Source organism: Podarcis filfolensis, assembly GCF_964270895.1.
Source record: "Podarcis filfolensis genome assembly, chromosome: 4".
Taxonomy (NCBI): Eukaryota; Metazoa; Chordata; class Lepidosauria; order Squamata; family Lacertidae; genus Podarcis; species Podarcis filfolensis.
The window spans coordinates 79,005,809-79,149,987 of NC_139607.1; the positions used below are offsets into that span (position 1 = coordinate 79,005,809).

At 43.3% G+C, this 144,179-nt stretch overlaps 2 protein-coding genes and 1 long non-coding RNA gene across 9 annotated transcripts; 1 reads left to right on the forward strand and 2 right to left on the reverse strand.

Moving 5' to 3' along the window:
* Nucleotides 1–32,048: 32,048 nt before the first annotated feature.
* POLR1D (RNA polymerase I and III subunit D) lies at nucleotides 32,049–39,726 on the reverse strand. Of its 2 annotated transcripts, XM_083609336.1 has the most exons (4): nucleotides 39,382–39,575; nucleotides 37,229–37,330; nucleotides 35,039–35,113; nucleotides 32,049–33,532 (listed from the first exon to the last, which is right to left on the reverse strand). In XM_083609336.1, the coding sequence occupies exons 1-4, from the start codon at nucleotides 39,405–39,407 to the stop codon at nucleotides 33,247–33,249; spliced, it is 489 nt and encodes a 162-aa protein (XP_083465462.1). In that variant the 5' UTR covers nucleotides 39,408–39,575; the 3' UTR covers nucleotides 32,049–33,246. The 2 variants fall into 2 exon arrangements, with proteins under 2 accessions (XP_083465462.1, XP_083465463.1); XM_083609337.1 differs by lacking the exon at nucleotides 37,229–37,330 and having other exon boundaries at nucleotides 39,382–39,726.
* Nucleotides 39,727–44,955: 5,229 nt separating this feature from the next.
* On the forward strand, nucleotides 44,956–119,445 carry LNX2 (ligand of numb-protein X 2). 5 transcript variants are annotated; one of them, XM_083609128.1, is made up of 11 exons: nucleotides 45,111–45,351; nucleotides 83,682–83,858; nucleotides 98,992–99,485; nucleotides 103,816–104,063; nucleotides 107,234–107,433; nucleotides 108,271–108,639; nucleotides 111,256–111,399; nucleotides 112,737–112,914; nucleotides 114,512–114,743; nucleotides 116,679–116,837; nucleotides 117,418–119,445. In XM_083609128.1, the coding sequence occupies exons 3-11, from the start codon at nucleotides 99,091–99,093 to the stop codon at nucleotides 117,551–117,553; spliced, it is 2,061 nt and encodes a 686-aa protein (XP_083465254.1). In that variant the 5' UTR covers nucleotides 45,111–45,351; nucleotides 83,682–83,858; nucleotides 98,992–99,090; the 3' UTR covers nucleotides 117,554–119,445. The 5 variants fall into 5 exon arrangements, 4 of the variants coding, with proteins under 4 accessions (XP_083465253.1, XP_083465254.1, XP_083465255.1 ...); XM_083609129.1 differs by lacking the exon at nucleotides 83,682–83,858 and adding an exon at nucleotides 64,295–64,672 and having other exon boundaries at nucleotides 45,138–45,351; XM_083609127.1 differs by lacking the exon at nucleotides 83,682–83,858 and having other exon boundaries at nucleotides 44,956–45,351.
* LOC310760603 lies at nucleotides 107,350–121,591 on the reverse strand. Of its 2 annotated transcripts, XR_014547049.1 has the most exons (4): nucleotides 120,156–121,591; nucleotides 110,515–110,636; nucleotides 108,391–108,557; nucleotides 107,350–107,488 (listed from the first exon to the last, which is right to left on the reverse strand). It is a non-coding gene; the product is annotated as an uncharacterized lncRNA (long non-coding RNA). The 2 variants fall into 2 exon arrangements; XR_014547048.1 differs by lacking the exon at nucleotides 110,515–110,636.
* Nucleotides 121,592–144,179: the final 22,588 nt, after the last annotated feature.

The window sequence follows — 144,179 nt, forward strand, 5'->3', positions numbered from 1 at the left end:
GCACATGTTACTCCAATATATAGACATTTTATACACTTTACTTGGCTGAAGAACTGCACTGAAAGCTCTGGAGAAGTGCAAGTTCTCATCTCATCACCTCATTATTTTTTTTTGTATGCCACATTTCCATAGTTAAAACCATGCTCAAGACGGCTTATGACATGAAAATACACATAATTATAAACTCAATAAAAGTATTCATAAGCAATAAAGAAAGCATCAAAAAGTACACAACCAAATCAAACAATTTCCACATAAATCATAATGAGATCTAACCTAAAAATACAAAATATAACAACCCCCACACACACACCTGCAACAAAACCACAGCCCAATAACCTGTTCAGCAGCCTCAGCTTTTGTAGCTGGAGTCAGTCAGGGCTCCCAGGCCAGATGGAAAAAGTCCTGCAAGGCAGGGTACAGGTCACTCCAGCCAAGGTGGTGTTGTATATATGTTTCGGCTCACATATTGTTTTGGAACATGCAAATTAGGTAAGCTCACCTTTAAATGAGAACTGAATCAAATACCTTCCCGCAGACCTACTTCCATGTTGATGTGCATAGGATTTGCATGTCTGTCTATCAAATTACTGTATTTTTTGCACCATAACACTCACTTTTTTCCTCCTAGAAAGTAAGGGGAAATGTCTGTGCGTGTTATGGAGGGAATGCCTACAGGTGGCGGGGGGGGGGGATCTGCTGCAGTCGTGAGCAGAGGATCCATGGTTCCCTTTCCTTCCCTCCTCCGTGGCTCGCTTTGAAACAGCAAAGCAGGAGAAGAGCCGCTGAGTGGGGATGAGAGAGGGACAGAGAGCCTGCTTCTTTAAAGGAGCAAAGCGGGAGAGGAGAGGAGCCGCTTACACGAGTGTAAGCGGCTCCTGTCCAGTTGGCTCCTTTAAAGCAAGCAGGCTCTCTGTCCCTCTCTCCTCCCCACTCAGCTCGCTAAATAGCAGCAAAGTTTTTCAGCTCGCTAAGCCGGGGATGAGCGGGTAGGAGGGAGAAAAGCAGAGCCTGCTTGCTTTAAAGGAGCAAAGTGGGAGAGGAGATGAGCCTTCTCCCCTTATACTCCTCTTCTTCATTGTTAGCAGCATCCTTCTCCACCCACCCCACACGTGCTTCTTCTCCCCTTAAACCCCTCTTCTGCATTATTAGCAGCATCCTTCTCCGCACACCCCACGCGTGCTCCTTGTCCCTTGAGTGCTTTTCCTTCCCTCCCCACTTAAAACGTGGTTACAAAGCACGGATCCACATGGATCCTCAGGATTTTTGCACTGGGTCACCTCAAATTCACCATCAGATCACATAGCATGTTCATGGCTACATCTTGCACCAAAAAAATCACGCACCCACTGTTGCCTGGGGCCACAGTGGTACAAAAACGTGGTTATAAAGCATGGATCCACATGGATCCTCAGGATTTTTGCATTGGGCTACTCCAAACTCACTGTCAGATCACATGTCTGTGGCCACAGCATGAACCACAAAAATCATACATCCACTGTTTCGCTTAGAATATTTTTTTCCTTGTTTTCCTCCTCTAAAAACTACGTGCATGTTATGGCCTGGTGCGTGTTATAGAGCGAAAAATACGGTATCTTACATCAGGCTGTGGCAGTAAAGAGAAGAGATGCAGGGATGCAGGGTAACTTCATCTGTGCAACCAAGAGATCAGAAACCTTTGGTGTCTCCTCTCCTTGAACTTTGCCATGCCAGCAGGTCATTAAAACAACTTGTAACTAAGAGCTTCAACCTGACTTTGTTTCCCCCTCCCTCTGAGTGCATTTTGATTTTATGTTGTGTCTAAGGGCAGTGAGATCTATCATCCATCTATCTATCTATGCCATTCTTGAACCCTTTGTAAGCTTAAGTTCTCTAATAAATATATAAAATATTCACACACAGATGTATATACACATACACCCCATTTTATTCTTATTATTTGTTGCTTTAATTTGGTTCTACAGTGGAACCTCGACTTACGTACAGCTCTACTTATATACAATTCCAGTTACAAATGGTAATTTTTTTTCATCTACAATACTGTCTTATTTATTTTATAGTACAGTACATTGATTATTGCCTTCATTTTATGGATCTATGGTCTTGGTTAGACAGTAAAATCCATGTTAAATTGCTGTTTTTTTTGGGGGGGGTTTCATCGTCTAGAATGGATCAATTCACTTTTCTATTACTTTCTATGGAAAAGTGCGCCTCTACTTATGTACGTTTCTAGTTATGACCGGACCTCCGGAACGGATTATGGTTGTAAGTAGAGGTTCCACTGTACTTTGATGTATTTTTGATGCATTTTTCTCATTATGATTTATTTTTACTTGTAAGTGGTTTCCATAGCTTTCAACAGGAAAGTCTGGTGATGTTATTTCACTGACTTCCTTATTATTTATAAATCAAAATAAGGGGTGTCCGCAGTCACTGCTTCCCCACTGATAATGACATGCCTCATTGTAGCCTTGAAGAAACGCACAAAGCAACAAGTGGTCTTCTTCTGCCGGCTGAAAGTTTGGCAAATTCCCTCAAACTCAGCCTAGTTTCGGAGAGTGTTTGCTGCCCTCTTCAGGCCATGGCAGAAAGTGAGCTACCATACAATGACCTTAAAAATGTCCTCTCTTTCCCTCTCTGCTTTCCAGTAGCGGTTGCATTTTGGAGAGGCTCATGTCTCAAGGGTCCTCAAGCCGTGTCCTGCTGAGTGTCTTTAAATCACAAGAGATTTAAAGAACAAAGAGGAGTTTCTTACCTTGTCAAGTGTTTAGTTTGCCCTGAGCCAGGTGGACAAAACATCTCTCCAGATGGTGGCTTCTCATGATCCTAGTTTAGCAGTCAGGGGTGCAGTTGGGTAATTTTCAGACTCTGGGCTTAATGGTCTTATTTCCCCTCCTCTTTAGATGGACATGTGTATGTATTGCTGCTTATCAGGGAGAAGGAATGGATGAAGACCTTCAGAGGCTATAAGCTCTTAAAAGCTTATGGTGCCCCCTTACAAAATTCAAAGTAAAAGCAATGCTAAAGCATAAAATAAATATTTCAAATAAAAAACATAGCTTTATTGCAACACATGACAGGATCTGATTTCCTCACATTTTTTCTATCTACATTGGTAGGATACCACCTGGGTATAAGTAATGAAAAGAGAACCAGAAAATAATAATAATGGGGGAAGAGTGGAATATAAGGAGGTCTAACAAAGTTCTGATTTTCCCCATGATGGTTTTTTAAGATTTATATTAAAATGTTCTGATCCTGGCCATTTTATTTTCAGTCCCTCTCCTCTTAATCCCTAACATGGATTTTGCCTAAAATACTGAATTAGGGCAAAAAATTTTACTGGGACCCCAATATCCCTACTTGATAGTCTTGCTCAATGCACTCTGTATCAGCATAACCTTGTAAAACAGACCAATCTTTGTGTTTTCAGAGATGGGGACTCAGCCCTGGTTATGCCTCTTGTTCCCAGAAGACCTTGGTTAGCTGCACAGCACCTAAGCAGCCTCAGTTGGATGTCTGCAACCTCCGCCTCCTGTGACCAGATGCAGGCTGCATGGCTTCAGCCATTTCCCCACTTCCAGTCATTCTGTTTTTCTTCTAGCCCAGGTGTGGGGAACCTTTGGCCCTCCAGGTATTTAAGAACTACAATTCCCATCAGACCCAACCAACGTAGCTAGTGGCCACAGCTGATGGGAATTGCAGCTCAGCAACTTCTGGAGGGCCAAAAGTTCCCCATCTCTGTTCTAGTCTGATAAAGAGTTCTGGAGAACTCAAAGTATGCATACTATTGTGTGATATTTTCAATGACCCAATGAAGGTACGGTATTGCTGTACAGTGGTACCTCGGCTTACATACACTTCAGGTTACAGACGCTTCAGGTTACAGACTCTGCTAACCCAGAAATAGTACCTCGGGTTAAGAACTTTGCTTCAGGTTGAGAACAGAAATCGTGCTCTGGTGGCGCGGCAGCAGCAGGAGGCCCCATTACCTAAAGTGGTGCTTCAGGTTAAAAACAGTTTCAGGTTAAGAACGGACCTCCGGAACTAATTAAGTACTTAACCCGAGGTACCACTGTAATATAGACGTTGGCTTTTCCTCCTCTCTCATGGGCCAATGTAGCTACATTTCTCTCCCTCCTCCTCTTTCTTCCTCACTGCATATGCTTTTGTACTTATATTAATTGAATCAGCCTTCCCCCCCCCCAGCCATCCAGTTCACAGAGAACGCTTAGGGTTCCTCATGATCTGCTTTGCACTTCACCATTCAGAATAAGCTGGTGTCTCCTGCAAGCTTAACTACTCACTGTCCGTTCATGTTTCTGGAAGATTTATGAATAAATTACGAAGTACTGGTCCCAATAGAATCATTGGGGAAAGTTGTGTTAACTACGAACCCTGAAATTTGGGGTCCCCTCCAAACCTCTGCCAAAGATTTGAAATATTTTTGCAGCATTTTGGATTGCAACCCGCATGCTTTGCAGGGCTCCCCAAAACTGAGTAATTTATTCATCAGCCTGGGGTTCATAGTTAACATGCCCCCAAAAAATTAAATATTGTATTTTCCAAGATTTTTTAAAATAACAACATTTTTCCATTCATCTTAACACCAAATTCACCCCCCACCCAGTTTCCAATTATTTTCATTTCTTCCCCTTGTATATAATTACTTTTCCAATTAATTTTCACTTCATATTTAACTAAAATATCAAATTTAGTTCATAAATGCTACACCAATGCTGCTAATGTTTTGACATATTTACAGTGTTCTTTAACATAGTCTATAATTATTTTCCAATCTCTCTCGAATTTCTTCTCACCTTGGTGTCTGATCTTCATGGTAAATTTTGCCATTTTGGCATAATCCATAATCTTAATTATCCATTCTTCCTTTGTTGGTACACCATCCTCTTTCCACTTTTGGGCAAATAGCATTCTAGCAGCCATTGTCGTGTACATAAATAGTCTCTTTACATTCTTTGTTAACATGCCAAAATTTGACTTTATCCAATTCACTCCAAACTTGTGCCAAAATTTGCAAGCATTTTGCAGAATAAACCTCACCTTCTGCAGTGACTTCAAAACTGAGTAATTTCCCTCCCAATAACTTTTTATTGGGTTTAATAAATTAGAAACCCAATAATAAAAAATGTTATATGTTTATAAATAAATAATAAGAAACACAACAATAACAAATAAATAGACACTTCTAATATCATTTGTATATGGAAAGTACTGTCAGACGGATAGCTCTTGCTTGATTCTGCACAATAAATTTGCAATAATATTAAAGACATATTGTTCATTATGAATGGTCAATGTATAAGTTCTTGGTTCATGAATTTATTTATTTTTTTAAATAACAAAAGGGTAACCTAATAAAACAAAATTAAAGGATAGTGTTGCAGCTGTGCCACTATCTGGACAAGGATAGCATAACTTCTGTTGTTTAAGGTCGGCGGTTCGAATCCCTGCAGCGGAGTGAGCTCCCGTTGCTTGGTCCCAGCTCCTGCCCACCTAGCAGTTCAAAAGCACATCAAAGTGTAAGTAGATAAATAGGTACTGCTCCGGTGGGAAGGTAAATGGCATTTCCATGCGCTGCTCTGGTTCGCCAGAAGCGGCTTAGTCATGCTGGCCACATGACCAGGAAGCTGTCTGCGGACAAACGCCGGTTCCCTTGGCCTATAGAGCAAGATGAGCGCTGCAACCCCAGAGTCGTCCGCGACTGGACCTAACAGTCAGGGATACCTTTACCTTTAACCTCTAGGTTAGATCTAAGACCCTTCTTTGTGTACCTCCTCCATGAGAGGTCTGGAGGGCAGCAACACGAGAACAGGCCTTTTCTGCAGTGAATCCTCATCTGTGGAATGCTTTCCCCAAGGAGGCTTGCCTGACTCCTTTGTTACATATTTTTAGGCACCAGGCAAAAACATTCCTCCTAATTAAATGAAGGCCTTTTAACCCAGGGTGGTGGTGGTGGTATTTTTTCAGTTTGTTATTATGCTGTTTTTTGTGTGTGTTTATATTGTAAACCACCCTGTGATCCTTGGATGAAGGGTGATACAGACATTTAAAAAATAAAACAACAAACAAACAAATATTCAGCATCACATAGACAAACACCTAATCAGGAGCCCTTGTAGGGATGCTTAGATTCGGTACGTATAATAATAATTTTTCATCTTGTGTTATCAATGAAACAATATAAAGTGATAGTGTATTGGTGAACCTGCGAGGGTGTTTTATTTTCCTACATTGCAGGGCGTTGGACTAGTTGTCCCTCAGAGGCCCTTCCAACCCTTCAATTCTATGATTCTACGATCAACCAGATGGAGCCAAATGTTGGTGGTGGAGTGGGTGTGTTCATTTTCTGGAATATTGGCATATGTTATTAAATTAAACCACACGGGGGAAACCTACCTTTCTTGATCTGTCCACATGTCAACTGTGCTTATTTGCTAATCTCTCAAGGAGGACTGTTTCCAAGACTGTTGGAATTTTTGTGCATTCCCACCAAATGTGGAGATATGTACCGGGTGTAGAGCAGTCTCTCCAGCAACGTGGTGAAGTGCCAGGATGGATCATTTCCAGCTTCCTAGGGGTTAGATACCACCTGCATATGAGTTTTAGGGTTAGTTCTCTACTGTTCACTCAATTTATGCACCTGTTCTAGCTCTACTAGAGCCAGTGTGGTGTAGTGGTTAAGAGCGGTAGTCTTGTAATCTGGGGAACCGGGTTCGCGTCTCCGCTCCTCCACATGCAGCTGCTGGGTGACCTTGGGCCAGTCACACTTCTTTGAAGTCTCTCAGCCCCACTCACCTCACAGAGTGTTTGTTGTGGGGGAGGAAGGGAAAGGAGAATGTTAGCTGCTTTGAGACTCCTTAAAGGGAGTGAAAGGCGGGATATCAAATCCAAACTCTTCTTCTTCTTCTTCTACTGTATCATTTTTCAGGTGTGGCAACCAGGACTCTACATAATATTCCAAGTGTGGTTGCACAATAGAGTTGTATAAGGGCATTATGATTTTGGCAGTTTTATTCACTTCCTTTCCTAATGATCCCAAACCTCAAATCCACCCTTTTCACAGCAGCTACACACTGGATCAGCATTTTCATTGAGCTAACCACCATGAATGACTCTAAGATCTCTTCCCTGGTGAATCCTGATATTCTTTGCTTTTAGCTCTATATAGATGGGAGACTGGAAACAGATATTTCTGAATCAATATATGAAAAAAGTTGCTTCAGATCTTTGTGATTTCATGTGTTTGCATGGACCAGATCCAGATTTGAGTATCCGTCGAGTCAAGATTGTCATTTATTAATCTGAAAATCACAGTTTGTTAAGACTATGCCTACTACAAGCCATGATCAGCTACTTGTAGTGAGAAAAATTATTAGCATCTGACTTAGAGGACAACAGTAGAACTTACTAGCTTTGGTTAAACAGAAGTGCTGAGTGCATAGGTTTAGAGGATTAGATGAGGAATTCACTGTGAATTTTTGTACCTATTGGTTTTCAACCATGATGGTTTAAATAATAATTTAAGTTAGAGTTAAGCACATGGGTGGTTAGTATTGCTCAAACAGAAGCGTTTTGTGGTCCAAGGTGCAACTCCTTTCAAACACTCATAGATTGGGAAGTTCCCTGGGAAGAGGTATTGTCAGAGCTGCCCAAGGTCCCAGCTCACAAAGGACCAACGCTGCTTCGTTGTTAAGTACAAAAGTCTTTATTGAAGTTCAGTTTCACTTCCAAAGCCGCAGCGCGCAGCTCTACGTCTCACTGTCAGACCGCTGATGATCCCTCTGAATCTCCTCCCCCTGTACACCAGTTTAAGACCCTCGCCTTGCTCCACCTTTTCCGCTGCTCTTTCCTCCTCTGGGTCCGCCTGCCCGCCGGGGTCTCGCCCTTTCTAGCCTCTTCTGACGCTGAATCCCCTGAGCCTTCCCCCTCCCTCCGGCGGGCTTTAGGAGCTGGTTCCCTATCCGGGTCTCCTGCTGTCCCCCGCGCCTGCACATTTGAACTTGGCGCGCGCGCCCAGCCAGCAGCTTTCCTCCTGACCGTTTCACTGCTGCTGTCACTGCTTCCCCCTTCGGGGGGGCTAGCTGCAACTGACCTCCCCTCCATTCCCCCACTCTCCGATGGAGGCGTGGTCAGCCCTGACTCACCTCCTCTGCCGGCTGGAGGGGACGCTGGCCCTGACACATGTGACTCTTCCCCCCCACTACGCTCTGGTGGGGAAACTGGTCCCGATCCCCCACTGCTGCTTTGGGGTTCCCCTCTGGCTCCTTGTTTCTGGTGCGTCCCCTCTGGGACCCCCCTTGCTCTGACCATCAGCGCCCCCTTCTGGGAATCTTCTGATTCACTGGAGAAGCTCATGGAATCTCTCGGGCCACTGTCATACTCCCCTACGCTTCCCTCGGATTCTTCCCCTTCACTCTCCAATTCCTCTCTCCCCAGTGCTCCTGCTCCTGATTCCCTGACAGGTATTGATTGTCAAACCATTCCAAGAATTGCAGCTCTGTGAGGTGAATAGGGGTCTCCTAACTACTCTCAGTGCTCTTAAACTGCAGTTGCCAGGGTTATTTGCAGGGAAAGTGTTTAAATTGGTGAAGCACTGCTTTGGATGTACAGTGCAGATGGGGCTTAAGATATTTCCCAATTGCATGGAAAAGTCACCATAATTTGAGTTGGTGGCACTGCAACCTTAAGCTTCCAGGTTTGCCCAGGTTTCTGTGCCACAGCATAGTTAGCGCAATGATTACCCCAGTCCTATTCTGCATTCACCTATACAGATCTATACCCAAGCCACCCATTATCTGCTTTAATGACCATCATCCCAACGAAATGTATATACTGTACATTGAATATTCAGCTTCTAAATTCATTGGCAAATCTTTGGGACATAAAATGGTAAACCAAGCATTTTGGGGATGGGGGAGTTGGGGGGGGGAACTGCTAGATTGTTACTGAACCAGCGGGATGCATTACCAAACGACAATAGGTTCACTTTCATGTGGATGCTGCAGCAGGCAAGGCCGTCCGAGGGGAAAAAAGATCTGAATGTGAATTTAGCTAGTTTTGGATAAAGACGCCTTTCAGCGTCAATAAACAGCATGAATGCAGCCACGGTAGAGTTACAACTTAATGAGATGAGGGGAAGTGCACAGGGTCAGGCCTCATCTCCCAGCCTCTGTGATGGTAATGAGCCGGGCAGCCCGCAGCTGAAAAACTGCTGGAATTTTTATTTGCATTTCATTTAGTTGGAAGGAAATTGACCCAGATGGTCCACAAAGGCAATGGAAGGCTGGCAAACAGTCCAGTGCTGCACACTTTTCGGAGGGATCACTCTTGTCTCCCCATCCCTTTCGGAGCCGGAGGCATAAAAGAGTAAAACAGCGTAAGGGAATTGATTTCATGATTTTTTTAAAGATAATTTCCCCAAGATTTGAGAAAGGGGACTCGGAGAAACTAATTTAATCAGCCAGGACCTCAATAGTAATTAAAGGGAAGAAAAGCCGGGCTAATGAAAGAGGTGGTAGGGATTTTTTTGCTGTTGCTGGTGGGAACCTTTCTTAATTAGGAAAAGTCTAAAAACTAAATGATGTTAATAGAGACAACCATGAACATTTATTGCAGAGCCCCCGTAGTCATGGTTAGCTTGAATGATTGATTGCCCAAACAGCTGATGGTACTTCATGAAAGCTTGAAATGAATGGCTGAGCCAAGGACTGGTCTAGAGCTGAGGAACATCAGAGCTGTTGTCCACCAAAGTTTGTAGAACCGACCATGACTTTATACACCTTTCGTTTGTGGTTCTCCTTGCCAGGCTTCTTCGATGGTGCTACCTAGACATGCAGGTGATATGCTAATAAGACAGGGAGGGCCTTTCTGATGCAGCCATTTCCTCCAGAGCCAAAGAAGCTGATGAAAACATTGCTTTGAGTGTTCGTTGCATGATATGCTTTGCTACAACAATATAAATGGAAAGCGTAATGGTCAACAAGGGAAATCTATTTTTTAAAAAAGTAGTATAAACACAGACAACTGGGAAACACTGGCCTGTGGGTGCTCCAATTGGAGAACAGCCTTTACCAAAGGTGTCATGGGCTTTGAAGACGCTTGAACTCAGGATGAAAGGGAGAAACATGCTAAGAGGAAGGCATGCTTTGCAAACCCTCACCGTGATCAACTCCCACTCGGAAACCTATGTCCCCACTGTGGAAGGACTTGTCAATCCAGAACTTGCCTCCACTGTCACTTACAGACTCACTGTTAAAACCGTGTTTATGGAAGACAATCTTACTCGGCTATGAGTGATTGCCAAAGAAGAAGAAGAATTACTTGAAAACCAATAAGATGTAGTATCTATGCCTTAATGAATAAGGAGCACAGGGCAGGCTCAACTCCATCGCCAGTTCCTGGGAATCACAAGTGAGGAGAGTGCTGTTGCACTCAGGTCCTGCTTGCAGGCTTCCCCAAGGCATCTGGTGGACCACTGTGAGAACAGGATGCTGGACTAGATGAGTCATTAGCTTGATCCAGCAGGCTTTTATGTTACGTCAGTGGTTCCCAACTAGATAATTACTGAGGACCCCGTATTTTTCAAAAGTCAAGCTACAGACCACCTACTTTTGAAAATTTTGATAACTATGGCAGTTACCTGTGCAAAGCAATTTTTGGAAGAAAATGTGGGGTGGACTCTAGTAAGCAAGGGATTTTAGGTATACTTGGGGGGGGGGAACCATACAATTTGTGATTTTATCAAAAATTGCCTATCTCCAGACAGTCCCTCCATTGCTCCACTACAGCTTAATAATAATAATAATAATAATAATAATAATAATAAGCAATTGTGCCCCTCACTTGTTCTATATGCAGGAGGCTTTTTATATGAGAGAGTATGCTCTCCCTTCCTTGTAATCTGAGATGGTACATCTTATAAAACTTTGCAGCATGTGGTTCTGCTAACTGAGGGATCTTGCACCTTCAAGACATAGGTGAAGGCTTGGTCAGGGCTTGATACAGTATTAGTGAAGACTGAGCAGAAAACAGCTGGAATTTTGTAACGTTGGTAATAGTAGTAGAAGCAGCAGCAGCAATTATAATAATTTATTATGATGATTTAGTCTGCACTCACTTACCAGGACTCACTTACCATTTAGGGCTGGGCCATGTATCTCGGAAGAAGCAGCCAAGATAAATTCCAGTCATCGTGATATATCGGCATATTTATACTGCTGATTTAACTGCTGATATGTCACGATGTTGAAAACAAAGTATTGCCTAGTTGTAGCACTAAACTAAATCATCAGAGGGTGAGCTGTTATGCTAACCATAGTGGCAATTTGCTTAGCTATTTCCCCTGTTGGACTTCCAAGATGAGACATGAATCCCAAACTCATAAGGCAAGATTCACTGAAAATCCTCCCTACAAGCCGTGGGAGAGTCCTCTAAACTTAATAGACCCCAGGGGTCCCGGGATGCCTAATTGGGAAACACTGTGTTAGGTAGTACAATCCAAGTGATTCTAGGCTAATCAGGAAAAGCCTACAGCACAGATGGGGAACTTGTGACCCTCCAGGTGTTCTTATATTAAAACTACCACCATCCATAACTATTGACCATATTACTGGGGCTGATGGGAGCTGATGTTCAACAGCATAGGGTGGACCAGAGGTTGCACTGAGCTGCCCTGCCAGGAGAAACACAATGATCCACTCTAACCTGTAGGACAACAGGGTATAGGAGGAAGGTGTAAAGGCATTTCTCAGACTCCCATAATTTCCTTAAACAGATTTCTCTCTCTTTCTTTCATTGAAGGAGCAGGGGAAATGGACTGCAAACTCTAGGACTACAAAATGGCAGGGCACGTTGAAGAAGAAACACAGTTGTCACCACCAACTTCCCCACCTCACAGAAAACAAGATCCAATGAGAATCTTGCAAAGTTACATGAGGATTATGCTCTGAGGATCTTGCATTCATTTCATCAGGGCTTTCATAGAATCGTATAATTGTAGAGTTGGAAGGAATCCCAAGCGTCAGTACAGGAATCTCCACTAAAGCAGCCAAGGCAGATGGTCACTCAACCTCCCAAAGGAGTCCATTCCACTGTTAAACAACTCTCCACCCCATCGTTCAGCCCGGACACTGAGGTCCAGCACCAAGGGCCTTCTGGTGGTTCCCTCACTGTGAGAAGTGAGGTTACAGGGAACCAGGCAGAGGGCCTTCTCAGTGGTGTCACCCGCCCTGTGGAACGCCCTCCCATCAGATGTCAAGGAAATAAACAACTATATGACTTTTAGAAGACATCTGAAGGCAGCCCTGTTTAGGGAAGATTTAAATGTTTGAAGTTTTATTCTGTTTAATATTTTGTTGGGAGCCACCCAGAGTGGCTGGGGAAACCCAGCCCGATGGGTGGGCTATAAATAAGTTGTTGTTGTTGTTGTTGTTGTTTTACCATCAGAAAGTTCTTCCTGATGTTTAGTCGGAGTCTCCTTTCCACTGAGATGTGATTAGATGCTAGGAGAGTATATAATTATTAGATATTATCCTTCCTCCCTCAAGTTTATCCATTCAGCAGTGCCATCCCTTTGCATCTTAAAAGAGAAGCTTAGATTAGCTAGTGTTAGCCTTTTAACTAACAGATACAGCAGCTTTGTTCAGGCAGGCTTAAAATGGTAATTCAGTTACCAAGATATACTTAAGGACTCTGCTATACAGCTGCAAATACAGTGGTACCTTGGGTTAAGAACTTAATTCGTTCTGAAGGTCCGAAACTGTTCTTAACCTGGTACCACTTTAGCTAATGGGGCCTCCCACTGCTGCTGCGCCACTGCTGCACAATTTCTGTTCTCATCCTGAAGCAAAGTTCTTAACCCGAGGTACTATTTCTGGGTTAGCGGAGTCTGTAACCTGAAGCACCTGTAACCTGAGGTACCACTGTAAAAGGTTTTAAGTGTGTTTTAAGTGCAATATACAACGTGACACTAGAAAGTGAGCCTTATGGAAAATTCTATGTATTTTTTAAATTTTTTTTTAAAAAAGGAATTTTCATAACATTTTTAAAATATGTGTGTAGATTCCACTAAGTCTAGCTTAAAATGGTGTCTGAGCATTGGTGTTCTTCAGACATGCAGGTGCTCTTCACATTTCTGGCTTGGTGATGAAAGAAGAGGAAGAGAAGAAAGAACAAAAAGAGGGTATGCCCAGGCAGGTAAGAGAATCTATAGGCACACCCTTCTGCCTGTCAGGGCACAGTGGGAGTGTCTCTCACAGTCCTCTCTAGCAAACTTGCAGGAAAATTCTGTGAGCTTCAGCTCCTATCATGTACTATCTAGCAAAACATGACTTGTTGGTTTGACTGCATTTTAAATATCCCACAGTTCTGTAGGCTCCCTCTGGAACAGATTTGGGGAGGACACTAACGGCCTGCTGAGGGGAGAGAGGGAATTTTTTGTTGCACAAGCCTTGTGCTAGCAGAAACACTTAGTTGGATATGGTCCAAGGTAATCAAATCCCCAAAACAATTCCACCATCCCACAACACAGGTTTAGCCACCAGTGAAAGCCACCCTAAATGGGGAAGGTATACAAAATTCAGAGAAGTGAGACTTTGGAGGGATAATTTCTTTTGGTTTGCATATTGGTTTGAGCAGGGCAAAGAGAAGTTATTTTCTCCCCCTTTCCTAACGAGTATAAAAATAAAGAGGGATGCTCGGCTGCCTGTGGATGCAGTAAGGAACTTTTAAAGGATACAACGTCATTATGAATACTATCTTAATGAACCCCAGTGTTACAAGTCTGTCTTCATGGCATGCACTGTGAATAGGGGAAATGTCTACATGAAAATAATTATTGTACTGTATTGGCAGTCACTATGAGTTTTCATGTTTTATCAGATGCATGGGATTTATTGTGCTGTGCAAAGCTTGAAAAACAAGACAGTCCCACTGCCTACAGGCTTTCAACCTAATAGACACAGCATAAGAGGAATAATTGCTGAGGAGAGAAGAGGAAAACGAGGGACCAATTTTTAAAGTTACATACAGTGGTACCTCTGGTTACGAACTTAACTTGTTCCGGAGGTCCGTTCTTAAGCTGAAACCGTTCTTATCCTGAGGTGCACTTTCGCTAATGGGGCCTCCCGCTGCTCACGCGCCTCTGGCACGCGACTTCCATTTACATCCTGGGGGAAAGTTCACAACCAGGAGCAGCTACTTCCGGGTTAGCGGAGCTCATAACCTGAAGTGTTATAACCAGAAGCGTTCGTGACCAGAGGTACCACTGTAGTTGGAATGGCTTCAAATAGAGCTCAATTCTAGAGAGAAGAGGTGACGTATGAACCCATGTTGAAAACATTTAACCAAATTAGATTTTAGTGAAATCCGATGGTACTATGTCCTTCACAATTTTTGTCTACCCTTATACTATTCCTGCTAGCCTGAGAGCCTGTCACTCGCAGCATTCTATCTAAGCATCTTAAAAGGGTGCCAGATGCTGGAAAGGCCAGAATCTAGTTTTACACGAATGAACAAAGCAAAAAGGGGGAAAGCAAAAGCATCTGCAGGTGAAGCCTTCAAAAGCCCCTCCCCTCCTCCTTGGCATAACACCATTTCTCCTTTTTCAAACCAGTCCTTAATTTATTGCCATTGACCTGGAGCAGAGGGAGGTGATGGATGCTTCCTCTTTTATTGCAATGTCACTGGGCAGCTTCTTGCTTTCAATGCCATTCTCCCTGGGTATGGAAGCAGGCAGTAGATCATGGGGGCTTTGGCATGCTTTGTCCCGGTTTGACTACAGCTTGGCAAAAGAGGCTGGCGGCTCCTTTACAGAGCTATAAATGCAAGAGAAACCAGCCCAGCATCTTCCGAGTGCCTTTTGCACATGAAAGTGAAGGCCACACCAAAAGCCAGCTTACACAAGCCAGTACATCACTTGATCTTTTGCAATCTCTGTGACTTACTTGGAGTTTTTAAAAAAAACAAAACAAAACACTATGGCTATGGCTATGGCTTAGATTGCTTTTTGCAGGTGGGGAAAGTTGTGGGGGAACCTTGCCTTGCCTTGGAGTGTGGGGCTGCTGTGGTCTGAATATGCTCTCCTCAGGATTCAGGATTCAGACAAAGCAGACACACAGCCCTACACATAGGTTCTCACACCCCAGTTGCAAAGCAAAGCCTGAGTTTCTTGTGTTAACTGAATGTATGAGATTACTCAAGAAGAAGAAGAAAAGAACAAATACATGTATTTTTCATGTGGGTTCTGATAGGTATTGCCAGTGCTTTTTGGGGGGTCCTCAGGGGTACTCATACCCTAAACATTTTGTGAATCTAACAGGAGAAGAAACTTAAAAAATACTAAATTTTTGTTTCTTCTCTAGCATGGTGAATCATCAGTTCCGTTGCTACCCCCAATGGCAGCCTCATTTCCTGTCATGGTGCTTCCTGATTCTTAGACGGAATGAGAGTACCCCTAAATATTTTTTTAGAAAAAAAGCACTGGGTATTGTACAGACATTAAAATATGAATCAAACCAAGCAAGCAACACTTGCAGGATCAGATGTTATGGTATGAGAGCATGAAACATACACAATAATGGTAATTATAATGAGCAAATGCATTTCAAGGAAAAACTCTCTAAGGATTCTTAAGAAGCTAGTCTTTCCTTTAGAATACTTACTTCTATGATCTCCCTGAGCTTATCTCAAAGATGGACAAGAGAAGAAGCCAAGAGGTTGTGCGCAGATGTCCAAAGCCTCCTGAAATTTTCTATGAACTGACTCTAACATTTGTAACTTTAAACTCACATAGATCAGCAATAATTTCTAATTTAAATGGTTTACCACACTTAAGAAACGACGTCCAGTTTCATTATTTACATATTAGCATTTCCTAAGCAATGGATTTCCACTAAGATTCCAAATAAAACACTTGTCTTTAGATCATGTTCAGTTCCCTACCTCTGATCCCCAACGCGATTGCTCTGAAGCAGCAATACTATTTTCACTATATATTCTTTTATTATTATTATTATTATTAGCAAGCAATATTAACAATGCTAGCTAAACCAAGTTCCTTTCAAAAATACTCATTTTCTCTTCTCTTTATTCAGGAGCAAGTGAAATGCGGATGAACAAATAAATCAAATACCGATTAGAAAATGTTTAGCTAAGAGGAAACAGGTAGCTGAAGAGAACAGGCCAAAACTGGGAAGTTAATTATACCAGTCATTATTAAAGTGAATACTCATTTTCATCATAACAATAGACAATAGCTCAGTTCCTGAGCAAAGACTACTAGGCATTTAACAATGAGCAAAGACATGCTGCTTAGGCAGCAAGAATTTACAAAGTTCATTTTAAACTAAGCAGAATGATGCATTAAGCATCACTGTAGAGACTTTGGGGATGAAAATCAATCTACTTTCCCACTTATATCCATGGCACATTCACTGGGGCAGTGCTTTTTTGCTTTGTGCTGCAAAACAAGGAGTGTGGGAATCTTCTGTGTAGTGATAAAACAGCAGCCTCATACAACATCACGGGGTCAGCACTTTGGACTGTCCCTTGTGTTTGAAATGGGGATTGGGCACCCCTGTTTTGCATGGCCACCTTGGGAAGTTCTTTGTGGTTACACGAGATGCCCAACCAAAGATCAGAAAGGGGAGCATGTGACATACAAAGGGGGTAGACCAATTGTGGGGGTGCAGCACAGGCCCACGAAGAGGTGAACACCCAAAGCAAGAGTCACAATGAGTAGGCTTTGGGTGACATTTTCAACAAATAGCTCTGAATAATTAACAGATTAGTAGAAAATGAAAGTCTTTTTCCAGCTAACTCACAAATATAAAAGGGGATCAATTTGTTGAATAAACTGGTTTTGAATAGATCTCCTTCCCCCCCTCCTCAGCTCCAGTCCCAGCTTATAATTTATATTCTGAACAGGATGGTGGGGGGAATGAAAATAAAGGTTTTCTTCTCTCTCCTAAAAGTGAACCAAAGATCCATGGGAGGTACCTGATTGACAAGTCTTGGAAGTGCAGATCCCAGTTGTTGTTGTTTTTAAAATCGTTTCCACCGCCCCTTTATTTTTCTCTTTAAATTGTCGCAGAGCTGAAGGAGCCCCTGTTCCCATATCCCCGCAGCTGCTATTTTTCATTAGCCGAAGTAATAGCCAAGCAATGCATCGCTGATGAGCTGGTAGGGAGGATGAAACACATATCTGTGTGGGTCATCGTTTCATCCCAGGGATTCAGGGCCCAGAAGGCTTTGCACAGAATTGTTTCCATTGACACACACAGTTTACAAAACCTTTTGTCCTGCTTTGTATGAAGACACCAAGACTTCCATGGTTTCATGTGTCCCAAGAAACGTCCCGAATTTACTGAAGGCTTTTTAGACCTTCGCTTACTTTCAAAACACATCTTTTGCCACCGTTTGCTAATTAAAGGCTTGGTAGGAATGTAACACGGCCATGTCCGCAGACCTAGCCAGAGGCTCAGACCTTGCTCATGCATACTGCAGACTGAAGTAGCAATAAGGTGGTAGAAAGAAATTTTGAAGTGCAGGAGCTGTTTGTGACATCCCACATAGACCCTAACCCTTGGCCAGCCACACCCCAAAGGCCCATTCCCAAAACATACTTATTTAGAGATTACTTTTAAAGTTCAGCTAGTACTAAACTGCAAGGAAAGTTGCTATATTACTCCGTATTATTTCTTTTCTCTGTAATGTGTGCGCAGTTTGGCTTACGAACTCAAGTTGTCTGGGGTTGTTTTTATCTCAGAGTTTTTTTCTCTGTGGTGTATGATTAACTCCACTATGAGGAAAGCTTTAAAAAAATATTTAGAAAATTATAATATTTATTGAAAAATAAAAAGTACAAAATAACAAGTACACAGAGTAAGAAAAGACACAAACAAGAAATAGTACCCCTGTAGTAAACAAAACACAACAACATATTGTGTACATTACAAAAAAGAGGAACAATTGTTATTGTAGTTAACCAGACCTTAATCTAATATGGTATTTATAAAAATGAATTCCAAATGTTGTTAAGTTTGCCCATGGCAAGTCTACATTTGTACACAACTTGTTCATGTGTAGCGAGTTTGTACATATTTTCAATCCAATCATTAAAGGGAGCTGCATTTTAATTGTTCCAGTTCATCGCTATGAGGAAAGCTGACCACACGTGGGACTTTTTTTAGTTTGGGGGGGGAGAAGGAATAGTGAGCAAGAGGAGGACATTATAGAGGTGTACAAAATTAGATACGGTGCAGATAAAGTAGACACAGATAAATTTTTCTTCCTCTATCTGCCGAAGCCAAATGGTAGCAGAAATAGTACTGGACAAAAGGAAGATAGGAACCTAAGGCAGACCCAGGATTTCAGGCAGCAGCTTTTCCCAGCCCTGCCAAGTGATACTGAACCTGAGAACTTCTGGCACAAAAGGCCAATGGGCTACCAATGAGCTGCGGCTCTCACCATCCATAGCTAAACTATGGTTTTCACTACCACACCATGGAGGGACAGCCACTGACTTGGATTGTTTCTAAAATGTTTTAGACAAATTCGTGGAGGATAAGACTACTTGCCATGATGGATGGCTATGAGCTACCTCCAGTGATGGAGGCGGCATGCTTCTGAGTACAGTGGTACCTTGGGTTACAGACACTTCAGGTTACAGATTCTGCTAACCCAGAAATAGTACCTCGGGTTAAGAACTTTGCTTCAGGATAAGAGCAGAAATCGTGCGGTGGCGGCACGGCGGCAGCGGGAGGCCCCATTAGCTAAAGTGGTACCTCAGGTTAAGAACAGTTTCAGGTTAAGAACAGACCTCCGGAACGAATTAAGTTCTTAACCCGAGGTACCACTGTACTAGCTGGTGGGGAAGACGAGTAGAGAGGTTGCTGCTGCATTTACATCCTGCTTGCAGGCTTTCCATAGTCATCTGGGTGGCCACTGTGTAAAGAGGATGCTAGACTAGATGGGCCTTTGGCAGGGCTGTTGTAATGGGCTGTATTCAATGAAGTCATCTCATTCATGCAAGGACTTCCACTTTCACAACCAAATTTTCCTTCCCTCTTCTCTGCCCACCCAACCACCGTGAATCTGCTCTGAAGGGTTGGGTGAACCTCCAGAACAGATCTGGGGAGGATGCAGGGGAAGGAGTGGGAGCAGAAGGTCTGTTGCGCAAGTCCTTACATAGCTGGGACACTTTTGTTGGACAGAGGCCTATGCTCTTGTGTTCTTGCCCGCTCTCTGTTTGCGTGTGGAGTGCAGCGATTACTTGACGGGTGACCCCACCTTTAGGAGAGGAGACAGATTGTCCAAAAGTCTTTTCCTGTCTTCTTTCCCGACTCTAGGATTCTGTTTACTCAAGAGTTAGACTGCTCCACAGTAAAAAGGGTGGCACCAGGAGGGACCCAACCCTTTTGCAGGTGTGCAGATCTTGCAGTGCTGCAGCCAGCTTCTTGGACTGCCTGAAGCTCATAGCTGTCAACCGTCCCTTATTTGGCGGGAAAGCCCTTATCCCAGCGCCGTGTCCCGCTGCTGTCCCTTATTGATGATGTCCCTTAAATTTCCTGGGTTTCAAAGGAAGCAGCTCCTCTCCCTCCCTCCCTCCCTCCCTGCCAGCCAGGGAGGAGGGAGGCTCCAACTGTGTTGCTTAGCTGCGTTGCTCACCCAATAAGGAGTCTAAGAACGACTGGGGGGTGGAGCTTGCATGCTTTGTGCCAATCAAATCGGCCGTGTTGCCTGGGGACTCGCCTTTGCTCAGCGCTTCCCAGCGGAGAGGTGATGGTGGTTTTCCTTGCTGCATCCCCTTTGCCGGGTTGCTGCACTGTGGGAACCACCGCTTGAGGCTTCGTTTGGCTGCTGGTTGACTAAAATCCCTTATTTTGGCTGCTGATCCCTTATTTTCGAGGCTGCTGGTCCCTTATTTTCAAATCTGTAAGTTGACAGCTATGCTGAAGCTGCAATCCAAAAACGTTTCTTTTTTAACATTATTTTGTTCCTCCCAGTTCATGCCAGTAGTTTGACATGTTAAAACTGAGTGATTGCCGCAGAAAGCTTGCAGAACTAAATGTGGGTCTATTTTACATAATTGGTGCTAGCATCACTTCCCCACCAGTGGCAGAGAAAGTGGGGTGGGCGAGGTGCCCACAAGGCTGCTTCGCCCCACCTCATGGGTGTGCCAGCCATGCCCAGAATGCAATGCTGTAGAAATGGCATTACATTATGAGTAAATTAAAATGATGACAAGGGCGGAACTCTGTTCAGTGCCACTGGATGTTTGCTGCTCCTGATGTCTCCCTCAAGGCAGACATTCAGGCCTACTTCAGTCATGAGCCAGAGTTACTTGACCAAAGTATTTCTTCCATTCCACTCCACAGCTTCTGGAGTGATTACGTTCACCATACGTGCAGATTAGACCCCAAACAGCCCCCTGACCAGGAAAGACAATAACAGCTTCCCCTTCAAGCTGGGGCTGTGTGTACACACTATACATTTAAAGCACATTTGTAGCACATTCTTTCCCTCAAGGAATTCTGGACATGAAGTTTACCCCTCACAGGGTTAGAGTTCCCAGCAACCCTTAACAAACTGGCGTCTCCCGTTAAAAAAGGATCCAGTAGCAGGAGAAGTTAAAAGCTTCTGCCTGAGACCTCAGAGAGCTGCTTCCAATTCGAGTAGGAAACACTGGCTTAGAGGGACAAATTCCAATAGTCTGGATAAGACAGTTTCCCACAAAGTGAGTGCTCTGTTGCGAGGGTCCCAGATCTGGTCAATCCAGGGCTTCATACTGTCTGCAGCTCATTCTTTCCCTCAAAGAATTCTGGGCACTGTAGTTTGTTGAGAGTTGCTGGGAACTGTAACTCTGTGAGGGGTAAACTACAGTGCCCAGAATTCTTTGAGGGAAAGAATAATCTTTGAGTGTGCTTTAAGGGCATAACGTACAGCCTAGGAGTGGGAAGGCATAGACCCAAATAGCCACTCAGTCACAAAGCTCTCTGGGAGGCCTTGAGCCAGACACTATTTAAAATTACCTATTTGTTATATTTAACAAAATTTATATGCTGTTTGATTGTAATAAACCTCTTGGCAGTTTACAATGAATATTAAAATTATATATAAAAAACCAAGTTAAAAACAAGTAATTAACAAATGTTTAAAATATAATCTAAATTAACAGTAGACTAAATAGAGATTAAAACATGTCAACATCTATGTGTCTGAACAGGGTTGCCTAGACAGAACTGTTTTAAGCAGGTGCCAAAATAGCACAAAAGAGGCACATGCCTGATGTCAATAGACAAGTGTGGAATGAGTATTGTGTCACACCTGTAACAGTGCTGGTTCTCATGGCACCACCTGTTTTGATAGGATTGTTCTGAAGAGAAAAGGTGGAGGGAGACTTATGTACACTGCCCTGAGCTTCTTCAAGGAAGGCAGGTTAAGGATGCAGTAAATGAATTGTTGCCCAATCTGCACTATTTCATTTTTCATTTCATATTTAATTTGTATACCACCTTTCTATTTTACTATACCCAAGGCGGTTTACAAGCTGAAGAAACAAAGAATGTACACCTTATAACAATCTAATCCAATAAAAATATGTGATAATAAAACATAACTTTAAAATAAGCAACTTATATAAAATACAGTAATATTCAACAATCCATTAGAACAGTATAGAATATTAAATATCAGCATATAAAAGTTAAACAGAAATCCACTCTTAACAATTACAATAAATAATTTCTAAACTATAATCATTAAAATAAAGGCAAGTCACAGTGCATAAAATAATACAATACAAACTGAGAAGCAGAGACTGGAGGGCGAAGTAGGCAGATGGAAAAGGCAGGGCTGGAAGTCTCTCCCCTCACAGTTCTTCCTCTAAGTACAGCTCCCTTATGAGGACTCCTAGGGCTGGAGGGTGGGACAAGGCATTTAAAGCAGTATCGTACCAATTTAAGCAGCCATTCTGGGAACTGTAGTTTGTTAAGTGTGTGCTGCTGAGAGTTCTTAGGAAACCCCTGCTCCCTGCACAGAGCGACAATTCTCAGAGTTCACTGGGATGGCAAATTGATTGTTAAACCTCTCAGAAAATTGTAACTCTGTAATGGGAATAGCATAAACTCAATATTTCTCTGATGAAAATAGGGACTCCTTGTTGCGGTGGTGGTGGTGGTTGTTAATACCCCCGCTCAGCTGACTGGGTTGCTCCAGTCACTCTGGGCAGCATATATAAAAACAAAATAAAACATTAAACATTAAAAAACTTCCCCAAACAGGGCTGCCCTCAGATGTCTTCTAAAGGTTATATCTCCTTGGCTCAGGGGGTCACATAACTCCATACCCTCCAACATTTCTCTGATGAAAATAAGGATGTCCTATCCAGGCCCAGACGGGGGGGGGGGGGGAGCGGCGTATGGGCCACTTAGCCCGGGCCTCCAATTCCAAAGGGGGCCTTGGTCAGCATATTTATATACTTACTTATTTATAAGACTTCACTTATCCCCGGCGTAAAAAAAAGGAGGGGCACATTATCTACCTGCCCTGGGCCTCTGCCTGGCTCTGCAAGGCCCTGGTCCTATCACACCCGCCAACATTTCTCCATTGAAAATAGGGACATCCCGAGGAAAAGCGGGACATTCTGGGATCAAATCAGAAACTGGGACGACTTCCATAAATCTGGAACTGTTCCTGGAAAATAGGGACACTTGGGCTGTATCTAGACACATCAAAAAAGCATTTCAGGGAAACGCGTCATAAACCTTATACATACAGTAGTGGGAAATCACGTTGGCGAAAGACAGGACTCCACAGCACCATCCGGTGTCGCAGTGTTATAACGCATATTGAACGCTTTTTCTTTACTAATGTAGCTGAGTCCTTGGAGGGTCTGGAATAGAAATCTCCTAACAACTCTCAGCAGTGCACCCTTAGCGAACTACAGTTCCCATGATTCTTTGGGGGGGGAACTATGACTGTTTAAAATGGTATTTATACTGTACAGTATAGATGGACCCTTTGTGAATAGTAAAATAAAATGGGCCTGGGTCTGATTTTGTATTGAGATTTGAGTTCACTTTTTATTCCAGTGATAAATCGCATCCTAGATGAATAAAAACCTTGATAAGACATCAGTAATTGGTGAATAAATGTCTGGCATAAACTGGCAAATCTTATTCTTGAGGCCACCTTTGCCTCAAAGAAGCACTTTGTTGGCAGTAGGGATAAAGACGAAAAATGACGACCTTCAACCATAACCTGTTTTTTGCTACTCATGCCGAAGAGGGCTGAGGAAAGAATTATCATTCCCCCCCTAAATGTCACAAGGAACTGCACAAAAACAGCCTCCTCCCTACATAACTCACAATTCCAATGGCCAGAAGATGTCCTTTCCCCATTGAATGCTATATAGTTCAAGGAGGCAGAAAAATACCCTAAAGAAGGTTTTTGTATGGGCACTTTAGCTTCCCATCCCATTTGCCTTTTGGTCTTTAAAATACAGGTCAAATCAATGAATTTAATGAAGGCCATTTAGCACAATAGCTTTGCCTTGCATTTTGACCCAGATAAAGGAGAGTCAGTCTAGGTCAAAAAGCTTTAGCAAAACTTTAAGTGGTTAGTACACAAATGTGACAGAATGTTTAGAATCTCAGAGTCTTGGAAGTGCCATTGACAAGCAGTTAAAAGTATTTGAAATGGCTGCATGAATGAACTTTGATAAGGTAGAGCCATTGTCTTCCATTGTCCCTTCCTCTTCATACTAAAACACCCCCCAGAAAAGAACAAGAGTCGATGAATGTATAATGCAGTCTCACTTTTAATGGAGTTCTTTGGACTTTTTCCTGTGGGCTGTTCACTCTATTTAAATGCCTCGCCACACATTAAAATCTTCCTCAGTTGACTGTGACTGTCAAGACTACAAACCCCTTTGATTATGCTTAGGAAACTATGGAGGGTTTATAGAAATCAAGATTTAAATTAGGGATCCTCTGCCTTTCTCACAAAATGGCCAAAAAGAAAATGAAAAATTCCACCGGTGCCAAGTTGCTTAGATACCACAATGTTAGGCAGTGTTTGACAAAACAAAATTTGATGAGGAGCCCGGGTGCAGATTCATATTTAATGCTCAAATGATAGCTTTCCGCACTTTGGCGACCTCACAAGAGTTTTCTGCAACGTAGTCAATATCCGTTTCAGCTGAAATAAACGCGTCTCAAGCTTAAGGTGGAAAAATGGAAGAACTTCAGAGATGCTCCGTCCTAATGAAAAGTCCTGTTTGCTTTAGAGGGAGAGGGAAAACTTCAGCTGCATGATCTGCAGTCTAATAAGGCTTGTGTGAAGTGGGCAAGAAATGTGATTTAAAAAAGAAAAACCATAAGTTTGCCAGGTCAAAGATTAGGTTGATCTTTTATTTCGGTCTTGGAAGCCCTATTCCAAAGCAGCACATGTTGATTTCACATACGTTCTAGTGCTAAGGTCTAGGGAATGACCCCCCTTTTTTTCTCTTAGAGGCTTTTACCCCCAGTAATTCTCTATAGCTAGATTTTTATTGTATTTTAACCTTTTGTCTAGTTTTTGTGTTTGAAAATTCACTCCCCCCCCCACTTCATTCATTGACCGGCAACTTTCTGTCACCCATCTCTGACTTTTCTCCTTACATCTGCATTAAAGGCTGTCATTTACTTCTACTTCTCTCCCCCCCCCCCTCACCCCACAATCCCCTCTCCATATTTGACAGCCAAAAGCCCTCGTCTGCTTTTATAAGCTTTTTGTTCGCATTATGACATAACCTGTGCGAAGTGGCAACAGCTCCCCGATCCCCGCGTGTAAAATTTGCAACATTTTTCGAGACGGGTCAGTGCCCATTTTGGGGACGCTTTTCTTTATTTGAGGACCGTGTTAAAACTTTTTGCAGATGTGAGCCATTCAGGAGCAGTCTGTGGCTGCACGCAGAGATGGGAAAAGAAGAAAAGGCTTTCCTATTTTGCGATTGCCATAGTAACTCAAACATTGCCAGTGTGTTGTGGGGGGGGGGAGTGTTTTTTTGTTTTGTTTTTGTTGGAAGTTTCTTCTTCTCTTTTTTTTGGTTTTCTAGGCCAGAGCCAGTGAATTTTGATTTCCTGTGCAATCAAGCCATCTACTGGAGATCATGGCTTGCAGGACACAAGGTTACCACGAGCACAGTGTGCTTGTTAAGTCTGAAATTAAAGCATTTCGGTTTAAAATAATACCCATTTGTATCCATTTTGTTCAGCATAACAACAGCTGCTGTCCCCGGGATGACAGGCTTGCCTTTTAAACCAAAGCCTCATATGACATTTATGAATGAGGCAGACCCTATTCATTTTCACTTTGAATTCATAGTCATTATTTTGCGTTGTTTGCTGCTATTTCTCCGTCTTCTCTCGCCGCCCTGCTTTAGGCACCATGCACGATATCTAGCTTTGTGTGTATAGTTAGCTACACACTTTAAGGATGGAAATAGCTTTATTTGGGAAATCAAGTAATTTACGTTCAGAGAAAGAAAGAAAGAAAGAAAGAAAGAAAGAAAGAAAGAAAGAAAGAGAGAAATGCATACCCTCTAACATTTCTCTGATAAAAATATGGACATCTTATTCCATAATAATAATAATATACGGTAATTTTTACTGTTTATACCCCGTCTGTCTAAATCGGTTGCCCCAGCCACCCTGGGCAGCTTCCAACATATATAAAAACATAAAAAAATTGAACATTAAAAAAAACTTCCCTTCAGATGGCTGGTTCATCAAATAACTCCATACCCTCCAACATTTCTCTGATGAAAATAGGGACGTGCTAAGGAAAAACAGGACAATCCGGGATCAAATCATAAACCAGGATGGCTTCTGTAAATCTGAGACTGTCCCTGTGCTAAATAGGCACATGATAGGACAGGGATCAGCAAACGTTTTCAGCAGGGGGCCGGTCCACTGTCCCTCAGACCTTGTGGGGGGTCAGACTATATGGGGGGGGGGGAATGAACGAATTCCTATGCCACATAAATAACCCAGAGATGCATTTTAAATAAAAGCATACATTCTACTCATGTAAAAACACCAGGCAGGCCCCACAAATAACCCAGAGATGCATTTTAAATAAAAGGACATATTCTACTCATGTAAAAATACGCTGATTCCCGGACCATCCGCGGGCCGGATTTAGAAGGTGATAGGGCTGGATATGGCCCCCGGGCCTTAGTTTGCCTACCCATGTGATAGGAGCTGAGGTTCACCGAGTTTTCCTGTAAAGTTGCTAGAGAGAACTCTGTAAGAGAGGGAGGGTGGGGGGAAAGCCCCATTTCACAAGCAGAAGTCATGCCACAGGGTTTCCATTGATGGCGGATGTCAGGTGAATCCCTCTCATAGGGTGGGAGTCAGCTCCGTTTTATTCAGAGTAGACCCGGAGAAATTATTGAACCCAAATAAGTTAGGTCCATTAATGTCAATAGGTCTACTTTGAGTGTATTTGTTTCCATATCACCCATAAATTATGATATGCAAATGTTATGCTAATCAGTGCTCTCTATTGTCCTCATTTGGGGGGTGCCTTTCACCTGTTTTGGTGAGAACACCCTCATGTGTATACAGCCCACTGTTGTGAGAGAGGATCTTCAGATCAGAACATTTGCAATGCATCTTCCATTAATGAGGAGGCCACTGGATGAGGGTCTAAGTGCTGTTATTCTAAAATAACCCTCCTGTCCACACAAACAAAGAACTGGAAATCATTTCTCCAACCCTCTACACTGGACTAGTTTGGGACATTCACAGGTCACTGTATTTAACCATAGAACTGTGAACTCCATCCAAACATGGCGACTCTCCTGGTCACAAAGCAGAAAGAAGTTTGCTTATGCATGTTCCACTGGAACAAATGGAAAATATGAGAGCATTGAAGGGACTGGACATTTTATTCAATGAGACTGAAAGTTTAGGGAATCCTTGTTTATTTTTTATGCTATTTTGGTTCTACTCCTGTAAAAACATGCTGATTCCCGGACCATCCGCGGGCCCCATTTAGAAGGCGATTGGGCTGGATCCGGCCCCCGGGCCTTAGTTTGCCTACCCATGATCTTGGGAGATGATAGATGAGTGTGCTTTTGGGGGTGAAGTCAAACTATTGGAAGGATACAGCAGGAGATATGTGTTGCAGTTAACTGGGAAGTTAAAGGCACTCTGATGTGCAGATCTGGGGCAGATGAAAGTGTTCAGTTGTACTGTTGCAGATCATCGTCTAACTGGGACCATTGCAAGGACCAATGCAATTTTTAAATGTAGCCTTTTACACATTAGAGATACCTGGCAGGCAGACAAACACAGATGACAGACAAGCACAGCCATCCTTTTATCATATTGACAGGTGATCAAGCCGAGCCATCTTCCTTAAAGGTAAAGGGGCCCCTGACCATTAAGTCCAGTCGTGGCCGACTCTGGGGTTGCAGCGCTCATCTCGCTTTATTGGCCGAGGGAGCCGGCGTACAGCTTCCAGGTCATGTGGCCAGCATGACTAAGCCGCTTCTGGCAAACCAGAGCAGCGCACGGAAACGCCGTTTACCTTCCCACTGGAGCGGTACCTATTTATCTACTTGCAGTTTGACGTGCTTTCGAACTGCTAGGTTGGCAGGAGCTGAGACTGAGCAACGGGAGCTCACCCCGTCATGGGGATTCGAATCGCAGACCTTCTGATAGGCAAGCCTTAGGCCACAATTGTGACCTTAAGCAAAGCGCTTGAAAGTCTGTACCACCGTCCAGGAGTAACACTGCACAAAGCTCAGCAAATGAAGTTTCCAGCCATTGCTATTGGTAGTGGCAGCAAGCGTGGGGTTGAATAGCTGGCTTGAAAAATAGCTGTGCTTCTTTTCATATCTGTGAGGGTGGGGGGTTCTGGTAGCTTGCAATAGATATTAAAGAGTTAAAAAATGGCTTGCAGGGGGGAAATGGAATAATCTTCATTCCCCCCCCACCCCAAACTCAGTTCTGTGTTTAAGCTTGATTGTATTGACACCTGCACTGTGAGGAGGAGAGTGGGATGGTCTTCCTTTGTCATTTATAATAGCTCATCATTATTGTCCTAACATGCTTTTAAAAAGAAAAGAACGGGGGTGGGGGTGGGGGTGGGGGTGGGGGTAGGGAAACCCACCAAACCCTAATCTTCCCCTTGGTGCCAGTGACGGTTACAATGGCGAGATAGTTTGTTTCCTTCCTCCCCCCCAACCCCCTTGCCTTCTTCTGTTATTCTCTCCCTTAACCTCCTATTGTTTGTGTAGTCAGAATACTCTGGCACAGGGCGGCTAGTTTGGGGGTAGGGGCACTTTCTTCTACTGTACAGTACTGCCCTGTCCTTGATTGCTTAAATCTTTCAGATTCAACTGTTCTGAAGATTTACATTTTTAATGGCTCATTTATGTAATCCCATAAATAAAAGCAGGAAAAGCATCCCGCACACAAATGAGCGAATTGGGGGGCCTGTGAGGAAGGGGCGGCGGGGGTGCGGGGGGTGGAAGCCGCTAGCGCAGGTCACCCGGGGTCTCAGCTGCAGAGGCCTTGATTGGTATCAACCCTCCGTAGCCACTGTGGCAATGGACTTAAGACCACCCAGTCAGGCCCCAAACCGTGCATTACCAAGGAATTGGAGGAGGATGGTTCTATAGTTCAGGCTCTCCTATTTAGAGTTCTGCGGCGAAGTCTCATTTACCTTATTGCTTGGACAGCTGCATGTCTGCAAAAAAAAAAAAGAAAAAGGGGAAAAAAGTTGCCATGATTAGCTTGCCTTTCTGCTAGCAAGCAGCTGATGTTGTCAGGGTTTCGCTGACAGCTACCCGCCCCCCTTCCTTAAGCAATGTCTTCCTCGGACCGATATATTCCCTTTTAAAGAGTCTGTGAATTCAACCACCTGCCTGAAGATTCTATTTGACATCACAGGCAGGAAATAAAAAGGAACTATATTTCTATGACCTCCATTCTACCGACACCTCCGTCCTGCTTTTTCCCTTTTAAAGACAAATCCCAGGAAGATAAATACATGAGATATATTTATAAGTTGGGGGGGGGGATGGAGAGAAACCTGCAAATGGCAACTTGATGGAGATACTTTACCTTTAATAGCCCCTTCCATTTACAGTGCAGCTGTGTTTCTGCTTCATACAAAAGCCATTTAGTCCGGCGTGTTCACTTTTGTGAATTCGAACACTGCTTAGCTGGCATCTCCAAACACGCCGAAGTTGCTGAGGACAACAATGATCAGCGAGTTGCTGCGACTGATATGTGTTGGTGGAACCGTACTGAACCCATTTTGGAGTGCATCAATCATGGATTAGACCAGCGACCTCCTGGATATATAATGGATAAGGTGGTCTCTCAAGTAACCTGGTTCTGAGCTGTATAGGGCCTTATTATGTCAGTGTCAACATACTGAACTTGCCCAGGTAGAAGATTGGCAGCCAGTGCAAATCTCATCAGTAAGGTCTCACATGCTGGTGGTAGTTTGGCCCCACAAGCAGCTTAGCTACTGTTTTGCATCAACTGCAGCCTTCTGGTATGGTGCTTTATGTGTTATTGTATGCACTGTTGTATATTGTTTTATAAAATATATTGTATTGTATATATTGAATACCACCATTTTATATTGTAGTATTTGGTGGTATACCAATTCATTAATTTCACATTCATTGCTCTGCTCACTTTTGCCCCACCTACCACTTACTGAGAAGGGAACATGGCCCTCGTGTTATTAAAGGTTTTCCTTCTCTGGTTTTAAAGTCTAGCTCTGTTTGTCTGGGTGCTTGCCTGATCTCTCATGCTCATCTTATGTATTAGTAATTATACTTGTTTTGTGTACATACATATCCTGCTTGCATATTCATTATATTTTTTAAATAGTTATTACGAACACCATAGGACTTCAGAATTTAGTCTTGTAGATGGGAAATGGCCTGCAAATAGCTGGTCCTGGAAATTCCTATCAGCTCAGAGAAAAACACAAAGCAACATGCTGAATCAAACACATTCTCCTACAGTACAGCTTGTGTTCGAAAGCAGGTAATCCACATGCTTCAGAATTAGCTTGATAAAAGCAACTAGTTAAAATAGATTAAGCCGGCCTTAAACTACATAGTCTGTTATACTGGGACAGCAAGCAAACAGCATATTCAAGTCATTGCCAGAGGCTCTCATTCCTAGGGTAACCTATTAAGTATTTTTGGAAAGCTTTGATTGACCCAGTGATCTGGCCCAGGACCCCCATAAATGCATGCAGTTCTGTCACCTGCAAGCGGTTTCTCCCTATGCTTTAATGGGATATGGAACTGCACTAGCAAAGACATACACAAAGCCTGCACAAACCTATATGGAGGGTTTTCTCATTTTAATACAAGGAACTCTGGATACAGGCACTCAGCCTTTCCAGATACCAGTTGCTGCAGACCACAGGAGACATACTCAGATCCTGCTCGTGGGTTTCTCACAGGCATCAGTTTGGCCACTGTGAGAATAGGATGTTGGACTAGTGGGGCCATTGGCCTGATCCAGCGGTATCTTACGTTCTTAACACCTAAAACGAATGCAGTGCTGATTCCTACCTTCATATTTCCAGATCATCTTCACCTTGTGAAAGAGGTTGTTTTTTCTTGCCTGTTCTTTTATATTTTCATTTTAACATTAGTGCTGAAAGATTTGACCTCAAGACCCTATTGTCTCTCCAAGACTATTAAAAATTATCCTCACTTTTTTGTGCCTCCCCTGAGATAAATCTGAGCTTTCCTTTCATAACATCTTCCCACACTCTCCGTTCAACATCAAAGGTCCTGCTTTGGGTCTCCTTGACCAAGATCAGCAGGAGAAAAAGGAACAGGATATTATTGGCTGTCAAGTGGATGCTGTGTAGTAATGATATGCTGCTATGCGTCTTCTGGCACCTGCTGAAGACCTGGCTCTTTAAGAGAGAAGGCTGGACCAATAAACCATTCCTAATGCAGTCAATTACTGTAGTGGTGGTGTTGTTCTAAAACAACCACTACATTTTCTATCTCTTCTTGGTTAACACTTTTGAGTTCCCCTACTGCAAGGGTAGCCAACCTAGAATCATAGAATTATAGAGTTGGAAGGGACCCCAGGGGTGATCTATAGTCCAACCTCCTGCAATGAAACCTTCCAGTTGTTGTTGGACTACAACTCCCACTATTCCAGATGGTTGAGGCTGACGGGAGCTGTAATCCACATCTAAAATGCCACAGGTTAGCCTGCTCTAGTGGATGAAATGCAGGATAGAATGATTAAAAACAAGTAAATACCCATGTCAGCATGCTGGCTTCCCTCTTCCTTCCCCATTCATTTTTCCTTCTGTGTTGAGCCTTATTAGACCCTAACCAAGGGACTGCCTTGTTTTTAAATAAATATATGTACAGAGCTTTATTACGGATTATAATTTTAAGGTACTAGTAACAGGAATGATTTATTTCTGCCCATATAAAATAAAAACATTGACAAACTCAGTTAACGATTGCTAGCTTGTTGTTTATTTGTTGCCATCATCAATTAATTGGGGCCTGTTTACAAGAGGATTAAACAAATTCATAGAAGGGAAGGCTATCAGAGACTCCCAGCCAGAATGGTTAGTACTGTTGCTGGGATTCACAGGTGGGAAGAATGCTGTGTTCTCTAGTCCGGTTTGGGGCTTCCCATCTGCATCTGTGAGAGCTGTGAGAGCAGAACGCTAGACCAGAGGTGTCATTGGCCTGATCCAGCAGGCTTGTTTTATGCTATTAAGTGCTTTTGAGTACATTAAGGACTAAGACTGTACTAAAACAACTATTTTAAAGTTAACATTTCAAAGCTTAAGACCTCTTTTTTTCTCCCCAAGAAACAAGTTCTAGGATGACCATTTGCAGTACGCTTAATAAACCAAATGTGTGTTTTGTTTATCTTTGGCAACAGAATGTGTATTAATTTATTAATTCCCAAAGACTGATGAATCTGTTAACATATAAAGGAAATGTACACAATGCATTTTAGTAACACAGTTCAAGTTTAATGTTAACTCAGGAAAACTACCCAAGGTTGAAAACAGCTTAACCATACAAACAACTTTGCCTAAGGATTTAAATGTTAATGTTTCCATACAATAGAGAAATGACAAGGATCAATTATCTGCAGGTAAGGGAACACTGAGAACTTGACCAATACAACTGTAACTAGACAGCAGTCAGACTTTAGGTGGCAATTGTCTGTATTGTTTTGCAAAAGCATTCAGCAATTTGTGATGAAAAATGTATCCCTCAAGACTTTTCATTCCATTGCCATTCAAGAGATGTCTCAATGCAGTTGCATTATTGATCCTTCACAAATCATCATTTACACCAAAGGATGCAAAACAATGAAAGCCAATTTCAGATCCAGCCCACAGCTGTGATTTCACAGGTTCCAAGTGTGCACACAACTCTAGGTCAAAAAAGGGTGCCAGCATTCACTTCAGCATTGGGAAATATTCTGTGCACACAAACAGATAACATGTCTGATGCCTTCTCCCCAAGTTTGAAGTGAATGAGGATCTATTGTTCATGCAGAGTTTGATGTGGGCACTGGAGTTCCCACATGGACACAAGAGTCACTCAGTCTGGGTAGTTTGTTTACCAATATACGTTTAGCCTAACCTGCATTTACTTATCTGTAATATCCAGGTTCCACATCAGTCATTTTCAGGTTACAAGCACAGTAAACTTATTCAAATTCATCTATGTGCAGGCCAAGAAGCATATCACATTTTCTGTACCTGGAGTATCTTTTTGTTTAGTTTTTTTGCTTTTTCAAACTAAGATTTAGTAGCTTCCTTGAAGGAATTGGGAAGCAAAATAACTTACCATGTACCGAATACACCTCCGTGTATATTTGTCTAAATAAATTGTTTCCAAACGGTTTGTGCAAAACACTAAACATGTTACAACTATACAAAGTAACAACTTTAATTGGTTGAAGACTGGAGGGCAGGGGGGGATACAGAAGGAACATACTGACAACTTTAAAGAATACAAGAACTCCTCAAAGAAAGTTCATGAGAAGCGGGATTTGCTTGTCTCTAAAAAGCTGTTGCCAACATGGACATCTGTACTGAACAATGCCCTCTATTACAAAATAGTTAAACATTCTCACCCACCCACCCAAACAGTTCAGTGTTTAATTTCATTCTTGGAATGGCATGGGTTCCTCCTCATTTGCTTGATCGCTGTTCATGCTTGTCCTTTGAGTGCTGGTTCCTGTTCCGGTGGTGCCTGGGAGGAGAAGAGCTTACCCTTCTTCTGGACCGAAAGCTAGGTTTGTATGGGTGGGATCTGTGTCTCTTTGGCTTGCTTTCCTCCCTGCTCTGGTTTGGTTCAGATTCCTTATCGTCTTCTTGATGGTTTTGCCCCTGCTCTTGCTCCTTCGGGGAGTGCAATGTGTTCTTAATAGTATTAATCAGAAACCTTTTATTTGTGCTGGCAAGAGGGCACTTCATCCTGTATTAGAAAGCAACAACATAAATATCTCACACAAGAGACACAGATGCTGCGAATATCCAAATCAAGTAGCTCAACTATGCACGCTTTTGGCTTTCCTTGCATGCCACCTAGTGTAAACTTGGAGTACAGAAAGAAACCATCAAGATGTTTGCCTTTTAACACTGGCTTCAAAGCAACAGCCAGATTCTATACAGAGGAGATATATATTAAGATAACATAACAAGATTTTATGACACAGATTTCACAGTCACACACCTGAGAAAAACATCACATGAGCTACAAATTGTATTCTATTGTCGTCTTCCACAGCCCCAAGACAGTTTAAAATGCTAAAGAGTTGAAAGTATTGGTGGTGCCTTGTTGGCATTTGCCATTCCTCCTCTTTGGTAAATGGCTACATGAATACTCCTTCTGCTTGAGTGCTCTGGAGATGGTAGAAAGTCCACTCTTTTTTTAAAAAAAAAAAGTGTGCCAGTGGTAGCACACATTATTTGCATGCAAATGGTTTCGGGTTAATTTCCTGGCATCTCCAGCTAAAAAGCAGAGCTAGGAAGGACTTTTGCTTGAGACCTCAGAAAGTCACTGCCCATCAAAGCAAGTTAATAAGAAATGCAGTTCAAGAATGCTTTGAACTTGGGACCTTGATAAAGAACAGGCTTTAAAGCAGTAGGGTTCATTGAAACAATTATTTCAATATGGTAAAATTAAGAAACCCTGCATATTCTACATTTCTAAGCAGTTGCTAGAAGTCCAATTTATGCTGCTCATCAAATCACACTGTTGCTGTTAGGGATCTCTGACAACTTTATTTTAATTTTTTTTTTTAAGAGCCAGCTCACCTTGAACCTTTGGACATAGCCACCTTTCTCTTCCCCTGCCTCAAGGCCCGTTATTTATCTTAGAGAAAGGGAACGAGATGGAAGAGGTTCTAGAAGAGCTTGCTTCCACATTGGGTTTGGATAATCCGTAGGGAGGAAACAAGCTCTGCTGGTTTCTTGAGGCATCTCAAAGGATAAGGAAAATGGTAAAAAAAAAAAGAGTAGTGGCAGAGTTGGACACCTCTTGAAGCAACTAATGGAATGCTTATGCACTGGGGTGTTCTACTACTTTCAACAGCACAGAAACATAGGAGTATTTTGCCAGGAAAGTGCAAAAATGTTTGCCTAGCATGATCCATGGTCACTGACTATAACAGACTATGTTTGCTTTCAGAAAAATGAACGTTTGCTCTAACAGGAATTACGTGGACTTAATTCTCATTAATTTTCAATGGAATTTATTGCATGTGCACTTAACATAAAAGAGCAAAAGATTATCATCCAATTCAGTTACGGAAGATTAACAGTGCTGTCTATGCATGTTCAATATAACATATTTCCCACCGTGTCCAGTGGGGCTTACTCTCTAATAAACATATTTACGATTGCAGCCACAGTGTCTGTTTCCCCCCAAAAAATTGTATTTTAGAAAAACACCAACATTGGTTTAGCTTCAATAACTTACCAGCCCATGGCTCCCATAGTTTCTGCTCTGGTTTTCCCACGCTTGGCCTCAGTTAGAAGTTCTTCCACTGCCTTCCTAAACATTTAAGGAGATTAAAAATAATGATTAAATTTGATCAATTTTTTAAGTATTGGCAGATCTATTTTTTGCAGTTGTTGATGGAAAAAGAAAGCTAGTGCAAACTACTGACCCACTGCAAGCTCATTAAAGCTACTGTTCTAGAATCAAAACAAACTGAAACTGTAAAGTAAGCATTTAAAGGGTGTTTATCCTCATTCAATTACCCATTTCACTCTTTAACAGCTTAAATTGCACAAGTCGCCATACAGACCTGCAAGATACAACCATTTCTTTTCAAACAGCAGTTTATCCAGAGGAAAGACCCAAACTCGGATGGAAAGAATCAGCACCAGTGGGGGATGGAAGCAATCTCACTCCATTTATTTATTTATTTATAACTATTTATTCCCTAAATGGGAATGCTTTAAAGAAAGGGAACGTGCAAAAAGTGTTCAGTGCAACAAATAGATGGAAGTAAAGAAGTCTACAATGGTACCTCGGGTACATATGCTTCAGGTTAGAGACTCCACTAACCCAGAAATAGTGCTTCAGGTTAAGAACTTTGCTTCAGGATGAGAACAGAAATTGTGCTCCGGCGGTGCGGCAGCAGCAGGAGGCCCCATTAGCTAAAGTGGTGCTTCAGGTTAAGAACAGTTTCAAGTTAAGTACGGACCTCCAGAACGAATTAAATACTTAACCCGAGGTACCACTGTATTCAGTTAACATATCAAAGACAGTTTAAAATGGTCAGTTCTGCACCACTGTTTAACAAACATATGCTGTTATCAAGAGGAAATTTGATTTAAATTGGTCTTTACCATTGCCACTTTAAATTGCTTTGATTTAAATCCCTCCATCCTGCTATCCTTCTTTGAAGGCTTCTACCTCTCAGCCCCAATTACTTTCTCCTTTTCCCCTTATCCGGCTTTAGGACTTATGCCATTAGCTTCTGTACCTCCCCAGGAGTTCTTAAGCTCCCTACCTGTTCAAGAATTGCCTCCTGTTCCTAGGCCTTGCATGAGGCTTTTCCAAATCCCAACTGCCAAGATAACTGTCCAAGGTGATAAAGTGAGTGCGGTGCTGTGATTATTCCCCAGGCACTTAACCAAAGTTAATAGGAAAAGATGAGGAATACAGGAGGATGCTACACTTAGAATGGGCCTGTCCCTGCTCCATAGAAGAACTCTGAATCACAACTTAGTATTTTAAGGCCATGAGGCGAGTAATATGAGAACCTCTGTTGAACTGCTAGCTTGCTTCCTAGCTTTGCTTCAAGATGTCCCGAAATGGATGCCAAATCCTTCAGGACTCCCATCTAGCACATTATCTGTTTCCATGCAGGATCCACCTATTGGTCCCACTTGCTTCCTTTCAAGTCTTTCAAAAAGCAAGTCCAGAGTGGGTAACAATAAAATATACATAAATGGACAGCATAAATGGGGATTCCCTTGAAGATGGTCTGAAAGCTGTGGCTGATGCAGAATGCCACTGCCTGGATGTTGTTGAGCACAGTGAGATGGGATCATATTGCATCGATCCTGAAAGAACAGCACTAGCTGCCAGTGAGCTACTAGAACCAATTCAAGGCATTGGTACTAATGTACAAAGCACTAAATGGCTGAGGACCAAAGTACTTGAAGGATCACCTTCCTTACTACCAGCCAACCCAAGTTTTAAGACTGCCTGGGGAGGGTTTGCTGGTGGTACCTTTGAGCGCAGTCCACAGGGCTACCATATCATGCAGGGCCTCCTTGGCAGTAGCACCCTAGTGATGAACTCCCTATAGGAAGTCAGTTGCCCCCTACACTGGCATTGTTCAGGAACATTGTTCAAAACTTATTTGTTGCTGCATGCCTTCAGAACCTAAGCGAAAATGGTGTTACCTCTTCATGATCTAACATGCTGTTAACTGTTATACCCATTATATTTTGTTGATACGTGGTTTTAATTGTGATTTTAAGTTTGTGTTTAATGCGGCTTTATTATGAATGTTAGCCACTCTGCAAGAGCCGGTTTCAAGATAGATAAATAAATGCCAACCTAAAACAAAGCAAATACATTGCATGCTTTTTGGGTTATAACTGGACCTTACACTCCTGCAAAGGTCTGGGTGAATAGCCAAGGCTTTACCTGATGCCAGAGTTCCTGTACCTCAACAGTCGTGCATGGATGAGAGTCCACACTAACTGATCTAGAAACATCAATTTGCTCAAAGTAACAAAGCCTGCAATTCTAAGCACACCAAGATGTTGCAGTAAGAGCTATTGAGCAGTTTACTCTTCTAAGTAAAGATGCATAAGATTGTACTGGAAAAATACCTAAATATTATATTTAAATATATTGACAACATTATTATTACTACTACCACATTAATTATTCTATATACTTTCACTACAATTACTACCAAATACTGCTATGCTAATGCTGTGATTCTTAACCCATTTACCTGGGGGTAAGGTCCATGGAACTCAATGGAATTTACTTTTCATTACAGTGGCTTGGGCATTGTCAACTTCAGTACTGTACTGGACTACTGCAATGCACTCCACAAGGGGCTTCCCCCGTGCTCCGTTTGAAAGCTGTAGTTAGTGCAAAAGGCAGCAGCACAATTGCTGACAGGAGTAATAATCTGTCAGTGTATTACATCTGTGCTTAAAGCTGTACATTGGCTGCCAGTTTGCTGCTGGGCTGAGTTCAAGGTGTTATTATTAGTATACAAAGCCCTGAATGGCTTGGGACCAATTTACTTACCCCATACAGAGGTGGATTTAGGAGAGCCCAACTGGTTCAGTCGCATGGGGTGTGGAGCCTCAGGGATGCTGCAACTATGCTTTATAATGGAGCATGAGATGTGGGGAGGGGGCACCAAATTTTGGTGTTGCACAGGGTGCTGCTGAAATTTGAGACCCAAGCTCCGCCACTGCCCCACACAGACTTGATCACTTTCAACTGCAGAAATTGCACTTCTAGAAGTCCAAGAAGTGAATGTTCTGCATCTGGCAGTACCTATAAAGTACTTTTGGGACGCGGGTGGTGCTGTGGGTTAAACCACAGAGCCTAGGACTTGCCGATCAGAAGGTTGGCGGTTCAAATCCCCGCGACGGGGTGAGCTCCCGTTGCTCGGTCTTGTTGCTCTGTCCCAGCTCCTGCCAACCTAGCAGTTCGAAAGCACGTCAAAGTGCAAGTAGATAAATAGGTACCGCTACGGCGGGAAGGTAAATGGCATTTCCGTGCGCTGCTCTGCTTCGCCAGAAGTGACTTAGCCATGCTGGCCACATGACCCGGAAGCTGTACGCTGGCTCCCTCGGCCAATAAAGCGAAATGAGCGCTGCAACCCCAGAGTCGGCAGCGACTGGACCTAACGGTTGGGGATCCCTTTACCCTTTACCTTTTTATAATGTACTTTGGAAAACTCTGCCTATTGATGTTAGGCAGGCAACACTTTTAGACACCCGCTGAAAACACTTCCGTTTTGGCAGTTTTATCCAGACATATGGTTCGGTTACATCTGTTTTTACAGATGTTCCGTTGCTTTTTTAATAGTTTTAAACGTATTTTTATTTTTTATCGTATTTGCTATTATTTTTTATTATTATTATTATTATTATTATTATTATTATTATTATTATTATTATTATACTACACATGCACTTGCCACCCATGAGCTCCTCCGGGAGGGCGGGATATAAACGAAATAAACGAACAAAATAACAAATATTAGGCGTGTACTCAAGTACTCGAGATGCATAGCGATAATTAATAAAAAAGTCACTGCTGTGCGGAAGATTGAAGGGAGGGCAATAAAATGCGAGACCTCGACATTCCAAAGTCTGTCTTGAAGCTCGCTCCGCCATAAATATAAATAAAGGGCCGAAAAAAGCTGCAGCTTTAGACACGCTGCCCAACCTGGGAGTAAGCACCGTTGAATTCAGCAGGGCTTACTTCCAAGGAGGCAACGTATACAGGATTGCAAGGCCGGCCTGCGAGGGAAAACCATGTTTATTACGTAATAAACGGTATTTTTTAAAGTCGGCCTGCCGAGGTCCCTCCCCCCCCCACCGCTCGCTTCTCCCCGTTGGATTTAAGTCAAGGCGCTGGTTCCGCTTCTAGTCAGGCGCCCACCGACTCACGAAAGCAGCTTCTGCGCAGCGCAACGAGGGAGCCCTTTTTCCTGAGGCCTACCTTGGAGCCTCACCACTGCCCACCCTCCCCCTATTCGAGGAGTAACCCTCCGCCTTCTCCCGCCCCCCCCCCCGGCGCCTCTCCCCACCTGCCAGCCTCACCTCTCCAGCTCCGAATCCTCCGCCATGGCGGCCGGTGGGGTCGGTCGCTCGGTTGTCCGGCCTGGCTGCCTCTCAAGCGCCTCCGTCGCCCGTCATCTCTTCCTGCCCCAGCGGCGGAAACGGAGACGAGCGCTCGCGACAAGTCCAAGCAGCCGCTCGCGATGACCCCCGGGAAGGGGGAGGAGGCTCCTCTTCAAGGCGAAGCGGAAGCGCCGCCCTTCCCCCGCTACCCATTGCCTGCTTTCCCGGGCGGGAGGGGGGAAAGGTTGGCCGTTCACACGTTACGGATCTCGCTCCACATGGCGGGCACCCGCGAAGGTTGCCTTGCATTGGTGTTCGCGCCCTAGGGTGCTGCTCGGGCCGCAGTCCTACGCACGCTCCATGATTCATCCCAGCCAAAACAACAACAACAACCCAAAAGCTTTGAGCTTCTTTCTTTGATGGTGATGTTGGTTTATTGATTCACGGTGTATGTTCCCCTCCACACACACTCCCTCTATTGTTTCGGCATGATTAATCACCTTTGTAACACCACCCTGTCATCTGTATGGATAAAGGGTGGGTTATACTTAACTTTTAGTACATGATTTGCAGGTTGCAACCATACACACTGAACTGAGAGTAAGGTGGTGTACACACCCTGTATTTAAAGCACATCACACACACACCAATAATTGTGGAAACTCTCGTTTATCCCCCATGGAGCTACAATTCCAGGCACCCATAATACACCACAGTTCCCAGGATTCTGCAGACGGGGGAGAGCTATTCAGTGTATGGTGTCTTTGCAGCCTATGTCCCACTGAACTCGCTGGGAAATGACCGGAGCAGGCAAGGCATAGGATTGCAGTGTGATAGATCTGTGGCTGTAGTGCAGGGTGGCAGCCTTTTTCAGCCCAAGCACCACATTCCTTAATGAGGGCTGCATTCCCATTGTTGATGGAGCCAGATGCAACAGCAAGGCACAGCAATGGATGCAGCTCCTATGTTTGCACGGTAGGATACATTCCAGCCACGCAAAAGTTGGAGGTTTCTGCTTATGCATACAACTATACAGTGGTACCTCGGGTTACAGACGCTTCAGGTTACAGACTCTGCTAACCCAGAAATAGTGCTTCAGGTTAAGAACTTTGCTTCAGGATGAGAACAGAAATTGTGCTCCGGCGGTGCAGCAGCAGCAGCAGGAGGCCCCATTAGCTAAAGTGGTACCTCAGGTTAAGAACAGTTTCAGGTTAAGAACGAACCTCCAGAACAAATTAAGTTCTTAATCCGAGGTACCACTGTACTATGCACCTCTACAAACTCCCTTCAAGGCAAGCGAGAGGCATGATCACAGCTTAAAAGACATTCTGGTCAGGTCAAAGTACTCAAGGAGTGTGGGGCCTGGAGAGAAACCATATTTGTTCCCTGAAAATGAGGCTCCCTGCCTCTCCTGTAAAAACTTACACTACAATAAAGCTGTTCAGTGTTTTAAAGGCAGTGATGAGGAGCCTCCAGATGTTATTGGAATCTAACTCCCAACAGCCCCAGCCAGCAAGGCAAATGAAGATGATGGGAGCACATTTCGGAGGACCAGAAATTCCACATTCTTGCTTGAAAGTGGCTCAGAACACTTGGGTTTATTCTTGGAAGAAAGTCCCTTTGACATCAGTGTAGTCTGCTTCTTGGGTAAGCATGGCTGAGAATGGGTTGTAACTGAATTTTTCTTGTAACTGAGTCACACCCTGTAGTATATTTGTAATGTGAAAAAGCCAGTTATAGGGTTCCATTTTGAGAGCCTTAAAAAAAAACAACCCACTACAAAACACATAAACAACATAATCCTGCACAGGTTTACTCAGAAGTAGCCCACATTATCTTCAGTGGGTAAATGTGTTTTGGACTGCAGTCTAAAACAATTGGTACTATTTTTGTTGTTGCTGGCATCCGTCTGTCTTGGGAGATGATGGAAGAGTGAACCTTTGGAGGTAAATTAAACCTGTTGGAGAGAATTTATTTAGTAAGTCTGGTACTAAATAACACAGCTAATAAAGTTGCTTATTTGATTTGTAAACCACACTTTAAATATATAGCTGATTAAGCTAATAAAAATGATATTTGGTTCATACAATAAATAGTAACCCATTAAAAATGCAAAACTTAAATGTAGAAGCCAGTAACCCCACATCAAATCAATGTAACAGTGACCACAGTAGAGATCTTAATTCCATCACAGTATACATAAACAACTAACTTGGTCCCAAAGCACTTATTTAAAAGCCATGCCTGAAACTCAGTAATGAAGTAGCCAACCACACTTCTTGGGAGGGAATTGCACAGATGAGGTGCCATAACTGACACAAGTGATCATCGAATGAGCAATGTTTGCTGTGAGGATAATGGGAAGAGTCTCTTCAGCAGATCTTAAAGCATGGGCTGGCAGTTAATTGGGACAAGTAACTAAGACCCAAGTAGTTCAGAACTATGTAAGTTAGCATTTGGACTAGTAGCACAAACTAGCACAGCTTGCCCAGAGCTGATGTAATATGGTCCCATTTAGAAGCACCACTTACTAATGGTAGCCATGTTCTGCACCAACTGAAGCTGCTGGACTGTCTTCATATGTAAACTCCCTGTTTACAATACAGCATTACAGCAATCTAAACATAAGGTTACAAGAACAGTGGTAACTGTGGCCAGGCTATGCCAGTCTGTGAAAAGCCATAGCTAGAACTCGGCACTCATTGCCACCGAGGTTCCCTAGGCAGTTCAGAATCAAAGAGTGCCTCCAGCTATGAACATGCTTTCTCAGATGGGAGTGTGATCCTATATAGAAGAGGCTTTCTCCTCAGATTCTGAACAAGACTATCACCCATTCACAGTACCATTTAGCATCATTTTATTGGTCCTCATCCAGCTCATTACTGCCTCCAGACACCAATCTTGCACCTACAGAGATTCACCTAATTTAGATGGTATGGAGAGATAGAGCAGGGTGTCCATGCAACACATGATACTTGAATAAGCTTTAGGGTGGACATGCTGCTAGGGAACCCACTTCAAAGTGTCCCAGTAGTAGGAAGCCATGCTTTGTGTTTCATTGCTTTAAGAGTTGCCTCACTTAATCCATCTATTTTCAACAACAGTCATCCAGAGGCCTCTGAATGCTCACAAGCAGCATGATAAGGAAGACACCACCACTCTCTTAATAGAACTCATTGCCACAAGATGTGGTGCTGGGTGCTGGCTTAGAGATAGTTTTAAAAGAGAAATAGATAAATCCATTGAGGATATTTCTGTCAATTGTGATAAGGCAGGATAACAAAATCCAGATGAGGAATGGCTGTTGTCTAAGTGGACTTCCTAAAGCCACCTGACTGGTGCTTACAAAAAACAGTATGCTGGCCTAGATGGAGCTTTATTATATGACCCACCAGGGCTCTTCTTATATTCTTACAATGGCCTTCCTCTACCTGTTTGTCCTCAGCATTAAGCATCCGGGTGCAAAAATCCCAAGCACTTTTTGGGAACACTTCTGCACTGAATGAGAGTGTAGAAGCCCCCTCTTTAGCCCTATGAGCATTTTGCTGCAACAAGCAGGTACCACACAAAATGTAAAAATAAAGCAACTCTTGCATCTTAAAGAGTAACACATTTATTATGCCACAAGCTTTTGCTCCGTGAAACTGTAGCACCCTGCTTGTGGTTAACACTTAGCTGGAATGAAATATTCAACGCAGCAATAGAGAAATTAAAATAATAATTTATTTGTCAGACAAATAAATGAGAGACACAGTGGTATATGGTTACCAAAGCTCTGCCCACTCCAGCCCTGATGGCCAGCACTTATATTTCCTCAGCCCAGCCCCCTTGCTCCTCCTTTGGCTGCCTCTGTCCAATCAGCCTGGTTAAAATTCCTATTGGCTGTTTGCTAGAACCAATCATAAAAGATACACCCATTTCCTATTACCTTTTATGGGAGACAAAGAGCTATATTTCCTTCTATCTATAAATGGCAAACAAGTAGCCATATATCTTACATTTGCCTCAGCAAGGCACCTTAATTACCAGATCACCTCTTGCCCTTCTTGCCCTTTTGCCCTCCAAAACAGATGGCTAATTGTTTTAAATTTTTATCTTAAACAGAGGTCAGAGATCTTGGGTTCACATTCTCACACACCATCAATGAAAGATCTCCTTCTTTGGAGGTCTTTAAGCAGAGGCTTGACAACCATATGTCAGGAGTGCTCTGATGGTGTTTCCTGCTTGGCAGGCGGTTGGACTCGATGGCCCTTGTGGTCTCTTCCAACTCTATGATTCTACGATTCTATGAAATAAGAATCTAACATAAGAATCTAACATTTCTTACTTTCTAAATCCTTTGCATAATTACATTTAAGCCAATATATTTCATACACAACATATATAGATTTTTAGAAGCAAAGGCCTTTTCAAAGTAAAAACTTCTTCAGTTTACAACCTCCTTTCCTGGCCAGCTGCTTTTCCCATTAGCTCTTCCCCTTTAACCTGTGGCTCAAGTCTCTAATGGGAGACACATGGTATTATATTTTGTTAAACAATGAATCCTACTATTTACCAACTCTTAATTAGTGCTTTTGCAGCTTGATTGTATTCTGTAGGGTCAGTAACCTAGTAACCTTTGCTCTCAGCCTGTAATTCCCTTTTTACAACTTTGAGAATTTTGGCTCCTACTATAAATAAATCAGGGGGGCCTTTGTCCAGAAGGATAAACATATGCCAGTCTTTTAGACAGCTGGTCTTCTGCCTGGCATTAAAACATCTTTAAGCTCATTTTTAAAATACAAGTCTTGATCAGATGCCTCAAAACCTTATGCCAATGTGTCAGCCTTTACAGTGCCACAAGACCCTTGGTTTCCATAGCAAGAGATTAACATGGCCACCCCTCTAGAAACAAAATAAAGCACAAACAACACCATTAAAACACAAATGGCACCTTTCAAAAACCTTACATTATGGAATCAACCTTTTCCGTGAAGCTGGGTATCATGCCCTAATATATCTGTTCAGTTTTGTCATCAGATTCTTGGCTGGTTTTGTCGAAACACCTATCAATGGCTCTGCACTTAGCTAGCCCGCCCAGGATGGCTCGCATAAGCTAACCCAATAATTTCTTGTCTGGCACAGATCTGCAGCTTGTATTTTTCTCCTTGCATCCCAAATATGATCTAAATGCTACCATTTATCAACTTCCACCCTTCCCTAGCAGACTCTTGTTACCCCAGATCTACGATGACAACAGCTGTGGTTAAGGCATACCAAAACAGATCCTATAAGGCAGCCTGCCCGCTTGACAGTTTTCAGACTTATTAAAATGCAACATAATTGTCACATTTTAAAAACAACAACGGCAACAGCAACCCTGCAAAGTATTATTTTATTAAAACCCTGTACACTGAAGGAGACCAGAGCAGCGTGAATGGAAAACAGTCCAAGGTGAGCAAGGAGGACTGAGCATCCCGCCTGCCCTTTCCACCCTCTTCTTCCTCCTCCTCCTTCCTTCTACCTTCGCTGCTCCGTTGGAATCAGGCGGCTGACAGGGACAACCCCAGCGAAAGCCAGGACTCCGCTGGCCTGCGCAGCCGGCTCCCGCCCCGGCCGCGCTCCCATAGGCGGCAGGCGCTTCCTCCCCCGGCTCAGGGGCGGCGCTGAGTGGCTGAGACGCGCCGCCAGCCCCGGGGAGGAGGAGCGCGAGGAGCAGGAGGCGGAGGCCACGCGCAACCAAGAGAGACGCGCCTGCTAAGTCCTGCCTGGAGTTTGGCTGCTTCCAGGAGCTCCACGGCGGCGGCGGCGGCAGCAGCAGCGGAGCCAGAAGGAGGAGCCAGAGGCACGGCCGCTTGCAGCAGCGGGGCCAGCAGCTGCCCCGCTCCCGGTGGCGGCTCCCCGCACACCCCGCTGCCCTACGGAGCGCGATGGGACGGTGCAACGAGACGGGAGCTCCTGCCCGCCGAGGTGAGTAACTTCCCTGGGCAGCAACAGCCTCTGGCTGGAGGGACCAGCGCTGCCCCCTCCCCATGCAGCCCGACCTTCTTGCTAGGGATGGTCTCCTGGTCCACCGCACCGTTCCGGTGACAACGTGTTTGGGGCTCCTTTCAGACCAAATCCCACCTCCTCCCCCTCCTCTCCCGCCGCCGCCTTTCACCTCTCTCCGAGGCATTGCGGTTCCAGAGTGTTCCTTCCTTGTGAATGTTGATCTGGCAGAGCTCTAGCTCTCTGCAGTGGGTGCTGCCCTATGCCTCTACCCCGTGACCAGCTGCACTGTCCCCAGGGCGCCTCTCTGTGTCCTTACCTTTCCTGGGTTCAGCTTTGATCTGCTTGCACCTCCGTTCATAGCCTTTTTTTTTTTTTTGCCCGCAGGTCTTGTGACACCGACGCCTTCCCTCTCCCTCCTTCAGGCGTTTCTCTCCCAGTTTTTGTCTGCACGCTAACACAGTTTAGCAGGGTCCCCCAGGGCAGTGGAAAAGGAGATGCGGATGGTGGCTGCTTGTTATTAAAGGAGATGAAGTTCTGTCTTTTCCGCCCCTTATTAGATCTAGGGGTGGTTGGATTGGGAATCAGTCCCGATATACCTATAAGAATGGAAGGCCGGGTGATCAGTTGTTTCTCCAAGTTATTTTTTCTATTTATTATTTTTTTGTTTTAGGTTGGAAGTGAGATTTAGCATTGCTTCTTAGGCTGAGAAAAGATGGTCAGCTGTGGCATTTTGAGGGTCTTCTCCAGCTTCTTCATCCTGCTTAACACTGCTCAGTAACAAATCATCACACCACCTTTGATAAACCAACAGCCTTCTAAAGGGACAGTCCTCAAAAAGTTTGTGAGGTGGGTCTCTCCCTGAAGGCACTCTTGGTTGTTATGGCACAAATGTGTCCCTGCCTCAGTAGGGTGCTCAGATGGAGAAGAGGGTGGGACTCCTGCACCTTCAATAATGGTATAGAAGAAAGAAATTTCCCTCTTCTACCCAACTATTAAACATGCCTGAGTCCTGTCCTTGTTTTCCGTCTGGCCACCCTACTTCTGGACCAGCTTTGAGGTGTTGAAAGAGACAGATGCCCTGATGAGCTGTTTTCAGCTTGTAATTCTGATATGTGGTGCTCTGTTAACAGGACCTCCATGTTTTCCAGGTTAAGTACTGCCTTTTCGCTCCTATAATATCCCACAATTAAGGTGGATCTTGTATCCTCTTGCAGACATGTAAAGTTCTCTCCTTCCTAGGCTACTCTGCCAGTTTCCTGATGTGAACTGAGCCTCTAGCTGAACTCCTGGACTTTATTTTGATAATTGAATACAGTATCTACAAATCTCTCCCTTCCATGACTTGACAAAGCTCAGGGAACAGAATCTGAGAAGTCGGAGATCTATGATTGGGTCACCGGTCTGTTGGTAGCAGAAGGCAAGAGATAGTGTAGCATGGGCGACAACAAGCCCATGAAACAAGCCGACGAGTCACAAACCAACACAGAACTCTCTTTTTGAACTCTTTTTCAGGCAGAGGTTTAGAAACCACACATGAGTTGGGGTGTCCATCCAAAAGGTTGTAAGCAGGAGCCTGTTGCTTTGTTCAGTCTTTATAGGCCCAGCCTCTGCCCTCAAGCAATGCGCAATTTTAAGACATAGGTGGTGTGTGGGATCTCTGACCTGCACATATATGTAAGAGCCTTAGGTCAGGTGGATAGGGGACCCTGGGGTAGGCTACTTGGTGGAGTATGTAAAAGAATGGCCTACAACATAGAATGTATGGGGTGTTAGTGAAGAGGTAGTACCTCTGAAGGGGGACATGTTGTGTTCCTCCTGGGGTAGTTTGTCCACCTTTGGTTTCCACCCTGCACTCAGTTCTCACCTGTGGCTCCTAGCAGCTGTCAGCATGTGACAGCAGCCACACCCTGGGAAATGGCTTCAACTGGCCAGCTGAACCAGGTGAGGGTAGCCGATGGGTCTCAAACCCACTGTGAGGGGTCCCCTGCATGCAAATGCAGTCTCTGGTGGACGAAGACGATGGTCAGGAAGGCAGTTTCTGCATGTGTTGTAGAGATAACTGCGTTGCGGGATAACTTTGGGAGAAGAAAAGGCTAAGGAGTAAACCCGGCACAAATCCGGAGTGGAGTCCCTAAGGCGGTTGGATGGCGTCTTGTACACCTCCTGCCAGCAACTCCTGCAGCCAAGCTGGTGCCAACTGTATTTCTCTGTTTCCCTTTGAACCACATCAGCAAGGCCGAGAGGGGGCAGATCTTGTCATCTGGGCAGCGCAGGACCTCCATACACATGGCCCAGGCTTGCGCCCCAGGGAGGTCACTTGGGTGCTGAAAATGTAGCAGTTTGACTTCACTCCTGGAGGAGCACTCCATTGTATCTCGAGACAGATGGATGTCAACAACAACATAAAACTGGGATAAACATGACTGTGGCCATGAGAACTTGCTTTTATGCCAGTGCATAGAAATATAGGCAGCTGCTTTGCACTGAGTCAGACCACTGGCCCACCTAGTGCAAAATTTTCTACACTGACTGCCAAGTCACTCTCCAGAGTTTCAGCTAGAAGCTTTTCCTAGTCCTACGTGGACATGCCAAGCATTGAATCTGGGACCTTCCACATTAAAACCATGTGCTCTGTCACTGAGCTAGGACCCACAGTAATATATTATACTGGTGTGCAAGGATGAGAAGGAACACGAGTTATTTTACCAAGACAACTTTAAGACAAGATCCTTCATTCAGATTACTGTGTGCCATTGGCAGAGAGTAAAAATGAGCAACGTTAATGATGCCAAGATGACTTGATTCAATCCCTTTCTCTTCCGTCTTCCTTACACCTCAGTCTTAGGGAATGGATTTAAAGACAATGATGCAGCTAGCAACCAACCAACCTTGCTGAAGCTAAACAGGCCTTCACCTTGTCAGGGCCTGGAAGGAAAACTGCCTGGAAGCCCATAGAGCACACACACCTCCCAAGATTTTGGTTCATGGTCTCACCAGGCAAAGGGAAATGCCTCTCTCTGGAAAGATGCTGCCTGGGTAGACAATACTGAGCTAGACAGACCAATTGCCTGGCTTGGTGTAATTCAACTTCCTGTGTTCCTAAACATTCCTGTGTTCATGATACTGTTTCCAGAGGGATAGCTCTCTTAGCCAGCTGTAGGAAGAACAACAGAGCCCTGTTTCACCTTGAAGACTAACAGATTTATTATGGCATAAGCTTTTGTGGACTACACCCACTTCATCAGATGTCGGAAGTGCATTTTCATGCATCTGATTGAGTGGACTGTTGTCCATGAAATCTTACGGCATAATAAATCCGTTAGTCTTTTGGTGACATAATACTTTTTTTTGTACTTGATGCAGATGAGCCCTAGAAATGTCCTGTCTGGCATATTCAGGCATTTACCTGTTTTGCTGCTGGATCATGACCCCAGTGATGCAGTTAGGTCATTTTGGACTCTGGGCCTAAGGGTCTTACATGGTGCCCCTTCTTTAGATGGCAATCTGGATTTGTTTTACTTGAAACTCTGCTAAGTCAGCCTTACTGTTCTGCCTGACTGTCTCCCTCCCCACTGCCTCAGTTCACTGGAGTTCTGGACCCCAAAGTCTAGCCTTGAGAGCATCACTGTGTTGCTCTCTTGTGATTGATGAGGATCCCTGGACCTTTTTGCCCCTGTGTTCTTTCTGCGTAGGAGTCACTAGTAAAATATAAAACCTAGTTGTTGTTCCCCAGAGGCATGGCTCTGTATTCTTGAGTTTAATTCCATTTTATATCGCTCCAGTTCCTAAGGTTGTCTGTTTCACCCTGCCTACCTTTGGAGCTTTTCTCTCTGTTATCTCTGCACCTTCCCTCCCACAAGGGCATTGATGAAAAAAATATGGAATAAAACAGGATCCCCCAGAAGCTCCACTAATTGTTTCTCATTTTCCTGGTGACAGTTGTGATCCAGCAAGGTTGGGAGGGTCACGTGTTTCTCACCCTGCGCTAACCTAAAAGTTTACTTTTGTAAAGGTAAAGGTGTTTACGTCCATTAGAGGGATGGTTCGTTTAGCTCAGGCATCCCGAACCTGAGGCCCTCCAGATGTTTTGGACTACAATTCCCATCATCCCTGACCACTGGTCCTGTTAGCTAGGGATCATGGGAGTTGTAGGCCAAAACGTCTGGAGGGCCTCAGGTTGGGGATGCCTGGTTTAGCTCCACATTCTTTCTAGCACTTCTAGCCCTGCTAATGTCTGGGGAGGGGTAGGAACACAACAGCTGAGAGATGATAATGACACCAGACTCTTGTCTGATATTGGGTGTGCTACCTCTGAATGAAGAACTTTTTATTTTGAACTTTTGCATCCCATAGCTGCTGGATCCATGCACTTGTCTCATTGATGTTTAAAGTCAGTTATGCAAGTTGTAATTGCAACAATACTGCAAAATGTAGTGATTACAACTTGCACAAATGAGTTCTGTGTGTGTGTGTGCGTGCGCGCGCGCTTCCATTTGTCCTGGGGCTGCTTCTCTCTGGTTTTTGTGGATGACTGAGTTTTTTTCTCCCTGCCTCTCAAAATTATTATCCCCTTATACAAGCATTTTGAATTGAGCATGAATGTATAAGCCTCAGTCGTGACCTTTTTTAAAAAGCTGAACTTCTTGCATTCTTCCCTGTTAAAATAGTTTTCCAAATGCATGTTTCCTGGTTGACGGATAACATGGGGCGCAGGGTTACTTGCAGAGGAGAAATGGCTGGTGGAAGGGGGCAAGTGTACTTAACCCTTCTCCTGCGATTCTGCTAGGATTCTTTCCTGTCCCCATGGATGGACTTATCCACTAGTATTGGAGTCCAGTTGAATCAAATTAAAGGAACAAATGGCCAGGCTGTAGAGTTGCAGGGGAGACTTGGTGGGTGGGGAAGGGTTAAGCATCCCTTCCCATCTCATTATCACCTGCCAGTAGCCCTTTGTGCATCCCTGTGTTGGTGTTACACAGCAAACAGAGGGTTGAGAATCCCTTGTTTGCTGCATAATGTTTGATTATACCCCTAAGCAAAGGAATGGTTGTAACTCTCCCATGGGATTAATGGTGCAGAATTTCACTATCCCGTTGCCTTTGAAATTGCACACTGCTCTTGTTTAAACTTACCTGTCATTATCAGAGGCTAAGTATGGTTATTAAGCCAAAATAGTCGGTTTGTGGATGTTGCTTATGTATGGAAGACTGTGTACATAAGTATTTTCCCCCCCTCGGAGATTGAAACGTTGCTGTGTTCCCCTGATGCTGTTCTATAAAAGGGCTCTAACGTGAAAAGGAATGGAATTGCTGAGTGTGGGTGGAAGAAAGAACAGCTGCAAATGAGCCCCTGTTACAGGAGCTGGATTCAGGTTGTGTGTGTTGCAGCCCTGCCAAAGAAAACCATAGCTGTGTCTAAACTTCTCTGGGGCACCTCAGAACAGACAGTTAGTTACTTGGAAACTCAAGTCTGGAAGTGTGTGCCTTAACGAAAGATTTTGCAATCTCTCTTGGGCACTTTTTGCTTTTTCAAGCCACCGTATAACTGTATGAGCCTGCTTTTATTGAGAAAGGGGGGGGGGGGGAAATCACGTGGGATTAAAGGAGATGTTAGTATTGCTATTTGACTGAAAATAAAATTTGTAGGCAGTGTGGTATAGTGGTTAGAGTGCTGGGCCACAACAGTGGAGACCCAGGTTCAAATCCCCCCCAGTCATGAAGTTCACTGAGTGACCTGGAAGCAGTTGTCATCTCCCAGCCTAACCAGTGCAACTGGGCAGTTTTAGACCAGGGATGAGAAGCCTGTTGGACTACAACTCCTATCATTGCCAAGCCTTGTCCATGCTGCCTGGGGCTGACGGGAGTTGGAATCCAACAGCACGTGGTGGGCCGTAGGTTCCCCATCTCATAAGAATGTGAAAAGAACCTGCTGGATACGGCCAATGGCCCATCTAGTCAAGCATCCTGTTCTCACAGTAGCCAGAGCACTCTCTCCTCCAGGAGCTGAGATTCAGAAGCATTACTTTCTCTGACTGTGCATAACCATCATGGCTAGTAGCCATCAGTAGCTATGTTTCAGACTCTGGACTTAATGGACTTAAAGCCCCCCACTTCTCTTTAGACCAGCTTTTTCCAAACTTGGGTCTCCAGTTGTTTTTGAACTACCGTTCCCATCATCCTTGACCAGTGGTCTTGTGAGCTAGGGATCATGGCAGTTGTAGTCTAGAAAGAGCTGGAGGCCCACGTTTAGCAAACACTGCTTTAAATGGTAATGTTCACTCAAAACGTGGTGAGCCAGACCTGCTGTGCATCTGCTCATTTGGCAGAGGGATGCCATGAACGTCTTAAATCCTCTGCTGACAGCATAACCACCTACCTTGTAGAGCAGTTGTGAGGATACAAGCAGTGGAAGAGGACCTTTGGATTTGTTAGCTGCCCTGAGATTACTTTTGCCAAAGGGTGAGATTAAAATTGCATCAATAAATAAAAACTAGTGAGCACATGAATTATTTCAGATGTGGCATGGGCAGATACGAGCCTGCCCTCTTTGATCCACCCCCCTTCTCTTCTCCCATTTACTAATGCATGCTCAGTGCTATTTGATTGTTTGCTTTTGTAGAAATCCGCTATTAAGTACTTCTGAGCTTCCTTTAATTCCTTTTTTAATTACATTATATTGTGAGCTTAGTGTTTTTCTTTTGTACGCAGTAAAAAAAAAAATCTGTTATGGATTAGCTGAAGGTATGTTTGACAATCTGCTTCTGAAAATGATTTCCTAAATTATAAAGTGCACTTAACCTTTTGTTGTCGTTTGTTCAGAAGGGAGACTGTTCTGGCCAGACCTTCATTCCATCCCTTTAAACAAGCAATGTGGCCAATGTGAATTCCTGATTCTTCCTGACTTGTTGATGTTTTACACTTCCTAAGCATACAATCAGACAGGAGATCAAGAGGGCTTAGGAAACTAACATCAGATGGGGGTTGAGCTGCTGTCCCAGTAAAGATGCTTGTGCCATATGCTGCTCTGACTTTGTGGAAACAAATTCCCTTCCGATAGAAAAGAAGTGCATGAAATATTAGCATGACAGAAAATTTCTGTTGCAGGTCTTTGCCCTCCTCCTCTGAGGCTTGTTCTTTGCCGCTCCAGAGGACAGGACTCTTCATTTCAGGGTGGTGGGTTTGAGCCCCACATTGGGCAAAAGATTCCTGCGTTGGAGAGGGTTGGGCTAGATGACCCTCCTGGTCCCTTCCAACTCTACAATTCTATGATAAGCCAATCAATCAATCAATTAATCAAGTTGATTGCCACTGCAGATAATAATAATAATGATGCTAATAATAATAATAGCAGCTCAGTAGTAGATCACAAGGGACATGGGTGGTGCTGTGGGTTAAACCACAGAGCCTAGGACTTGCCGATCAGAAGGTTGGCGGTTCAAATCCCCGCGACGGGGTGAGCTCCCGTTGCTCAGTCCCTGCTCCTGCCAACCTAGCAGTTCAAAAGCACATCAAAGTGCAAGTAGATAAATAGGTACCGCTCCAGGCAGGAAGGTAAATGGCGTTTCCGTGCGCTGCTCTGGTTCGCCAGAAGCAGCTTAGTCCTGCTGGCCACATGACCCAGAAGCTGTACGCTGGCTCCCTCGGCCAATCAAACGAGATGAGCGCTGCAACCCCAGAGTCGGCCACGACTGGACCTAATGGTCAGGGGTCCCTTTACCTTTACCTAGTAGATCACATGCTTTGTGTGCAATAGGCCCCAGGTTTTATCACCTTCCCTTCCAGGTAGGGCTGTCTGAAACACTGGAGAACTGCTGCCGGTCAGTGTTGACAGTACTGAGCTAGATGGACTTGTGGCTTGGTTACAAGGCAGCTTCCTGAGCCCTGTTGCCTGGGGCAGATCGGAGTTGTGGTCTAAAAACACCTAGAGAGCACTAGGTTGGCGAAGGTTGCTCTAGGCACACAGACAAGAAGGCTCCTATCTCCAGCCTTTTACCAATTAATATGGCAGAACATTCATTGAAGTTAATGCATTGGAGCCCTGTGGTCCCCTAGCATGTTGAAAGTGGGCATATGGGCGTGCATGCAAAGATCTCGCAAAACAAGCAGCCTGTTCTCTGCAGTTGAATCAGCAGCAACTTTTGGGCCAGGGAGTTACGGTTTCTTTTAGGAGTGATTCCTATGCCTGCCCTGGGAATTGCTGCGAGCGAGGCTACTTAAAAAATTGGTGCAGAAAGCAAAGTTCTGAATCAGCCTGGCGACTCTTGGTTAGGATATTTAAAAGTGTCACTGAATTCAATTTTTAGCAGTTTAGTAAGATATAATTGATGCTCATGCCTCTTGATTCCCTTATTAAATGACTGGTATTTGTTGTACATAAATTATAGCCCCTTGCAAATTTGAAAATTAAATAATTTCAAATGCCATTAATTACAAGCTGTAAATGTTAGGTCATAATGTGAAAGCAACTAGTAATGTTTTAATGTGTGCTGATTTGGGATCCAACCTTGCAAGCATTCATATAATTAACTTAAAATGTGAATATTTCCATAAGAGCCCATACAACGACTACGCTTTTCTGTCAAATTAGGATTGTATAAACGTTTCAAAGGTGGAGCACGTGGATATAGTGTGGCTGCTTTATTGCTTTGCATTTTCCATTGAAACATAAAATATTTTCACCTGGATCATTAGCTTAGCTGAATAATGAACAAGTCCTCTAGATCCTTTTTGTCATTTAATACTTTGTTTTTTGCAATATTTGTTCCAGTAAAGGTTTAATTCTGCAAATAAGCAATACGGTGCATAAATAACTTTTCGCAATTGTACAGCTTGCTTTTGGGGGAGGAAGTGGGGGTACAGCAAAGGTTCATGAGTGGCAAAGATAACTTGAGTTACAGATAGGTAGCCGTGTTGGTCTGCCATAGTCAAAACAAAAAAAAATTTTTCTTTCCAGTAGCACCTTAAAGACCAACTAAGTTAGTTCTTGGTATGAGCTTTCGTGTGCATGCACACTTCGTCAGATACACTGACGAAGTGTGCATGCACACGAAAGCTCATACCAAGAACTAACTTAGTTGGTCTTTAAGGTGCTACTGGAAAGAAAAAAATTTTTTTGTTTTGAAAGATAACTTGGGATCCCTGGACCTTCAAGAACATTCCAGGCCCAGGGATTTTCAGGGACTGCTGGTCTCTGATTGGCGGTGCTTGCAAGCCTCACTTTGTCAAGGAACAGCATTATTACCTGTCCCAAACCTGACATCACATGTGACATCAGGTGTCCGTCAGCTGGGCATAGCTTGGGGAGATGGCCAGGTGGACCTAGTGAGGCCTGCTGGCCAGAGTTTTCCCTCTGCCCCTTTGTAAGAAGTGTTCAACACCATCAACTTAATTTCATGGAGTGAAGCATCAAATCTTGTAGATCCCAGGTAACATGGGAAGGGCGTCATCTGGCTCACATATAGATTCTTAGTTTAGAGCAGGTGAGTGGTTAAAACTGCACCGTTGAGCTTCCCATGAGCTTCCTCTGATGGTTTACAGTAAAAAAGATTCAGGAGAAAGCACCCCTTTCTTCACTTTTTTTGTATAGCTGGTGATACAGAATAGATGCCCACCTGATTTTCACTCAGCAGTAGTATGGTAGCCACAGGCAGTATTTTTTGTTTAAAAATGAGGTACCTCATATCTTGATAAAAGTACTGCGTAAATCTGTAGAGACTGCATGTCTCTCAAGAAGTCCAACTCCCTTTAAGGTCTAGGAAGTTCCTGCTCCAAGTCCTTGCATTAGCAATGTGTACAAAAAATGGAAAAGGGGGGAAACCACCAAAGAGGAATTCAAACAAATAGCCAGCACGTGTAGACACAAAGTCAGAAAAGCTAAAGCACAGAATGAACTCAGGCTTGCTAGAGAGGTTAAAAGCAACAAAAAAGGCTTTTATGGATATGTTCGTAGCAAAAGAAAGAACAAAGAAACAGTGGGGTCACTCAGAGGAGAAGATGGTGAAATGCAAACAGGGGACACAGAAAGGGCTGAACTCCTCAATGCCTTCTTTGCCTCAGTCTTCTCCGATAAAGAAAACAATGCCCGACCTGAAGAATTTGGAGCAAATGATTCAGCAGAGGAAACACAGGCCAGAATAACTAAGGAGATAGTACAAGAATACTTGGCTAGTCTAGATGTATTCAAGTCTCCAGGGCCAGATGAACTACATCCAAGAGTATTAAAAGAACTGGCAGATGTGATCTCAGAACCACTGGCAGTCATCTTTGAGAATTCCTGGAGAACAGGCGAAGTCCCGGCAGACTGGAGGAGGGCAAATGTTGCCCTATTTTCAAAAAGGGGGAAAGAGAGGACCCAAATAATTACTGCCGAGTCAGTCTGACATCAATACCAGGGAAGATTCTGGAGCAGATCATTAAGCAAACAGTCTGTGAGCACCTAGAAAGGAATGCTGTGATCACCAATAGTCAGCATGGATTTCTGAAAAATAAGTCATGTCAGACTAACCTGATCTCGTTTTTTGACAGAATTACAAGCCTGGTAGATGAAGGGAACGCAGTGGATGTAGCCTACCTTGATTTCAGCAAGGCATTTGACAAGGTGCCCCATGATATTCTTGTAAAGAAGCTGGTAAAATGCGGTCTTGACTATGCTACCACTCAGTGGATTTGTAACTGGCTGACTGACCGAACCCAAAGGGTGCTCATCAATGGTTCCTCTTCATCCTGGAGAAGAGTGACTAGTGGGGTGCCACAGGGTTCTGTCTTGGGCCCGGTCTTATTCAACATCTTTATCAATGACTTGGATGATGGACTCAAGGGCATCCTGATCAAATTTGCAGATGACACCAAACTGGGAGGGGTGGCTAACACCCCAGAGGACAGGATCACACTTCAAAACGACCTTGACAGATTAGAGAACTGGGCCAAAACAAACAAGATGAATTTTAACAGGGAGAAATGTAAAGTATTGCACTTGGGCAAAAAAAACGAGAGGCACAAATACAAGATGGGTGACACCTGGTTTGAGAGCAGTACATGTGAAAAGGATCTAGGAGTCTTGGTTGACCACAAACTTGACATGAGCCAACAGTGTGATGCGGCAGCTAAAAAAGCCAATGCAATTCTGGGCTGCATCGATAGGAGTATAGAATCTAGATCAAAGGAAGTAATCGTGCCACTGTATTCTGCTCTGGTCAGACCTCACCTGGAGTACTGTGTCCAGTTCTGGGCACCACAGTTCAAGAAGGACACTGACAAACTGGAACGTGTCCAGAGGAGGGCAACCAAAATGGTCAAAGGCCTGGAAACGATGCCTTATGAGGAACGGCTAAGGGAGCTGGGCATGTTTAGCCTGGAGAAGAGGAGGTTAAGGGGGTGATATGATAGCCATGTTCAAATATATAAAAGGATGTCACATAGAGGAGGGAGAAAGGTTGTTTTCTGCTGCTCCAGAGAAGCGGACACGGAGCAATGGATCCAAACTACAAGAAAGAAGATTCCACCTAAACATTAGGAAGAACTTCCTGACAGTAAGAGCTGTTTGACAGTGGAATTTGCTGCCAAGGAGTGTGGTGGAGTCTCCTTCTTTGGAGGTCTTTAAGCAGAGGCTTGACAACCATATGTCAGGAGTGCTCTGATGGTGTTTCCTGCTTGGCAGGGGGTTGGACTCGATGGCCCTTGTGGTCTCTTCCAACTCTATGATTCTATGAAATGGTGGTAGCTATTAGCAGGAGCTATTAGCCGCCCTGAGCTTTTTGAATGAGCTCCTGAAGGTGATAGCATCAGTTCACCCGTTTTGAATTTTCTGGATCGGATGCAAAGTGCATCTTTTTAATATTTCCTTTGGGATCTGTTATAGATTATGATCTTTAAGCTGCCTGCTATTTTGGTGTAAGCTTTTATGAATTTTTAACTTCTTTTTAAATAGCTCTTACTGCTTGGATTGTTTTTATTGTGGCGAGCTGCTTAAGCCATCTCGAACACAGGGTGAAGTGTGTCATACAGGAGTGCAATAAATAAACGGCACCAGGTTGAAAAAGGCTACACGGATTGGCAGTGACATTCCAGGGTCTCAGGCAGAAGGGTCTTTCCCCACCCTACCTGGAGATCCCAAGGATTGAACCTGGGTCCTTCTGCATGTAAGCAGAGGGGCAAGCAACACCAGTCACTACTAGACCCTGCGCCAAAAGGAATGCTGGATGTGAAGCAGCCAAGCTCCATCAATTGGACCCAAAGAAGGCAGTCCATCCTAGTTAGATGCTAATCCTCTCCAGAATGGACGGAATTTAAGAAACAGACTGACATCAGTGGGAAGACACCTGGCGTCCTCATCCAAGCCCTTGAGCTACCCTATTGGCCCGAATATAAGCCGCACCCGCAAATAAGCCACACCTTTAAAATCTGGCTGCTTGGGGGAGGCTTGGGAGCCACAGATGGGACAGGATGGGTGCCATTGCCCCACACTCCTGGGCTGCTCTCTGGGGGGGTCATGTTGCTTTGCCAGCGGCCTTCTCCCTCTTCCCCCTTATCTCTGGCGGCTCGAGGGAGGCTTTGGAGCGGCAGGTGGGCTGCACATCATTGCCCTATGCTCGCGGACTGCTTCCTGAGGAGGGGAGCCATGTTGCTTCACTGGTGGCGTAAAGTCATGGATATAAGCCGCACTTTAACGTTTCACAATCAGAATGGGGGGGGGATGACATATTTGGGTCAATATGGTACATGTTGGCCAATAGAACATTTTCTCTTGTTAGGCTGGTGTTGGAGTAGTATGGTCCCCTCCACACTGGAGAAAGCTAGTTTTAATTTGGTGGGAGGGAACCTTTTTTGGGGGTGGGGGTGGGAATAAGGCCCCCCCTTCTTTAGTGATGATCCTATTACCCATCTCTTGCATCAGGGGTTTGTGCTCACTTAACTAATGATAAAGCCGAATTTTACGCATGAAGAGCTGGCTGTTCTGCAGATTTACTTTTATAACTAGGATTATATTTCATTGTGACAGTTGAGCACATCTACACATTAATTTTATATCCTTATTAAGGCGACTTAAAGCTAAAGTTGGAAACAGTAACTTGGTGTTCTTAATGTGCAATTTTTTAAAAATAGTGAGATTTATGAAACTTTGAATGTTAAACGTGTCGGAGAAAAGTTATTTTCAGGGAGGGAGGGAGGAATAATAATCTACAATTAGCAGCACCGGCTGTTATTCAGTATATGTTAAATGTTTACCCACAGGCTGCGGCAGAGAATCTGCGCAATAGAACCCATGCAGTCTAAAAGGTTAGAAAAGGACTGGGAAAATATCCAGGTAAAAATATTTGGTGTATAAAACCAGGCCAGTGAGAAGTATGTCCTGTGTAGGCTTCCAAGGGCCAGATAGATAAGCTTGGAGGGCCACATTTGGCCCCCAGGCCTGAGATTCCCCACTTATGGGTTGGAGTGTCAGGCATAACAACAACAACAATTTTGTACCCCTCCCATCAGACTGGGTTGCCTCAGCTACTCTGGGTGGCTTCCAACAGAATATAAGAAAACATATGAAAACATCAAGCATTGAAAGCTTCCCGATACAGGGCTTCAGATGCCTACGGAGCATCTTATAACTGTTTATCTCTTTGACATCTGATAGGATCCAAGAAGGCCTTTTGCCCTGTAACTTCATTTCTCGCAATGAGGGAACCACCAGAAGGCCCTTGGGGCTGGACCTCAGTGTTCAGGCTGGACAGTGGTGGTGGAGATACCCCTTCAGGTATTCAGGCATATACCGTACCCACTCGGCCATTGAGCTCACTGAGCGGCCTTTGTTGCCTCGTAGCCTACAGGTACCTCAGGGTGGTGGTGAGGGTGGACTAATGGGGAGAGGAAATGTACTATAACTCACATTGGGAGCTCCTTGAAGGAAAAGTGGACTATAAAGAAATTAGATGTCATCAATGAAAGTCCTTGAGCCAAACTGGGACCTTGGGATTGTGGGAATTGAATCTACACCTACTAAGAGATTTGAAAATAGATCTGAGTTGCCAGTGGCTATGGCAAGGAAGGGGGCATTTTTCAGCCTAAGGGCCGCATTCCCTCATGATTAACTTTCTGTGGGCCATCACTGGACATAGCCAATGCCAAAAGTGGTTGGGGCCACCTGCACATACTGTCTGTTACCCCCCACACACACACATATAACATCCACATGCACCCACTCATATTTTCATTTTGCTCCACCCTGTCTCAAACTTGTTTACTTGGAAGTAAGTTCCATTGATCGGAGTGAGACATGGTTCCAGATAATTGTTTTTAGGATTGCTGCCTAATGTACATTTTTTAATAGCCATAATTGCTAGTGCATTAAACTGAACCATTACCTCCCAAGAGCTGTACAAATCTACTTAAATCAATGTCAGGATGTCTGATGCATCTCGGCGTACTTCTGAGGGGAGAATAATGCTGATCTAAGAACTATTACACTCAATAACATTGCGTGAAGAGAGGCATTCCAAGTTTTCCATCTTTGGGCTATTGACATGGTTGTTTTAATAATATGTAGATCATGCTTGTACTTCAATACCAGACTGACAATTTCTAAAACTCTTACAGGACAGTATCGCCCTTTAAATTATTTTGCCTAGGAGGTGGCTGTTAACTGTTCCTGTATAGTAATATGTCTTTTTTTGTGTAGTTAAAAACATAGAATTTCTAAAGGCCACTACTTTTATGCACTGACTGTGGAATCCTGTCCATGTTTACTCAGAAGTAAGCCCCATTGAGGTCAGTGACGTCCAGGTAATTGGGATTGCAGCTTGAGAGCAAAATCCTCAAATTCTCTGCATTGTGATTAGCAGGATTTTACCACTGCAGTGTCTCAGGGGCATACTACAGTGCCCTCTGCTGCTCTGCTTAGTTTCAATGGGACCATTGCAGGGGATCTTCCCAGAAGTTTGCACTCCAGAGCTGGCAGCTGTTTGAAGTACGTTTCCTTAAGGTAGGGTTCTCATTGTGGGATATAAAGCTGTCAGTCAAGTCCAACATTCCGAGAAAGGACTAACTGCCTCTCTTTGGCAGCAGTTTTGTCATACGCTTCAGGTTACAGACTCCGCTAACCCAGAAATATTACCTCGGGTTAAGAATTTTGCTTCAGGATGAGAACAGAAATCGTGCAGTGGCGGTGCAGCGGCAGCAGCAGGAGGCCCCATTAGCTAAAGTGGTGCTTCAGGTGAAGAACAGTTTCAGGTTAAGAACAGAACTCCAGAATGTATTAAGTTCTCTTTTTTTCAATTTTTTTTAATTGGTTTTCCAAATTTATAACAAATAAAACACAAAATGACAAATAACAAAACATATAAAAAAGAAAAACAAACATACAATCAAAACTTCTTACAGGTATAAATCCAAATTAAAAGAACGAATTAAGTTCTTAACCCGAGGTACCACTGTATATAGTTTATCTGTTATGTAACCTAAGCCTGCCTTCAGGAACAACTCTGTAAACCTGAATGAATCTGATAGTAAAGTAGTTTATGTTAATATGATTCAGATTCATGTGTGTTTTCTTTTAGAGGGACAGAAAGGGATTATCAACCAGGAAGGTATAATTATTGAAAAGACTGTTTTAATGAAATTAATGAAGCAGTAGGATCCGAAATTGAAATCGCAGATGGAAATATTGTCAAAGCGAGAGGGGCTGGTTCTGTGAATTCGAAATTTAATGTAGAAAATAAACTGCGATTTCAATTTTGGATCCTACTTCTTCACTCATGTGTTTGGCCAGATCCACACCACACTGTTGCAGATTAACACTTTTTTATTGATTTTGGTGTGTAACAGGCTGAGAGTAGAAGCAAATTAAATGGTCTGTTCAGCTCAACAGTGACCATTAAAATAAATAGTACCAAAACTTGAGGTTGATTACTTGGTGGGGCCCAATTTTAATCAGCTGGAATGAAAGTTAAGAACATACTTGTCCCTTGTTTGTGGCTACTTTGGCTTTAGTATGTTACTGTAGTGCGGAACAAAAAAATAACATGTTAAAGATGGCTATTTATCATCTTTTAAATAGAATTGATCAAATTAAAAATTTGCCTTTTTATCCAGTTAATCAGCAGACTTACTCCTGGCAGACTTCTTTGGGTTTGTATTTGTGTGTGGTATGCTTTTGTTTCTCCTGCTTTCCTAAGGTGTGTGTCTTCTTAAAAAAACTGGTGTAGCATAATTTTCTTTTCAGAGGTGAGGTCTTGTGAATCAATGTAAAATAACAAAGAATCTGGTGGCACCTTAAAGACTAACCAGTTTATTCTGGTATAGGCTTGTGTGAACTAGAGTCCGCTTGATGAGATACAAGAAGTCTAATAAGGGTCACTTACATTAATTTGCATACATTCTAGCTGTAATGGAATTGTTAATCTGTATCCTTTGCATTTTATTTCCCTCCAACCTCATCGCTTACAATTCTACCCATGTATACTTATCCCTGCAGCTGATAATTCTCCTTCATGCATCTGATCAAGCCTAGTTGATGAAAGTTCATTCCATTAGAAATTTCTTAATTTTAAAGGTGCTGCTAGACTCTCTTTGTTATAATATTTTTAAAAACATCTTTACTGTACTGAGATTCACAATATCCCATCCATATCCTGTTGGCCAATTACATCATTGGGCTTCAAAGCTCTGGTAGCAATCATATATTTACTTACTATGCATGGCTCTGTTCTGTTCTGCTTCATCCTTCTGTACCGATAACACTGTAGTTTCTAGGTTGCATTTACTGTTTGTGGAACTACTTTCATGTAGAGGTACACCTGGTATCTTCACTATACAGTTGTTGTCCTACGCTGAAGATGGACTCCCTTTGCTCTAATCTTTGACAAATTGAGATGTATATATTTTAGGACCCACCCTGTTTGTGTGATTGCAATTTAACTTATTGTAACCTGCCCTGGGACCTTGGGGGTGTGTAATAAATCAAAACCAGAATGGTACAACTATACAAGGAATGTTGAAGCTGGGCAGATTATTAACTTTTTGTTCAAAATACATGCAGAATGCTTATGAAATGAGTTTTAAGATTATAGAGGGTTTTTTAAAGCTCCCCCCTTCACCACCCCACATTGTTCAGATGTTTAAGCTCTGGATTTACTGAAGAGCCAAGGATGAATTCCTAATTCTGTTAAAATCAATAGGACTATCATGCCATTGATTTAAGTGAATCCAGAATTCATTTATCGTTGGAAGCGGTTGTGGAATTGGTCTCGCTGATAATGAGTTTTCAAATACATGCAATAGCTTTCCAGTTTTAGAAGCAAAAGGAGGCAGTTCAGAAACCATGTGGAGTTGGTGCAGCTACACCAGGATGAGTGATTTGCCATAGACTGTTTATGTGCATTTCAAAAGGTCTAGGCGAGGGGTGGGAAACATTCCAGAAAAAGTAGCCTGTTTCTGTAGTTTTTAATGGAGGAGTTTAGAGGTACTTTTGACATTTAAAGCACTGAGCAACCTGGGAAAGCATCTTCTCCCCTTAGCAGCCTGCCTGTGTATTAAGATCAGCACAGGAGGCTCTCCACGTTGTTCTTGCATTAAATGGGGTTCATAGTGCAAGAGCCTTTGGAAGAGCCTTTTTAGTGGTGACTCGGTACCTGTAGAATGACTTCCTTACTGCGGTGCATCTCACCTGAACTTCATACCTTTTCAGGTGCCAGGAAAAAAGCCCACCTTTTAGTAGCTAATGAGGTCATCTTTATGGTTTTCAAAAATGGAGCTTCTTTATGTAATTCGTGAGAATTGCTTCATTGTTTTTGTTTGTTTTTAATATTAGGTTTATTTTCTGTGAAACTGCTCTGTGCCCATTTTTGGGGGGGGGGAAGGTGGTACAGAAGTCTTTCTTTTCTTCATAGAAATCTGTGTGCGCAGGACTTTAGATCATGCTCAGTATCAAAGAGATCTGGGTAATATACTAGAAAAATGTTCTAAGAACAGCTCGGAGTAAGCCGATTACAGGGAATGTGAAATCTTGTAGCTTAGAAGCTTTCAGAAATATTTGTCTGTTTATGGAGACTTCTGAAAACATCTGAATCTTTCTCCCCCAACCCACTACTCTCCTTGGTACAGTGCCATGTTCTTTTGCAAGTTATGCGTAATATCCTAAAATGTGCATACTAGTACATCACCATGGTAATTACCACTTTTAGAAAATATTGTACAGAATTCACTCTCTAAAAATCTGTTCTGTAACATAATGAAAATAACCTTGTTTCCTTTAAAGATTGACTGGGTGCACCTTGAACAAAAGCTATTTGTGTAATTCCATACAAAGAATAGTTATTTAGTAACTTAATGCGAGCCTCCACATCATCGTTTTATTTGTATGCCGCTCAAGGCGGCTTGCAACATGACAAGATTTACATAATTACACACGTAACAAAAGTCGTAAACAAACAGTAAAACAAATCAAAAAGTACACAACCAAAGTGAAACAATTTCCACATAAATCATAAGATCTAAAAATAAAGATACAAAAATTAATGTCAATTACAACAACAAAACCCCCTAAATAGCCCAAGGGTCTATTCAGCAGCTTTCGTAGCTGGAGTCAGTCAGGGCCCCACCCTCCCAGACCAGGTAGAAAAAAGTTGGCAAGGCAGGGAGCAGGTCTTCCAGGACTCACAGACAAAATGGTCTCTGCAGTTTTGCCTATTAGACACCTTTTTGGCAAACCAGTTTTCCGTAATATAATGACTTTTTGTTAGGTCCTTTTCACTAATATATGTGTTTTTATGTGTGCACACTTTACCTTATCATATGCATTTTTGTACACGTTACTAAGCTAGAGAACTGCACTGCAAAGTTCAGAGAAAAGCAAATTTCAGAGAATGTCTGTGTTTCAGTTTGAGCAGGCTGTGGAATCAGGCCCACAGACCATCAAGTGCATCATCTTGTTTTCACAGTGGCCAACCAGATCTCTGTAGGAAACCAGCAAGCAGGATTCAAGCACACAAGCACTCACCTCTCCTGTGGTTTCCAGCAACTGGTACTCAGAAGCATTGCTGCATCCAGCTGTGGACGGCAGAGCACAACCATTGTGGCTAGTAGCCATCCAATATCCCTCTCCTCCATGTATTTGTCCAATCCTCTTTTAAAGCCATTCATGTTGGCTTCTACCACTGCCTCCTGTTTTAGCGAGTTCCATGTGTGCTGTCTGAATCTCCCAACGTTCAGCTGCATTGGATGCAGTGTTTTCTCCCATGGGTACTCAAGGGTACGCAGTACCGGCACACTTTTTTTTTGTTTTTAAAAAGTGTGGCACCTACTGTAACAACTTCATGGTGAGTACCAGCACCTATTTTTATTTATTAAGAAAGCACTGATTGTATGTCCATGACATTGCTTTGGAAAGTGAAGACTAGGTACATTTGCTTTTAAATGCAAACTGGACCCCCCTATTCCTAGGAAAGGATTGCAGCTAATACTACAGCCACAGACAACTGCAGTATATAAAGTTCCCTTCCTCTGCTGGCTGTTTTTAAAGGTTCCTTTTCAGGAAGACTTTTGGGCCACGAGTGGTTGCCCTTTCATTGAATTGTTTCAACTTGTGAGAAGCTACTCTGGTTAAATTAGCTTTTATGGCCTTCGATGTACTTCTAATCTTTTTTATTCTGCTGCTTTAGTGTTTAAATGCTGCTTTTATTCTTTTGCTTTATAGTTTTTAAAAACTGTTTTACTTTATTGTTACCTGCCTGATTTACAACCTGATTTACAACCAGAAGAATACCATGTATCTCAGGTGTCAAAGGCCTGGATAAAAAAAGCTAGCTCGTACAATATACTACATCTTATAGTTTCAGTACCTAGGGAATGATTGGGAGACATTAAATGAATTTTATGCAGGCACAGTGACTTAATCGTGTACTTTCTCTTCAGTATAACCCAGTCTCCTCCCCACTTCCATCTCTTCCTTGGCTCAAGAGAAACCCTGCTGCAGGCCTGTGTTTAGAGCACTACTAAAGTTCCAAGGCCTAACTGAACAGGACAACACCACACAATTCATTCTAAGCATTGTAGTTTATGCCTCCCAGAGCTACAGTTCCCAGCACCCTTAACAAACTGCGGTTCCTGGGATTCTTTGGAGGGGAAGCAATGTGCTTTAAATGCAGGTGGTGGACACGATTCTGGTCATGAATCTCCCTGCAATAGATTTCCTATAATCCCACCTCTTTAATAAACTATTTCACAATTGCCAGCAACTCTTTTGAGCCTGAATCAGTAGTCCAGATTCAAGAGGCAGCTCATCAGTTGACTTAACTAGCTATCCATGCGTTTATTTCACATGCTTATTTCAGTGGGACTTGAGCCCATGTTAGTGAGATGTGGGTGGCGTTGTGGTGTAAACCACTGAGTCTTGGGCTTGCTGATCGGAAGGATGGCGGTTCGAATCCCCACGACGGGGTGAGCTCCCGTTGCTTGGTCCCAGTTCCTGCCAACCTAGCAGTTCAAAAGCACGTCAAAGTGCAAGTAGATAAATAGATACCGCTCCAGCGGGAAGGTAAACGGCGTTTCTGTGCGCTGCTCTGGTTTTGCCAAAAGCGGCTTAGTAATGCTGGCCACATGACCTGGGAAAACTGTCTGCGGACAAACGGCAGCTCCCTCGGCCAGTAGAGCAAGATGAGTGCCGCAACCCCAGAGTCATTCGTGACTGGACTTAACTGTCAGGGGTCCTTTACCCTTTTTTTTACTGAGCCCAGGTTAGTGAGCCTAGAATTGCTGCATGAGATTCAAAGATTGCAAAATATCAAATTTTAACATATCCAAACATATTTAGGAGTCACTAGGCACTGAAGACTAGTGTGATTACCTATTTTCAAGGCCAACAACCACCAATATCCTTATACACTAGGAGACTCCCAGACTTTGCATCCGGGAAGGTGCCTCAATTTATTTATTTATTTTTAAAATGCTATTTACATTGTAGGGCCTATGGGGAAAGGGCCACTAGAGGAAACAAAGCAAGCAGCAATAGCCTTAATTTTCCAGGCTGACAATGGTATTCTGTCCTCCTGTATCCCCTGGTATTGCCATCGCTTTATGTTTCCTCTCTAATGGCATGAGCCAGGATGTCATAATATCCAAAATCAAATGTACCAGAAAATGTAATAAATTAAGAGTCAAGCCAGCAGAGTAATTGAAGAATAAAACTGGATGTTAAACAACAATAGACCATGTTATGGGGTAGTTACGGATCGACTGCTGTGCAGCAAAACACGCTGGAGGTGAGAGAGACCGTGTGATTTTGCCGTTGATGGCAACACTCCTCAGACTGCTTGCTTAAGTGAGGAAATAATGAGGGGGAAATAGCTGGAGCCAGTAGAGCAGCAATATGGTATCGCAGGAGGATTACAATGCCAAATTTGTTGTGTTTCGGATTTCGTAACAGCCTTTTATGTAGCCCATCACAAGGGTTCCACCTGCATGATCTCTCGACTGCAGGCATGCAATAGCTTTTGAGAGAGATGTGTTGCTTCGCATGCTGTGTACACACACTTTGTTTGCCCCCACAGCTACCCGTGATCAAGCAGTTTTGCAGATTTCCTAAACCATTAAACAACCCTGCATATTCTGTTGACCAGAGGTGAAAGTGGAAGAAATGTACACATTATGAACAGCAATCCCTCTTTCAAACTTGATAGCTGCTTCCAGGCTCTGGAATCCTTAAAACGGATCTGTAAAACGGCAAGCAATATTGCCCCCTTGTTACCACCCACCCTTCACCATAAGGCCCTTGGGGGGCATGTTACAACAGTTTAATGCTTCTTGCATGCGTGGATGGAGGACAGAGAGGGATGTGTGAATGTGAAGAAACCAGCCTACTGTACAAAGGTACAATTCACATATAATGCTCTGCTTACTTTCGTTTGGTTTTTAATATGGTTAGAAGGGAAAAATACAAGAAAAAAATAAAAAGGAGAATTCCCTGGATGCCTAGATCCAGGTTTGGGGCAAGTAGTCTTTGGTGAGAGTGCCCCAGCAGAAATTTAAGATCACACAACATGCAGCAAAGTAAAACATGAAAATACAGGCTGTTAGACCTTTAAAATACCCCCTTCTAAGTTGCTTCCAAACTTTCTACTTTCTTTAGCATAGAAAGAGACCACGTGTTTGGTAAGTTAAAAATGATTTACCGTACTTACAAACTCTTCAAAGGACAGATGCACGTGCTTTACTATACAACAGCAAGAAAAGACAGGTAGCACAACTTAGATTGGCTCCAGAAAGGTAAGTGTTTCTAAATAGTTTGTATAGAAACACAAAGGTGGCTGGCTAAAGCCACATGGTCTAAGCTTGGAGCCAAGCTGGTAGGATTCACATGGTGGAATAATGGTAGAAAGTGGGAAAATAAAGAGTATATTAGCCATTCCTCCCAAAGTGAGGGAGTGTGACTTAGCTATGCCTGGCAGGACAGCTTACTCTATGGTCTTAACCCCTTCATGCATTAATTAGAGTTACGCATGTTGGTTATATGAGGCTGGATATATCCCACAATCTTTACCTCTGACCCTGTCCACTACTAGCATGTGGCCCCAGGGAGGTTGCCTAGGACCTAGATTAAAAACTAACTGTGAATACAAGATGAACCTACCCCCTAGCAGTACAGTTTGGGAGCCAGTGGCAAATTTTCCATTCTTCTATTTTTTATTATATTTCTGTTAGAGCCCCATTTTCTTGCAAGCTCCCTACTTCCCTAGGGACCTTCAATGCTTCCCTTTCCCATTGGGCTGAAGGGGAGTCTAAATATTTGCTGGGCAGGCCATCTGTGCCCTTGTCTTATTGCCTTATACTGGGCAAATCTCCTTGGAATTAAGTTCTGTTCATTTTCAATAGAAATTACTTCTAAGTAGGCGTTTTTAGGATTGCATGTCTAATTGCATTTGAGGGAGCTCAAACTCTGGGTTCCTGGCATGTTGACATAAAAACCCTTCTGTGGAAGGCAGTCTCATTAAAACTAATGGGACTCGCTTTCAAGAGAGGGCAACTTTGGACGTATGCTTTACCTCAGTCAGTGAATTAGTGCAACACATACAGCCATGTCAACCAAGCACTTTCTTATTTAAGAACCTAAGAAGAGCCTGCTGGATATGGCCAGTGGCCCATTGCATGAAGAACCACTTTAAAAATTTGTCCAGAATTTGCCAATGTTTAAGCTTCACTGGATGTTCATGAGGTCTAGAGTTACAGGAGAGGGAGAAAAGCTCTTATTTATCCACTTTTTCCATGCCTTGCATAATATTATGAACTTATTGCATGTCACCTTTTACCCACCTTTTGTCTAAACTTAAAAATTCCCCAATTTTGCAACCTTTCTTCATAGGAGAGGCACTTCATCCGCTTGATCATTTTGGTTGTCCTTTTCTGAATCTTTTACTTTTTTTTTAAAAAAAGTTTTTTATTCTTACACCTTTGCTGAAAAATGCCATGTACAACATTTAACATAAAAAACGAAGCACATTTTACACATAAACTAAAAGAAAAGAAAGAAAGAAAGAAAGAAAGAAAGAAAGAAAGAAAGAAAGAAAAGAAAGAAGACTTGTGATTGATTCTCTTTCAGCTTTATAGACTTATGCAAAACCCTTGCTCGATAATAACATCCAACTTTTCTACTTTCCATAACCAACCTTTTTTCAGTCTCCAAACAAGCTCATTTTCCTTTTTGTGCAAAAGTCCATAAGGGTTTTTGAATCATTAATAAACGTCAACAATGATTTTCCTCTAATTAGACACATCAAGTTGGCCGGCTCAGCCAAAGCCATTAATTTCAACAACCACTCTTCCACAGTAGGTAATGATAAGTCTTTCCATCTTTGTGCATGTCACAAACTCAAAACTGTTAATCTTTTCTGAATACTTTCCAACTCCACAATCTCCTTTTTGAGGTGAGGTGACCAGAAGTGTGCACAGTACTCCAAATGTGGTTGTACCATATATTTGTATAGTGGCATTATGATGCTGGCGATTTTACTTTCCACTCCTTTCCTAATGATCCCTAGCAAGGAATTTGCCTTTTTCACGGCTGCCACACACTGGGTTGGCATTTCTTCCACTCGCAGACAGTTAAAAAGCAGTTGGTTTTCAGTTGTGTTTTTAACCTCTAAGGACTGCTTGGCACATAGGAAGTTCTAGAAAGTTGAGTTGTCAGAAAGTTTTTCCTGATGTTTAGTCGGAATCTCCTTTCTTGACTGTTGATGTTGACTGTGAGTTCCACAAAGAGGTGGCTGATAACACATGCACTTTCCAGGGAATTCTGATTGGTTGTTCCTAGTAACCTAGTTATACAGATAAATCAAAGTTCGGTTATGTATACTGCGTAACATAGCCCTAAGGGTGTTATGGGAATTAACTGGAGAAATGTACTTTCGATGCATGTTTGTATACATCATATGTTGGTTCAGACATGGACCTAGTGTGTTGGTTGTGGTTGTGCTTGGCGGCAAGCATTATGCTCGTGTGCTCTATTCCACAATGCACAAAATATTTAAGATGAACTGTTGTGTAGTGGTTAGAGTGTTGGACTACGACCTGGGAGGCCAGAGTTCAAATCCCCACTCTGCCATGAAGTTCACTGGTGCCCTTGGGCCAGCCAGTCCCTGCCTCTCAGCCTAACCTACCTCACAGGGTGTTGTAAAGATAAAATGGGGAGATATCAGATAGTTGAGCTTCTTGGAAGAAAGGTGGGACGTAGCTGAAATAATAATACAGTGGTACCTCGGTTTAAGAACAGTCCTGTTTACGAACAATTCTGTTTACGAACTCCGCAGAAATGGAAGTTGTGTCCCGGTTTGCAAACTTTACCTTGGTCTAAGAATGGAATCCGAATGGTGGAAGGGCACCAGCGGCGGGAGGCCTCATTAGGGAAAGTGCGCCTCGGTTTAAGAACGGACTAATAATAATAATAATAATAATAATAATAATAATAATAATAATATATTTCTACCCTGCCCATCTGACTGGGTTTCCCCAGTCACTCTGGGCGGCTTCCAACAGAAGGTTAAAAATACATTAAAGCACCAAGTCATTAAAAACTTCCCTAAACAGGGCTGCCTTCAGATGTCTTCTAAATGTCATATAGTTGTTTATTTCCTTGACATCTGATGGGAGGACATTCCACAGGGCGGGCACCACTACCAAGAAGGCCCTCTCCCTGGTTCCCTTTAACTTCACTTCTCGCAGTGAGGGAACTTCCAGAAGGCCTTCGGCGCTGGACCTCAGTGTTGAACGATGGGGGTGGAGACGCTCCTTCAGGTATACTGGGCCGAAACGGTTTAAGTTCGTAAACGGAGGTACCACTGTACAGGAACTAAGAATAAAATGTGTGTAGTTACTTGGAGCTTGTCTTGTGTGACGCACTGTGGTAAACAGATCAAACGAGTGGGCCTACTCACAGGCATTTATACTTCTGAGTTTGCCTCTAGTCTATATTATTATGGTGACTGTAATGTAGCAGATACAGCTGCACCCCTTCACCAATGTGTTTTACGTTGGGGATTTTAGGAATTCTCACGCTTTGACAAAAATGTTGAAAATCCTTGGTTTAAAGATCTAAGTATGCAACTTGCCACTGTACTTCTGAATGCTTAAGTCTACTTTATAGTTCTCTGGATGGGGGGGGAAATCAAGTTGGAGACCAATAAATAGTAAAATCCTGTTAAGCTCTGCCTTAATAGCTACATTCCTCTGAGCTAAGCATAGTCATTGGATTTAGGTAGCATCCATCAATATATTTTGCAATGTTTTAAATTAACCTAATGATGCATCCAGGTTTTATTAAATCCAGTGCAATTTTTAAAACAAAGGGGCCATTCTTGCTCTTCTTAAGGTTGCTAGGTAAGCTCCTTCTTGATGAGACATTATAATAATTCTACACAACTAGAAATTGTAGGGACCTTGCTTGACAGTACAAGAGAGAGCTTCAATTGTTCCTTGGCGGTTTCTAATCAGAAAACAGTGAAACGCTAAACAGTCTTTCATTGTTAATACGGTTGAAGCAATTTTGGATCAGCATTGGTAAAAGAAGCTATTGTTATTACCGGTATTATTGTAATTACTATTTACCCACCTTTCACCAGGTGGTCCTAGGACAGGTTACAATTTATGCCACTTTTGCATTTATAAAAATAAATAAATGAAACTGATACACGTTTTCAGTGTGTAGTGATGTTCATGTACCTTTAGCAGTTTCACGTGCGAAACTATGATTGATTGATTAAAATACCTTTTATCCCATTTCCTTTTGAAGCTTACTTGAAGGGTGGGAAGCATTAAAATGGCATTAAAAAACGGTGCTCCATAAAACAGAGTAAGTACAGTCAATAAATCTTGAGCAATCAAGTCATTGGGTTGCTAAAATGAGAAAGCCCTGAATCATTTTGAAGACTTTGGAGACCCATTTTAAGGAGAAACTTCCACAGCATCAGACTCGGCTACATAATCCATATCTGCCTTTCCTAATTCTCTTGTTGTTCACTCACTGTCTGATGGCCTACAACATCAAGGGTAGTCAATGTGGTACCTCTCAGCTGTTGTGGACTACAGCACCTATAATCCATGACCATTGGCAGTGATGACTAGGGTTGATGGAAGTTGTAGTCCAAAACATCTGGAGTGTGCCACATTGGCTACCCCGGTCTCAAAGGCCATTGTGGGGTATTCAAAGGTCAACAAGGAAACAGACAGCAATTGTCGAAAAGAGTTGATTATTTCTTGAACTATGCTGCCAGGTCTTTCTTAATTGTTTTGTTTTGGTATGACCTCATCCACATTTCCACTGATTCAGAAATTGCAACAAACACTGGCATTTGTCATTAATTTCCATTCAAATTTGTGTGACTATTATAGGTGACTATGGAACATTATATTGGGTTGGCTCCAGACCAAGAGCGCAATCCTAACCATGTCTACTTAGAAGTAAGTAAGTCTTAATTAATTCAGTGGACTTTCTCCCAGGTAAGAGAGGTTAGGACTGCAGCCTAAACTGCTTGGACTTAATTTCCATTAAAATTAATTGGTCAGGCTAGTCATGACTGACATAAGTCCCATTGAGCTTTTTGTTGCCATCCATCTGTCTTGAGAGACAATAGAGTGCGCCTTGGGGGATGAAGTCAAACTGCTGCATTAGTAGCACTGAAGTGACCTCCAGGAGTAAGCCTGGGCAGGTTGTACAGAGGTCCAAGACCCCTATGTTGGCTTCGCTAATGTGGTCCAAAGGAAAGCAGAGCTATACATTTGGCACCAGCTTGGCTGCAGAAGTTGCTGGAAGAAGGTGTACCAGACGCCATCGATCTAAGGCTTTCACTCCAGATTTTTGTAGGGCTTACTCCTTAGCCTTTTCTTCCCCCAAATATATCCTACAAGGCAGTGGAGGTTTATGATCAGGGTTTTCCTTCTCTTAGATGGGCTACCTTCCCAGGTTGATGAGTCCCATCTGCCCCTCATTTCCCTCTACAGCATGTGCAGAAATGACCTCCTTGACCATTGGACCTACTATTTGCCTTGCCCGCTCAGCCTTCCAGTGCCTGTCCTCACAGGCAGAGGAAGTTCCTAACTCACTGAGGGTTTGAGGCCCATTGGTTACCCTCACCTGGTTTAGCCCGCCAGTTGAAGCCATTTCCCAGAGTGTGGCCGCTGTCACGTGCTGACAGCTTCTAGGAGCCATAGGTGAGAGTTGAGTGCAGAGTGGGGACCAAAGGTGGACAAAGTACCCCAGAGGGAGCACGATGTGTTCCCCACCAGAGGTAGTACGCCTTCTCTAACACCCCACATACCCCTTTGACCTTAAGTTCCATTTCAGTTGACTTAATCTGGATCCAGTGAATTGGTTTTTTAAATAGTCAGATTCCCCTCTACCAATGGACATGATATTGAAGTCTTCCATAGGTTGTGTGTAAGTTATGTCCTTAGTCCTGAAGAGGTAGAATGGACTGTCCCAGTTGAGAATGCCATTTTGGGCCGCTCTTCTATGGTGTGTGCATGTGCTTTTAAAAATTGTTCCTACAGTAAAAAAAATATGAGTACATTGGGGAGTAATTTGGGCTAGAATCAGTCTGCCTAATGCATTAGGTTTTGTTTCATTTTCGCTTGCAGGTTTGTTGCTTTTTTCAGATGTGGGTGCGTTGAAAAAACGGCACCCCCTGCCTGCAGCTGAACAAATTAAATCCACTTTATGGCCTCATTCTGCTTCATGGGTAAACTAGACCTCTTTTTATGACAGTCATGCCATCAGACCAACCTACCCTGTAGGGTTGTTGTGAGAGGATAGGGAGGTTAACCCAGTTGTATGCCACCATGAGGATCTCTGAGGGGGGACAGGGCACAAACGTGGTGACAGAAATAAATGAATGCACTCCTGTGTCTGGAAATTGCCGTCAATGCAGTCTTTTGTTCAAAGAAAAATCCTTTCCTATGGCACTACGGCTCAGAGCTTGTTATATCTGAAGTGGTTTATATCAGGCAGGATTTCTGATAGAGGAGGACAGGTGGGGGTCAGAGAGCTGTAGACTCCGATTTACATGGCGGCAGCAGATGCCCTTGCTTAGAATATTATTACAGTGACAAGTCTCGGGGGCCCAGTTGGTATCTGTGTCCTGAAGTCCTGTATGAAACGCTTTCAGTCTTGTTGCCAATTTTCAGCGAAAATTGCAAAACCCTGATGCTGCCTCCCATTCAAATTGGATGTGTGCCCCTGGACCAGGTATAATGGGGAATGTTTTACATCCTGAAGTTACTGCAGGAGGTGGACAGCTTATAAATAGAGCTGTTGTTCTGTTTTACATTCAGCCAAATTGACTTTGAGAGCTTGGTGTGGGCTGGAAGGAATATCAATTGACAGCCCCTTTCTTGTTTATCTGAGAGAAGTTTGAAGATGAAGGATGAAAAAAGGAATTTTATATGGGTTTTTTGTGTTCAGAATTTTGCTTCTCTGCTACAATAAAGACAGCAGAATGTGCTGAGTTGGTGTGCCTACAGTCCTCAAGAAGAATTTGGTTTGCCAGGCCTCTTTATCCTGCCCTCAGTACTCTCCTAAAACACACACACACCCCCTTGGCTAGGAAAGGGACCTTGTGGCCCACCAGATGTTGTTGAACTACAGCTCCCATAATCCCTCACCACTGAGCACACTGACTGGGGCTGGTGGGATTTGGAGTCCAACCACATTTGGAGGCCTGCAGGTTCCCCATCACTGTTCCAGGCCATATGTTATGTTGGATTTGGGGCAATTGATCAGCTGATTGTTGGTGATTACAGAGAAGTGTGTGTTTGTTCCAACTTGTGGCACATCTCTCCAGTCTTTGGGGGGGGGGTAGGGAGGGGGCACAGCCAGGCCACAAACTTAAACTGGTTTAATAATCTCTCTACTAGGGGAGCTGTGGGAATTATAGTTCTGTGAGGGGGGCAGGAGTCTCCTAATAATTCCCAACACCTTTAGCAAACTGCAGTACCCAGGATTCTTTGGTGAAAGCCAAAGCAGTATAAAATCAATACGAATGATTAGTGTGGATGGAGCCAAACTGATGAATAGCTGCTCACCTGGTCCCCACATTGAATAAAAATTTCCAGCAGACAATTATGCAATGAAGGTTTTGTCTGTTGGAAAATATTTGACTGCTTTCTCTCTCTCCAGATCTTCAGGATTTATGTATGACATAAATGTCAGGCACACAGAATAAGGAAAAAATAAATAAATCCTGCAGGCTACTAACTTTTCTGGACTTGTTTGTAAGACTGCTCTAACAGCACATGCCAGGAGATGCTCATGGAAGGGAAATTTGAATCCCATCCATGTTCTCTTGATTGCATTGTGCCATTTATTTCCACTCTATGCACATCCTTGCATTCTAGACAACCAGGTTATTTTGGCTTAGTGGTCTATGTTTGTTTCAAAACCACTGGTGCATATAGTGGTTTTGGAATCACCCCCTACTATATGCAGTAAGCACATGCTCTCAACAAGTACTTAAAATTTGGAATTGCATGATGACATTGCCTTGCTACACCTGGAGAAGCATTTATATGCCTAATCCTAGCCTGGAGCATGTTTTTAAAGTCTTGATTTATTTAATATGCCCTCCAGGGAAAGCAGTTTGAATACTAACGCCCTGTGGATCCTTTTAACTATGACAGGTGCCACTACAGCACGTACCGAGCAGTGGTTGTCAAGGCTGAGCTTGCATTTATGTGCCATTATGTGCGAGAACCAATTTGCAGTGTTTAAAGCAGAGTCTGCAATAGGTCGCTGTGCTTAGAGCCTGCAATAGGTTGCTGTGGCTGGCGCTCTTTTAATTATTCCACTGGTGTATTTTGCTTATACTAGCACGCTGGCAGCCTTTCCTCTCTCGAACTTCTGTGTTATCATGTGATCTCCTCCTCCACTGGGAAGAACAATGCCTCTCGCCCTATGGCTTTACACGTTGCTCAGGTATGTTTTGCTCCTGCTTAAATTGCAATACAAAAGTGCGAGAGCACAGGAGAGAAAGGGGAATCGATATTAAGGTTGCTTTAACATTAGCAGCTTCTGTGGCAGCTGTTCTGAGCTATCAGCCTACCTTCCTGTGGAGGATTTGCAAGGAATCCTACTCAGGCGTTCCTCCTCATGATCTCGGAAGTGGGAATGGTGTTTTAGAGACTGCATTCACGTTGGGGGGGGGAATTGTTTTAGAGAAATCTCCCCAGAAGCAAGAATGCATGGGATCACTCCCCTCAAAACTGCCTTTGAAACTGAAGAGGGTAGACCTGGTAGCCTGAAATGAGGTTCAGTTTTATGTTAAAATGCACTGTGTTTGAAAGGTAGCTTGTATTCATATGGCTTTTGCATTTTATGTTTGGCAGTCCATTCTAGCCATTACCTTAAGAAAGGGATAACAGCCCTCCAGATGTTGTATACTGCAACTGCCTTCAGCCATAGCAAGCATACAGGGATGTTTTGTAGTTGAACCAATGGCTTCAAGTTACAAGAAAGGAGATTCCAACTAAATATCAGGGGAAACTTTCTGATAGTAAGAGCTGTTTGACCATGGGTAGGCAAACTAAGGCCCAGGGGCCGGATCCGGCCCAATTGCCTTCTCAATCCGGCCCACGGACGGTCCGGGAATCAGCAAGTATTTACATGAGTAGAATGTGTACCTTTATTTAAAATGCATCTCTGGATTATTTGTGGGGCATAGGAATTCATTCATTATTATTTTTTCAAAATAAAGTCCAACCCCCGACAAGGTCTGAGGGACAGTGGACCGGCTCCCTGCTGAAAAAGTTTGCTGACCCCTGTGTTTTACAATGGAACGCTCTCCCTCAAGAGGTGATGGACTCTCCTTCCTTGGAGGTTTTTAAATAGAGGTTGGATAGCCATTTGTCATGGATGCTTTAGCTGAGATTCCTGCACTGCAGGGAGTTGGGCTAGAGGACCCTTGAGGTCTGTTCCAGCCCTATGATTCTATGAATCTGTGATTCAAAACAAGATGGAAGGCCCCATATTGGCTATCCATGCCCTCAGAGAATTGCTGTTTCAACACAGAACATCTTTGTTGAATGTTAAGGCTTCTTCCAGGGGTGCAGAACTGGACCTAACCAGTGTGCCAGAGCCTTAATTCCCCCACCTCCTGTGGGCCAACTTTGCTCTTTGACAGGTGAATGGCCCTGCCTGTGATGATCAGTGGTTATGGCAAAGGCCCTTTGAAGGCCATCTGCAGGGGCAGTTTGAATCCAAAATATTTCTGCAAACATAGGAAGCAGGACTTGCTCCCTTGGGGAATGTCTTAGTGTAGCCGATACCAGCAGGGCTTGCTGTCAATACCCATCGCTTACAGCAAGCTCCCTCTCCCCCAGCTTCCCCAGTGACTCAGGTGTGGGGCATGGCTTGGTGGAAATGGCCCTGCAGGCAACGTTGAGACCTGTGCTGGCCCTAATGTGTCCTGTGGGCTAGAGATTCCTTACCCATGGCTTATACTTTAAATAGTCCAGAATCCCAGCCATCACGATGCTGCTGTTAAGACTGACCCTCTCCTCTTTTGCTTTTAAATTCAACCCTAACAGGAGGGTCCTAACTTCTCTGTAGTTAGCTTGGAAGGAGGGAGGAGAAACGAGAGAGCTGTAGCAGAGATCAGAATGTGTATAATTTGCAATGCCAGACAAGCAGAAATACATATTTAATGGGTCCCAAAGTAAGAGATTAACTTTATTTGTCAAGCTTACTCTATTATTTATAGAGCCTGTACTTTTTGTATTGGAAACAGGGGAAAGTGTTGTGCCTTTTAGGTATGAGAGCTCTATCTAGTCTCCTAGGATACATACTCGGTAATCATTCTACAGTTACCTATTAAAGTTCTTGACTGTAATGAATGCAGACATCTCTCTAAATAGTCTTATTGTTAAATCACCCCCTGCAGAAAGCTTTTCGTTTGCATATGTGTGTGATGTTAGTGTCTGCTCCGTTTGGAAAGTTTTTACTTAAAATAACACACTGCCAGATTTTAAAAGCGAAAATGTTTTAAAAGCGGGGTGGACATTCTACGGCCCTAAACCTCGTTTCATGTGGCCCTTAGCGCAGTTTCATATGGGTGGGGGAACGTGAGACAGAGAGAAATAAAGGAGGGGTGTGTTGGGGAGATGATAATATGAAAGGAAATGGGGAGTCCTATGTAACAATCAGGGCAGATCACTGACCAGAGTAGGGATCGGGGAGGAAATCTGTTCAGTTTGCATTTAAAGTTGGACTTGCTGAATTCTCACTTTCTGCAACAAAATGCAAAGCGAAACCCAGCCATCTTTTGAAATTCGCGCTTCTCCGAATTTTGCAATGCAGTTCTAAAATTTAAGAATAATAAAGCTAAATGATGCATAGAAAAATGCATATCCTATGGTAAAGTGTGCTCTATATGCTTTTATGTTTTAGTGAAAACAACCTAGAAAAATGCATTATATTCAACACATTTTTGCCAAGCAGTTTTCCTATTAGGCAAAATTGCATAGAAAAAAAACGTATATATTAGGATAAATTCACATTAAAACACTGATGGATTCTCATGAGGATTTTGTTTATAAAAAATACAAACTGATGTGGAAATGTGGAGAACTGCATTTAAGACTGGAAAATTAACAGATTTACCCATCCCTAGGCAAGAGTGATCTATCCCTGCTGCAGCAGCCTACTGGAGAAGAAGAAAAATTGAGAGAGTATAAAAGAGAAAGAGGTGCCAGCGAGAGACAGAGACAAAGGGGTGGTCTCACCCACCAGTGATTCTGGCTCCACCCACCTTTGGTTGCAGCCACAGCCACTGCCAGACTATACCTGGCAGAAAATGGGGAGGTGGAATGAGCTATGGTCTCAGGGGATGGTCTGAGAGCATATGAGGCCACCACTTGGCTAGATCTGGGATGGCAAACTCCCTGGGAACCACATGTACTCTGCTTTGGGTTCTGTGATGGAAGAAGGGGTTGGGGGATACAGTATATGCATAAATGAATGAATGAATCAAATACCAGGTATTTGCAGGTAAGATGGTGCCCATTTTGAATGCTGTACCATGTCAGTAAATATCTAGCACCCTAGATATCCAGCACTCATTCTGTTTCCTTCGTTTTACTTTTACACTTTTAGGGAGGTGTGTGTATGAATTAAATCTAGGAGGCATTCAAAAAGGCATTCTGCTTTTGAAGTCTGAATTGATAGGAACCGTCCTCCTGTCTCATCCCCAACTTATTCTATTGCAAAACAAAAAAAAATTTTTCCTTCCAGTAGCACCTTAAAGACCAACTAAGTTAGTTCTTGGTATGAGCTTTCGTGTGCATGCACACTTCTTCATATACACTGAAGAAGTATCTGAAGAAGTGTGCATGCACACGAAAGCTCATACCAAGAACTAACTTAGTTGGTCTTTAAGGTGCTACTGGAAGGAAAAAAATTTTTTTGTTTTGACTATGGCAGACCAACACGGCTACCTATCTGTAACTTATTCTATTGCAAATGTAGACAAAAGTGGTGTCCCCCCCCCCAGATTATGAATTTCAGATTGACTTCTGATTATGATTGTTTTGTGGTGATTCTCATGTTTTTAAGAAATGAGATACATTGCCAACGAAAACAGGGGGCTAGACTTGGATAGCCTGACAGCATGATGCAGCAAGCTCTTTTTATGTTATAAAAGTGGTGTTCAGAACTCCCATTTGGTCTTGGAACAGGTTTCAGGGGAACACAACTTCCGTTCCAAGTGATCAGCGGAAAGCAAGTTGTGTCAGCATCTGGTATCATGATGTCATGCAAGATTAAAAATTAAACCAAGAATGTGAGTTGGCCATCTGTTCTGGTAAACTGTGTACTATGGCATTTTCCGTAGTACAGCCTTGCTTGACTCACCCTTTCCTAGACTTTGGCAATCTGTGTACTGAAGCATGGAAGTACTTTGTTTCCAAGAGCGCTTCTGTGAGCTGCAAGGGATATTTGCTGATAGGGGGCCACATGCAAAGGAAACTAGGACTCCTGTACCTTTTAACAGCTATGCTGAAGTGTATATGAATGTGTCTTATACCAGGTGAGATTAATGGTCTCCAACCTGCTGCCTTCTAGATGTGTTGGACTACAACTCCCATCAGCCTCAGGCAGCATGGCTGGTGAACAAGGGTGATGGGAGTTTTAGTCCAACAACCTCTGGAGCAGTGTTTGAAATTCCCTGGGCGCCAGGCATCTTTTGCTACTGCCTTGGCTCCAATTACAACTATGTGGAGATTTTTGGGCACTGGGTTGGTGACTGACATCTCCATCGAGCCAGCTGACTTATACACAGCAAAAGATGTGTGTCTTGTGCTTCTGCACTGCTACACAAATCATAGATCCCTTGCTGAGCATCTTAGTCCTCCATCATCACATTAAGGAGAGTAAGCATAGGGCTGAGTACAGATGTATTTGACTGTCCTGCAGGCTACCCAAATGGAACTCACAGCCCATAGTTAAAAACCTCTGCCTTAGCCCATAGTTAATACAGACGTACCTTGGATCCTGAACGCCTTGCGACTAGAATGTTTTGGCTCCCGAACGCTGCAAACCCAGAAGTGACTGTTCTGGTTTGTGAACGTCCTTTGGAACCCGAACGTCCGACGTGGCTTCTGCAGCTTCCGATTGCATGCAGGCAACTCCTGCAGCCAATTGGAAGCCATGCCTTGGTTGTCAAACGTTTTCTGAAGTCGAATGGGCTTCCAGAACGGATTCCATTCGACAACCAAGGTACAACTGTACCATTTCTGTTTCCACTATGTGTGTTTCTCTTTCTTGCATACTGGAACAAGCAAATTGTTGTAAGGGCAAGCTTACAGTCAAGCAATGTAGTTGAGATCATAGAATCACAGAATTGTAGCATTGGAAGGGACCTCAAGGTTCATCTAGTCCCCTGGCAAATAGACATTCTGTTGTGGCAACTGCAACCCAGGCTTTCGGTGCCATTTGGTGCCTAGCTTATATTATTATTATTATTATTATTATTTATTTCATTTTTATTCCGCTTTATATTTTTAAGAAAAATCTCAAAGCGGTTTACAGTATATTAAAACGTCAATAAAACATCAATAAAACAATCTGAAGAAAGTCAAATGTAGAGTATACAGACAAAGCAACATAATTAACAGAAACTAAAATATTATCTTAGAGATTTCAAAATAAAACATTACTAAAGAGGTCAACTACAGAATACATATTTAGCACAAGCAAAGTTAACAATTTTTTTAAAAACATTTTTAAAAAAGTCAAATATAAAATGCACATTTAAAACAGCACAATTCACAAAAGAATAAAATATTGGCATAAGCATGGCACAGCTGTTTGGCAAGCACAAAAAGATGGGGCAAAATAATCCAATAGTTAGGGGTTGTTGTCAGGCATAGTGATGTCCCTCTGGTCTCACCAGGAGCCTCTTCAGTAGGGCTGGTGAGTGTTTCCAACACTGCTCTGGAGGCGGCCGGATGAAGAAGGCTGGTCTACAGTGACTTGGCACCGGCTATGTAGGGTTTCCAAAAGGACACTTTCTCAGCATTACCTGGAGGGAACAGAGGACCTTCCGCATACAGGGCATGTGCTGAGCTACAATACAGGTGCATCTCTACAAGCAATAGCCACTGAAATGAGAGCCTTTCCTCCTTCTCTGCAATGGGTCACTTGTTTGCAACATGGGGCAAGCATCTCATGAAAAACATGATTACTGCAGATTACCATGCTTTTCTCCAACGCTCCTGATATTAAAAAGTTACGATTGCACGGAGGAGGTCCATAAAAGGGAAATGATCTGAAATTGTGAATGGTTTATTAAGAGTAGACAAGCATAACATACATTTGCAAATAGGTCTGGAAAGTGGAGGGGCACCCTGGTTTGATCTGACAAATGTTTTCTTAGAAGGCTCTAATGCTTTTCATGGCTATAGAATTATGAAGATTAAAATAGAGGGGTGTATTATGCCCGGCTATTGACTTGAACAAATACAGCATTATCGTAATTTGTATGTTCTTTTTCTCCCTTGGATATAGACAAGAGTTTACATAATCATCTAAGGGCCATTTGCCTTTGAGACGCCTGTCTGCAGGCTGTGTTTAAAATCCTTTCTCTAATATTGATAGTGTAGCAAGCTGCATAAAGAGTTGTTAATCTTTCCAAACGTGGCTTCTATTTAAAAGAACACTTCCCCAGAAGTGTCACGTGGACGTCGTTCACATATTCCTTTTGCACTCCATTCCTTTTTCCTTAGCATAAATGTATTGCTCAGTTTGCTATTGCTTGGGGCTTTTTTTTTTGGGCCTAAGATTATCTTTATTCCAGTAAGACGTCTTAATTAATTTTTTCAGGGTGCCAGAATTCACTGTTAACTTTCTGTGTCCCTACCCCATTTCCTGTTCTGTTTTGTAACGATTAACAGTGCAAGCCTGCACATGTCTACTCATAAGTAAGCACAGCTGAGTTTTATTTTGTATTTTTCAAATATTTATAAACCACTAAGACTGATAAATTATCAGACTGGTGCACATAAGACAAAATAAATAAGTATTAAAGAGACACCAGAAATAGCACAGTTAAAGTAACAGTTCAATACCAGAAGATGATGTGCAGATGACCCCCAAGCCCACAGATAAGCATATATTGAAATTTTCAGCAGGTAAATAAAGTCTTAAGCATGTATCTGAAGGAGTAAATGGCTGGAGGAGGCCTTATCTCAGATGGAAAGGGTTGTAGTTCAGTGGTAGAGCACCTCCTTTGTATGTGAGAATGTGGCACTTGAACTGGGAGAGGTCTGCTTTCTCTGCCTCCATCACTTGTACCTTAGTGGGGCCAGATCAAAATGTTCTACGGGGTGGATCTAGCTCATTAGCTGCCCATTGGACCATGCTGACTTGGGCTGCAAGTTACATGATCTTTAGGTTGCACATTTCACTCCTGGCAATCCTTAGTGGAGAGGGTTCTCCAGATTCTGAGTAGCTTAACAGTACACAGCCATCAGTCAGGAGCTTGAGCTGTTTGCAGAGTTTACTGTCTGTTCTTTCTATGCTGGCTGATCTTTGCTTTTTGCTGAAAAAAAGCAGGCAAAACAAATTGCACCTGCTTCTTTTAGATCACACGGACAATTCTACCCACCCACCCTTAATCTTATTCCATTTTCACCTTACCAGAAAGGAGCTTGTGAACTAACTGTGCCTCTGAGGCTGCTTTTCATACTTCTCATACAGAATTTGGGGGTCTTCCAGTGTAAACGTTCTAGAGCAGCCCTTCCCCAGCCTGGTGCTCTCCAGATGTGTTGGACTATAATTCCCATCAGTCCCAGCCTGGCTAGAATACCAGCACCTTAAGTTCAGGTCCTCCTTGGCAAATAGGTGACCACTTCAAATGCAAAGTTTTCAAATGAATTGTATCTGTAGAACCAATTACAAAAGCATTCCAGTGATCTATTGTTACAGCCATTTTGCTGTGCTTGAATTGGAGAATAAGGATGTTGCATCGGTTGAGAATGTTGGCAGGATCAAGACTTACAGCAAGAGACTCCAGTTTCATGTTTGTTATCCTTGAAACATATTAATGCACAGCGACATGGGAATCCTGGGAATAGGTGATTTTAGAAATGGAGCTATCCTGTCTTGCTCCATCTGGACCAAAGAGACAGAGAGTCCTGAAAGATCTCTTGGGGTGGGTGGGTGGAATTGGAACTATCACCCATTGCTGTGACCCTGCCAACAAGTTATATATGCCGTGGAATAACTTGGTACCTAATGTGCTTTGCTAGTGGAATGCTCTCACTTGGATTACTGTGACTAATTCATTTTTTTTTAAGGGACATGGAACTTTGGATTGAGAAATTTTCCAGTCTCCTTTGAGAGACAAGTGCTTTTCTGATGATGCACAAGATCAAAGGGCATGCATTACACTCTCTGCTTCCTCGTTTTTTTCCAGATTAGCTGCAAAGCAAAAGCTTGAATTGTAAACCAGCTTGAGCTTTTGGAAAGGCAAGGTAAAAAGAAAAATGTCTTAAATAAAAGATGCAGTTGTGTAAATGTACGAGTAAATGGAACTGCAACCTTTGGTAAAATACTTTTTTCTGCTTTAAAAGGTTCAGCGTTAACAGTACAAAAGGACTATTGTCATTTCAATAATCATTTTAAAAATCTTGCAGCTTTCTCTGTTCTGATCTTTGGAAGCACACACACTTGTCAAAAAGGAAAGGGTTTGACGGAATGCATTAGACTTTCTAATCTGAAAGAGCATCCCATATACAGTATTAAGAGTTGTTGGCCACATTGAAATTCCTGTGCAAACAGATTTTTCACCCTCCTCCCTCCCCAAACTCACTTGACCAGTGGGGGGGGGGAGGTCTGGTTAATTATTCCCTTTCTTAATTGCATGGCTGCAAGCATAAATCTCTACCCTTCTATATATTCTGGCTAAAAAAAGGTTTTGGTCTTTTCTTGTCAAGAGATCTTGTCTAGCTGGTTTGAGTTACTTGATTGTATGGTATAAATTACTTCATAACTAAGTCGTACAAGAATATCTTAGATGGAATTGGTGAGCGTGTGTGAAATAGGGTATGTACTTTTCCTTTTTGTTATAATTTGATTGATCAATATGCAGTTGTGATTAATGAACTGTGATTACTGAATTTCTTTTGGTGTCTTTATGTTAATGATACAAAGCCTCACCCCCCCCCGGTTCACTGTTACATATTTTTCGGTGGGTTATGGTGCATTAACATGCATATTTCCTTTACATCTATGCATGTCTGCCCACAAGTAGACATCTAATTCAGTGGGACTCGGTCCCAGGTAAGTGTCTATAGGATTGCAGCTTCCTCCCTCCTTCCTCCCCTTCCTTATAATAATGTCTATACAGTGCATGCACAAGCGTAGTCTCTGGTTTTGCAGATTGTAAAAACTGCCAGAATTTTTAGTACATTAGTTATTAGAAGATGATCCTGAGATGTTCCCAAGAGACCAGATTTAGCATCAGGCACAGAACTCAGCACTGGTGATGAGGGTGAATTTTGGGGTATTCGAAATGCAAACTCCTGCAGTTTGAGATGCTTCACCCCCAATACAAGGCAATCCCAGACCCTTCCAAATTTGGAACAGGGCTTGGTTTGCTGTGTACCAAAGTTTGACCATCACTTCTACTGATGCCAACAAAATCTGCCTCCTGATATCGCTGTCCTCTTTTCTTCCTCCCAAACTTACTTGATGGTGGGGCAGTTACATATTGGGGCCTCGGGAGCCCTGGGAAACAGCATTTCCCATGGCTCCTTGAGACTGGAATGCTGCTGCTGTAGGGATCCAGGCACCAGAGGGGAGTCCGAGAGGGGAGACCTTGCTATCCCTGCCGCGCTGCCAGGGAAGGGATGGCATCGGGCACAGGAGTTGATGGGAGTGAGGGAGGATGACCTGATCCTTGCTTTTGCAGCTTTTCCTTTTGCAAGTTCTTGAAGGCTCAGTCGTGTAAGTCTAAATCAAGGGAAGTTAAGGGGCATTTCCTTATCAGCACTCAGCAGCCTGAGCAGCTTAGTTTTATTTTATTTTACCCAAACGGCTTTAAATCCTTATTTGTTGCTGTATATGCTTGAAAGGACATGGGGCTGATGCTTTCTGTGATATCGCAAAGACATCAAGGAGGCTGGGTAGGATTGCCAGTGGTGAAGGTGGGGGTGGGGGTAGGGCTTCATTGTCCCACAAATATCCTTGCCCTACCTCACAATGGCCACAAACAAAATTAAGTATTAAATGCACATTTCTTGGAACTCGGCGACTTACGTAGCTTGCAGAATTTAGCTTACTGGGGCGGAAGAGGTGGGGGCAGTTTTGATTCCCGTCCTTCTCTGCAGAGTACGCAGAGCTCTCTGTATAATTTATTCTAGAACCTAATATTAGCTTTTCGTAAGACAACATACAAGAGGTGTCCTTGAGAGAAACAGAAAGAGAGAGGGAGAGAGAAAGGAGTTAGCACTCTTTTTAAAGTCGCTGCTGTAATTAAAGCCTGAAGCTTCTTGTTACTATGGAAACGCCAAGCGCCACAAATATGAAATGCAGGTTCCAAGGCCTCCGTTAAATGTGCCCTAATATTCTGCGTTCGTAAGGTTGAAGTTGTGCTTTCTGAATGTGCTTCCCCCTCCCTCTCTGCCACCAACAGGCAAGAGCCCCTTTTGCATTCGCAAGCGCACATAAATCTTGGGGGGGAGGGGCATTCACAAGTGCATGCTGAAGCGGAGCTGTTGGGGGGAGAAGGGATGGGTGGCAGGGAGACTGAGGCTGAGGCGAAGAACATAAAAAGAGCTCTGCTGGCTCAGGCCAGCGTCCTGTTCTCTCAGTGCCCAACCAGATGCCTGTGGGAAGCTCACAAGTAGAACAAGAAACTATGGAACTCACTCCCTCAGGAGGCAGTGGTCGCCGCCGGCCTAGATGGCTTTGAAAGAGGATTAGACAAATTCACGGGGGAATAGGAGGCAGTATTGCTTCTGAATACCAGTTGCTAGAAACCGCAGAGCACAGTGGTACCTCGGGTTAAGTACTTAATTCGTTCTGGAGGTCCGTTCTTAACCTGAAACTGTTCTTAACCTGAGGTACCACTTTAGCTAATGGGGCCTCCTGCTGCTGCCGCGCCGCCGGAGCCCAATTTCTGTTCTCATCCTGAAGCAAAGTTCTTAACCTGAAGCACTATTTCTGAGTTAGCGGAGTCTGTAAGCTGAAGCATATGTAACCTGAAGCGTATGTAACCTGAGGTACCACTGTATTGTTGCCCTCAGGTCCTGCACTGTGAGAACAGGAAGCTGGACCAGATGGGCCACCAGTTCCTATTCCACTTTTGCCACTGCTGATATGTTCACTTCTTCCCCCTGGGCCCAATCTGTGCCTCTCTGAGAGGAGGAAGATGAGATGTATAGAAGTTATCGCTCCTCTCCTTTCTTGCCAATGCAGCCTTGAGAGGGCAGGTGAACAGGCAACAACAGTAGGAAGGATGAGTAGCATCACATGGGACCCCTATTAGGGTCTAGGCCTCAACAGATGCTCAATGATGCCAGCCTTGTCCATCAACCAGAGGTCTAATGGCTGCTGGGTGGTGTGTTGAGTGCTATGTATGTAGAAGCTGAGGGGGGGGGAAATGGTATCCCTTTCCCAAGGTACCAAATATTGCCATTTCAGTGCTGGGCAAATGTGATGTCTTTGCACCCGAAACTTTTCAATCAAACTAGACCTCTTCCTGTGAGGGCACCACACTTTTGCTCAGCGTTCAGACTGCAATATTCCACAAGGTGAGGAGATGTGATTCATCTGGAGGCAAGGGGAAAAGGTCTGCCACAAATTATCCCAACTTCCCTTCTGTCTTTCGTAAACTTGGCACCTCTAATCTTAGCCTTTGCTTCTGCCCGTCTAGCAGCATTTTCAGCTTCCTGCTGTCAGCATCTTTTTTGTGGCAATGTAATATATTAGTCATTTATACCCAGTTAGAACTAGGAAAGCTTAGCATAATGCTGAGCCTGCCTCCGAAAGCAACATGGGGATGGCTGTGTGCGGATGTTTTCCAATGTTTTTGTGGACATTGGGGGCAAGCCCCTCCAGATGTTGTTGGATTCCAACTCCAACACCAAAGTGACCCCCCTGGGGTGCAAGCCTGGGCAGAGTGTAGGGAAGTCCTGGGATGCCCAGATGACAAGACCTGCTCCCCCTCGGCCCCGCTGACGTGGACCAAACGAAAGCAGAGCAATACGTTTGGCACCAGCTTGGCTGCAGGAGTTTCCAGAAGCTATAGGAGCCAACGCCTAGGGGCTGAGGTCCCTTCGCCCCTACAATAGAGGCTGCTGGCCCCCCAAGTTGATGGGCATTGCCATTCAATTGGTGTGTGTGTGTTCTGTGTCTTGTGATCCATTATGCAGGGTGGGGCTTCCCTGCCCCCCCATACAGTGGTACCTCGGGTTAAGTACTTAATTCATTCCAGGTGTCCGTTCTTAACCTGAAACTGTTCTTAACCTGAAGCACCACTTTAGCTAATGGGGCCTCCTGCTGCTGCCGTGCTGCTGGAGCACGATTTCTGTTCTCATCCTGAAGCAAAGTTCTTAACCCGATGTATTATTTCTGGGTTAGCGGAGTCTGTAACCTGAAGCGTATGTAACCTGAAGTGTATGTAACCCAAGGTACCACTGTATTTTATTCAAGTTGGCGCCCTCTGCCGGATGGAGGTGTACAAGGCACCTTCTTAGGGACTCCACTCTGGATTTGTGTAGGATTTACTCCTTAGCCTTTTCTTCTCCCAAAGATATCCCACAAGGCAGCGAAGATTAAGGATCAGAGTTTTCCTTCTTCTAGATGGGCTACCTTCCGAGACTGACAAGCTGCATTTGCCCCTCACTTCTCTCTGCAGCACGTGAAGAAACCACCTTCTTGACTGTTGGACCCGCTGTTGGTCTCAATCTGCCAGAGCCTCACATGCAGGGAAGTTCCTAACTCACTGAAGGTTTGAGACCCATTGGCTACCCTTACCGGGTTAGGTGGCCAGTTGAAGCCATTTCCCAGGGTGTGGCTGCTGTCACATGCTGACTGCTTCTAGGAGCCACACGTGAGAACTGAGTGCAGGGTGGAAACCAAAGGTGGACAAACTACCCCAGGAGGAACACAACATGTCCCCCTTCAGAGGTACTACCTCTTCACTAACACCCCATACACCCCAGCATCAGTGAAAAATGTTGTTATTCTTGTTTAGTCGTTTAGTCTTGTCCGACTCTTCGTGACCCCATGGACCAGAGCACGCCAGGCACTCCTGTCTTCCACTGCCTCCCGCAGTTTGGTCAAACTCATGTTGGTAGCTTCAAGAACACTGTCCAACCATCTCGTCCTCTGTCGTCCCCTTCTCCTTGTGCCCTCCCATCTTTCCCAACATCAGGGTCTTTTCCAGGGAGTCTTCTCTTCTCATGAGGTGGCCAAAGTATTGGAGGCTCAGCTAGTGGCTGGATAAAAGTGGGCCCTGATTATTACTGTCATATAATTAGCACACTTAAATAAAAATGGTGGGAGGGGTGGAATCGAAAGAATATTCCTTACAGTTTTGCATCGTTTGTCATTCCTGCCCCCCCCCTCGCCATCAGTGCATCTTCAATCATGGAACAGATCCCCGTTGAGGCAAGCCATGTTTGATGGAGGGTGAAGTCATCAGAAATTGACGCAGAGCTTTGTTTTTGCTTTACAGCGCCAGATGCTTGTCATGAAAAATATGACAAGATCAGATATGGAGCCGTTTATGTTGTCTCTAATTATCCTGCTACATCAGTGCCTAGTTAAGGCAGCTGGCTAAGCCCCCATGTAAGATGCTGTAATTCTGCTGAGCGCTGAGATGGGCCGAGCATCTGCTTCGGAGCTGCGGTGTAATTAGGCTTAAATCTGAACTCTGCTTATAGGGTTTTTGTGCTTTTTTGTTTGTTTGATGTTAGTCAGGTGACATATAGATCGCTGTCAGAACAGGTTCCTGTGGAGTGGATGCTAAGGCAAATGGAAAGCAAGGCAAAGGAAGTCTGAAGCCAGCGCAGTCAGTTGCTCTAAAGCGGAAATGATTCCCTATCCTGTTTAATTACTCCATTTGTTTCAATTATTTAAAATTCCATTCATAACTGATTTGGAACTAGTCACTCATTTCCGTCATTTTAACTTGTTTTTGTGCCTTCGGTGGCAGACAAAGCCACTTTACTGGCATGAAACTGTCTGACCGTATACATTTAAAGTTGTATCATGCCACTTCCAGCAGACACGGCTTCCCCCAAAGAATCCTGGGAACTGTAGTTGGTTCAGGAACCTCTATTCCCACCACAGAGGTACAATTCGCAGAGTGGTTCAACAATCGGTCCCTCTTCCCATGGAGTCCTTACCTCCTCAGCTATGACTCCCCAACATAATGGGCTGTAATAGAAGTGGGGGCACATAAGCACTTTTGGGGGCCAGTTTGGCAATCCGTGGGTTAGAGCAGGGTTTCTCAAACTCGGGTCTCCGGCTGGTTTTGGACCATCATCCCTATCTAGCAAGACCAGGTCAGAGATGATGGGAATTGTAGTCCAAAAACAGCTGTGACTGCCTGTGAGGTGATCCAAGGAGACATGGAGTGCAGAGAAGAAATCAAGCAGAGTAAATGCATGTGAGAACCAGGCATAGGCTGGTGTGAATCATTCATTGGTTTTCATCACGGGATTGTTCTGTTGGCGCAGCCGCACCAAGCTCGGCGCCCAATTAGCAAATCTTAACACGACAGAAGCCGCATCGCCAATTGTGCCCTCCGGGAGAGATGTTCCTTGTCATACTATTTCTTAAAAGGATAAACTACAAGATGTAATTTGTTAGAAGCCACCTTCTTAAGGCTGCGCAGTGATGCTCACTGACAAATCGCAGTTACAAGCGGCATCGTGATCGGGAGCACGTCGTGCAAAATTTAAAAGAAGAAGAAGCATCAGCCACGCTATTCGGTTGTCATTCTGAAATTCCAAGGGGCTCATTTCTGAGTGAATTATATGTTTTGAAAGGCAGATTTTATAGCTATTTCTCTCTTTCCCTTGGCACTTGCTATCATCTTGCTTGCAATTCTTTCACCAGTATTATTACTGTTATAATAATAAATCTACAGTGCCCAATGTACAGAGTTTGCGGTGGGTGCTAGATATTACATCATGGGATGCTTGTGTATGTAGGATAGCAAAAAGAGAAGGGGCCTTTTCAGTAGCAGCCCCTGGTTTATGGAATGCTCTCCCCAGAGAGGCTCTCCTGGCACCAAAAACAACATTTTTCTGGTGCCAGGGGGTTTCTCTTCTCTCAAGCATTTCACTGATAAATTTATACATCAGTTGATGGTATTTTGGGGCTTATCTGATTGTCTCTGTTGGGGAAGGCAAGGATTTGGTTTATGGTCTGATCGCTTTTTTGTTTGCACTGTTTTTAATAATGTTGTACCGTGTATCTCTTTGAGCGTAAAGTGGCTCATGAAAATCCAGGCTGATCATCAAGGTCTAGTTATCATGAGCAGCAGATTAGATTGTAAACTTATACACCACAACTCAGGTGTCACTTGATTGATTCTTCTTCCTTATAAACAGATTCTCTGTATGCTGAAAACTAGTTGTCATAAAGAAGGGTTCTAGCCTCTTTCTACCTGCAAGTTTTCTATATTCAGGGAATTGGGACGCTCCTCTATACAATAACATCATTTTAGCCCTCATCTGCAATAATAATAACAGTTATTATTATTTATACCCCGCCCATCTGGCTGGGTTTCTCCAGCCACTTTGGGCATCTCCCAATAGAATTAATGATAATAACAATCATTTTAAAAAAGCAATAAAACATCAGACATTAAAAGCTTCCCTAATCAGGGCTGCAATCATATTTATCTGTGTGCTGTTTTATGCACGCATTCATTCATTTTCATATAAGCACAGGGCAGTACACACAGCATGCTTTTCATCCCTTTTTTACCTTCACATCAACCCTGTGAGGTAGGCTAGTTCAAGAAGACAGTTACTAGCACAAGGTCACCCAGTATGTTTCATGAAATAGGCCCAAATGACTGATGGAAGGCACCCAATTACCTGAATCATATTTGGCAGGTGATAACTGAACTGTTGCACGCAGGGTATATGTGCAATGCACTATTTCCCCCCGAGGAACACCTGGTAATCATTTCAGCTGTACATAGCAGTGCCTCATCATGACTTGCAGGAGCCTTATACCCCAAATTCAGGAGGGATGAGCCTTGTCACTTGGGATAGCACTGTGATATGACCAGTCATCTCTCCAGAAACCTTGATGGGTAGCAATTTAGCGCTATGATTCATAACCTATAGCTGTCAGGATGTTGCCGAACTACAACTCCCCTAATTGTCCACGACTGTTGGCTGTGCTAACTGGGGCTGATGGAAGTTGGGAGTCCAATAACATCTGGAGCACCTCTGGTTTCCCATCCCTGGTGTAGGTGATGACAGACTCTCCTAGTTGGAATATAAATGCCATTTACTTCCTCTTCCCTGCTCAAGTTTACTTTGCGTCTTTGTTCCTTTACCATTCAATCAACATTTTTTTTTTGTTTTTAAATTGTGAAGATAAAAACCATCCTCTCTCCAACTACGGTTTACATGGCTCCATTATGTTGGTACCTGCCTCCATCATCAGTGAGGGATGTTTTTCTCTCCTTGCTGGGCTAACGATGAGAGCAGCACATCTATTACGTTTGAGAAATTGGGGCTCTGTGCTAAGAAATGTTCTCATCTTGCAGGCAGAATGTCTTACGCTTAGAGTGGGAGTAAATTTTGCATAAAATAAAATTACATGTTTTATTTTGGGTGCATGCCCAGATTTGCATGGCTCTTTCCTCCCATCCTCCATCCACTTGTCATGTGTACGAAAAGAAAGGAAAAATCAAATTGTAGAACAAGCACATTATTTTTGTCAGTCCATTGACAAGCTAAGAACTGACTTTCATAGCAAGTCTAAGAGGCATGGCAACATTCAGATTTTACCACCTGCCCACCACTCGCCTCAAGCAAGGTGCTCAGAAGGATCTCTAAGGCTCAACCAGGATATAGTCATTAGAATATCTAGCATGCATTCTTTAATCCTATGCAAAAAGTACAGTACATGAGCAGCTTTTGACTTCTGAGGGGTTGCAGAGACCCCTAAGTGGAACTAGCAAATCTGCTGTCTAAAATCTTTCAAAGCAAAACACAAAAATGTGCCAATAAAGTATCTGTTTTCTACTTGGGTATTGTTTGAAAAAAATGAATATGGCATACAAGTATTGGGAGCAGACAACGTTGGGCCCAATATTATTTACATGATTAAGATTGCAGGGTGTACGTGTGTTTCTAAATCCTTAGTACAGCCAAACTAAAGGAATTTCTGCATTTTTAAATCTTAAAGCATAATGGGCTTAAATTGGAACAGCCAGGTCAGAGAGGAAAATAAACAAACCAGTTAAGAAAGTTAAAAACATAGCTGGAAAAACATTTAGACGCTACCTCACCCCGGTCTTTTCCACCAATTGTTCAGGTATTTAGCAGATATCCTCAGTTACGGAAACATCCTGACAGTCTACCACATCAAATCAGTTTCCTCCAAATACTTTCAAAACATCTAATGCACATGTGATTTCCTGCCTTAACCAAATGGTGGCTGAAAAGGAAATGACATTTCAAGGCTCTGATGGTATAAGGCAGAATCATGATCACCATGTAATACACTGAATTTTATGGTCAGAGTTCCCTTTCTTTCCCTTGCTTGGAAACCCACACTGTTGGTACTCATAAGGAAAAGTTTCCATCAGCCGCATGAGGAATGAGAAAGAAAGGAACAAAGTGATTCTCACGGTAGCCACAAGAGGAATTCATTGCGCACCTTAGAGCTGTGCATGCCAGTTCAGATCTTGGCACTCTGAATCTGCCCCTATTTGTCATTCATCTCTGCTGCTGCCAGTCCTGTATCTTGATAGCATCTCCTTTTATTCCAAAGCAATTTAGTTTGCAGCCAATGGAAAATTTGGCTTGCCTGAGAGGGTAGTTCAGGCATAGGCAAACTCAGCCCTCCAGATGTTTTCGGACTACAACTCCCATCATCCCTAGCTAACAGGACCAGTGGTCAGGGATGATGGGAGTTGTAGTCCCAAAACATCTGGAGGGCCGAGTTTGCCTATGCCTGGGATAGTTCATGAAACCTGCCAAGGGAGAATGCGGGAGAGAGTCCATGCAAAGGATGGCAAACTCACAACTAAAGCTGCACTACCTGCCCCATGACTGTTTGCAGAAGGCAACAAAGCTTTTGAGAATGGTCCTTTGGCACAATTGTCTGGGAATCTTTGATAAGAACCTACGAATCTGCCTTACTCCATCTAGCTCAGCATCACTCGGCAGGGGCTTTCCAGGATCTCAGGCAAAGGTTCTCTCCCAGCTCTACCTGGAGATGCCAGGGATTGAATTTGGGACCTTCTGCTTCTACTGTGCAGCCAGGCACAAATGGTGCCAAATGGAATAATAAGCTAATGCAAAACAAAAATAGGCAGATTTGCTTGAGTTGCATCATTATTTGGGAATTCCTCTTTGTGGTGCAGAATCTGGATTGCTGAGACACTGTATGAATATTTTTAGCACAGAGTATGCACTGTGCTGATAACAGTGATCTTCCTTTCAAGGTAACTGAGAAGAAGGGTGGTGAAACAAGGTGTCATTACAGGACTTAAAGTGTCAAAGTCGCACAGGGCTGGAGCCAGAATGTATTGTAGCATATCTGGGCTAGTTTAGGCTGTGCATAGCACACCATTAGTTCCCCAGGTGGGGGAATGCACATTTCAGTCCACATCAACAGATAAATTGATTTTGGGATTGAGTATCATTGTGCTTATCCATATTTGCATTAATTGCACTCACAGATCTCCTTCGCTCGACTGGGGCAAATACATCCGTTGTCAACTAATGCCAGGAGCATTTGTCATTTCGACAGTATTCCTATTAAAAATGGATTTGCAGTTGTCTTCATGATGGGTTTGCTGTGCTGTTCAGCTACGACTGAAACGTATAATACAAGATACAATATTTGTATAATGCAATATTTTGCTGAAACGTATAATACAAGAATATGCCTCAGCTGCTTCAATCTGGAATGTTCAAGAGCCTTATAGATTGCATAGCTTTGCATATTTGCTGGGAAATAAACATTTTTAGGATGCACCATGTGTATTGACACCCCGCCCATCTGGAATTATACTACCTGATAGGAACAATCTCCAAACCACTTAACTTTCCATTGATTTCAATGGAACTGCTTTAGATAGAATGATTTTGCTGATGGCAGCCATACAAGGCAATCCTTTTATAACCAATTTTTTGCGTAAGTGTGATGATGCATGTTTTTGCGCAGAGCAGTGGGTGGTGTATATGATGCCTTGTTCTGGTTGTTGTTTTTTAAAATAATTTTTTGATTTTGTGCATAAATAAAAGGCTTACACACAATCATGAAAAAAGTAGAATCGATGCGACTAATTTGCTTATGACTAAGTCATCTGGAGGAAGGAATTGCTACTATGGAACAGTTTCCAAACGCAAAAGGTTACCTACAAGAAAACATGCCAATGAGAAGCCTCTACAGTGGTACCTCGGGTTACAAACACTTCAGGTTACAGACTCCGCTAACCCAGAAGTAGTACCCCAGGTTAAGAACTTTACCTCAGGATGAGAACAGAAATTGTGTGCCGGTGGCACGGCAGCAGCAGGAGGCCCCATTAGCTAAAGTGGTACCTCAGGTTAAGAATGGTTTCAGGGTAAGAACGAACCTTCAGAACGAATTAAGTTTGTAACCAGAGGTACCACTGTATTCTCAAAGCAGTATGATATCCAGGATTACCAGTAGAAACGGGGAGTCCCCAGCTGAACTCAGCCCCAAAATCACTAGGTTGCCTAAGGCAAACTATGGTTCTTTCCGTTTCCTGTCTCCCTTTCCCCCTCTGCAGTTTGGGGCTAATAATACTGCAGTCCCCCACAGCAACGACCTCTAACCACCCCAGACCCCCAGCCACCAACCTGTGTTGCTTTCCCTGTTGCTAGCCTTCCTCTTTAAGACCATGGCTAGTTAACACGTGCCAGGGAGGCGACCTCATTAACATGCAAACGCAAAGCTACTTGGCTGGGACTGACATTTTAATTATCTCCCACCAGTGTGACTTTCTCTCCATCTCATCGTATCGCGTGTTTTATTTCATTAGAAAAGCCAGGGTATTGGCTGTCAGCTATTAATTATGAAACCTATTTATAACAGTAGCCTGTCGACGTGACTTGCTCTTTGTTCCACAAATCAAGTGTGTGTGTATTATTAATGCGCTCGGAGCAGGCTTTTTGCTAACCACAGCTAGCGCATTGGAAGCCACGCAAACTTTGCTCTCCTCCTCAAATTCCCCTCTTAAGCAGTTTTGCCAGCATCAGCCGTAATCGTAGCTAAGACCAACCAGGGTTTCTCTTTAAGCAAGAATCTGAAAGTACAGTTTGAAGTCACATAGGAAGTTGCCTGGGACTGAGTAACCATTGGTTCCTCTAGCTCAGTGTTGGCTGGCAGCAATTTGTAAGTCCCTCTTCACAGGGAATTCTGGGAATGGTACCTCTGTGAGGGGAATGGGTGTTTGTGGACTAACAACTCTCAACACTCTTTGAACCAACTCTAGCTCCCAGAATGCTTTGGGGGAAGCCATGAGTCTTCATAGTGGTATCATAGTGCTTGTTCAAGGAGGCATTGCGGCAAGCAAAAGCACCCAAGGACTCAGAGGAGGGCCAGTGAAGGGTGTGGCTTGCGGAGTGGACATGGTCTGAGAGACTCCCAAAGGCCAGAAAGAGAGCCACATCTGACCCCCAGGCCTGAGGTTTCACATACAGTAGATACCAATGAACTGTCTAACCACAGTTACGGGGTAGGTGTGGATTTTGTTTCAAGGTAAGATAAAGTCTGCAGAGGGAGAGCTCTGGTTTCCTAGCCTGATCTCCTGATATGGCTCATTGTGGATACTGGAGAGCCTTCTTTACCACAGGTTTGAAACAAAAATCCTGGTTTGTATTAAGCTACCGCTTCCTGGAAAGCTAGCGCTTAGCCTGAGAATTGTAGCTTAGTGTTAGTTAACAAACCAGGAAAATAAACAGAAGATTGGGCTATATAAACACCATACATTTTAAGCTCCTGATTTCCCCTAGAGAAGGCTGGGAAGTGCGTGTGTATTATTAATGCGCTCTGAGGAATAAACCCCATTTCCCAGGATTCTTTGGGGGATGTCATATGACCAGTATTATGTCTGCATTGGTACATAGCACATTGCACAGATAGATGACAGCTGGGAAAGATCAGAAATGAGGAAGACCAAGTATTCTTAAAAGACTGGAAAAATTTTCTAACATATTTGAGAGACCACTGTAAACAGTTGAAATCATTGGCCGGAATACAATGACACTTGTAAAGTAATATGGATTTTGGATACCATGATTATATGATAGATTACAGTAAAAGATGCAGGAAAATGTTTAGAATTGGAACCCATGGAGGGAGGGAGGGAGGTCTCAAGGTTCGAAAGAACCACTTTTTTAAGGTTTGAAAATGTTATGTTTATGGTGTGCAACTTTGATGTAAAACTAATAAAAATGTATATATAAAAAAGATAGATGAAAACTGATGTTCCTCTTGAGTTTTGTTTTAAATTAAGATGTTTCTCTTGCCTTTTAGCTGCAGCTAACGACAAAATAACAAAACACATTGCAAACCCCAAAAATATGAAAACACAGACATTACTCATAAGCAGCAGTCATCAAAACCGTGTGTGTTTGTGTGTGTGTGTGTAGATAATAGAGCGCACAGAGTTTTAATTGCTAATCACTGAGATGGACAAACTTTCCACATATGCGTTTGGCTTTTGATATTGCTGACTATAAAATGCATAACAGGGCCGGGTGGTAGTGGTGGAAATGGAGCCAAATGTCTCTGCACGTATGTTCATGTTTTCTCCTGTTTTAAAAGGCAGGTTTGATGAATGGGGTCTTCTAACCTCTAATACACATTAGGAGCATTTGTTTTGTGCTAAGTCAATGAAATGAATTGTTTTTGTTTTGAGCTTAAGTGCTCCTGCTGCCCCACGTAGCCTCGCTTGTAGCCAAAAAAGCACATAATAGCTGGTGCATAGCACTGGAAAATGTTTTCGTTGTGGGAAAATAATGGGCCAAGCGCTAGGCCTTCCCATTTCCGTATAATGTTTTGGAACGAGTGTTCTGTGACACCATTGGAGTGTTGGAAAAGTACAGAATGTGGTGCCTCTGTGTGACAAATGCAGCTATGATTCTTTTTACAGCAAACTTCTAGCTCTTAACAGCTGTCAAGGAATGTTTAAAAGTGTGCAGGCAATGCCAGGAGCCAGAAGAGAACATTTCCAGCTGTTGGGAGTGGGTTTCAGTATCCAACATAGCCTAGAACTGAACTACAGCTTACGTGCAAATACGTGAAAGAAAATCCTGGCAGCCTCTTGTAAGGAAAAGCAGCTTTGGAAAGTTGAGTTACTGGAAGTACGGAAATGTGCGCACACTGCTGCTGCTCTGTTCTGAATCACACACACGCAAAGGGGGCTGTTTTCATGGAACGTGTAGATAGGCCCCTGTTGCCTCCCTAACACGCCAGAACAAATGATGTAAATAGTAAACAATTTCACAATATTATCCAGAATAAGACTAACCATGGAAATCATGCATAGCATGCAGAAGGTGGACAGATTTTCTCCCTCTCTCATAACACAAGAACTCGTTGGCATCCAATGAAGCCGAATGATCAGTCCAAATAAAAGGAAATACTTCTCCCGCAGGAGGCAGTGATAGCCACCAACTTTGATGGCTTTAAAAGAGGATCGGAGGAGAGGGCTGTTGATCTATGATGGCTCTGCTTTGCTTCCACGATTGAGGCAGTAATGTTCCTGAATACCAGTAGCTGGAAAATGCAAGGAAGGAGAGTCCTGCTTGCGGGCTTCCCTCAGGCATCTTGTTGGCCACTGTGAGAACAGGAAGGTGGAGCCAGCAGGCTCCTCTTATGTTCTTTATGCTAAAACTGCTCATTTTGCATAATGTGAAACGGGTTGTTGCAGTCAGCTTTTATTGGCGCAGAAACTGGGTTACATGGACATCTAATTTTAATTCAGTTTTTAGGTTTGTGGTACACACACACACCAATTTCATGTCCCCATTTTCAGGGTACAAAAGTGGTGGAGGATTTCAGTGGCGGGGTGGGGACAAAATCTGCTGGTGCTCTTTTCCCTCCTGATGGCCACCATTTTGGTCGCCCCCAAAGGCTGGTGGCAATATCATTTTGGAGTGGTAGAATATCAGCTACCAGTGGGAGGAACTAGTCGAAGATCTGTATGTTGCCCATACCCAGGCATGGAATTTGCACCCTGCCCCCAAAATGCAAAAATAGGGAAGCTGTTCCCTTCATGAAATTTCTCCCTCCAGACTCAGCCAGAGGTTGAGCTCAAGTTTAGTACACACAGCAGTGCTGAACACAGTTTCTCTTGCATCAGGTCTTCTTGCTCACTCTTTCAGTGAATCTCAATAATGATTATTATCTTTTTTACTTTTTCAGAAAAATGACTCTTTGCTAAACGGAAAAAAATCATGAACAAATAAAACCTCTACAAGCAAGTTCTCCATTGACGAGGAGGCCAAACCGGAATGCTTTATAATGGGCACCACAAATGAGGAGATGGTCTCAGTGGAGCAGAACTTGAACCCTCTGTGCTTTGAATGTGGCCAACAGCATTGGACAAGGGAGAACCACTTGTACAATTATCAGAACGATGTAGACGATGACTTGGTCTGCCATATTTGCCTTCAGCCCTTGCTACAGCCATTAGACACCCCTTGCGGCCACACATTCTGCTATAAGTGCCTACGGAACTTCCTGCAGGAGAAGGATTTCTGCCCTCTGGACCGCAAACGGCTCCATTTTAAGTTGTGCAAAAAATCCAGTATCCTCGTCCACAAACTGCTTGACAAACTCTTGGTGTTGTGCCCCTTTTCTTCAGCGTGCGAGGAAGTGATGCAGCGGTGTGACCTGGAAGCACACCTCAAAAACAGGTAAGTAGGAAAGGCCACCCACCAGTGATAACTTAGAAGTTCTGCATCTTTCAGTCACATTTGAAAAGTGTGGGATTGAGCCGTCAAGACTAACATGCTTATATGCCATGGATGTCAATGTGAGTTGAAGTATGCTTTTCTTTCTCTGGATTTCGTATGTATGTGTTTTGGACTGAAACACTTTTCCTTTTCAGGGGTGTTGTTCATTTATTAATTTGTGTTGTTGTTGTTGTTTTTTAAACACACCTCACTTCTTATTGCACAGCAATCCCAAGTCATGATACAATCAATAAAACAATTCTAAACTGCAGTACTGGCAATAACATCCTAAAGCAAGGGTGTTCAGGGTTAATCTTCTCAGACTTTCCTTCACTCAAGTAAGGCACTGAAAAACCTGGACAGACCTCTCAAAAGCAAGCCTGGTGCCAACTATACTACCATCAAGATCAGGTCTTTTTCCAGAGGCTCACCTGCTGTAGGGAGATGTCAACTACATCTCCTCTGGGTGAATTTATGAACCATGTTGGCCCCTGATAAGCCTAGGTTCATGGCGTGTCATGAGCTATCGGAAACAAGCTGCATACTAATGCTTTCTGCCCAATCTTCTACTTCACTCCTCCCTGGGCACAAGGAGGAGGGGGGAGGGAAACAGGAAACAACAGTTAAGTTTGGTCTCCCACAATGTCCAAATCCAAGACTGGTTTGTGTCTTCCCAACAAGCTGGTAGTCATATACCAAAAGCAAAACATGGTTTAGGGCTGGCTAGCTAGCCTGACTTGTTAGGGAGAACTAAACCATGATTCTGGGTTCAGGTGTCATGGGAAGTCAAGCATAATTGTGGGCGTCCAAGCTTTTTCTCCCACTCAAGCTAGGGGAGGGACAAAGAAGAAGCAAGCACCCACCATGTTGCTTGTTTCCAATAAATCACAATAAGCCTGTAACTTGGGTCACCGCAATCTGCGAACAAGGCCTATGCTGTCTCTGCAGTCCACCCAGGAGAAAATGAATGTCATCCATGTTATCATTAGAAACCTAGGAAGCTGCCTTATACCAAGTAAGAGCATTGTTCCATCTAGCTCAGGATTTACACTCTCCAGGGTTTTAGGCAGGAGAGTCCTGCTTAGCCCTACCTGGAGATGCCAGAAATTGAGCCTGGGACTTTATGCATGCAAAGCGTGTCTGTGAGCCATGTCCCTTCCCAAATGCCATCACTACCATGCCATTTTCAATGTAAAATGTTTTAAGCTGCAATCCTATACACACTTTAACCTGTGTGACTAATGCCTACTGAATTGAGAGGGGGCTTCAAGAAGTGTAGCTGCAACCTGTCGTTCCTGTTTGCAGATGGGAAACTGAGATGGGAAACCTGAGATCTGTCAATTGCCCAAATTCACCCCAGTGAATGTGTATGTGTTCAGGCTTGCATCCTTACCTTCAAGGGCCAAGGCCAGCACTCGCTATTATTCTGAACCACTGGGAACTAGAACAGACTCGACTGGCCTTGGCCTTGCAGTCATTCTGGCTCAAACCCGGTAGTTTCTATTGACAAAATAATCTGCTTCATTTAAGCATAAAAGATGAATGAAATGTCAATGTAACCCTGAGGCAGCTCTGGAGTGTGTGGCGAATCTCTGAGCTTGCTGAACAAGGAGATTAGAAGAATGGGGCACAAATGTAATTATTTCCTGGTCACTAACCCCGCCCCCAATATTACCCTATTGCCTCATTAGCATCCCATTGATTTATCAGATTTTCAGGTTCAGCAAGTTCTCTTGAGAGCCACAGGCCCCCTCAGAGCACTTTGAGCTCCTCTGAAATGAGCCAGCGCAAGTCTTGGGTGGACTTTTAATTCCCTAGCATGTGACATTTCAAAACATTCTTAAATGTTTAATAGTCCTTTGGAATGCACTTTGCCAAAAAGTCAATTACTGAACAGAGGACCAAGATTGTTCTATGGGACTCAGCCGAGCTTTCATTTGATTCTTGCCAAGTGTTCAGCAAAACCATACAGATGTCGAAGATAGGCATAGCAACTCAGCATATAGTGCAGCGTTCAACAAGGGTGGCAACTTTGCTGAATCATTTTCAGGGGGTGGGGTGGAGAGACATGGCGCTGTCTGGATGCATCCTGTCACATCAGACCACACACACACCCTGGGCTGGGGCTCTGCTGGACACTTGGTACCTAACAGAGATCTCTGGGATTTGTGTAGACCAGGAGTGGGGGACCTTTGGCTCTCCAGATGTTGCTGAGCTAAAACTCCCATCAGCCCCAGTTAGTTCAATAACGTCTGGAGGGCCAAAGGTGCCCTGGCACAATCAGTGCTGTTTGCAGAATTTAAGGTCCAGTGGGTTGGATTCAAGCTAAGTTGAATTTAGGCCATGCTTGGAAATCAGTTAGTCATGGCTTTAGACCAAGTGATTTCAATATTAACTAAGTTCCATTTAGCTGGGATCCAGACCCTTATTTCCCATACCTAGCTACCGTATTTTTCGCCCTATAAGACGCACCGGCCCATAGGACGCACCTAGTTTTTTTGGGGGGAAATCAAGGGAAAATTTTTTATTTCCCCCCCAGGTTTGCGCAGCCATCCCCAAGCTAGAAGAGGGAGATGGAGCGCTCCGTCTCCCTCTTCTGCCTTCAGGGACAGCCTCTCTCAGCGCTCCGCCACCGGACAGCACTCCGCCACCCCGCTATCCCCCGAGGTTGTGGGGCTGGTGGGGGGGGGGAGAAGCAAGCTTGCTTCTCCCTCCCGCCAGCCTCCAAATCAGGTCGGGGAATAGCGGGGTGGCAGCGCTCTGTCTCCCCGCTATCCCCCGAGGTTGTGGGGCTGGCGGGGGGGGGGGGGAGAAGCAAGCTTGCTTCTCTCCCCCCCCCCCGCTAGCCTCCAGATCAGGTCGGGGAATAGCAGGGTGGCGGCGCTCCGCCTCCCCGCTATCCCCCGAGGTTGTGGGGCTGGCGGGGGGGGGAGAAGCAAGCTTGCTTCTCCCCCCCCCCCGCTAGCCTCCAGATCAGGTTGGGGAATAGCGGGGTGGTGGTGTTCCGCTACCCCGCTATCCTCCGAGGTTGTGGGGCTGGTGGGGGGGAGAAGCACGCTTGCTTCCTCCCCCCCCCCCCGCCATCCTCCAGATCAGGTCGGGGAATAGCGGGGTGGCAGCGCTCCGCCTCCCCGCTATCCCCCGAGCTTTTGTGCTGCAGGCTGCTGCCCGCAAGCCTTGCGAGCCCGCGGGACCTCCCGCCGGGCTTGCAAGACTTGCGGATAGCTTCCTGAAGCCTGCATTCGCCCCATAGGACGCACACACATTTCCCCTTCATTTTTGGAGGGGAAAAAGTGCGTCCTATAGGGCGAAAAATACGGTATATCATTCGTGTGTGTGAGAGAGAGAAAGATTCTTTATTTTTGTATATAATTTTTATTAATTTTCCAATAAAAACAAATTTATAACACAATTAAACATTAAGAATTCATCACACATCTTTTTTCTTTTAGACTTCCATCAACATGTCTGATAATTTTCCGTAGTTAGAGAGAGAGAAAGATTCGACCCTTGCGCAGTTTGTTTAGTACTAGAATCCCTTCAAATTATTTTTTGTGGTGGACACATCGCAATCTCTGCCTTGTGCATGTATTATGGGCCCACATCATTCCTCTAAAAGTTTAAGCTAACCCTGGACTGGATTACAAGGATAGTTCAGTTTGGGCTGTACCAATGAGGAAGAGTGGAAGAGTTAGGGTTTCAAAAGCACATGTATCAGTCGGTAGGAGGTACAAGTCAATGATCACCCAGCAGGAGTCACTCAGTCCCAGCCAAAAAAGTTGCTCTCCTTTTGTTGTTGTTCCTTGTTGACAAAGAAGGGCTTTCATGTTACTCTTTCCATACCTTTCATCTAAAAAATATAAGGAAGATTTAACATTCAGGTAGGGAATCCCAGTCTTTGGACAACACCTATATCTGAAGTCATGAGATGGAAAAGGTTCTTTATCAAAAGACTAGCTAATAACTGCCCTTCTCCAAAATAACACTATAACTCAGCCCCTGCCAACCTGGTGCCCTCCATATGTTTTGGACTACAACTTCCATCAGCTCTGCTGGCAGGTGCTCATGGGATTTGTAGTCCAAAATATTTGGCGAGCACCAGGTCAGCAGAGGCTGCTGTAACTATTAGGCAGGGATGTCTGTTTGGAGAGTGTGTGTGACATGGATTGCTACTCAGTTGGATCGCAAGCAAGACTCCAGATTATTCAACCAAAAGCTTTGCTTTGTTTGTCCAGACATTTTGTGAGCCTCCTTATATCCGTGCAAAGACATTGTTGTGTTTTGTCCTTAGGTGTCCTGGGGCTTCCCACCGAAGAGCTGCCTTGGAGAGAAGGAAAAACAGCAAATTGCAGGCAGACGCAGAGAGCGAGAATGAGAACAGCATGATAGATCGCCCAGGTTCTCAGTCTCCTGACGCAGAGCATTCTGGGACAGGAACAGCACCAGCAGAGCAGAACATTACATCAGCAACTGTCCCTGTGTGGACAGATGAGTCTGGCCTTGACAACCCTGCCTTTGAGGAGAACACAGGAGCTGACAGTATGTTCTGTTTCTCTTTTGACATCCTGTTTGTTCTGCCTGTATTAAACCTTGAAACGTAGGAAGCCCCCAAGCCAGATTTATTCTTGCATGCAATCATTTTCATGGTCAACTTTTTCCAGTTGCTTGTTATTTTTTAAACCTTTTCTCTCTCATTCTCACTCTGAAGTAGTTAGGGCTGCAAACCATGGTTTGAGAAATACTTTAATTAACTGGGCTTAAAAAAAAATCTACCTGGTTAATCAGGTCACCTTTTTAAGTAATCAACAAAAAAATGAATTGATAAATCTAATCATAATCAGCTCACTGAGCTCAGAATTTTGCCTTAGAAGGGTTCAAATACCGTTCAGGAAAGAAAATTAAGAGAGAGAGATTGATTGCCAAGCCAAAGGTCCTTCCAGAATATGCTGGGATTTGAACCAACATCTCCTAAGACTTAAGAGTGACATGATGTTTGAAATTCATCCTAGTGTACTGTTTATGCACATGTGAATAACTGTACAGTGGTACCTCAGGTTACAGACGCTTCAGGTTACAGATGCTTCAGGTTACAGACTCCACTAACCCAGAAATAGTACCTTGGGTTAAGAACTTTGCTTCAGGATGAGAACAGAAATCGTGCAGCGGCGGCAGCGAGAGGCCCCATTAGCTAAAGTGGTGCCTCAGGTTAAGAACAGTTTCAGGTTAAGAACAGACCTCCAGAACGAATTAAGTTCTTAACCCGAGGTACCACCCTGTAGTGCTATTTTGGAAGCAGAGTGAAGTGGGCACCTCAGACAGCCAGGTGATTTGGGGTATCATAAGAGCAGACCAAAGGCTCATCTGGCTCAGCATCCTGTTCTTAGAGTAGCCAACCAGATGCCGTGGGGAACCCTGCAAGCAGGACCCTCCTGCAGTTTCCAGCAACTGGCATTCAGAAGTGTACCACCATAGCTGCCACCATTTGGGTGCCCCCCCCAACCTCAATGGAGCCTTCTAAAATTGATCTGGCATAGCTCAGCGCACTGTATGGCCTTTGCTGTCAGTGCACTGAGTATTCCAGTAAGCCTTTTCTAGAGCAGGCCTGCCCAGCCAGGACAGACAGACAGATGCAGAAGTGTAGGGCATTATTAGAGAAGAGAAAACATTATCCAAGGATGCAGATTGATGCCCATGCAAAACCATGGATCTCCGTTCAGCCTCCCTGCACTTTCCTTTGAAGTATCTATGTGATTTGCCCTCTATCTATCACGGTGACCACAGTGGCAACTTGGAGAAATGCCCTCTGGCACCTACACAAGTTGGTACGTAGCCATCGGATTCACCCAGGCTTGCTTACATAACCCAAGGGTAACCATAGCGCTTACTTTGCACTTTGTTTCCTAGATTGAGCACCTCACCTTGGGCTTTCATCCTGCAGTTTATTTCACTAGATTGCATCCGTTCCTCTTGCCCAAGTCACTGCCAGTTCAGCTTTAGCCCAACTGGTTGTAGGAACTTCTTTTACCGCTTCCACCAAGGTCCATCTTGTCCAGCATTTCCCAGCCTGGTACCCTCCAGATGTTGCTTTACTCTGGCTCACATCTGTCCCAGCCAGCATGGGGAGTGGCCAGGGAAGGTTGTCCAAACCGCCTGGAGGGGTTGAGATTGGGAAACGCTGGTCCAACAATCAGCTGCCTTCGGGAGTTGTAGAAGCAGAGCGTTAGACTTCTCTCACTGTCTGTCTACCCCAGCATGTAGTGGTATTCAGAAGAAGAGTGCCCCTGAACATGGAGAAATTATTTCATTATCACGGCTAGTAGCTATCCATTGACTTGGCTCCCATGACTTTTCCTAATCCTTTCTTTAAGTCAGGGTTCGGGAACCTATGGCGTCCCAGGTGTTGTTGGTCTCTAACTTCTATCATCTACACCCAGTATTGCACAATGGTCAGGACAATGGGAGTTGTAGTACAGCAACATATGGAGGGCCACAGGTTTCCCACCCCTGGTTTAAAGCCATTTGAGCTAGCAATGCAGCTGACATTAGGAAGATTTTCATTTAGTTTTTAAAAATGTATTTATTCATGGCCTTTTTCTACTGCCCATCCCCAGATTCCTTGATGTGGTTTAGAAAAGTTATGAATCAATTAAATAATGTATAGATATACATATTAAAAACAATACCTATCTGTATTAAAACAATGTCTATACAGTCAACGTAAAGCTATTAGAAACCAGCACAAAACCAGCATAAAATCAATATAAAACCAACCAGAAAGCAGCGTAAGAGAAAAACAATTAGCGCCACAGAGGTAAAAAAATACATTAAAAATACAACCAAAAAGGCTCTCCATCATCCATTGAAGGGTACTGGTGGTTGCTGCTTCTGAATAATGAAACCCTAGTGTGAAAATATGAAATCTCTCTTTTAATGCAGTTATGGGAAAGATAGTTTGTAATTCCTCCCCTCTTAATGTGCTTCCTCTGAAGCACTGTGTTTTCTGCAGATATCATCAAACATCTTGTTAAAATTAGATTCCCCATTATCAACTCTCAGCTATCGGATGTTTTTCTACCAAAGAAAAAGGGAAACTGAATAATACCAGCATTCACCTGCAGTTACCCTATGGTAATGTTTCAGTCTGGGGTTTTAGAGAGGAAGCGAAGTCTTATCAGAGAGGAAAGGAGTTCTTCCGCTTCCCCTTCCTAGAGTGGGGTGCAATCTGGTCAGCCACTCATGAGCATCCCATGTACGTTAAAGTTGGCTTCCTGTATTTGTGCCTCAGGGCCTTTCTGAATTCATCCTTCCGCACTTAGGATGGCACCAGTTACTGCAGCTGAACAGCCAGCCTCCAGGGCATTTTCACGCATCTTACTAAAATCCTGAGGGCCACATTTGCCCCCGGCTTGAAGCTCTCCACTCCTGTGCTGTGCTGATCACACCCACGTCTAGAGTAAAGCTCCTGGTTTTGTTGTCTGCCTGTGATTTCAAAAGTAGGCGGCCTGATGAGAATGTGGCAGGTCACAATCCTGTACCTGAATCTAGTGGGCAGGGCTTAGCCTGCCAGGTGTAAGTTGTGCAAGTTTGGTTTCAGCTGATCTGCATTACGATATGTCAGGTATCCTGTTGTTTGTTGCCCAGGAGTTTACTCTGTTGAGGGACAAAAATGTATTGAGGCATCCATTTTGTTCTCTTTTCCAATCGGGCAGCAACCCATCAGCCGCCGAGTTTGCCGGAAGGTGAGATCACCACCATAGAAATCCATCGGTCCAATCCTTATATCGAGCTGGGAATTAGCATAGTGGGTGGCAATGAAACACCTTTGATCAACATTGTTATTCAAGAGGTTTATCGAGATGGGATCATTGCCAGAGATGGAAGACTCCTTGCTGGAGATCAAATACTGCAAGTACGTATCTAATTATATATTCTTCTCAACTTGCGTGTGTCCGGACTGTGCTGTTCTATATCAAATGGTGGGTGGGGAAGAGAGAGAGAAAGAGAGAGAGTGTTATCATTTCCTGGCAGTCAGTTGGAATTCTCTATTCTGGACAAATGTTAGCATGGCAGTGTCTGGTTGGGAAACATTATTCAGGCAATGTGAGTTTGCCCTTTCAGCATTGATACTGGTGATTTATGCGGCTCTTGGGGGTTTCTCATCCTATAACTCTTTTCCATTCTGGTGCATCTTTCTAAATGTGGCAGTCAGTCTTGTTGTCCTTTTGTAAAACGATATGCTTATGTTTCCTTTAGCTTTCCATGCCCCAAGAGGTTATTTTTTGATAAGACGTTAACATAATTTAACCAGCACAGCAGTATGTATTACCAGTGCTATTTTTCTAGAAAAAGAGGTGCCAGAATGCACCATGACTGCCTCCCTTGTTCTCTTATAATGGCAATGGTGCCCACCTGAGAGGTACTAGAACTGAGTTTCGGCTGAAAAAAAGCCCTGTGTATTACTGTTGATCATTTCTATAAATTCCACACACACACCCTCATTGATCTTAAAAACTGTAAGAAAGAGGTTAGGCTCAAATCAGGGTATGTGAAAATTGTAACTTGGGAGCATCCAAACCCTTTCAAGTAAGAACTTGTGTGTGTGTGTGTGTTTTGTTTTGGGGAGGAGACATTTTCAAACTAGATCTTGGCAAGTAGGAATAGTTGGCTGGTACGCTGAACGGTGCACTCCACACTCCAACATTTTGTTGCATGTCCCACTGGCATGGCCCTATTTCTTTTCTTTCAGGTCAATAACTTTGATATCAGCAACGTGTCCCACAACCATGCCAGGGCCATCCTTTCCCAGCCTTGCACGGCGCTGCACCTGACCGTGCTCCGAGAGAGACGCTTTGGGAGCCGAACTCACAACCACAGTGACAGCCCCCCACAGCGAGAGGATAGTTTCCACGTGACCCTGCACAAGCGCGACTCCAACGAGCAACTCGGCATCAAGCTGGTGCGCAGAACGGACGAGCCTGGGGTTTTCATCCTTGACCTTTTGGAAGGAGGCTTGGCTGCTCAGGACGGCCGGCTCTGTAGCAACGACAAAGTGTTGGCTATCAATGGGCACGACCTGAAGCATGGCACCCCAGAACTGGCTGCTCAGATTATCCAGGTAAGTTTCAGCTGAATCTTGTAGGGTGAGAAAGCAGTCACAACGCTCTGCTAGTTACCAAGGATGCTGATGTTGCAAATTTTAAGTGAAACCTAGCGAGATAAGAGTATAAGCCAGAATGAGGAACCTGTGGCATGTTGGACTCCAACTCTCATCATTCCTGACTGTTGGCCATGCTGGCTGGGACTGATGGGAGTTGGAGTCCAACAACATCTGGAAGTCCACAGGTTTTCGATCCCTGGATTGGAAAAATGGCATGTCTGATTATACTGCTAAACCAGACATGTCCAACGCGTCAATGGATTCTGGTTGATCACAACCAAGGCCTTGTCGTCTCCACCTGCCGCCCTCTCCCATGCTGCCGGGCACCCTCAATGTGCGCTCGGCTGTGGCCGGAGCAACTCCTCAGGCGGCATGGCCATTTGAGGTTCTGCTTAGCTAGGCTTGCTCACCATTGCCGCAGCAAGTGCTCTGGCTGCTGCTAGTGCTGCCTCTGCCTCACAGCCACCTCCCACACCCCGCTCAAGCCACCGGCTTTGCCTGATGCCCAGCCAGCTATTCGGCCTTGGAAAGGTGCAAGGCATCTGCCTCCGCCCCCTACAATCCGCAGTCGTGGGGCAGGGAGGTGAAGATGAGGCGCATGGGCTCTACACGGGCTGCAGCGCTGCAGAGGGAGCTGCGGGAAGGGCAAGAGAGAGACAATGATGCCCCTCCTCCTTCTCTCCCCTCCCGCCAGTTCCCGTAAAAAGAAGTTCCCATAGTTCTGCATGGATGCTGAACTTCCCCCGCCAGCTCTTCATCTGGTAAAGGGGGAATTGGAGATTTTGGGGCGTGTTGTCTTCCCACGTGTGCCAAGGGCCCTAGGAGGGGGCTGCTGTGGGGGTAATAATTTGTTATTATTTTTATCATCATAATAATTTATTACCGGTATTTATACCCCACCCATCTGGCTGGGTGTCTCCAGCCAATTATAATATGTTTAAGTTGAAGAATGACAATGGGAGAGTGTAGTACATCATTGCCAGTTTTTTGATACTCAATATCAGATTGCAGCCTGCTGGAAGTTGGACATGACTGTGCTAAACCAACTTGTTAGCATGGAGTCTCCTTGGACTTGTGCAATGAAGGCTGTTTTCCATATTAAAATGATATGGTTGGTTTCCCTAACACAAGGAGTTGCTTTTGTTTCACTAAAGGGAGGAAAGCATGGGTTTGCTCACACACTCTTAGGCTGTGTATAGAAATCAGCTTTTAATACTACATGAACTAGTGCTTTGACTGGGTGTCATATCTTAATAACAGGAAACGTTCTCAACTGGCAAGACTTCTGCCAGGGACGCTGGAGAGCTGCTGGAAGTGAGATTAGATACTGCCAGTCCAGCTGAACTAATGATCTGACTTGGTGCAAAGCAGGTTTTTAGGTCTCTTTTAAAACCAACATATACTGAGGTACCCTGTCCAGTTCTTTTGATCAACATTTACAGCTCAGGGAGTCGTACGATCCCCAGCTAGGCTGGAGCCTTTTGATGATATTCTGCATCCACAGAGCTTGAACTGGAACGATTGAGCCTTGTAAATGGGAATCCCCACCTAAAATGCAAAATGGGAGGTCACCCTGGGGACCCCTGTGTTACTGCACTGGCATTTGAGACACCCTCTTGCTTTGTGAATGGGTACATGGGAAGAGACTGGGATCAGGAAGGAGAAGAGGGGAGCAAGTAGTTAAAAAGGGAATTTTAAAAATACTTGTTTCAAAGGAGATACCAACCTTTCAAAAAAAAAAAAGAAAGATATTACTTCAAGCAAACTAATAGGCAATCCATATTCATCCGTCCCAGCTCATCTCCTCGACCACTGTGTCTCTCACACATGCACCATCTCTGTTTCCACAGGAAAGCAACCTTTAACAGGACATCTTGTGGCGTACTAGAGAAACAGCATTGTTTTCCTGCTTTTAGGGAAACTGCTATGGCATCCTGGAGCATAACATCACAGACCTGCAACTGTAATAAATCACCGTTCCAAAATACTGAAAATTGTTCAGGAATGGGTTTCTGTGCAAAATGGCTGTTGAGTGCAATGACAGATTTATAGGCATGAACTGAGTTTAAACCTCTTAGGCTGCATCATCATACTTTGATTGGGCAGAACATTACCTGCATATTTGCCACCTCAGCCAGCCAGTTGGCAAGATCTTTTGTCTTTGCCTCTTTTTTAAATGAAACAAAACAGCCCACCAGAAGTTCCTAGTTTAAAATTCTAATTTTTTAAAAAAAATTATTAACTAGTTCACTTTTATGCATTTAGCTCTGTCATATTTTCGGACATAGTCACATTTATTTAGGTGAACAAACAGGGCCCTCCAAAAGGGTTGTGTGCATAGGGCCGAGTTCAGTTCTGGTACTCAGAAGAGATTCCTGGGCGCAGAATTCTTCCATTCTATACTTTTTGCAGTTGGTGGCTAGTTGGTTTGTGAGAAAAAGCAGAAATCTCCCCCACTATTGCCCTGCGTCATGCATTACCCATTTTATTTTAGGGCTGTCTGGCTGTGGTGCTGGTAATAAATCTGATTTCTTCCCCACTGCCCTTCCTGTTCCTTTGTTTTGTTCCCCACAGGCCAGCGGCGAGAGGGTGAGCCTAGCCATTTCCAGGCCTGCCAAGTCACAGATCGTGAGCATTCTCAGAGATGGAGGGATTCACCCCATCAGCCAACACCAGTCTCATTCGCTGTATCACAGTAACAGGCCCAGCCCACATAAGGTAAGCTGGAGGGCGGTGGGGCTTGCTGACCACTGAAAGTAGTGCCTAGTCGTTACTAGCAAAGTTGTGACAAGCAGTTTCATGGGGTGGGGGGGTCATGAATTCTGGTGGGAGGGTGGAAAAAACTGAAATGCCCTGAGATCTATGGGTATAAGGCAGTATACTGTACAAATTTAATAAATAACGATAGTAATGTCTGCTCCAGTGGGTAGTGTGGCTCTTCCTATGAGTGGTTGAATAGCACCTATCAATATCAGTGTCAGAGGCAGTATTTTGTTTATTTGTTAAATTTATATACTGCCTTGGAATTCCAGTTGCTGGGGTGAGTGCTGTTGTGCTCATATCCCACTTGCTGTCAGGTGGCAGAGGAACCAACCCCCACGGCAGGTTGCTAGGAACAGGTAAGACAAGGAAAAGTCCTTACCATCTGCGTTTTATTCAGTATTTACAGAGAGAGGCTTGAGAATGCAGCCTCTTAGAATAATGGCATCCCAAGAAAATCTCCACCCCGCTTTTCTTCCACTTCCTCATTCCTCAACAGCACACCCACACCCTTACGGTTGGCACTTAGGGGTCATCTTTGCTCTCCTACTTTGAAGGCTCGCCGATTTCTGGGAGATGGAGGGTCTGGAATGCTTTCTAGTGACAACATGTCAGCCAGCTGCTGCTCTGGCTCTGCCTGCTCCTCCTCCCCTGTTATTTCCTAACTTTCCCCCTCATCTTCCTCTGAGCTGTGACCTCCCTCAAACCCCCGTTGTAATTCTGAACGGTCTTCCTCTTCTCTGGAAGGGTCAGGCTGGGGAGGCGGTCTCCACCATTCCTCCTCTGCCCAGTCCCTGACACCTGCAGACATCCTGTTGGCTACTGTATGACCAGGATGCTGGAATAGATGATCCAGCAAGTGGCTCTTGCCTCCCTTCTTATGTTTTTTCTATTTCCTGTGATCCTTTGTTCTATGAAAAAAAAATTGGTATGCATTGCAAATCAAAGCGGAGTACAGTGAGCAACACCTGAGCGTATAATTTCAACAGCTGCTGCAAGCTGTGAGTCTTTGTTGTTGGACACTTGCACTCTTCCAGAAGATAACTGTCCTAAGCAGCCCCCCCGAAGGGTGGAGTGATGCTTGGCTATTGTGCAACCCAGCATGGTATCAGAGGCAGACAACAGGGCACAGCAACATTTTGCATTTCCCAGGAAGTTTGTGGAGGTGCTCCAGATCTCAGCCCTTCTTTTTTTGCTGGAGCAGGGTGGGTGGAAGAGATATCACATCTTTATAAAAGGCTAAATGTGGATTTCAGATTCAACCTGCCTAACGGACGGTATTTGCCTTTTTGCAGGACCTTTCCCAATGCGTTACTTGCCAAGAGAAGCATATCACGGTGAAGAAAGAGCCCCACGAGTCCCTTGGCATGACAGTAGCGGGAGGCCGAGGAAGCAAGAGTGGGGAGTTGCCAATATTCGTCACGAGTGTGCAACCTCAAGGCTGCTTGGCAAGAGACGGCAGGATCAAAAGAGGTGGGACTAGAATGGGCTCCTCAGGCAGCGTCTTGCACTGTTCCCAATTAGCCAAATTGCAAAGCTCTCTCGCTCTTCCACAACCCCCATTGAAATGAATGGGGGGTGCCATTTCTCTTGCAAATCTCCCATTGCTTTCATTGGGAAGTTCACAGTTTCTGTGCAAAGAACTTATGGGGTAACAACTGTTCCTGTAATCATTACAAATAACGTCCATTGTATAGGCAAGTTACAATAGAAGAGTCCAAGCTAGATATCACATTGAATATGTGTTCCAGTATCTGAAGAATATTCCTTCCTGCCAGGGATGAATGGGATTGTAGGCTAGCCCCATCATCCTTTCTGAGCATCAGTTTTAGTGCTTGAGGTGTATAAATGATTTTTGGGAAGCGCTTTCCTCATCTAGCCCTTTTTATTTTCCCCCTTTCCTAATAATAATAATAATAATAATAATAATAATAATAATAATAATAATTTATTTATACCCCACCCATCTGGCTGGGCTTCCCCAGCCACTCTGGGCGGCTTCCAACAAAATATTAAAATATCGTAATATATCAAACATTAAAAGCTTCCCTAAACAGGGCTGCCTTCAGATGTCTTCTAAAAGTCTGGTAGTTGTTGTTCTCTTTGACATCTGGTGGGAGGGCGTTCCACAGGGCAGGTGCCACTACCGAGAAGGCCCTCTGCCTGGTTCCCTGTAACTTGGCTTCTCGCAGCGAGGGAACCGCCAGAAGGCCCTCGGCGCTGGACCTCAGTGTCCGGGTAGAATGATGGGGGTGGAGACGCTCCTTCAAATGAGTTCTGCATGTCTCTAAAGCAGAGACACACATTTATTACTGTTTACATGGGGGAGGGCAGAAGGAAGAACTTTGGGGCTTCTCCCACCCCACCCTGAAAGCACACTTGTAAAGAGCAAGAAGTTGTTCATGACTTAAGAGATGCATCCTCTGTGCATCACAGAGCCGGCAACACCGTAACAGAACCATAAACGCTGTGCATCTTGTGTTACTGTTGTAAAAATCTATTGGCAGCTGACAAGCAGCCTAGAAGGTTGGACTTGCATCGCACAGGACCTACTACCCTCACTAGGATTGGATTAGAAACAAGCCAAGATGTTTCCCCTTCCCAAAATGCAGATAACTCTGCTTATTTCCAAGCCAACCAAATTAGGCCTTTGAGAGCCTCTGAACCCCCTCTCTTCCCCCTTCAATCTTGCACTGCATCCCTTCCACCTCGCTTACCTGGCTGCTATTGATGCTTCAGCAATGGCTGCAAGTGGGAGGCAGGAAAGGAGGGAGGTCTCCCCCATCAAACCATCTGGTGCCTGGTGTGCAACATTCTGGCCTGCAAACATGCCCCCAAGATACGTCGTTTTCCCAAAGACTGCTGACTTTGCAGTCCAGAAGTGGACGTCACTATGCCAGATGCTTCTCTTCCAACCTGGGTTTGGACCACCTTGCGTACCATCACAGGTGCATGTGCCTGTAGGGTCCAGGTGCGAGTGAGGAGCAGAAAACAACAAGCTATGCATTTGCACAGGAAAGCCACAGGTTTCTGGACCAACTAATGGCTTCTGTTTTCTTTTTTCCACCAGGCGATGTGCTGATGAATATTAACGGCATTGATCTGACCAACCTAAGCCACAGCGAGGCAGTGGCCATGCTGAAAGCCAGTGCTGCCTCTTCCGTCGTTGCCCTCAAAGCTTTGGAGGTCCAGATCGCTGAAGAACAGCCCCAGGCCAATGATGAGCAGCCCAGCACCATCAGTGAGAACGAATACGATGCAAGTTGGTCCCCATCATGGGTTATGTGGCTGGGGCTTCCCAGGTACTGCTCGACAATCAGACAACCATACTTTGACTTGTGGTCTTCTGCATTTCTGGCATTTTTGTTTGGCCAGGCCTCTAGAGTAGCCTTTAGGCCACCTGATTAATATTTCTCAGTTAAAAAATCAGTGTACCACCGATTTGCAAATGCAGATCTCTTCTATGTCTTGGTCTGGCTTTGCATCTAGTGTGCCATATTGGAGAATGCAGAGTAGCACTGCACAGGAGAAGCAGACCTTTCTTCTGTGACTGTTGGAAAGGGAGGCCCACAGCATCCAACTGCAGTGTCCTCACCCTAACAGAGGAAATGCATCCCCAAAACGAGCAACAGAGAGAACACTGATTAGCATAACATTTGCATATTATAATTTATGGGCGATATTCAAAAATTATACTCGGAGCAGACCTTTTGAAATTAATGGACCTAACTTACTCGGGTTCATTAATTTCTGTGGGTGTACTCTGAATAAAACTGAGCTGACTACCACCCTTTGAGAGGGATTCACCTAACATGCCACATCAATGGAAACCCATTGCTTGTGCAATGGGGCTTTCCCCCTCTACTCTCTTCCCATGCCCCCTGAAATTTGTGGGATGTAAACACAGGAGCAGTCAATGACAACATTCCTAGAGTGTACATGTTAGAACATGGGGAGGGATGTCTGTCTAGCAAGCAGGTAAACTTCCTGGGGACGGACTTCCTCCGCATGTGACCAGAGGTGGGTGTGGCCTCACCTGTGCAGGTAAATGATAAAAGCACAGGGCAGGCAGCCATCTCTCTCTCTGCCATTTTTCTTTCGAAGAAGAAGCATCTAAAGATGCTCTCTTGGCTCTTAGCCAAGAGAGGAGGAAAGGACTATCTTGCTATAAGATAGATTCCAAATGCATGTAACCTTTTTAAGCCTGTCTGCCTTCTGGGATCATATTGTGAACAGAACGTGAGTAAACTCTTTTATACTTTTATAAAGACTGTGTCGTGTCTTGTATTTTAAGAGGGAACAAAGGGGAAATTACCAGAGTAATTATTATAGAGGTTCTAGCGAACCTGTGCAAGCGTTACCGTTGCGAACTTAAAGGGGAATGTCTATAAACTCTGCTGATATTTTGGGAACTTGTTAGCACAAGTTGGATTAGGATATAATCTCACAATATATCCTCTCCTGCACCCCTGAACATTCCCACAAAATTGGCAGTAGGGATTTGGAAGAGCCCCCAAAACAGCACAGGATAGGAGGGGGGGGGGATTGTTCCGTCCGGCAAGCAGCAATGATTGCGCAAATGGAACATTAATCTACCTGTTATGTGTAGATTAGAATAGATTACTAGGGTAGATTACTGCAACACATTATACATGGGGCTGCCTCTGAAGATAGTTCATAAACTTCTGCTGGTGCAGAATTCAGTGGCCAGGTTGCTCACCGGGGTAGGACAGTTTTGAGTATATAATGCCAATCCTGCCTTGACTTCACTGGCTCCCAATTCGTTTCCAGGCCTAATTCAAAGTGCTGGTTTTTGACCTATAAAGCCTCAAGCAGCTCAGGACCCCAACACCTCAAGAACTGCCTCTCCCTATATGAACTGACCCAGACCCTGGGATGATGTTGAAGCCCTTCTGTGTGTGCCTCCTCCACGGGAAGCCTGGAGGGCGGCAAGTTGAGAACGGGCCTTTTCTGCAGTGGCTCCCCGCTTATGGAATGCTCTCCCCAGTGAGGCTCACTTGGCGCCTTTGTTAAATATCTTTAGACACCAGGCAAAACAGTTCCTCTTCACCTAGGCTTTTGCTAATTAAACAATCCATGACCTTTTAAACTGTGCATGCAGGGGGGTATAATTGTTGTTTGTTACTACGTTATGTGTTTTTGCATTTTTATATTGTAAATTGCCCTGTGATCCTCACATGAAGGGTGGTATAGAAATTTTATAATAATTTTCACAGCTGCCTGCATAGTTGCCATGATGTGGTGCTACGGAGGAGCAATTTAGCAAGCTGGGGCTTTAGCATTGTCGGCGGCTATGAGGAAAATCACACAAATCAGCCTTTCTTCATAAAAACAATTGTCCTGGGAACACCAGCGTATTTCGACGGAAGACTCAAGTAAGCTGTTCTGGTTCTTTCTTTTTATGTGTATCTGAAACAAGGAAGGACAACAGCTAGAGCTTGTATGTGATTCTGCAAATTCTTTGTGACATTCTGTAGTATGTTTAAATTGTGTGCTCTAAACGTATTCCCCTGTAAATTTATAATGTGTTCGTACTGAGCTTATTTGCATGTCCATTCTTTTTTTTTGTACACAACATAGTCACCTTTCAAAACTGATAGTTTTTTAAAAAATGAAAAAGCTTATCCACCAAGGTTAGGGCATTTAGGGTTGATTTCAAGTAAACTAGCTGGAAATAACAACCTTGTGAGTGAAGGTAAGCCAGGAACCTTGTCTTAATAAACCATAGCGTGCAGAAGCTGTGTACTAGCACACAGCACCCAATCGTTCTTCAGAGCAGTTGTTTTCTCTTAGGCATATGTATGGAGATTTAAGCCATAGAATTAATCCGTCAGAGCGCATTCCTGTGTGTGCCTGTTCAGTAGTACATCCCAGGGTTGTGAATGATCCCAGGGTTAGGCTACCGCAACTTTGTCATGTTACTAGCCCTCACTAGCTTTTATCTCTGTCTTTTAGATGCGGTGATATGATTGTTGCGGTCAATGGACTTTCAACCGTGGGCATGAGCCACTCAGCACTGGTTCCTATGCTGAAGGAACAGAGGAACAAAGTAACATTGACAGTTATCTGCTGGCCAGGAAGTCTTGTATAGACTTGCAAAAAAAAAAAGGAAAACAAAAGGAAAACAAACACCACTTTGATTCAAGCAGCTTAATTTTTCTAGATGGCTGGTTCAAAATCTTCAAGCTGTGTTTTCTCCCCCCCCCCCTCTTTTCTACTACTTATGCAGCTGGTAATAAGCTGGGCCAAAAACTGCTACATTCATACCTTGCGGGGGAGCTAGGGATGGGAAAGGAAGACTCTCAACCTCACTGTGTGTCTCTTTCCATCTCGAAACCACCATTTTTGCCATGTTTGTTGTGTTTTTGCTTTGCTTTGTTTTTCCACAAGTTGTCCCATCCAAGCATCCACGTGCACAACACACTTTAGGGCAGGCATAGGCAAACTTGACCCTCCAGATGTTTTGGGACTATGACTCCCATCGCCCCTAGCTAACAGGACCAGTGGTCAGGGATGATGGGAGTTGTAGTCCCAAAACAGCTGGAGGGCCAAGTTTGCCTATGCCTGCTTTAGGGCCATGGAGGGGTTGCTTGCAGAGGACAGCTTTCCCCAGCGACCCTAGTGTTTATATTGCATGTCCAAGGCCAGCTTCGCTGATCCTGCTGCTGCTAAGTGTTGGCCCAAGTGTACAAGCAAGATCCTGGCAGGATCCAATCTGCAAGCTGGATCTGAGGGCTTGAACTAGGCAGGATGAAATGTGCAAGCATTGTCACACAGGACTCTCAACGATAGCCCCCAACTCCTATAAAATATATCTGCTTTTGCTTCCCCGTGTTGTGGACACCATCACTTGGGAAAGAAGCTTTTAAGAAGACCCTTTCCTGTGGTTAACGTGTGCTCTTGAGCATTCAACCAGAGAACGGTCGTACAAGTTGAATCCTATGTCTTGCAATCCCTATGTCTCTATCAGAAGGGGGCAATTCCTTGTGTTATGGCAAGCAGCAGCTGGCACAGTGGGTAGCGGGCATGGAGCCGCCCTGCTGGCCGTGGTGCCGCTGCTGCTTACCTAGACAAGGTGGAAGCAAGCTTGGGACTGTGCAACCACACTGGTGGAAGCACTGCATTGGTTACACTGGCTCAGCCCTTCCCCATCCCAGTAGGCAACTCAGCTGTTGGGAGGTTGGTGTCATGCTGGCCACAGCTAATCACGGCTCCAGCAAACAAGCTGCAGGCAAGTGTACAGGGGGAGGGGCCATGGCTCAGTGGCAGAGCAGATGCCTTGCACACAAACAAACCCAGGTTCAAAGCCTTGCATCTCCCGATAAGGCTGGAAAAGCCCCATCGGGAAATTTAGGGTGGTATTCAAAGTTGCACCGAGCAGATCATTCTGCGTTTCTGCTTGCCAGACAGAACAATCTCCCTTTTCCTCCCTCTGCGTGCTCTCCCAGCCATTCTCCTGACCGTCCCAGGTAGATTCTGGGAGGAGGGAAATCCTGTTGCGCTAGCGGGACTCATTGCACTGCCTTCCGCTAGCACAGCACCATGTCACCTGCCACCATCATGAGATGCAGCGCTGGCATGGAAATCCAAGATGGGGGGCAGGGGCAGACCATGAGGTGCGTGTTGTCCCACAAAATCATTTGCGCCAGGAAACTCCACATCACCGTTGTAGTGTATGAACCTGTCCCCAGTTCCATGCGACCAGCAGGCCCATGTTTCACTGTCAAGCATGGCAGCCGGAGTTTGCCACCCAGTTAGTATCGGCCCCAAGGCTGCGGCTGCTATTTGATTTAAGTCATGAACGCATCAGTGCACCACCAGTCAGTGAGATCTGCACTGTGTCCCGAGTTGTTTCTGCATCAAATGCGTAACGGTGCACACATTCTCCATGCATCGTCTGCGCTGTGCTACGGACAAGGTTGTGAACCCGCTGTGATAAACCAAAATCCTGTAATCTGAATAAATTATGAAAACTTGCAAGTATATGTCTGTGCTTTGCATAATTTATTCTGCCTTGCTAGTCATATGCTGAGATATGCCATGCAGCAGAACGAAGCTCCAGCTCAATGCCGCTAGACGTTCGCCCCAGACTTCCAGGCTTCACTCAACACCAATTCAAATTAATATCTTCAGTCACAAGGCTTAGTAACTTGCTTGTTTTTCCTCTTTAAATGAAAGGTGAGATTCCTATGATGCTAATACACAATGCCCCTTCTCATTCCTGCGCAACGCTGTTGCAGGATGCTCAGAATTGACACAGGCCTGGTTGTGATAACATTGGGTGGTTTCCAATATTCAGCTTTAGATTGCAGCTAAGTGCTGGTGCAACCACTATAAATGTGGCTGTTCTGGGTTAAGATCAGTGTGTGCACCAGGTCACCCCATTCATGATGTGAGTGGTAGAGGGTATCTTGCAACCTCCCACACCTCCCTACTGTATTGGACGTATAGTTGTTATTAGGGTAGGTAAGTGGCTTCCTGGCAAAATTGGCCAGTTCTCTATGATATATATATATATATATATATATATATATATATATATATATCTCAAACAAATGATCCTCTAGTTCCCTTTTCTGCAGAACAAGATTTGACAACAAGATGCAGCAACCGGTATCTTTTTGTAATTCGTAATACAAGTTAAACATAAAACAAAGGGGCAGACACTTACAAACATTTTCATGTTCACCTACCATATTCTTCCATAATCTTCTAAAAGTGTGTTTTTTTGTAAGAAGCCATTTTCATCCCATAGTTTTATTTGCAGGTCATCCGTTCTCATGCAGTAGGACAAAAGCCTGGATTTTTTAAAAAGAAAATAATAATAATGAAGTGCAATAATTAGATTATTTCTTAGCAAACTATTTAGTATATGAAAAGGTTTGTACCCTACAATGAAAGCTTAACGTTGATGTGATTACTAAGAATGCTGGCAATTATTTTAAAAAAGGGAGGAGGTGACCTTTGATCTGTTAGTGTCTACTAAGAATTACTGTTCCAAAGTGAATGTTTTGCTATGTAAGAATTTTGATGAAACGCTTTTTTCTAAAAAACATTTTTACAGTTTATACTGCAGCTGTCTTTAGCTCTCTTGAGTGGATTGTATACAAAACCAGAGACATGATTTAAGCAAAGGGGGAAGCTGTTGCTAAGTGTTCTACGTTACTACAATTTCAGGAAGTCCAAAGGAGAGATTTTTTTCTATCTTGCTTCCCCCCCCCCCCCGAAGCTGAGAGAAGGAACTGCATCCCCCAACCCCTTGCTCTGTCATCTGCTGACAAAAACCCAAATGCCTTCACGTGAACTGCTGGAAAACAATCTGTTGTCTTTTTGCGGAATAATTTTATCGGCGAATCGCCTGTCATTGAGCCGATGACAGCTACCTTAATTTCTACCTAGAGTTGACTCACGTTTACATTTCTAAACCAAACTGCTAACTTCTCACATGTTTCAGTCAGTCTGTGCGACTTGGACACAAAGGACACCCTTTTGTAAGGCATTCCTGTATTTGCTCCTGACTGGATCTAGATTTTTGCTTGGGCCAGGGGTTTTGCCTGCTTTAAAAATGCAACCAAGGTCCAAAAACGGTCAGCCGATTGCATCAATTATCTCTGTATTATATGAAGCTTGTATTAATGATCGGAGAATGTATTTCAATCCCATTACATCTATCCATTGTGAGGCATGAGATTCCCCCCACCACTTTTTTTCTCCCCCCCTCCTCCCCCAATTTAGAAGCTATGTAATGCAGGATATTACAGCATGTCATTTCCACCCCCCCGAAAGTACCTTTGTTCATAATAAAGCTACAGACCTTTGATTTTTTTTTTAAAAAAGAAAAGCCCACTTCTCTGTATAATAGGAAATTATTTCGCTTTCATACTGTAGATTCATGCAGTATATTACTGTGTTAAGATTACGCATTTGTGAATGTATTTAGCCCAGATGCATACAAAGGTAGACCTCCTCCATAGGGCAGGATCCACAGTTACTTTGGCTTGCAAAAGGTATTGGCACTCACTCTCTGGAATGCTTTCTCTGAACAGTCAATTCCCACACTTTCTGACAGGATGGGGGAAATGTGGCCCTTCAAGACTCATTATCAGGCTCTCATGGGGACACGGGTGGTGCTGTGGGTTAAACCACAGAGCCTAGGACTTGCCAATCAGAAGGTTGGCAGTTCGAATCCCTGTGACAGAGTGAGCTCCCGTTGCTCTGTTCCAGCTCCTGCCAAACTGGCAGTTTGAAGGCACACCAGTGCAAGTAGATAAATAGGTACCGCTGCTGCGGGAAGGTAAACGGCGTTTCCATGCGCTCTGGTTTCCGTCACGGTGTCCCTTGCACCAGAAGCAGGTTAGTCATTCCTGGCCACATGACCCGGAAAGCTGTCTGTGGATAAATGGTGGCTCCCTTGGCCTGAAAGCTAAATGAGCACTGCAACCCCATAGTCGCCTTTGACTGGACTTAACCGTCCAGGGATCTTTTACCTTTACCTTATCAGGCTCTCATGTAACACACCCTTCCCAGCCACACCCATTACTGGCTCTGCTTTGCACCGTCCTTGAGTGTTTTTAGCCTGCTGGAATATGTCCTTGAACTCTGACGATGCCTCTCGTTTGTTTGCCTGCCTGGATGGAGAAGGGCAGGTGTGCACGGAAACTTTGCTGTGCAAAAGTAAAATTTGCATTCATTCTCAGGCTTACCTTTGCCTCTGGCCCTGCCCGCCACTGGCATGTGGTCCCCAGAAGATTGAGTAGAAAGGAATGCTACTCTTGGGTGGAAAACATTTCCCCACTCTACTTGATCGGAAGCTGCTTCTGAATTTCCCCTCAATTTCAAAAGCAGTTTGCCATGATGGTGCACAGAGGGGTGCGTGCTCTTGTTGCAAGGTCAACATTAGCAAAGCTTCTTGTGGATCCATCCAATTTCAGTTTAATGGTCCTCTACATCCTGTGTAGGGCTGTAGCACAGCGGCAGAGCATCGGCTTTGCCTGGGAAAAGTTCGAAGCTCACTCCCCCAAAGCTCCAGGTAAGGCTGAGAATACCCCTGCCTAACACCCTGGAGAACTGAGGCTAGTCCTTTGCAGAGCTACATAAACCAACAGCCTGATCTCAGTATAACACAGCTTTCTATGTAAGTGATTTGGGGGCACCTTAAATGCATGGTGCACCTCAGGATCCCTTATCCACAGTAATGGCAGCAGGCAAGTGAGAGGGTACATCATGGAATGACAAGACATCACTGTTGCACTGCTATTATGGGCAGGTATGGAGGCACCAAGGTTTGAGAACAGGGTAAAGCCCTCCTTTTTTTAATATATATATATTTAATTTTTCATTAATAACACTCCAATACGGGTCACATTATTACAATGTCAAATCATACCAAATCATAATACAATTTATAAAGCCAATTACACATTCCAAATTAAACAATTTGGTGACTTCCCATGTTCTGATCGTCCAGAGATAATTATTTCTAGGTCCTGCGCATAGTCTCATATATAATCCAAATACAGCAATTCCGATCTTGAGCCTTTCTTCTATTTTTGGAGCCACTGGTGTAGTGACTTTCAGTCATATTCCAAAAAATCCATAGCCATTAACTAGGGTGAATGAGTGTCATCCCATCATCTTCCCAAAAGCTTGTGGGTGTGGTGAAGTAACCTTTGAGGTTTAATGCAGCACTTTGCAAATAAAAGTGTATTACATTTCACTGCAGGCTACGATAATGCCTAACACGTGGGGAAGCATTCCTGCTCTACCTGATACATTCTATGTGAAACGGGGGCATCACACTGAATTCATTATTATTTCCTCCTCTTCTTCCGCCCATTTGACTGGGTTGCCCCAGTAAAACGTCCTCTTATACAGACAAAACCAAAGTGTTCCTTCCTCTGAATGCTTGATCTAGTAATTGCAAGCAATGCAGCTAGACTTCCCGTTCAGGGGAGCTACTGCTATTGTTCATGATCTTTGGTAATGAGAACTAGTTTGGTATGGGTTTTCCCTCCCTTGCCCTGTTGATACATAGACAAATTTCCTTCCTTTATAGTGTCGTAGTCTATATGATTGGGTTTGTTCTGCTGTGCCTTCCGTCTTAAATGATGAGATTTAACAGTGTCATATATAAATTGAAGGATTGGAGATTTTTTTAAAACCCATTCTCCCTTAACAAAAATATTATATTTATTTATATTAATTTAATTATTTATATTAATAAATAAATAGAAATAAAAATGTGCACCCCACCCCCAAGACCATTCCATTATAACTATCCAACCTCCCAAAATGACAACACCTCTTGCGATAGTTTGACCCCCTTTCCGTTTCAACAGTACAAATTCTACAAATACCTTCCACAGCTCCTCAAAATCATTTCTCCTGCATATTCCGTCTTACCTTAATAGCACATGTTCATTTATCATTAATATCTATATCCCACACCTCTTTATACCATTCTTCCATTTTATATTCACCTTGCCCCTTCCATTTCCTAGCTATAACAACTTGTGCAGCTGTCAATAAATTTTCATAGGCTGTGAACCTTCCACCCCATCATAAATGGATAACAATGCTACCTCTGGACTTTCAGTCGACTTTAACCCTGTGATTTCTGTTATCTCCTTAAACACCTTTCGCCAAAAAGTTTGTACATATTTACACTTTCACCACGTGAACACAAGTCCTGGTTTCCTGGCATCCCTTCCAAAATAACACCAAATATTCCTTGTTTATTTGATTTAATCTTACTGGTGTTAAGTACTATCTCTGTACTAACTTGCAGTAATTTTCTTTTATCCTAATAGACAACATTTTCGAAGTGTGTTTCTCCCATATTTCCCCCCAGCTTTGACTATTTATCTCCCCTGTTGTCTCCTTTACCCACACCTCTTTTAATTGATCTTGTTGATCCTCCATTTCTATTAATATTTTATAAATTTCACTGGTTCCCCCCTTTTATAACTATATTTTCTTCTTTATCTCCCCTTTTTATAATCATTTTTTTTTCAAATTTTGTATATTCTTTGCATTTCTTGTTTTCCCTTAACCACTTCTTTGTCCATTGCTCCAGTTGTATACAGTTAAACCAAGTTATTTTACTTCCTGTTAGAGCTTCGCTTATTCTTTGCTTCTCATTTTCTCCACCTATTTCTTTATTTTAAGTATTTTCTTCTCTTTCACCCCCTTTTCAATGTCCTTTTTAAAATTTAAGGGAAATCTTCTATCATCACCACCAGGGTTAGTGGGGAATTTACTGGTATCAATTTTCCTTTATATTTTGCCCATATCTCAATGATGTTTCTTAATAAGGGATTTTCAATATTCTGTCACCATTGCCTGTTCTGTTTGACAGAAAATATATTCACTAATTTCTCCTTCATTTTCTGTGTACCACTGTTTAACCATGCTAACTCTCCTTGTTGTGTTAATCCATCTATAATATATTTTAACTTATTTGCTATATAACTTTATGTTGTGGAGACCTAGTCCACCTATTTTCTGGGATTAAAATCATCTTCTTTTATTAATTCTGGGTTTCTGATCCCCATTACAAAATTTATTAATCATACTTTGCCAACCCTTTATCTCTGTCTCCGATATCTTAATTGGTAACATTCTAAATAAAAAATATATTCTAGACAAAATTTTCATTTTAATTATCACTATTCTTCCATACCATGAAAGCTTAATTTTATTATATTCCTCCAGTTTTCCCTTTTTAATTTGTTAAAATTCTCTTGTTCTAAATTTTCTAAGTTTCTTGTTATATTTATTCCCAAGTACTTTATAACATTTCTTAATTTTATATATATTTTTTTTCAAAAGTTTTCGTTTTTCATCTTCATCGTAATTAAATCTCATAATCTCTGATTTGGACCAATTAATTCGCAACCCTGCTATTTCTCTAAAAAAATCAAATGTGGTTCTATTACCTGCATTTTTTCCAACAGACTGTTGATTGTTTGCAAGATGTCATCTGCAAATAAGCTTATTTTCTCTTTTCCTTTATTGCTTATTCCTTTTATATTTCCATCTTCTCTAATTACATTGACCAGAGTTTCCATGACCAATACAAATAAAATTGGGGAAAGGAACATCCTTGTATTGTATCTCGGGCTAGTGTTATTTGTTCTGTTATACCATTGTTCACTACGACATATGCCTTGTTCCCAAGTATAATTGATCTAGTAATCCTTTAGATCGTTCTCCAAATCCTAAACTTTCTGTAATTATTTTCAACACCGGCCATTCTACACTGTCAAAAGCCTTAAAGATATCCAATGCCACTATACCAGCTTTCAATTTATTTTTTCTTATTCTATCTATTTTATTCAACACTCTTGCTATTAAACTAGACATCTGTCTTCCTGATACAAAGCCACATTGGTTTTTATTTATATATTTACACATGAAATTATTCATCCTTTTTGCCATTATTGCGGTCAATATTTTAGCATCTTGATTTATTAGGGAAATCGGTCTATACGATCCTGGATCCTTCAAATCTTTACTTGGTTTTGGAATTAAGATAATCATTGATTGTTCCATGATGGTGGGATCCTCTCAACCTCTATTACTGAATTATATAATACTTTTAATTTAGGAACCAATATTTTTAAAAATACCTTATAATATTCTGTTCCCAATCCATCTGCTCCTGGGGCTTCCCCCGTTTTTTAAGTTTCCCTATAACTTCCTCTATATCTTTTTCTGAAATTGGTTGTTCCATAACCTCTTTATCCTTCCTTTCTAGCTTTATATTCCAGTGTCTCTTAATATATTATTCCATCTTCCCCATAGAATTATTACCTGCTGGATATAACTCTTGGTAAAACTCCTGAAATACTCTCATCATTCTCAGCTCCCATTGCTCAATTTTCACATTATGTTGCTTTATCTTTTCATCAGTGTTTTGCACTCTTTCTTGGATTTGGTCCATCTTTGCTTCTACTTTCTCTACTTTATCTTACTTTGATCTCTGAAACTGCTTTGTCTATTTGAGTGGTAATGTCTGTCACTATCTGGTTTCTGAGAATCTCGTTGCCTTTCTGCATCATTTCTTTTATTTTATCCAAGATATCTACTTGTTCTTGATGCCTTTTTACTTTAGATTTCGCCCCCAACTCCTTCTTGCTCCCCCTCTGAGTTCCATTTTTCCTGTTTTTCGTACTTCCATCTCCACTTTGTTTCTCTTGTCTACTTGCCATAATTGCTTCTGTTGATTGGGCTCTGGTTAATCACTGGACACTTCGATATGATGGGTGCTTCCCCCCCCCCCAATTTATTTTGGATTGCTTTGCCTCATGGGAATTGTCTATTGGCATCTAGCCAACTCAACTGCTTCACCGAGTTGCTATTTACTGTGCCTTAAAGTCACAATAATTTCCTTATAGTTTAATGAAAATGTCTCGGCTTGGATTTTACCTGCTTCTGTTATCTTTGTAGTATTTATTGTTGTTTTTCTCTTTCAAGTTATTTTGCTTCAATTAAATCTAGTCTCCAAGACACGATCAGGCTTCAGGCCTGGAGACCAGAAGTAAGAGCAATTAATTATATTCAATTATTTACTCCAAGATTTCCAAATATTTTGCTGTCCTGGGTATTGATCCTTTCTTTTTTTCCTTCTACTGTTTAAATGTAAGATGTCCAATCATTTCTAATTGTCCATTTTTTGTCTTCACAAGCTCTTTGCTTTAGATTCTTTTCCAGCCGATAAGTTTGGCGTCCGGCCCAGGCCTGGCATCTAGCCCAGAAATTAAGCAGTAGTGTTTATTATTTCACTACTCCAAATTACATTCCTGCTTGAAAAGTTCTTAAGGACTGAGCTGTATTCTTTGCTTCATGATACTTGTTCCCCATTCTACCTTTTTATTGGTGCCTGGTTTGGGCTTTTGCATTGTCTCTGTTCTGGGAAAAGACCACGTTGTTACGTTACCTGGTGAATCAGGCCACAAAACGGTTAGGTGAGTCTCAGTTGTTTTAAAGTGCTCATCATGCCCTGTGCAATCTCGTATGTTTCCTGCTATCATTATCCACCATTTCCATCTAGAGCACTTTTATTGTACAAATTGGTCCATTTAGCCACAGAAAAACCCAATGAGGCAAAGAATTGGTTCTTGCAGTGCACTCCCTGGTTTTGTCTTGACCAGTTAAGAAGTAAACTCAATGTATGGGAAATCATGATGAGAATGCTGAACGGCACTATTCTGCAGCCTGGCTCCTGTGAGCAGGATATGCTCCTAAATTAGAGAGCTCCGCTCATGAAGACTGATCCTCAGAGATCTATAAGTACTCTTCCCTGAACTCACATGGTGACAGCACTCTCTGTTCTCGCAGATTTCTTGCTCTTGTTTTTAACCCAACTGCATGTCAAAGGACCAAACAATATATGGTGCAAGGGATCAGCAATCCTATCTCCCGGTCTCATCTTGTGACCTTAAAAACAACTGCATCAGCTGTGTGATGTGGATCAGGACCACAGCACTGGGGACGTGTGCAGAATAGTTGGAAGAGACCCTGAGGATCATCTAGTCCAACCCCCTGCAATGCAGCTGTCCCATATGGAGATCGAACTTGCAATCTTGGCATTATCAGCTGCATGGTCTAACCAACTGAGCTATCCAGGTGGTTTGGTCCTTTCCCAAATCCATCCTCAAAACCATGCCATTAACCCCTATTACACAGAGGAGGCTGTATTAGACCTAGCTTTCCCCCTAAACAATAGTAACCTGATGATCTCTGTAACTAAGGACTGCATCAGAAGGCAACGCAATTCATTGCAGTAGGATTTATTCCCAAATAACCCCGCTTAGGACTTTGGCCTTAGCCTCTCTGCCACTCCAACCACCAACTCATACAGCAGCAGCTGCCACACGCCCAGTTCAAGTATAAAATTCAATATTGCTTCTCCTGGGAGAACATCCAGTCTAGATTCTAATTTATTTCCACTAGAAAATACAATGGCATAAGAACACCCATGTATCAGCTGCTCAAGCCACGGGATTCTGTGAAAATAAGGTACACTGAGTAACGGGTTCCCTAAGCAACCATAGGCAGTTTTAGCTAAAAATAAAGCACTTCAATGCCTTGGTGCAAAAGCAACGAGGAAAACTTGGAGGCTACACTTGCCTGGGTGCAATCTCTCTCCACCGGAAGGAATGCAGAGAGAGAGTGCATTCTTGTAAAATGTAGCCAGGAAGAAACAGAGCATTCATTCTCAATATAAGTAAATATTAGACGAGCCCTTTTGGATCCAACCAAAGGTCCACTTTGTCCGGCATCCGTTTTGCCCATTTTTGTGCCCTTCTTCTGCCTCTTCTCATATCATGTGTGCTTGTTCCTTCTTGTGTGTCTGCAATGCATGCATTAGTTTAATCATGGCTAGAATTATTTAGTTAACTCTCTCACTGGGAGCCAGTGTGGTGTAGTGGTTAAGAGTGGTGGACTCGTAATCTGGTGAACCGGGTTTGTGTCCCCGCTCCTCCACATGCAGCTGCTGGGTGACCTTGGGCTAGTCACACTTCTGTGAAGTCTCTCAGCCCCACTCACCTCACAGAGTGTTTGTTGTGGGGGAGGAAGGGAAAGGAGAATGTTAGCCGCTTTGAGACTCCTTAGGGTAGTGATAAAGCGGGATATCAAATCCAAACTCTTCTTCTTCAAACCAAAGAAATTGTATGCTTTGTTTCTGCTGAGCTACTCCCCATTGCTGTAGTAAATGTGCAGATTTTCCTGAGCTTTTCCCCACTGCGGTATCATGCATATTCTGATTCTGTGTGTCACCAATAAACATTTTGCTTTATAACTTATGTAAGTTCCTGGACAAATCAGCTGAGATGCAGGACTGTCACTGTTCAATACGAGATTCTTAGATTCTTAGAATGTGTATTAGTGAAAAATGGGGCTCACCAAAAGCCTGAAAGTACCATCAGCTGCAGCCAGCATGGCCACTGCTCGGAGATGATGGGAGTTGTAGCCCAAAACATTTGGGGGAGGGTTGCTTTGGACCTACCCCAAAGTGGAGTCATAGGGTTTAGGATTAGAGTAAATCTCCACTTGCCTTAAAAGCAAGTGCCATTCCCAGATTAAGCACCGCATGCCAATGCCCAAACCCCAAAGTTCTGCCTGTTTTACCTGCCCATTCAAAGTATTCAAGCAGTGTCAAGAGCATGGAGAAAGAGCAACAACCTTCATCTTGCCCTCTCCTCCTAGTCTGTGGTCTGTCCCAGAGGGAGAGGGCAAGAGAATGAATAGTGGGATAACCACAGGAAGAAGGGGAGAGCTGTAGGTCAGTGTGATGTACTAGACCATTTGTTGGAATAAGGTAGGCATAGACAATGTGTCGCTCTCCAGAGACTGTCAGACTCCAACTCCCAACAACATCTTGAGGGCACCACATGGCTTCCCTTGGACTAAAGAAACCTGGGTTCAGTGCTCCCTGGGTAAGTCGCTATCTTGCAGTCTAGCCCATCCCGAAAGGTTGCTGTGAAAATAAAATAGGCTAACTGTGGATAATTGGATTGTATGTTTGTAAATCACCTTGTGACTCATGTGAAATGCAATCCATAAATGTATAATAATATAATAACCCCCTTTGCTTATTTGAGCTGCTCAGATGAAGGCAGAGGCTTACAAATGTGATCAATTATCCTGGTACTTCCAAAGAAATGCATTTAGGATTGAGATGCAAATATTTGTTTGTCTAACCACCTTTTTCAAACTGTGTTTAGATGGGGCTCAGCATCAGATACCTGTCTGGTTTGCAACACTGGAGATTTAGATCATACCAAGCGCAGCTCTTTTCATTTGTATTTTACAGAGGCTTTCATAATTACATACCTTATGATGATGCTAAATGTAATTCTGATCATGCCCTTCTAAAAATGCCTTGGATTAAAAGCTTTTACGGTCTCTTTAGGCCATGGGCCTGCAATTACAGAAAATGAACTGCATTTTAGCTTTCCATTGAAATTAATAACAGCACTTCTCCAATTGACTCAGTGAGTAGTTAATGGAATAAACTGCATATTTCACTACAATATGGTTTTAAAGCCATTTGAGATATATTCTGTGCTTCAAATGGGATAATAATTCATACGGTACAAACTCTTATTTGGGATTCTACAAAATCTATCCCAGATATGTCCTGAATTTAAGATGTTATTAATGGTTTGACAATCATTACCTGCTTGAGTCTAATCTTCCTTACCTTGCATACTTGGGAATGTCTCCCTTCATGCATGCTGAGGTTCAAAGAGACGGTCTAATAAGAGTGCGCCTAATGGCATTTAGGATCTTGCACCTAAGATTTCTGCATTTTAGCATGTTTCTTAACATAGTGTCATATATACAAAGTCCAGTTGACTGCCGTTCTCTTGGTCACAGAAGATATCCCCCGTAGTGTCTCCACTTCTCCCATAGGGGATGCACATAAGTTTGTGCCAGCTATGACTGAATATGATGCATGCAACCTGTACTGGCCATAAAAGTTAAGGGCGAATATATTTCCACGTTGGCTTCAAAGCCTGGTGACTAACTTCTTTAAAGTGCTCAAATACCCCCTCAACACAAACACACACACACACAGCCTCCACTTGAACACCATAATGAGCTGTTTGCATTTATATGTGAACAAGTGGCACATTAAAGCTGCAATCCTATGGGACTTACCTCCAAGTAAACATAAACAATTGCAATTGAAAAATTGCAATCCTAGACACACTTAAGGGTATGGGTACATACCACTATACCTTTAAAGCACCCACCTACCAAAAAGAATAAGAATTCTGATAATTGCTTATGATGATTTTATGGTGGGAAATGTGTACTCGGGGGTGGGATGCTGAGTATGGTCACTTTTGGTTGTTATTGTTGCATTGTTTTAATATTTATTTGTTTAAGTAGCCCTGATACCTTTTGGCATAAGGCAATGCATAACGTTATAATAATACTATTCTTCTTTTTTTTATAAAAAAAGCCCACACAACTTCTATCGGTACTGATTTTCAAAAAGAACAAAACAGAATGGTTGTAGATTTGGTAGGATTCTTTTTCTAGTGGGGGGGGGGTGTTTTAAAGGTATGGTGGTGTGCACCACATCCTTAAGAGTGTTTAGGATTGCAATCCTATTTATGTTTACTTGGAGTTAGGTCCCAAAGGATTGCAGCTTTAATGTGCTGATTTATGGCATATAAATTGCAAACAACTCTGCTCACTATGGTATGCAAGTAGAGGCTCTGCGTGTGCTGAGGCGCCACTTGAGCACTTTTTAGAAGTTAGTCACCAGGTTTTGAAGCAAACATGGAAATATATCTCCCCCCCCCCCCCACAATGAGTTTCTGTTTGTTGAATTTTGTCCCCAGTCAAACTTTACAGATGTATGCTGCTGAAGCTGGGGGACTGGGTTTCCTAATGGAAATGCTGACAGACCTTTACTTATAGCGCTATAGAGAGTGCCCCTGTAATTATTCAATTGCCTAATTCCATTTATCTTCCATGAACCATTATGGGCTGCTGACACGCTGCAGCTTCCTTAGCAGAATACACAGCCGAGTCTAATGGACTGCAGGGAAAGTCAGTTAAATGGAATAAGGTTTGTGCCTTACTCTCAAAGGCTATTATTTTATAAATGAAGGCAGGTGGATGCATTTACGTTATTAGGATAAATATTTATGAACTGTTATCACTGATACCCTGCATTACAAAAACATTATCTTCCATATTAAAAAAATAAAATACAAAGAACAATCCATGCCCGAGTATATTTTGATTAGGATATTGATTATGGTGCTCCTTACACAAAGCCACAAAATAGCATGATCTTAGAAATGAATGCTTGCTGTGTTTTTTTCCTCCCCCCCCCCATGCAAGGAAGGAAGGTGCTGTTGAGAAACAAAGACTGAAAGCTAGCATATTGTGACACCATTTTAAAAACAAACCCTCAAACTAATAACTTACCATTTCTATCTCCATGCATGTGTGAAAATATTTAATTAACCAAAAGTGATCAGCATACTTTGCTACTATGCGTGGGCCTACAGAAGAAAACTAGTATCTGTTACCTCGTTGAAAAAGAACATCAAGTCACTGTTTTTCTCATGGCATTAATCTTATACAGTGGTACCTCGGTTTAAGAACCATCCTGTTTACGAACAATTTGATTTACGACCTCTGCAAACCGGAAGTAGTGTCCCGGTTTGAGAACTTTACCTCGGTCTAAGAACGGAATCCGAATGGTGGAAGGGCACTGGTGTTTGGAGGCCTCATTAGGGAAAGCGCGCCTCAGTTTAAGAACGGTTTCGGTTTAAGAACGGACTTCCGGAACAGATTAAGTTCACAAACCGAGGTACCACTGTAAAAGAAACTTTTCTTATACTTGGAAACAGAAACTGAATGCATAACATTTGAGAAATTGAGTTTGTTAACAGCACATATGGAATGTATCATTCAAGACTCCCGACCTGAAGAAATTAGTCATGCTTGAGGGCCTTGACTACCTTTTTATTTTTTATTTTTTTAGGTATATACCTAAAATGATTTTGTGTATTTTGTAAGTCTTGTTGCTTATTTTATGATTTGGAGGGGTTGTTTTTATTTTTGTGTTCTGTACGCTGCCCTAGCATCTGCACCAATGAAGGGCAAATCATTAAATCTATCTCAAATGAATGAAATAAGATTGGCTGCAGCTCCCTGGTGATGGATGATTTGTATGATATGTTAAAGGGCCTTACGTCCCATTGAAAATCAACTTAGTTGCCACGAACCTGTCCCATTCAGTTTAATAGGACGTAAAATGCAACTACCTTTCTCTGAGTCAGGGCCAAGGTGGGCGAACTTCTCAACAAAATCTAGAGTTGCAATGGAGGGGGGGGGAGTGTCCCTCCTTTTGCTGTTGTCTTACTGTTGCCTGTTCTGAAATGGCAGCCGCAGCATTTGACCCAGCAATGTTGCCACAGCTCCCTTTCTAAGATTATTACCATATTTTCTGTGTATAACACACCCCCATGTATAAAACGCCTCCTATTTGCGGGAACACAAATTTAAGAAAATGGCCCAAAGTTGTTGAGCTTTTTTGGGGGGGAGGATTGCCAGAGGTTGTTCATGATTTTTGGGGAGGAATGCAGTCAATCACTAACCCGACGGTTACAACCACTCGCACCGCTCGCTAAAAACCGCTCGCATCTGCTACAAGCCCCAGTCCAATAAATAATAGCAGCAGAAAATTGCAAGCTAAATTGTCGCAGCGACAGCCAATCACACTCCTATTTACCATATAAGACGCCCCCAGTTTTTAAACATCATCTTACAGTAAAAAAACCCTCGTCTTATACACGGAAAAGTACGGTATATATCATTATGAAGCACTAATCCAATGACAGTTCTGAAGGCAGTCCCTGGCAGCCCTCATTAACCCACAGAATTCTGTTTCCACTGCTACAAGCTGGTTTAGCTCTCCCAAATATCACCACCCCCAAAATACCACTGAAAAATGGTCCACAAAAAGACAAGGAGGGTTTCAAGCTAATCCAAAATTCCTTTGTAAATGTGAACACTTCATTTTTCTCAGTGAAAGTTAATCTCAGCATGCTTAGAAATAACACTCCGTTTCCTAGAAGCCTTGATCCTTTATCACAAATGTGTGTAATAGGCTATTATCTTTCAGGGAGTAAAAATAAACTTTCCACATGTCCAGAGGCATTCTCTTATTATATCACATTGTCTTGAGACTGACAACTGAATTTGGTGTACACTCAGATAGGTAGCCGTGTTGGTCTGAAATAAACAAAATAAATCAAAATAAATCAGTCAAAATAAATAAAATAAATAAACAAATTGTGCAGTAGCACCTTAGAGACCAACTAAGTTTGTTCTGGTTATAAGCTTTTGTGTGCTTGCACACTTCTTCAGATACACCAGTGTACACTGGTGTACAGTGGTACCTCGCAAGACGAATGCCTCGGAAGACAAAAAACTCGCAAGACGAAAGAGTTTTTCGTTTTTTGAGTTGCTTCGCAAGACAATTTTCCCTATGGGCTTGCTTCGCAAGATGAAAACGTCTTGCGAGTTTGTTTCCTTTTTTCTTAAAGCCGCTTGAAGAGGTGCAGTTGCGACGGACCGTGCTTCGCAAGAAAAAAAAACCGCGCAAGATGAAAAGACTCGCGGAACGAATTAATTTTGTCTTGCGAGGCACCACTGTACACTGCAACTTGCTCATGCTGTATTTATCTTAGTGAGACTTCATAAAGCAAAATATTATACCTCATCTCAATAGCAGTACAAAACCCAGGCACAGCGTCATGGGAAGTAAAAGAGGCAGGAATTGAAGGCAACCACAATCGAAAAGTAAACAAATTTACAAATACTCATTTTTACCCTTATAAATGCTCTCTCATTTGTTTAGATGATAATCATGTCAACAAACCTCAATCAAAAGGACCATTTCCCAGGGCTAATAAGAATTAAATGCAGTAGAACATCCTGTGTATTCAGCTATCACTTTGGATGAAAATATCTTGTGAACTTTAAACACAGATGATACTCGGGGAAATAGGTTGTGCTGGTGAGTTCCCCCCTCCCCTTCTTGTTGTTGCAGTGATTATTATATATTAAAGCATTTGCACTTTCCTAGACATTTCATGAAGCATTTTGTTTTCTTAATCTTTGCAAGAAACATGACAACATTTAAATTTCTTTGCAATTAGATTTGACTTAATTATGACCATTGTTTAATACCACCTTGTTTTACCTGCTTTGGGTCATAAATAGCCACCAAACTCATCATTTCATAAAGAGTTGTTTTTCTACCTGATGTTCGCTATGTTCAGAATGTTAATAGCTACTACAGCGGAATATGAATAGGCTTAGGTGCAGCCACTTGAAATATAGAAAAATGGCCCAGACATTAAAAAAGATAAAAGGGAAAAGGGCAGTAATGAATTTAGAGGAAAATGAACATTAATGGCACTAACATTACTCATGTTCCACATAACAAATTATTGGAAGTCTGTCAAGCACACCAAATTACCTACTCATCTGCTGTTGTGGGGCCCTTTGGAGCTATCCAAAACCAGCAAAAGCAAGACAATTTGAGCTAATTTTACTATTTATAACAATAGAACAGACCATTAAGATAAATTAATGTCATTATCAAGTTTCTATGAAAATGACAAATACTGCTATTTCGAGCAGCTTTAGAAGCTGTTGACTATAATGAAATCTGCTCTAGAGGTAGTAAAAAGAAACACTCCATGTAATTATTTTCTAGTAGCTTGTTTGTTTCCTTCCTATTCATTTGGCTTTCACCACAATTAGTTCTGTACACAATACGTGGTAACTAAATAGTCAACACTACGTGGCATTAGGACTAATTGGGCAATTAGGAGGCAGTTCCCATCCTTTTAAGTCCTAAAGAGAGTGGGGAGTAAGACGTTCTCCAGGCAAGAATAACAGTACCACACAGGCCAAGATTGTCCAAGTTTAAGGGAATACAAAGTAGAACGAGGAACAAAGTGCAAATCAAATGCTTCACCTAAAGTAACACACACATGAGGTGCTTTATTCAACAATCTAATTGATCACCACACAGAGAGAAACACAGGGCACTGCGGCAAATATCTTTGCCAAAGCAAGCCTATCTTAAGATACCAGTACAATAGCTTTCGGGTTCTTCTTAGGTCACAAGGTATTTCAAAGATATCCAGCATCGAAAGCCGAGGTTCACACGGTGTCGCATGAGCTCTGCAAGCGAAGACTGTCATAATAGTCAGGGAAGTTGTGGTCACTGCCCTTTAAGAGACAAGTTCTGGAGCCAAAGGGAACTCAACACAACACACAGATTCACCCGTCCTAAGATCTGCTTTGTTCAGTCCAGCTGTGCTATCATCACACCCTTTAGTTAATTCTGAAGCTTTCCAAAGCCACTAGTGCAATCTCTTTGCGCACACCTTGCAGGTTCACTGCAAAAATTGTCTGGCATCACCTCAGATCCATTATCTAGCTTCAAGCACCCCCACAACATCAATAGTAGCATACCACAGTGTACCTTCTTTCTCCAATTTTGGAGTTGTTTCTTTTCTCTCTGTTGTGCACATCTAGGCGAAATGAGCCCTTGTGGCACATGGCACCTCAGGCTGGGCTTGCTCTAGGCTTGCGAATGTGTCCACATCCTGTTTATTCTGTGCTATGCTGCTATCTTTTGGGGGACTTTACACAAAACAAATGAAAGACTAGAAATATTATCTTATAGAAATAAACTAAATAATAAAAATCAAAAAGTTTAAGGAAAAAATTAGAAAAACCTAGAATTGTACAAAGCCTTAACGTGATGCCGGCTACAAACCTTGTTTCACTGAACTATTCAGTTTCCTCAGAAGGAAATAGAAAAATCATAAACCTTAAATGACCAAAATTCAAAAAAGGGGGTTAAAACTCCCAAAAATTCTGAAGTATTATAATCCTAGCTCAACCTAGGGTGAAGCAAAGCTCAGTAATAAAGGATTAAGGACTCAAAGGTACAGTTTCCAATACTAAGTTTACAAAAAAAGTTTGAAAACCTAAATGGCAAGTTTTAGACACAGCCCAACTTAAAGAAAGCCAACTTAAAGAAACTTAAAGAGTTGAGGACTCAGCTGTGAAAGTTCTAGTATTGCCTTTACACAAAGGTTTAAAAAACCTAGATGGCACAAATTCAAAGAAAGGAATACAAGATAAGCTGTTTTAGATTTTAAACAAACTCAAGAACAGGGCATCCTCGTTTCTTAACATGATGTTTCCTACAGCTTCAAATTCACAATCTTGAAGTTTTAGCCTTAGCTCTGTTAGAAAGTGATCTATTCCTGCTGCCTCTCTGTCAGGGATACAGCTTCACTTTCTTTCGGCTTCTGTACTTGTTTAATTTTACGTTGCCACCCATTCACTCAGAATGCTTTCAAAACGTCTTAGTAGCTGGTATAGTAGGATTAGACATGAACTGGACAGAAAAACCAGAGGCAGGGTGAACTTTAAAATGAAATTGTTGCCTTGATCAAGGGGATCTTATTATATATGGAAAGCTAATGTTTACACTGGGGTCTTAATGGTGCTTGTCGACAGTTTCTGAAGACTCAAGAGACATTGTTGCTGACACCAGCCTCTAAATAACTTTTACCGCTGGCCAAATTCTGAAAACGAAGCAAGCTGACTGACCTTTTTCTTACCCTGTTTAACAAAGATTCAGACAACAGACTGGGAAGTAAGTTTAAAATACGATTTGCTTACTCACAGTCTTGCATTGGTTCTCAGCTACAGCAGCAGGAAAAACAATGCAGGTAAAATACATATATTTCTAGTAAAAACAGTCTCAGACATGTGCCTGAGCCAGAGCAAGTGGAAGGTGTAGCTGCACCCATTGCTGGTCAAAGGAAGAGAGAGAGGAGGAACAGGAAACGCTTTTTTGATTCTTCCTGCTCAAGAGAGGAGAGGAAATGACACCACACAGAGCCCTCTCTACCAATTACATTTCTAAGGCCTATCAGCTCTGTGGTAATTAGCCCCTAAACTTATTAACTAGCAAGAATATGCATTGTTGGATTTTACTGCAATCTCCCATATATCCCTTTTGTTTCTCTGAATGCACGTTGGGCTTTTGCAAGGATTATATGTGCAGAATCTCTACAGGTGTTTGGCATATTTTCAACGTCCTATCTCCAATGCAAATGGGGCATCAAAGCAATTTTAAATTCCTCAGGATGAGAATTGGCTTTGGCGCCTGTTAGAAAGAGCTGGAGTGTCTTTTTCCACCTTCTCCAGCTTCCCTCTCCCCCAGGATTGTGGGGTTGTCAGGGCAGAAGATAGGGGCAGAGAGAGGTCCGTGGCCCCATTTAGCAGAATAACCATCAGGGAACCCAAATGCAAAAGTGAAGCAGGATAATTCACATTACTGACTAAATTTGCTATTATCAACCTAGCGCCCTCCAGATGTGTTGCACTATAACTCCCATCAGCCTTAGTCAAAATTTTAGCCCCAAAACACCTAGAGCGCACCAGGTCAGAAGACTAGTCTGGAACACAGTGGCTAGCACAACCTAGAGCATCTCTGAATCAAAGCTGCAGTCACTGCCTCAAGAGCAAGCCCATTTTGGAAGACCCTGTGCAATCTGCTCTAATGGATTCTCCACCACTGGAACCTGTTTCCCCCTCTTGGTTCCTATTCCCTGTGGCTTTCTAGCTGGCAGGCAAACTGCTTGCCTGGCACTGGTGCTCACCTCAGCTCTGGGTCCATATGCCAGCATAAAGCTCTGGGCTCACTGGTGCCAGCATGCTAATTATGCCAGCCCCAGCCCTGGCACAAATAAGCCAGGAGAGGGGCCAGCCTAATTAAGATACCAGTGCTGTTGGCAAGCTGCTGTCCGCAAGAGCCTGGTAGGCACTCCACTCCAGTATTGACTATATGATTTTACAATGGCTTTAGTATGGCGTGCTTTGCAGTAAAAGCAACGAGGCTGCTGGAGGCCTGCCTAGTGGAAACTGATGGTGCAAGTCATGTGTGCGGGACGTAGCTAGGGCAATGCAATGTAATCATCAAGCCAAGATTGCAAAAGCATTCCCCTCCGGAGATTGGGCCCATCACACAAGAGCCTAAATCTGATCATACTAACTAAGGAGTGATTAACACAGCTGGTCTCCATAAAAGAAACTCAGGATGTATTCACACATGAGGTTTGTTGCATTAGAACTGTAACCCTTCTATTCTGATTTCTAACATCCCTTTCACACTGCAGTATGTCTTTTGGCCATTTAGCTTTCCACTAAGTTTATGCCAGCTGCACACAATTGAGGCTTAGTCTGCAATGTGAGCCCAGAGAACATGAGAATGTAATGCCGGAATCTTAACATGAGGTCCCCCATCCAATTTGAAACCAGACTAGGCCCTGCTTAACTTTGCAAACGTGCTAGCAGTTTTAATCCTGCACCACTAGGATGACTTTATCCCAAGATTAAGACAAGTGTGTGTGAAAACTGCTGGGTAAATCTGTCAAGATACACTACTGCTGCTGTCAAAAGAGACCTGCTGAGTGCCACTGCTGGGCTGCCACGTAGCAACACCAGCAGTGGTAGTCCTGGCAGGGCTCTGGGGCGCTAGAACCTGCCTGCATATTCTCCCTGTTTGTGTCAGGCCCAATCATAAGATGCACAGGTCTGTTCACAAATTTCTTGCCTTGCCTTGCCTTTGTGTGTGTGTGTGTGTGTGTGTGTGTATAAATACATGTATAAGAGGAGAAAGAAAATGCATGTTTGTTTGTGCGTGTGGTCAGAAGCAGTGTACTTCTGAGTACAGTGGTACCTCGGGTTACATACGTTTCAGGTTGGACTCCGCTAACCCAGAAATAGTGCTTCAGGTTAAGAACTTTGCTTCAGGATGAGAACAGAAATCGTGCTCCAGCGGCGCGGCAGCAGCGGGAGGCCCCATTAGCTAAAATGGTGCTTCAGGTTAAGAACAGTTTCAGGTTAAGAATGGACCTCCGGAACGAATTAAGTACTTAACCCAAGGTACCACTGTATAAGCGCTGCTTTCTATGTTCCTCTGACCGCCAGATGCCATAAGTAACCAACAATGGATGGCCATTGTCATCGTGCCCTGCTCTGCGAGCTTCTGGGGATATCTGGCTAGCCCCAGCTAAGAGAAGGAATGCCATTTTGTGTAATCCTCAATGGCAGAAATTTTGTTTTATGTCTTGTCCCTCACAACAATCATTCTGTGACTGGTGCCCACAGCAGTTCCTCAAAATTCCAAAAGATTGGTGAGACCTGCTTCCAATATAAGTGTATTCCCTTTGCCCCTTCCCAGACTTAAGAATTTGGAAATTCCTTATTTAGATCAGGTATGGGGAATTTTTGACCCTCCAGATGTTGCTGAACTACAATTTCCATTGGCCAGGAATGGTGGAAGTTGTAGTTCAGCAACATCTGGAGAGCCAAGAATTTCCCCTACCTGATTTAGCAAGTGAGCTAAACCCACACATTAGTGTGGAAAACAAAATATCCAAGGCTCACTGGCCAACTAGAGTTGGAGAAAAACCCACTTACAGACCCAAATATGAAAAATGGGACATCTGCCTTTCCCTTTTTTACTTACTATAATAATAATCTGCAGCAGCAGCAGTTACTGGAGTATGTGAGCCCAGCCAGAGCTCCTCTGATCAGTTCAGCCAGTGTTAAAGTTAATGAAAGCCAATTAGTATGTGAAAGCTCTATCAAACATTTCAGAGCATTTTATTAGTACTATTAGTCAGAGGCTTTCTGTGTCAGGGGATTTGGCTTTTTTTCTTAATTAAACCTTTATGAGAGAATATCAAATTTGATGATCCATGTGGTAATTTATTATAAAATAAAGAGACTGTGGTCCGAGCTGAGCTCTGGGTGCCTAAGTGAGTCCTATGACACAGGGGCCGCAGCCTCTTACACCAGGCCTAAATTTAGCCCCACAGGTTGGCAACGGTTTTAATTTATTCATTAATCTGGGGAATGCCTGCATGCTTTTCTGTGGTGTATAAGCACAGCTCTTGTGCTGTCTAAAAAGCAAAGAAATGCTGAAACAGGGCAACAATACCCTTACTTCAATAATTTTACGATGTGGTTTCTGCTGGGTATTTGTTTCTGTTTATGAAAAAGAGGACCAGATGGAGAAGAGTGAGAGCCCCCTCTCAGGAAGCAGCAGGAACCCAGCACCTCTGGAAGGTGGGAGCCCCACCTGTTCAGCCCCACTGGTTGCTCCTGCCAATGGACCATCTAGTCCTGCATCCTTGTTCTCACAGTGACCAACCAGATGCTGAAGACTGACCCTCTGTAAGGGGTTAACAAGGAGGGTGTAAATAGGTGTCATAAATCCTTGCACAATACACAGTACATGTGTCCTAACACTAATTCAGCCACCCAAACTTGGTCTGAATCTGTCAACCAACTGCACTCTCCTGAAATGCCTGTCCATTGAAACTGATGGGAGTGACAGTAAAAGTTATTTGATATTTAGAAGCGGCTAAACTCAAAAATTATTCAGCTCCCAGAAATCCTGGCTTGAAATCCAGATTGAGATTTATAACAGAGCATGCTCTTGTGTGTCCCTGCCTATGTACTTTTATTAAAAGATTTGTTATTTTATAAAGTATATAAAACAAGACAATTATATAATACAACAGATTAAAATTTAAAGATGAAAAAATATTCCTGCAATTGCAGGGGGTTGGTGTGGTCCCTTCCATCTCTTCCGTTCTATGATTCTATGAAAACCATAACATGGGCACATAGAGACATGGGCACATAGAGAATCAGTACAGTTACCAATACATATTGGCTAAGTAACAAACTCCAAGTCATGAAAGACAAAAGCTAGAATAAAAGTTGTCTATTCCCCAAAGACCAGAAGCCTTTCTTATAGGTACTAGGGACAGGTGTGCCAAAGAAGATGCCCAAACTATTTATGTATGTGACAACAGCATCTAGAATAGTACTTGCACAGAAATGGAAAGAAGAGAAGGTTCCAACAAAGGAGAAGGAGTGGCTTTTGAAAGTCATGGACTATGGCAGAAATGGCAAAGCTGACAGCGAAATTAAGAAATCAAAATGACAAACTTTTAATAGAAGAATGGAGGCCTTTCGTGGACTATTTAAAAGAACATTACAGTCAAATGAAATCGTGGGCAGGATTCGAGATAAAAGCCGTGGACGAAAAATGACAAAGTAATTGTAATAGAGAAACTTTGTTTAACAGATAAAAATATAATGCAGTAGAAAATGTTTGAGTAAAAACACTGTAGAAATGAGGTTGGGAAGTCAACTTACAAACCAATGTATTTAATTTGAAGGTTATTGTGAAAATGAAAAAAATTAATATTTTTAAATCTACCTACCTACCTACGAAGGGAAAGGGCTCATTGCTTTAGCACTGAATGCCTGTTTTGCCTGTGGAAGGTGACAGATACAACCCCCAGATTCTCTAGTTAGAACAATCTCTGGGAAGAGCTTTTGCTTGAGATGCTGGTGAGATGCAACCCATCAGGAAAGGCTGCATTGGGAACACGAACCAATGCTTTGACTCAGCATAAAGTGGCTCTATGGTGGCTCAGAAGGTGTGTTTTGGAAGCTTTGGCTGGCCATGGCTTCCCAGGACATGTGTATGCCCACAGGAACATGAACACATGCATGTTCCATGCTGCTTCCAACACGGAAGTCTCTTTTGGGGCAAGAAATCCATGACTTGAGCTCTTGTCACTGCACAGGTAGGTGCTTCTCATAACCCCCATCCAATTTGCTGAAAATACCTGGCTGTGGTGGACCTCTTGAAGGATACGAGGTTTTCACATTGTCTGGCAATGAATAATACATTGGGAAGCAAAGGCAGCCATTAGCTCTCTTCTAATCAGTATCATGTAGCATTTTACCAATTAACCACTTCTCTCAGACACTTACCATATGAAGTGGCTCTGGGCAGAACTCCCACCAGGATGGACTGGGCCATCTGCATTTAGAAAATTGCCCATACATTTATTAAAGTGAAATTCACCCACTAATTAGTCCTGTCAGTCTTTCCTCCAAGGGTCCTCATTAGCACATTGAGCTAATTACTGCCACCAGAGGCATAAGCGTGTGGAATTGGGAAAGTGTGTGTATGGGGGGGGGGCTTTCAGAAAGCTGAACTCAATATAAATGTTACAATTTATTTCCTATCAATTGTAACCCAACCAACGGAGAAAACCCAAAATCCATTGGTAAAACTGAGTCAAGCTCTACTCTCCCACATTGCTGAAGTTAGAAAAAGAATAAAACTTCAGCCGTGTGGGAGGGCAGAACTTGACTTTGTCACTTAAACAATTAAGTCTACATGATGGTTATAACTGATATTTCTTTCTCCTTTTTAAATAGAAAAAGAATAACATATCAGTTATAGCCATCATGTAGACTTAATTGCTTCAAGTGACAAAAAGCTGAAGAGCAGTGTGCTGCTTCAATAACATGAAAAGTTCAAAAATCTGATTGGGTGTGCTCCCGAGCCCTCCGGCAAGTCTAAAGTAGACCTTTGGGTCCAGCTATTATGTATGCCTTTATTTTATTTTTACTAGAGGCTGCTTTCATATAAATATGATCAAGGCAGTTCACAGTTTAAAATAATGGCTTACAGTTTAATAGATAAGGAATAAAAGGAAGAGGGGAAAATAAACATATTTGGAAACCAACTCAAGATTGTCTCACCCGATATATAAACAATGGGTCACTGTGCTTTGCCAGGGGTGGGGTCCCTTAAAGATAGGACCTCATCAGGAAGTCTCTTCCATACATGTAGGAATAGGGCTTTTAGTGTGGCAGAACCTGCCCCTTGGAACTGCCTCCCATTACAAATCAGACAGGCATGGTTTCTATTATCTTTTCAGCACCTGTTGAAGGCCTTTCTTTCCCAAAAAGCCTTTTAAGTGGAGGTTTTTATCCCAGTCAGCAGTTGTCTCAGATTTGAAATTGCTTTTATGTATGAAATTGTTTTTTTTTTAAACTTTTAAAATATATTTTATTGAAAAATTTTCAAATATAAAGAAGTAAAATGATACAAAAAAGGGGGGGAGAACAAAACACACAACTGTGTAAAGGGGGGACATTATATGAACATATGCAAAAAAAATACCCTAACCCATACATTCTTTAATTGCTTTTATATATGAAATTGTTTAATATACGTTTCCAGTTTTGATCGT

Bases quoted from the DNA above. Each gene is read 5' to 3' on its own strand.
- POLR1D (XM_083609336.1), bottom strand. From the start codon at position 39,407: ATGGCGGAGGATTCGGAGCTGGAGAG. The intron at 37,331-39,381 runs GTGAGGCTGGCA...TGGTGTGCTTAG, and splicing joins GAGGATTCGGAGCTGGAGAG to AATTGCAGGCTTTGTTACTT. The intron at 35,114-37,228 runs GTAAAGCCTTGG...TTAAATGTTTAG, and splicing joins TACAGGAACTCTGGCATCAG to GAAGGCAGTGGAAGAACTTC.
- LNX2 (XM_083609127.1), top strand. From the start codon at position 99,091: ATGGGCACCACAAATGAGGAGATGGTCTCAGTGGAGCAGAACTTGAAC. The intron at 111,400-112,736 runs GTAAGCTGGAGG...GCCTTTTTGCAG, and splicing joins ACAGGCCCAGCCCACATAAG to GACCTTTCCCAATGCGTTAC. The intron at 114,744-116,678 runs GTACTGCTCGAC...TAATTTTCACAG, and splicing joins ATGTGGCTGGGGCTTCCCAG to CTGCCTGCATAGTTGCCATG.